Raw genomic sequence first — 144,179 nt, 5'->3', positions numbered from 1 at the left:
CTCGCAAAATGAGCAAAAATCTCTGGTTAGGTCTTATCTACAACTCATCTGTCCTTCCAAAATATACCCCGAACTTATCCGCTTTAAAACTCCTCGCCGATACCAAAAAATAAAGCCAAAGCTGCGGAGCCGGCCGAATTTTCGGAGCCCACATTTCTTTGTAATTAAATATAAATGAGTAGGAACTAAGAAGAATAAAAAGATTTAGAGAAAACTGCATGTTTTATGAAAACGTTTATGAATTCATAATAATTTATTTATTTCTCCATTGTAATATTTGGATCTTCCAATTAATATTTTATATAATTATTACTTTACACTTTCACATGTGCATTTTTATTCATAGTATGAAATTTTACTTCATAATCAAAGAATTAATATATCATTCTTTCACATATTATTGAGATATATAAAAATTTACTTTTAACTTATTTTTCAGTTTACACAATATTATTGTTTGACTTACGCCTAGCCTCACGAATGAAAAACGCCTCATAACGCACAATTTTACAACCTTTGTCTAATGATCGGTAAGCATGAATCAAATACAAAAACCATATACATAAAACATCCATTCTATTGTAAAAAATCGCTTGACACCAAAATTAAAAAAGCTTGAATCGAGCTGAACATGAACAATCACCTGCTCTGTTGTTTGCATCCTATAAAAGGTGTACGATTTCTTTAGCTTTAGGATAGAATTTCACTATATATATAATATATATATATATATATATTAGGATCTCACATGTCATAGAGTGATTTAATTTTGGAATTTGGATATATTTTGATAATAGAGTCCACCCCAATTGAGGTTCACTTTTAGCAAGACCATCATCAGAGTTGAATTGTTTGTAATATTCATAATTGCAATTTGAAACCCTAATTTTTGAAAATAAACCTTTCTAATTATGACATACAATAATCACACCCATCACAAGGTTTGTTTGTCTGATTGGATTTATTGTATTGAACCTTATCGACTATGCCCGCTTGCAGAGGATCAAGTTTATGGGGTTCAAGTATTGTTGATTCTAATCTTTATGACTTGGAAGACTGAACTTAAAATATGGGACTTATGACCCCTTCCTATTGGTCCGGCACCCTGCGTGGATAATTTCACTTCAAATTATTTGTAACTTTAAAATTTTGTTTGAATTTTAAAGAATTTTTCATATTTTAAAAGGGTTATGAAGAACACATAATATGATCACAACTTGTTTTGAAGCAAGTATGCCCAAAACACAAACAATCATCAAACAATCAATTCACACTAAAAGTTACAACCATATACACCAAAAAAAAGAAAGAAAATCCTAGTCCTAGGATGTCTAAAGGGTTATACATCTATGTTGTGCAGGTTCATGTGGCTGCCACACTATTATTTAATGTATTATTTTTTTGTAAAATAAGAAAAAAAATTAATTTTAGTCTAGGGATGGTTTCACCCCAAGTTTTTATAACATAAAATTTTTATATGAATTATAAAGGAGTTTCATTTTTTAAATGGGCTATGAAGAACTCATAGAACGACTATAATTTATTTTGAGGCAAGTATGCCATTTATACTGCCTTTAACAATAACTTAGACATTCCATCTTTTGGAATCCTCTCTCTTCTTGGCGTGGTGTCGCGTTATAGTTTATTCTGAATTCAAGTTTTTCAATGTTAAATCCGGGTGTGCTTTCTTTTCAGTTGTTCGCTACATAGTTTTATTCCCGACAATCCCTTGCAAGCTCACCTACTAAAAATCCGACAACTTTCTAGCATCCCCCTGCTTAGAGGGCATCTATGAAAAGTAATAGGTCTTCCCATCACACTAAAAAAAGCATGCATTGTCAATATCTAAGAGATTGTAACCAGAGGGTCTTCATCCCGACCATGCTTAAAAAACATTCATGCGCCTTCTTTTCTTGTGCAAAAATAAACAGTGATTTTGCCACCATAAAATAATGTGCACGAGTATTTATGTACGAGTTTACGTGTTGCATTGAACAAAATGCACAAGTACTAAATTTTGTTTCTTTTCTTACATTTTTACCGAACACAAGGCGGCTTTTCTTGCACTTGGCAACAATGCAAGGCAAAATAATTGACGTGAGTAGAACAAAATATTTCTCTATAATACTTGTGAAAATTTTCTTTTATTTTCATTTAATTTTAGGCCCTTTAAGCCCTTCTTTTTTGCTCTTTTTTTTAAAATCATCTTTCTTTTGTCTTTTTTAGATATAGAAAGAGAAAGAGAGTGAGAATGATAGGGAATGTAAAAAGATGGAAAAGAAAGGGATTTAAAGAAGATGCAGAGAGAAAGTGACACAGAAAAAGAAATAGAGAAAGGGAGAAAGTGGGTAGAGAAAGATGAGAGAGAAAGCTAGAGATAGAGCTAGAAAGAATGATACTGGAGAGAAAGGAAAAGAGGTGGGCAAAGGAGGAGAGAATAAAGAGAGGAAGCTAGGGAGAGAAAAAAGTGAGGAAGAGAGGTTTTGGTAGAGAGAGAGAGAGAGAGGAAGAGAGATGGAGAGAGGAAGAAAGAGAAAGTTTGAGAGAGACCTATGAGGGATAGTTTGGTGGCAAGATTAAGACACAATTTAATTAGGATTGAACTTAAATCCTATTAAACATCCAAAACAATAGTTCTAATCCTTCATGATTTAAAATCCTGTTTCTCCTTCGTTTGCCTTTAATCCCAAATATATTAAATATGGGTGAACGACAGGATTAACTTAAATGTTCATGTATGATAAACTCTTCTTTTCAAAATGTTGTGGTCCTATCAAAGCCTCTGCTAACAAGCTCCCATCACGATTCCTCGCATTGTGTTGTCGAGGGTTTAAAAACCTGGGTCGGAGTGGAAGGCAGTTGTGTGTGAGAGAAGAGAGATAGAGATAGTAGGGGTTTGACAAGCTCCGCGATGGCTGGCTTAGGGCTTTACAATGCTAGTGTTTGAGGGAGATACAAAGAAGAATGGAGGTTGAATGAGAGGTGCGAGCAAAGGGACGACTCTCATGGGCCCGATGAGGTCTGTGATGGAGCTACCAATGGCGGCTGAAGAGAGGAAGTCGTAAGGGGGTCGAGGAAGTGGAGTTCTTTGCTTCTCGTGTAAGGGAGTAGGAAGACTAAAAGAGGATGAGGGCATATAGTTCTTGACAGAAAGATGAAAGCAAGAGAGCATGGCAAGGGTTTTGTATGAGAGGACTATAAGTTCGTGGGAGACATGTGGCATGGGGAAATTGTGGGGTTTCTTTTTTTTTTTTTTTTTTTGAAATAGTAGTGGATCAACATGGAGCTCCCAGTAATATAGGATATGAACCTCTAGGAAGGAATTCATGACACAATCTCATCCATGCATTTGCAATGAAATGCTTTACGTGACTCGAACAACAAACTTCCAAAATACACTAGATGCGGCATAAGCACTATTATAGACCGAACCTCTTCAAATGTATTAAGATTGCAATACTATTCAAACTATAATGTAATATGTCAGAGGTCAATGGCTCCATTCATAGTGCGTTGTCTAAAAAGAGGTATCATTTAGAATAATCAATATGATTCTAGCCTTTCTCATTTGCCTCTCATTTATGCATGTCATCTATATAACAACAATTTAGATTTTGATCATATAATGCTATTAAAACAACCATTACCTTTAAATGTTGGTGATCCAAAAAAGCACCATGCACTCGAGTAGACGGTGGTTGAAATATCTCCCTTGTTAATTTGTTAAAAGGTGGGTCACGGAATGTTACTATAAATGCTCAATCCATCATGTTCATTACCAAGTTTAGTAATACAAGAAAAGCTATTTCTAAGAAGAAATACTAAAAAAACATATAATCACAGTTCACTTGAGGATTCTGGGTATGTATCCTAAGATTAGGAAAAAAAATTACGGCCCAACCTTAATGAACGGAACTAAAGGAATGCAGATGATAGGATCTCAACCAAAGATGCAAACAAATTAGGAAATACACACGCAATTCAAAATAATAAGGGTGTTTCCATGCCTGTCTACTAAAGAATTTGCCTTCAGACATTTGTGACAAAGTATTGAAAAATAGTAAATGCATACTTTCTCCAAGTTGGTATCATCACCCTTTACTGTACCCTCAGATGGCCCACCAACACCGAGAATATTCCCCACTGAATTGTTTTCAGTGATCGCAGCATCTTCATCTATGTTCCTGTAACAACAAAACGCCAGTGTTCAATGCATATGGCACATCTATTAATGATTTGTGACTGTCTAAAGCAAATAAAACTTGAAAAAAAAAATGATAAAAATTAAAAACTTTCACTGCCAAAATACAATTGGTGAGAATTCTAGTTTAAGAAATCTCATAAATAAAAAAAGATTACAAACATAAAAAAACAGAACTTTCAATAAAAATTTGAAATGTATAAACTATAAATGATAGTAAAATCACGTATACAAATGTATTAATGTTTGAATGAAAGACAGGATGATATTTTTGGAATAATGACTACAATTTACATGTACGGGGATAGAATTAATTTCAAAAGTTTTATGGTGTACATAAAAAAAATGAATAAATAAAATAAAATATCAAATCATCAAGCGCAAAACTTGTAAATAAATTTCACAAAAAAACAAAAGTTTTTCAGATAAGAGAAAGATGGAGAGAAAGTACGCGAGAGAATAAAAAAAAGGCAGTTGATTTGGGTTTGAAATGGTTGCGAGCATTGCTTTAAAAACCGGACCGAACCGGCCAGTCTGACCTGATTTTTATTTTTTTACTTGATACTATTAATTTTTTTAATTGATAATATTTATTTTTTAAATATTTTTTGTTATATATATTATGAAGTTTATGTATATTCATATTTGTTCGTTAAGCCGCTCGAGTTGAATTTATATGATATAAATTATAATATAAAAATTAATTTTATAATTTGAATAATATTTATTTTTTTAAGTTTGTTTGGAAAATTTTTATTTTCTTTTTTTTTTGTTAATAATATTTTTTATCAAATAAATTACTCTTATGTTAAAAAAATTGCAAAATTTCAGTTTTTGAACTCTAAAAATTTTTATATTACCAAATGAAATATTTTTATATTAAAATATTTAATTATATTTATAATTTTATGTTGAGAATTTTTAAATAATTTATATTTATAAATTAAATCTAAATATGTAATATAAATTTACAATAATTTAATAATTTATATGAAATTATATGATTATTATATTCCATTATTTTATTAATGTCATGGCTAACAAAATAATAAGGAATAGAGTTGAGAGATCCTACCAACTTTTGCCAAGCTACAGTTACAACCATTGAGGAAATAGCGATCATGTCACTATGGCAACACTAACAGTTGTGTAGAAGCACCATGGCAACAAATTAACTAGGGATTTGATTAATTTGATTTAGACATCATTTTATTTCCTTGTATCTACGAAAATAATTGATTCTTACCAATGGGCTACATTCTATAAGGTTTATCTCGAGTTCTACATAAAATTTATAAACCTGTTTTTACGGAGAGATAGAATGAATAGAGCTTTTTTTTATTGAGCTACAGCATAATTTACAAATCCTCAAAGCATAAGGTTTTCTTCCTATATTTCAAGGGATTAAAGGTGCATATGAGGGTGAGCTAGTAGATCTCCCTCTTCTTTTGAGTGACTTGACAATATCCTATCCCTTTCTGCACCAAATCATCCTTCTTCCTCTCATCCTTCTACATGACATTGTCCCAAAGTCTGTTAGCCCCAAGTCAAATGGCAAATGCACAACCACCCTTTTCTTTTTTATAAGCCTAGAGAAGGGGTTGAAGGTAAACTTGACTTGGGGCTGAAGATATTCTTCTTGTTGATAAGCCTAGATAAGGGGTTGAAGGTAAACTTGAACTATGGATGTCAACCTTAGAGTCTAAAGGTTTTCATTTGAGTAGATCTAAAATAAAATACATAGTGTAATTTTACTAGTAATAGATCTAGTCGGCAGGGACTTTGGGCGATTAAATCATTAATAAGAGTACATGTTTTAGATATCTCACTGTTCAAAGTGATGGTGAAATATATGGGGATATTATTAGTAGAATTTAAGTTAGATGGTTGAACTGGAGGAATGCATCGAATCTGTTCTGTAATAGAAAAGTAACCCTAAAGCTTAAGGGAAAATTCTATAAGATGGTGGTGAGACTTGCAATGTTTTATGATGCAGAATGTTGTCCATTAAAAGAGAAGCATAAAATTAAGTCAAGTGTTTCAGAAAAAATAACAAAATTTTCACAAATTCCTTCTCCTTTAAATGCTAATCAACTAAATGTGATTTCCTTGCATTAGAAGATTTTTTTTTTTTTTTGTGTTGCAGTAGATTACTTTGGTCCTTTTTTAGACTAGAATATTGACTCCAACAAAATAACAAAAATTTTACTCATTTCTTCTCCTTCAAATGCGCTAATCAACTAAATATGATTTCCTTGCATTAGAAGAAACAGTTTTTTTGTGTTGCAATAGATTACTTTGGTCCTTTCGTCACTAGAATTACTATTAAGTGTTATCCCAGATATTTCTTCCTAATAATCTTTCAGAGTTGAATTAAAATACCATTTTAAACTCTAGTTGTCTGAATATCATTGTGAAGTAGATCCGGGCAAAATAAGTCCTCTAAGTATTAATATCATATTCCACCAAACTCAAAATACAATTAACACACATAATGCTTAGCTAAATAAACATTTCATACAAAAGAAAATCATTTCATCTATGTGATCTTGAGAAAGATAAAAAAAAAAATATAGACGTCCAAAGAGGTACAAGTTTAAAAATATATCAATGCTATCTGAGAATAATGGTTAGAAGGAAGCACAAAGAGGTAGCATCTTCCTAGAGCAACTGTTATTGCAACAAGATGATCTCATGGGAACATAAGGATGCCAAAAGCCTATATAAAAAAACTGTAACGCTAACATTTAAGCTCTCTGTATATCCACCCCACAGGTACAGCAAAACTTTCATCCACGGGATGAAAAATTCTCAAAGCATCAAGTAGTACAGACGCATCTTATTTTAAAATGATTCACAAACAGGCAACTACTTCATAGTCCAACAATAAGTATCACGTTTTCCTGATAGCAATAGTAAGCTTTCATTACAGAAAATAAAGTAAATGTTCCAAGTCTAATAATGGCAAAGAATCCCCCGTGATAGCAGCTATTTCAAACATTTATTATACTCTGGAATCAAAGAAAAGTTTTGAAGAACAAGGAAAAGGAGAGAATTGGCATCACATACAAGTCAATGTTATGTTCTGAGAAGTGGCATCACAAAGGAAAGTATAGCATAATCAACCAAAAAATAACAAATGGCAGCAGTAACAAGAAAAGGTTATAAAAAATGCTCACCCGGCAGTTTTATCCAATAAATATTGAAATTTAATAAGGACTACTTATTGCAACAAGCTCCCAATAGTTTGCAGAAACTTACTTAAGTGATCCACCTATTTCACGGAGAGAGGACTGCAGAGCACGTTTCGAATTCTGAATCCAAGGATGTTGTAGCAACGTTCTTGCATCTGGCCTTTGCAAAGCATCCTAAAATATTACTACCAGTAAGCTTGGTGACGAGATAGAGAATGCAGAATTAAGGAAAATGTGTATCAATCTTAAAAACTTAAGGGAATATATTAATTATAAATTGCCTTCTTTTATAATTTACCTTTTTAAAACATTGCCGTAGAAAATCAGTAATATCAGTAGATAGGCCCTCAGGTATTGGGGGATGTGGATCCTACAGAAAACAAAATACGAAGCATATTACTTGCAGGGAAATTTTTTGTTGAAAAAGGAGATAGATTAGGTCCCTAAAAAAATCATTAAAGCAACCAAATTAGGAATTCAGGACAAAAGCACAAATTTATAATCATGTCAAAATGAAAAGGCGGCAGTAATGTATGATCATACAAATCAGAGGATAAGGTTGATATGGATAAAGACAACACATTGCACTGCTCAGAACAAAATCTAACAAAAAGAAACGAATATAAGCAACAACATAAAATTCTAAGGATAAAACCACTGGCAACAACAAAAACAAATTGAAACAGACATAAAAATAAGAAAAATCACAGTAACAACGATTTTGTTTTGTTTCATATGCTTTTTGATGAATAGCAATGGGTTTGTGAAAAACTCCTACCTGATGAGCACAATTTCAAAGTAGAGCATGGACCATAAAACACTCACAAATGACTAAGCAAAGTCTAATTTGACAAATTAATTGTATGTGGGCCCAATCATTTCAAAATTGGCTCAACCAACCTGCGCTAACAAGTCAAACAAAGCCCAAATAAGCTTAAAGTGATCCGATTGAAGCCTGAAAAGGCTACAACCGGCAAAAGCTGACTGATCCCATCATCTTCTTTGCAAGCTTCTTGTGCCTGTGTGAGGGGCAAGTGAGGAGCAAGCCCAAACATCTATGTATATATAAACTTGAGAGAGGACAAAGGCATGCCCCAAGGAGGCTAAGGTTTATTACTAAAATTTGATTTTAAAATTGACATATGGACACAATTTCTAGATAAGCATCAACTACTTTAGGCCTCCAATCAAGTCTAAATCACACCTAAGTTCAATCATTTCCACTCAATTTTAAAGTGCAAATTATAAAGCCCCACTTCAAAGCGGATTGTTAGCCTCCTTGTAAGGTTCCATAGAGCATAAGGTCAAAGAGCTATATTTAGCTTAAGCTATCATAAGCAAATTTAGGAATCCCACCTATTGAGCAGACTATTGAATCCTCCCTTTCGAATCTTATAGAGAACTAAAAGGTTGAAGGGTGAAACTTGACCAAAAGTCACCTGAGAGGATCGATGAATTCCCTCTCATGGTGCACCATTGATTGAACCCATTCCCCTTTCAATTCTAATAAAGGGCTAGGAGATCAAAGAGTAAAACTCAACCGAACATTTGCTCCCTAGTGGATTATTGAATTATCCCTTTTAGAACTCATAGAGGACCAAGAGTTTAAGCCTTTACTTCTACCAAAGGACTCCCGAGTGGATCCAAAAAATGATTTTGCTTCCAAACCGTACATCAACTACTACTTCCAACCCTAGCAACCAAAATCGCCTCCAAGCCTAACATACACAACTACCTTTGAACTGATGCAGACAAAAATTTGGGAAGAAGCCCCAGATTTTTGCGAGCAAAAAACCAACCTTCCTAGATAAAAGAAATGACACAAATACTCAAAAAAACACCTTTTATATCATAAAAAGACACCATCAATTCTTGACACTTACAAACACAAAATAAAGACACCTAAAGTTGCAATTCCATCGTTTGAGAAGAAGGATACATGTGGAGTGGTCACTTGCAAAGAGAATGAGGAGGTTAGAAGTCCGAGACGAAGGATAGTAGGAGCTCGCAAGCTTTCCTAAAAAGGAGAGGAAGAAGTGGCATAGCTCACAAGCTATCCAAGAAAACCCTCAGGTTTCTTTCCAAAAATCAGCCATCAAAAACTCTTTTCTAACATAAAACACCACATATTTATAGGCCAAAAGAGGGCAGCACAACAGTCCCTAAAATCTTATTTAAAACGGGAAATAGAAGGCCAAAAGACACCACAAATAGCTGCTGAAAAGACATCCAAAATATCAGCCAAATACATCCCACAAAACTGCACAGAAAACAGGGAGAAATAACTACGGGAAACCCAACCAGAAGCCACGGGAAGCCCAGCCAGCAAGGGACCCGAAGAGCCAGCACAGGAAACAGGGCAGAGCTTCACAGGAAAACAGCCATGGGATAAAACCGAGAGGGAGAGGTCACGGGAACAGCAACAACCAAGGCCCCAAACCGAGAACAGCAAGCAGCCCAAGGCCCAACTAGTGAACAGTCAAGGCCCCAAACCGAGAATAGCAAGCAGCCCAAGGCCTTAATTCCATGGAAGAAATCAAAGAGACTCAAGAAGGGGAAGAGACATGAGTGGGGAAACTAAAGAGTCTTTAGAGAGGGGAGTAAAGGAGGGGGAATAAATCTAATTTTGACAATAAATTCACAATTTATGAGCTGAAATAATAAGAAGAGGCTCATTAATGAGCTGACTCTAGTAGAACTTACAAAAATGAATCCCAACTTGTTTTGACCCCCCCTTGCCTACATCAAATTCTCCTTCGGTTGAAAATGCTCATCTCCCGATAAGGTTGCTTTAGATTTCATCTAAGGAGGCAACGAAGGCGCCTCAAGCTCTTAAATTTGGGCTACGTACTTCTTCAGGATCTTCTCTTGCTCCAACTTGAATTGGGCTTACAGAAATTTCTTCCTATCTCGAATTTCTCATCACATAAGTATATCCATTGTTGTATCTTGTAAAGTTCATTTTGATTTGGGTCAGTTGAATCTCCATCTGTCGGAACCCATCTGTCCATCGGAAGAGGGACTTCAAGATCTTCTGGCTTGCATTCTTCCACTGGATCACTATTTTTATCTTTTTTGTTTTCATTTTTTAAACACTTAAAAAAAAAAGACACAAAATAACCTAGGAAGACTCACAAACCAAGGATATGCTAACTTGCTCTGATACCAATTTGATGCAGGCAAAAATTTGGGAAGAAGCCCAAGTTTTTTGCGAGCAAAAAGACAACCTTCCTAGATAAAAGAAATGACACAAATACTGAAAAAAAACACCTTTTATATCATAAAAAGACAACTCTTGACGCTTATAAACACAAAATAAAGACACCTAAAGTGGCAATTCCATCGTTTGAGAAGAAGGATACATGTGGGATGGTCACTTGTGGCGAGAAGAATGAGGTTAGAAGTCCGAGACGAAGGATAGGAGGAGCTCGCAAGCTTTCCTAAGAAGGAGAGGAAGAAGTGGCATAGCTCATAAGCTATCCAAGAATACCCTCAGGTTTCTTTCCAAAAATCAGCCATCAAAAACTCTTTTCTAATATAAAACACCACATATTTATAAGCCAAAAGAGGGCAGCCAAACAGTCCCTAAAATCTTATTTTAAAACCTAATAAATAAGGGGAAATAGAAGGCCGAAAGACACCACAAACAGCAGCTGAAAAGACATCCAAAATATCAGTCAAATACATCCCACAAAACTGCACAGAAAACAGGGAGAAATAGCTACAGGAAACCCAGCCAAAAGCCACGGGAAGCCCAGCCAACAAGGGACCCAAAGAGCCAGCACAGGAAACAGGACAAAGCTTCACGGGAAAACAGCCAGGGGATAAAACCGAGAGGGAGAGGTTACGGACTCACGGGAACAGCAACAGCCAAGGCCCCAAACCGAGAACAGCAAGCAGCCCAAGGCCCAACCAGTGAACAGTCAAGGCCCCAAACCGAGAACATCAAGCAGCCCAAGGCCTTAATTCCATGGAAGAAATCAAAGAGACTCAAGAAGGGGAAGAGACATGGTGGGGAAACCAAAGAGTCTTTAGAGAGGGGAGTAAAGGAGGGGGAATGAATCTAATTTTGGCAATAAATTCACAATTTATGAGCTGAAATAATAAGAAGAGGCTCATTAATGAGCTGACTCTAGTAGAACTTACAAAAATAAATCCCAACTTATTTTGACCCCCCCTTGCCTACATCAAATTCTCCTTCGGTTGAAAATGCTCCATCATGAACCCATCATATGATGCAACCTATGAACCGAACCAACTCATTAACTCCAAGTAGGCTCCCCTTACTACACCTCACAAACACCAAGTTGTCATTCATCATTGATGCCAAGAAGACTTCCTTCACTAACATCAAGCGGCCTTCATCTCTGGTGCTAATTTAGTTTTCATCATGCACACATTCAATACATACTTCCATCCCTGTCCACTTGAGATATTTAAGAGGAGTCAAACTACAATTATTAATTAGCCCAGCTAGACATTAAGGCTTGATGCCTCTAACATTTGCATACGAAGTCCACAAATAGACGGAAGAAAGTGGAATTGGATTTTCATCAGGTTATCTCCATTCTCACAACTATTAGAAACTCATCAAATATGAGTCTAACGCTAAGCCTAAGAGACATAACAAAGAGTGCTCTCTATGATTGTGAGGGACAATTAACAGTAGGGGATTGCAATTATAAAAAGTCTCGACCCTAAATCAAGATAAATCATGACCCAATATAAAGGGAAAATTTATTAACAAACTCAGTCCACATCAAAAAAATAAAAACCTACTCCCATGTTCTAATTTAAGGATGCTCAAGGGGAGCTTTTCCTAAGAGATCAAATGGATATATGGATATAGGTTACTCAGGGCTTCTCAAATTTTTATTCAATCCTCTTCAGATTTCTAATAAAAAAAATTGTTCATATAATAAACACCATATCTAACCGGATAGAAAGTGGTTATTAGGGGTGTCATTGAATAAACAACTCGTGAGCTAGCAGGTGTCATTGAATAAATGGCTTGCACGTTGAGCTTGATTAGCTAACAAGAAAAAACTCATGCTAGTCTCAAAACTGCTCCTTGGCTTGTAAACTAGCTCATTTAAAAATATATAAATTAATATTAAATACACTTTGAAAATATTAAGATTCAAAATTCAAGGAAAAAAAACTACAGTTTTCTTCCTAGTTTCAATTGATTCACGTATTTTAATGCAAATTTCTCATTATATTTATCATTTTATCACTACAATTACATTGATTAGCATCATTTATTCTATTTAAAGATAAACCAGCTGACATGTGAACCAGCTCAAATTTAAAATTGAGCTCACGCTTGATCTCAATTTGCCATGGACAACTCAGGCAAGGCTCAATTCATTTACATCCCCAGTAATGATCACTATAACCTCGGTACTAAAAATACAAATCACTTTTCTTTCGTTGTTGCATTTAGCTTCCATCTAAAGTCATTATGTCATAAATTTTTGTAATTACATATATCCTCAATTTGATCTTGCAATAGAGTAGAAATTTGTGGAATGATCCAAGGAGGAATTAGGACTAGTAAACATGTGAGCCTCAGATGGGCAACAATGAGAAATACTAAAAACTCTTGGGCTTCCATCTTTCCCATTGTTGGTAATGGTTGTGTAATTAGTGAGAGCTCTCCAGAGCCTCATTGCTCAAGAATATCCTCCATGGAGTAGAGGACTACATAATTGTCACTGATTCATATATATAAAATTAATTTGACCCTCCATTTAACTTGCTAGACCAATTTTGATCATCCTTCACTTTCTAATGGCATCATTCCCTATGAATATTAATTAATTGATTCTTTTTTAGTTTCTTCATATATTCTTTATCTATACCTCCTGAATTCATTCTTTTGAGGCATTCATTCTCCTAATTTGGTCAATATCCTACTTATTATTGTCATTCTGGCTCTCCCTCTATTAGATACTTCCTTTCTCAACAATCAAGTATCACAGCTCTACCAAAAATCTCAACTTTTCACTACTCTGCTTGTCTATTTGTCAAAGCCGAATTAGTTAATTTCAGATTTCTCAAAGAGGAAATCTATGCTAAAGCTTTCAATTGTTAGATCCCTCGGTTACTACACTTCTCTCTCTCTCTCTTTTCAATCCTTGTGTGTGTGTATCAAGGTTCGAAATTACGCAATCAAGCATTGAGACATTTTCTTTTAGCGAGGCAAGATGTAAGCCTGAAGGTGTTTTGAGGCATAAGTCTAAAAATTAAACTATGAAGTTAATTAAAAATATGAAATAATAAGTAATATACTAACATCAAAGTAAAGTCATGAAAATAAATTACTCTCGCCCCTAATTCAATATGGACAAGAATTTTAAGTCTCTAACATTAAAATTTATAAATTTAAAAGTCTCCCCAAATCTTCTTAATGGGTCTTCGTAAGAATCATTTGCTATAGTGAGTAGGTTTCTCTCCTCCCTCATCCTTAATTGTGGTTATAATTGCGAGCGGCGATGAGCGCAAGAGCTAGGAGTGGCTGGAATTGAAAGAGGTGAGTCTGATTATAGAAAAAACAAGGATTTATTTTAAATATAATTTAGAAAAAAGCTCAAAACAGTCCCCAACTACTATTAAGTAACCAATTCAATCCCAGGGTATAGCATTATTTCAATTTGGTCTCTTGATTATTGAAAAGTTATCCAAAATGATCCCACAATAAAATTCACTGTATAATTTGATGCAAATTACAAAGTTGGCTATTATATTAATAAAGGAGGATATTTAGTAGTCAAATTTATAATTATTATTCTTTTTTAAATCCTCAGAATTTAAATCTCATTTCTCCTCTGTTTCACCGTAAATCTCAAATTTAGCAAATCCTAGCATTAGGCGGATTTAACAAATTTGCTGGTCACACAAATACTTCTTCACATGGCATTGCTCCCATAAATGCCTTCTCTAGCAAGCTTAGCTCCCTTTAAGACTTTCTAGCTACTCTGTCATCCAGTGTTTCGTCAATTTGGGGGAGAAAGACATGGGTTTGGAATTTCAAAATTATTAATGCTATTTGCATTAATTGAATAAGATATATTAAATAAAATTTTAAATCAATTTTAATAAATAATATTAATTTATTCAAATGCATCAATTAAAATAATTAATATTCCTTGTGATTTAATTTAATGAAATAAATCAACTTATGTTTAGTTAGTTACTTAGTTTTATAACCAACTAATTTTAATTATAGTGTATAAATATAAGAATACTAAAACATAATATTACAAATTAATATAAAGAATATAAAGTACTTTACAAGAATATCATTTATTCCACTCAAATAAATTAAATCACACAATAGTAAATGTATGTAATCGTACAAGTGATACAAGATAGGTAACATAAAAAATATAACTTTATACACATTTGCACTACCTAAAATACACAAATTTAATTTTTCGCATCAACTTTAACTGTGAATTTCAACCTTATGATCATTTGGAATCAATTTTTAATAGTCGAGCAACCAAATTAGAACAATATGATACTGTAGGACTAAATTGACCTCTTACTAATAGTCAGGGATTCATTTTGGGTTTTTTTTTTTAATTTAATTTATAAACTAAAATTTTAATATCACCTAAACCTTGTAACTCGTTCCTCTTATAAATTTAGACACGCCCCAACCCTGCTAAGGCGAACGTCTCTCATCAGGCCAAGGTGAGAAGTACGACTCATGGCATTTGTTTTTTCAAAATTGCGATGAGGCGACCCTTGAGATATGCCTTTTATTGTGCTATATATATATATATATATATATATAAAAGACACTCTTTACTTGAGATTCGAAATTCAATTAAATTACAACACAAAAGAGATGAAATGAAACTGAAAATCGAAGCATCCCTTACTGCTGCAAAAAAATTAATTTAATCTTCTATCAGTATAAAAATAGATTTAGAAATTTCTGTTAAGTGTCTTTGGTGTGAACCTGCACAATACGAAAGAGAGCTGGCATAGGTTGAAGCTCATAATAAGGAGGAACGCATGTAAGCAATTCAATAACAGTGCAGCCAACACTCCAGATATCTGATGCAGCACAGACCCCCGACATTTCAATTACCTAGAAAATCCAAATTTGTGGTTCAACACTGATCAGAAGTACGAAAAAATGAACAACACTAAGTGAACAAGAAAGTTAATCCAAGTAATAAAATAAAATAAAATATTAATGATAAGCAGAATATGTTGAACATTTCATAAAAGAATTTAAAATCCAAAAAATGTCTCACTGTAATAGCTTTCTCCCACTAGGCAACTAAGAACATAGTAAGTTCAACACAAATTTATGGTTCTTATCAAGAAACAGAATGCAAAAGCTTAAAAAAGAACCTGTGAATGTACTAGGTGGTTACAAAATGTCAAATAGTGTTAGGCCAAGTTATATATATCTTCTCGCCAATTTAAAAGGTATTGGTGCTGATCCAAATGCATTATTCACGATAGCATGTCTATCAAATTATTGAAGGATAAGTTACATCAGGATTCTTTCAAGTTTGGACCATGCAATGATTACAACAACATTTTCAATTTTTCACCATTAGGTAACTAAAGTTTAAAAATGTTCCATATAAAAACTTAAGTTAACTAAACATAAAACCATCCCTTCTAGACGGTTTGTAAAGAGCCATTTCTATTTTCAATAGTTACACTCAGTTCAAATGCCTTCTCTCTACCCACACATCTTCAACCATCTGTACACCCAACCACATTTCCTCCTTCCCCATACCAAATCATGCCACCAATATCCAGAAAAATGAGCGCCTGAATGCTATTCAGCCCACAACCCCTCAATAAAAGGACAATGAGAGGAAGAGGGTGACAAGGAAGAAAGAAAGAGATCGGCCAGGTAAAAAGTGGAAAGTAAACTTAAAAAACTTCAGGTCAAATCGAGAATTCTTTTAAGTAGTGGACAAAATCAAAGCCTACCTGAAAAGCAAAATAAAGAAATTAACCAAGTACGTCAGACATTAGGAGCCTGCTGTGGAGGAGAATGCAGAGCAATAACATGAACCTCCAAGAAGATCAAGTACAAGATCACAAATAAAAGTAAATAAATTAATATACTTAGTTAATTATGCAATCATATAATTAATGCAAATGCTTCAATAGTTATATAAGCTATTTCATTTCGTCTAGTTCATTTAGTAGAAGTTTGGAGCATTCCTGAAGCTAATTAATTGGAAGTATTAAAGTAGACTTTCCCTCTTTTCAAAGAGAGGAAGTTACAAATAATTTAAATTTGAGAGTTATATTTCACGAAATATTAAAAGTGGACAGTTACATCTGATGGAAAGCCAATAATGGGAGGCGGACAGATAACAAATAGGAAGAATTCAAATAAGAGTTCTAGAAAGCCTTAATCATGAAGGAAATAAATTTAATTTCAATTTCATTCTTATATTTTGAATTTTAGGGTTGAACTTTTGTTTTGTAAATACTTAATAAATGGAATGAAGAATACTCTTTCTTTATCCACAAATTCTTGTTATTCATGCTTGTGAGTTTGATAACATAGACTTGGTTTGTGAACCAACCAAGGTGAACTCTATAGAGCTCATCATATTTTTTTCTTAATCCATCTCCCATCTCATTCTAACCCTCTTTATCCTCTCAACCAAGACTAATCTTCTCCCAAATTCATCAGATTTCCTCAGCTTGTACCCACTTCTCTTGTCCGCAATAAATATCAACCTCTTCCACCTCACACGAGCTCTCAGTCAATCAATGTCACTAACCATTTTCTAGCATCCCTATCTTAAATTTTCAACAAGCACTTCAAACTTTTGCAAGCTTGAGTAACCCCATGAACATCAAATTAATTTTCATCATTGAAGCTCCAAAATAACCACCAATTTGCCAACATTTTCATATCAAAAGGATCCAAAATCGCCATCTTGAAGGCTTGAAGAGGAGTTGAAAGCTAAAGAGGCTTCCCCATAAAACTAATACGCCTAAATAAATAGGAAGTAGAAAGAGGTCTCCAACAACCTTCAACAATTGACTTAAAAAAATGATAGATTTAATTTCCACTTAAGGGTAAACTTTCAAGCACAAGCCTTTGAATTTTAGGGCTCCCTAGAAGCGACGCGCTGTATGGCCTGAATATACTGAGAATTGCGCAAGGGCCGCAGCATCGACACCCAAGTGCAGCGTTAAATAGGAAAGGATTCCCACATCATAGAGAGATGTGGGCAAAGAAGCTAATCCATGAAACTAAAGTTAAGATAAGAACTTGGAATACAGGTTCCCTTATAGACAAATAGATGGAATTAATAAATATTATGATTCATAGGAAGATAAATATTTTATGCATTCATGAAACTAAATGGCTTGGAGAGAAGGCTAAGCAAATTGATAGTTTAGGATTTAAATTATGATATTCTGGTAGGAGTCATGCTAGAATTGGTTTAGATGTGATTATAGATAAGAGTTTAAAGAATAATGTTGTAAAAATTAATAGAATTAGAGATAGAATTATAGATTTAAAGATTGTTGATGTTATGATTATTAATATCAGAAGTACTTATGCTCCTCAAATAGGTTTGGATATGTGTTCAAAATTAAAATTTTGTAATGACTTAGAAGAATTAATATAAAAGATACCATTTGAAGAAAGAATTTTTATTGAAGGAGATTTAAATGGACATGTGGTAAAGAGGTAGATGATTTTAAAAGCATTTATGAGGGCTACGGGTTTAGAGCGATTAATGAAAATGGTAATACCATATTAGATTATTTTATAGTTTATGATTTTGTAATTGTTAATATCTTATATAAGAAAAGAGATGAGCATCTTATCACTTATAAAAATGGATAGAGTAAAACTCATATTGATTATTTTCTTATAAGAAAAATAATCGATTAGATTGCAAAATTTGTAAAGTTATTCAAGTGAAAATTTATGTATCCAACATAGCTTATTAGTTTTGGATATTAAGATGAATGGGCAAAATATAAAAAACATATATATATATATATATATATATATATATATATATATAGAGGAGAAATTTTGTGATCTTAAACAAATTGTATATTTTGTGATCGAGCACATCATAGAAAATAATATATTATCCTGATGGATAAAAATATTAACAGAGATTTTCTCCCTTTGAACATAAGAAGATATGTTATAAATATTTATTTATATATAAAAATTTTGATAATTGGGAAAGATATAAAGAGGTCCGTAAAGAGTCTAAGAAAGCAATATGTTATATAAATATTTTAGCTTTTAATGAATTATATAATAGATTAATCATTAAGGAGGACGAAAGATATATGTATAAATTAGTCAAACAAATAGATACGAGTAGTAAGGATTTAGTTCAAGTGAAATACAATAAATCAGGCGCTCATTGTAGATAATTTGAATTGTATCAATTCATATTGTGTTTTCATTGCCCAAAGAAAGCGTAACTTGTCTTGGACCATCTAAGAAATGATGAAGTCAATATTTCAACATATAAAACTGTCATAGCCAAAAGATGTTATAAATTTAAGCATATATAAAATAATTTAAAAATTATTTACATTATTGATTTTGCATACTATTCTTCTTTACTAGCAACAAAAAACTATAAGAAAAGCTCATGGAAAGTATAACAATGAAAGCAGCACCAAGTATGAATGATTGGAGGACAGATATACAACCCTATATTATCAGGTAAGGCTAATGATGATGAAAATTGAATCTTTTGGTTCAAATCAACTAGACATAATATATGATCCATTCCATATGCCTTGATCTAGTGGGCACAAATATGTTGGTCAGCCAGTGAGCTCTATAAATAAGAACCTAGCAGGACCTCGTATACTAGGCCAAGAACTCTGTGTTATATATAACTTTGTTGAATTACAACAAGTGAGACTAGAGATTATCCAGGTGATTCTATGAAAGCGAAATTTGCACTCGAGAAAAAAGGTAACAGTAGCATGTTACATCATTTGGTCAAGAAAGCCTCTTTTGGGTTATTTTGCTATCGTCCTCTGCAAATTGCCCCAGCCTTTCTCATTTCCTCCATTCATGCATACAAAACTTTTGCATGCTGAAATTTCAGAGTGCTTAAAACATTTCCCTTTTCTTTTCAAGCACGACCCATGGTCATACCTTGCTGTCAAAGATAAGGTAACGGATGAAAGGAAGAATGATGGGAAAAAAGGTAATTATGAAGCAGGTAGAAGGATGGAAAAATCATAGCAGTTTGTTATGAAGGTCACAAGTAATATAAATAAGTCCGACAGTTCCTCTCAAAGTTTTGGCAGCTCCACCGAAAATGACTAAAAAGGAGGAAGCAAATAAACATTAGTTGGTAAGGACGGAAGTAAGAGAAGAATGGAACTGGAAACATGGAGAGTGAATTTGTTGCAGGGGGGTGTGAGAAATCATATTATACAATCAATTTATTGTATGGAAAATTAAATGTCAAAAATACCAAAAGCTTAATAAACAGCTCCCGAATAGATAGTAAATTACTACATATGTTAGAAAAAGCTCATGTCCCAGCCTTTTGCATTCCAACATAAACATTTGCAGGTAATTCAAAATACAAAATTATGTTGATGAAAATGATTTGAAAGTTACCTCAGGGGCCATCCAATATGGTGTTCCAACCACTGAATGTGTATTAAGATCTGCTTCATTTAATTTTGTTGCAACACCAAAATCAGCAAGTTTAACAAGGCCCTGCAAACCATTCCCATGTACTAGTCGGTTAACCAACCAGAAAGAAAGAAATTATGAAAATGAAATAATTACAATGGAAGAAGTAAAGAAAACAGTTGAAAAATCGTATAAAGTTAAATGAGCAAGAAGAAAATTAGCAACACACTTTTCGCATTCATTATAAGCTTTACGGAATAATCCACGAGCAATGATTTTATCTTACTTAAAGTTAACAAGATATTTTATCTTTAACCAATTATTTGATGCAAAATGGTTGGGATTTTAGAAAAAAATAATAAAAAAATCATATAGAGAGTGGAACTAGAGCAATCGTTAGGTTGCTTTAACTGTGACGTCAAGGGCAGGGATTCAAAACCCAGAAACAGACTCTTGTACAATGCAAGAAAGAGATTTACATCCCTAGTTCCATGAAAATGGAGATTTGAAACTTAATGGAGAATGCCTTATAAATAGATCTGTCATTTTTGTAATTCCATTATGTAACAAGCAGATTCTCGTGCAATGAAGCATATGTTGAAAACAAAATGAAAAACATACTTAAATTATAAATGACATAACACTAGAACCTCTTTGGTAGTCAAAATATTTGCACCCTTGATGTCTCGGTGAATAACTCCTTGCTCATGCAAATAAACCAAACCTTCTAAAACCTGTTCATAAGCATCAACATTGATAGAAAAGGTAGTATCTTACAGCATGTAGAAAATAATAGAAAAAGGACATGAACCTGAGATATGTAAACAGCCACTAATGACTCAGGGAAGGGCCCGAATTTGTTTGGCTTAATAATGTTAGCAAGTGAACCATTTTCAACATACCTACAGAGAACAGTCAAAGTATTATGGCATGCATCTAAGATCTTCAAACATAAAAAATGTATCAAAATCAATAGATTAGAAAATAATCTTAAAGAAAGGTGAAGTTATTTGAATTTACTCTAGAATGATATGCAGGTGCGTCTTTGTCTTTAAAGATCCGAGGTACTTCACAATATTTTTGTGGTTAAGATTCTGCAGCAAAAGTATCGCTTTGTGTCATAGATGACTTGATCTAGTTACCAAGATAAATGAATTATTTTTTACAAAGTTAATGAAATCCAAAAATAAATATCAAGGACTAGATTCTGCAGAGTGACTAAAGAGGCTGGATGAATAATAAAGATGAAGGAAAGATGGACTTTGAAACACACTGTCTCCCCAAACCCTATTCACATCCTACGGAAAAAAAAAAATTAAAATTTATTTTCACCTAATTTTAATGTGATTTCAAGCATTTACAGCCCTTTTTGAAACCTATTTATTATTAGAATAGACCTACAACAACAACAACATCAAGCCTTTATGGCTTTATCCCACTCCATGGGAGATGCTACATGAAACTTTTTTCTCTATTGTGTCAAGTTAAGAGTCAAATTCTCATTTAAATCTAATAAATAAAATGTCATTTATAATATTTTCTAACCATGTCTTTTTAGGTCTACCTCTTTTTTTTTTTTAAAGGTCTACCTCTATCTCTCTTAACATTGGCCAAATCTAAAAACATATACTCTCCTAACAGGGTCATCAGAAAGTTGACGTTTTATGTGATGGAACCATTTAAGATGACTCTCTCTAATCTTATCTATCATTGGAGCTATTCCAACCTTACCTGAGCATCCTCATCTCTGCAACACTTAACTTAATTATATTCTTCTCTTTTAATAGACTTGAATCAACTAAAACTTAACAACAACAGACAAAATCACACTAAGACATGCCCAAATAGCTCCCATAAATCAACAAAATGGCATGGAAAGACCATCTAAAAGCAACTTATTAAAGGAAAAAACAAAAAAACAGAAAATAAACAATGGAGACAACTGCTAAAACTCTTCAAATCCAAGCCTCACGTGATTCCATTATCTTGATTCTCCAAATTCTGGAATTTTTTTTCTTTTTCTTAACGGAATTAATTGTGAATCATATGAAACAATTAATAAAATTAAGCAATGCTATTTAGTCTGATTTTGAACAATGCTATTCAACAGAGAAGTTGAACAGTACGGATCATATGATAAAATTAAGCATGTGGTTCAATTATCAAGACTCCTGCAATTATCAAATGATGTTTAAGATAAATGATATTTAAGCCTCCATAAAAAATGCAAAGCGTTGGTTATGAAGTGCAAGCCTAGATTATAAATTGCAAGCACAGATGTACCTTCAGTAGATCAATTTCTTGCTGGATCATGAGATGTCGCCATTTTAGAAAGATACAACAAAAAGATAGTAAGTAATGTTAGAATGCTGAGTTCAGTCCAAAATAACCAAAAATTTAAGAAGCAAAAAAAGAGTTAAATCAATTAAATATATCATAAAAGCATAGTTATATAATACAAAAAGAACTAAACAATCATGTTGGTATTCATTTAACAATAAGCGCTTCAATTAAAATGGTAAAAAGTTCAACGCCTCAGATTGTGCTTCTACGTCATATTGTTCAGCTCTATCAGGGTAGAAAGTTCCAAGAAGTAATACAAGTAACATTATTATCACATAAAACTTCGCATAAACAAACAAGAAGGTTTGAATATAAACAGCATTTGAAATCATGCAGAAAAAATAAAATAGAGAAATCAATAGCGCTATCATATGCACACCAGAATATTGGCTTGTCTCATGAACTATCGCCAGATAAACAGTGTATTTAATCAAATTAGACATGAGTTTCATAAGTGTTTTGGTCAAACAGTTTAAAGCAACAATGCTCACAAGTGCCAAACAACTTGTCATTGCTAGTAATTGCAGAACCAACCGATGTATTTTAGTTGTAAGATCCCAAACATTGCTTGTTGTTAAAAAGAAGTGATTGCCATGCTTAATAAAATCGTTTGATTCCAGAATCAACTGAATTCTCATTCCACTGATGTGGAATTATCTGCAGCCGTGGGACGAATTCCAAGTTTTGATGATATTGTTTTAAGATAATAACATAATAAGAATGGTAAAACCTATGAAAAATCAGCGCATCAACCCTTGAAGTGATACATTTTGAATAATGAGGTTACAATTTGCTTAAGAGCTTTTTCTCTTGGGTGCAATTTGACAAGTTATTAATGCAGTAACGATGCTCATGAGAAACTTCAGACTGAATGGAACAGCTCAAATGAGATACTCTAAACTCTCTTTGGAAGGAGGAAAGATAAGGCCTTAAAGTAAATAAACAGAGGGGTGATGAATTGAGATATTGGAGAAAAATGTATGGTTCTAAGTATCCCATGTAAAATAAGTACACCTCTCATATTGTAAATGGATTTCAAAAAGATTGTTTGAGTCGTGCATTGTTGTGCACAAGACGACCACAACAACAACAATATCAAGCATTTATCCCACTACGTGGGGTCGGCTCAAGAATTATTTTTCTCCATTGTGTCATATTAAGAGTCAAATTCACATTTAAATCTAATAAAGAAATGTCATTTCTAATATTTTCTAACCAAGTCTTTTTAGGTCTATCTCTACCTTTCTTAACATAAGTTAAATCTAATACATCTACTTTCTTAACCAGATCATCGGAAGGCCTCCGTTTTATGTGATCAAACCATCTAAGGCAACTCTCTCTAATCTTATCTTCCATTGTAGCTACTCCAACCTTTTCACGTACATGCTCATTTCGTAATAGTTATGCACAAGACGAAAAGAATGGCATCCCCGGCACATGGAGCTCCCACCAACATAGATTTAGAAAGGGTATATATGCAGCCTCACCAGCAATTGTAGAGAGGTTGTTCAGTGACTCAAACCTAAAAACTCATAACATATAAATAATAAAAAAACTAATGTAATTGCAATATCAGGATCATCAATTGCATCCAATAGATAGGCCAGCCATTCCATCTTATTATAATTGATGACCATAGGACATGCAAAAGAAAATATGAACGTGTGATCAAGAGGAAGGTATATATATATATATTCAGGATGGATAGGGGAAATGCTAAGGAGATTAATAGTTTCGGATTTAAACTTAGGTATTCATGTAGGATTCCTACTAGAAATGGTATAGATGTAATTACAAATAAGAGTTTGAAAGTTAATATTGCAGAAATTAATAGAATTGGAGATAGAATTCTATTTTTAAATATTATTGTTGATGCTAAGATTATTAATGTTATAAGTGTTTATGCTTCTCAAATAGATTGGGATATGTATTCAAAAATAAAAGTTTTAAAATGACTTAGAATAATTAATAGAAATGATACCTCTTGAAGAAAGAATTTTCATTGGGGAAGATTTAAGTAAATATTATGATAGAGTGGTAGAAGATTTTAAAAGGATTCTGATGGAACTTGAGTTGCAAATTTCAGAATCCAGGAAAAACAGCCCAAAAACAGTGGAAAAATGGAAGATTTCTTGGATGAAAACACTCACAAACACTTCGATTACTTAAATATCAAAAGACTTACAAGTTTCCACGAATACAATGCTCTCAATTCGAGAAGAGAAGCTTTCTCCCAAGCCCTAGATTAGAAAAACCTAAAACAGCCACCAAAACAAGATCCCTCCAAAACAAACCCTAACTCCCCTTTAACCCTCACATGATCCCCCCCAAAATACCCTAATTACCCCTAGGGCAAACAAAACAAACTCCCTCTTACATTTGGTGGGCCCCTTGGGCCCACCCGCCTCCTCCCTCTCCTTCGGTCGAACGCCCAGGCGGGCGTTTTCTCCGCCTGCAGTAGGCGAGAACCGGCCCCTTGTGGGCCGGTGCGGATGCGGGATGGACCGGGCGGTCCGGTCCATCAGATTCATAATGACTATAAGTTTGGAGTAATTAATGAAGATGATTGAACCACATAGATTTTTCTTTAACTTATGATTTAAAAATTGTTAATACCTTATTTAAGAAAAGAGATGAATATCGCATCACTTATAAGAATATATATAATGAAATTGAGAATGATTATTTTCTTATAAGAAAAATAGATTGTTAATATTACAAAGATGTAAAGACATTTTGAGTGAAAGTTTATATACTCAGTATCGCTTATTAGTTTTGATTTTAAATTAAATGGGCAAAAAATTAAAAATTACCCAAGAATTAGATGGGGATATTTAAAGAACGATAATAAAAATATTTTTTAGAGTAAGGCTCAAAATCTTAAGATTTTGGTTGTTCATGAGGAAGCTAATGTCATGTTAGAAAAAATAACTAATGATATTAAGAATATTATAAAATATGTGCTTTGATAATCAAAAGGAAAAGCTCCTAATAATAAAAATAATTAATAGTAAAATTAAAATGAACAAGAAAAAAATAAAAAATAAGAAAGTTTATTATAAAAATTAGTTTATATTTAAAAGCTCAAAAAGTTTGGAAAGATGTAGAGAAGCCTGTAGTAATTCTAAGAAAGCAATCTGTGATGTAAAGAATTTAGATTTTACTAATTTATATAATATACTAGATACTATGGAGGACAAAAGATGTATGTATAAGTCAGTCAAACAAAGAAATATAAAAAAAAAAAAGTATTTGTTTGACTTAATAAAAATTTAATTCAAGCAAAGTGCGTTAAGGATGAAGATAAAAAAATGTTTTTCATAAAAAAGGATATTCAACATAAGTGGATATTTCGATGAACTTTTTAATGAAGATTGTAATAATATGATTAACTAGTGATTTTATCATCCTAAGTGAAAATAGATATTTTTATCTTTATCTTAGTATTAGTAACATCGAAGTTGAAGATACTTGATAAAAAATAAAGTGTGGTAAAGTAATAGGACATGATGATATTCCGATAGAAATATAAAAATGCTTAGGCGATCAAGGAATTTCTTAGCTTATTAAAAAATTTTATATTATTTTGAAAACTAACAAGATGTCAGATAAGTGGAGTATGTTGATTCCTATTTTTAAGAATAAATGTGATGCACGTAAGTATGCGAATTATAGCGGAATTAAGTTAATGTGTCATACATTAAAATTATGGGAAAGAATAATTGAGTATATGTTATGACATGATACTAATATTTTTTAAAATTAATTTGGATTCATACCAGGTAGGTCTATTATGGAAGTTATACATTTATTATGAGGTTTGATGGATAAGAATAGAGAGGGCAAGGAGAACTTATATATGATTCTTAATGATTTAGAGGAGCATAATATTAAGTTTTAAGAGAAGTGCTCTTGAGAGTTCTAGAAAACAAATGAATTAATAATGCTCATATTCAATTCATTAAGGATATGTATACCTATTGCTTGTATTCAAACACAAGGCTGTTTGACCAAGTATTTTCCTATTTTAGTTGGATTACATCAAGAATCAGTTTTAAGCCCATATATGTTTGCTTTAGTCATGGACATTTTTACTATAACCTTTCAAGAGGATGTACCTTGGTGTATACTTTTTGTTGATGATATTCTTCTTGTTGATACAATTAAAGAGGAAGTTGATGAAAACTTAGAATTAAGGAGGTCAACTTGAGTCTAAAGGTTTATGTTTTAATGGATTGCAAACTAAATACATAGAATGTAATTTTATTTGTAATAGTTCTAGTGATGGGATTGTGATATTGGGAGATCAAATCATTAAAAAGAGTGCACATTTTAGATATTTTGGGTATATTGCTCAAAGCAATGATAAAATAGATGGGATATTATAAGTAGAATCCAAGTTGGATGGTTGAAGTAGAGGAATGCATCAAGTCTGTTGCATGATAGAAAAGAACGCCTCAAGCTTAAGGGAAAATTTTATAAGATGGTGGTAAGACCTACAATGCAATATGGCGCAAAATGTTGGCCATTAAAAAAGAAGTATAAAATTAAGTTAAGTGTTGCAAGGATGAGGATGCTCAAGTGGATGAGTGGCTTTACACTTAGAGACAATATGAAACTAGAATACATGTAAAAAGGCTAGACTAGTCTTACCTTATATATATAAAGAACATTCAAGAAAGAACTAATTAATATCTCTAGACAATAGTTCTGGGAAAAATCAAGAAAAATACCGCAATCAGTGAAGCATCACAAAAATATAGGTATATGAACCTTATTAGTTGGTTTATAGATGGTCATAAGAGAAAAAGCATTCAGAATAGGAGGGGAAAAGATGCCGAAAAAACTTTATTGTATTTAAAATGAAGAGAACTTTACAAATTGAAGCATTCATATTTTGACTTATTTTTATTTTGATGTAATTTGAATATTATAGTTGTGTTTTATGTTTTTTTGTATGTTATCCAATGATGGAGAACATCTGGTGATCATGGTAGGATGTGCTTAGGCATGGCAAGACTTGGGTTTGCTAGCATTTTGGATCCTTTTGTTCTTTGGGCTGCTTGCTGTCTCTCGGTTTGAGCCTTGGCTGCTCTCGGGTTGGGCTTTGGCTGCACTAGTTTTGAGCTGAAATCTTGGGATCTTCTTGGTGCTAGCTCATTAATGCTTGAGCTGATGTTTAGTTCATTATTTGGAGGAGTAATTGCACTTCTTAGCTCATAAATTTGAAAAGGTATTCTTCTTTTAGCTCATTATGTGGAGTGGAGCTTGCCTCTTCCCCTTCTTATGTCTCCTCGTTTTTTTCCTTGTGTTGTTCCCGTGGTTGGTTGCTAGGTGCTGGTTGCCTTTTCGGTTTCCTCCCTGGCTACTTTCCCGTGACTGCCCCTTCCCGATTCCTGTGATGCCTGTTCGGTTTCTTCCCTGGTTGTTTTCTCGTGGCTACCTCTAACTGGGTTCTGTGTTGTCTCTTCGGTTGATGTTTTGTGTTGACTGCAACCCTTCCTCTTCCCCTTACCTGATTGGTTGGTTGGAGATGGAAGTTAGCTGTTTAGCTCCCCTTTTCTTCTATAAATAGGTGTTTTTGTCATGAAGAGGTTATTGATTAACTTCAGATAAGTTGTTAAAACCTGAGGGTTTCTTCTCTTGGAAAAGCTTGAGAGCTTGTTCCACCTCTTCCTCCTCTCTATTTTATCTTGGCTTCTAACCTCTTCTTCTCTACGCAAGTTCCACTCCATCTGTATCCTTCTTCTTGAGCTATTGGGAGACGTTTGTTGGCTAATTTGGAGACATTTGCCGGAGGAGTTTGGTTGGACGTTGGACCCTTTTTGCCGTGGTGAACTCTTGGTTTGCAAGCCTAAGCACTTTATCATATTTTTCCTACTTCTCGTTGCATGTGAGGAAACCGCTTGCCAGTTGTTCTGAGGATAGTATTTTTATTTTATAATTTTGTTTCATTTGATTCGACTTTTAGTTTTTTTTTTTTGTGTTTGGCTGGATGTTTGCAATCTAGATTGAATCGAGTTGGTTTTCATTTGTCCTAGTGTTCTTCTATTTGACTTTTCTTTCTAGTTTTCCTGCATCACAAATGACTTACTGAAAACATAGTAAAAAAGGGATAACTAAAACTTTTTTTTTTCAAATTACGGATGAGGAAGAATCACAGATTGATGCATGGAATCTTAAGAAATCAAGTACATCATATCCAAGCCCTGAAAAGAGCATAACAATTTGATCACTACCATAACACCAAACATGTAAAGGAGACCTCAGTTACTCGCAGCTACTCTGGTGAAGTGTTCATTTAGTAGAGCAAAAATATCATTGGGTGACTGATATCCAATTAGTTATAAAACTAAGTAAGCTTTGGCTTTCTTTCATGGAAGAAGACCCAACTAAGCATTAGCTTCATCATACTCTCTCCCTAAAAAGAAGCCACACTTTAGGCTGCCATACATCCTCATTTGATTTGGTGTTATAGAATGCCGCCCAAATAATAATAAACATTAAGTTAACATGAATAACTTCATGACATCAGAGAATTCGACCTTGTAATGGTGTGAGCCATGCCTGTTCATAGTAAATGGCACCTAGAAGATTATGATTAAATCTAGTCAAAGATACTTTTATCACCAATACATCATCAAGTTTCACGAGATGAGAACCATGGATATAAGCTAACTGCACCATCCAAACCTTTTCCATGCTTAAAACATTTTGATCCTTACATGCTTTGCAAACTATTTTGATTAGCTAGAATAGAATGAATTATGTTTATTCTCTCGAATTATTCACAAAGCTTCCGCACCGAGAAATAAAGTGTAGGGATTCTTAGATTTTCTGGTGAACTGACAAGTAGCAACCACCCATACATCTACCCTCTTTTTAACGTACAAGCTACATACGATAACTGAATCCTGAATCTTATTATGGTTAAACGTCACATTTTGGCTGGTAATTCCACATCAAAAGTAGTATCAGCTCCATCTTTAAACACTTGGTCAGAAAAGAAAATTTTAACAACTTCCTGCATAAGTATTAAGTATCATTTAAAGTACAGTGAATAAAACAATAACCTATCTGTTGGATATATTAAAACCATCCCACTTAGGCATTGATTACATCCAAACTGAGCACATAAGCTTCTCGCCAGCATTATTTGATGTCATTAAAAAAAAATTACAAGTCAAACATCTATATTGTATTTCATCTACAACATGTATGTGTCTCTGTATGTGTCTCAACAAAGCTGATTAGGTCAAACAAAATGGAGAAATTTAGGGAGATTTATCTTTTTGGTCAGTATAAAAATAAGATATATATCCAATGTAAACCAAACACATTCAACCAATAATCAAGAACAATAGAATGTGTTTGGTTTACATTGGATATATATCTTATTTTTATACTGACCAAAAAGATAAATCTCCCTAAATTTCTCCATTTTGTTTGACCTAATCAGCTTTGTTGAGACACATACAGAGACACATACATGTTGTAGATGAAATACAATATAGATGTTTGACTTGTAATTGTTTCATACAAATGAAAGTCCTAAAGTAGTTCTTGATTATTCATGATAGGAGGATATAAATTTTGGATGTATATTTAAATCTATAATTGTTTTACTTTCTTGGTGCACTGAGTTGTTCATATTTTCATTCTAATTATATGAAAGACCTTTTGTCAAGTTTTAAACCTTTCTTTTTGGATTTTGACTTGTAGTAACAAACTTGAAATATTAAGCCTTAATATATTAAGCAAGCCACTTGGAAAGTCTTGTTACATAATTTGGAAAGACCCTGAATCGGTTTATTTTATAACATATTATAGGAGAGAGCCTATTACTTCTACATTATAACATATGCTAAAAAGGAATGAATTATCTGGTCATCAGCTGTGACTTAAAATCAGTCATATTAGCATTTAATGGTTGCATCCCAACGATATTTTATATAATAGAACTATTAGATTTTGCAGCTTCAATCAGATTTTCACATTGATGCAGATTTGGAAAACCAAAAACTTACTATGAATAGTAACTTTAAACGTCAGTATCAGTTGATCTTATCAATTGTAAGAAGGCATCTAGTTCCACTTGTACGTAAATGTAATTTGTGCCCATATGGATTAATGAAATTAAGCATCACACTTCAAGAAAAAGTAAAATGATTCATCACAGGATTGCAAACATGTCTTACTTAAAGATAACTTTAAAATTATAACAACTTAACAACAGAACAGTGCAGCCGAATGAAGACACCGAAGTACTTTTTAAAAAGAAAAAAAAAATCTATTAACAGATGGCTTGGTAAAACTTAGAAAGTTATAGCCATTCAATTAGCAAGCCAAAAAATAGAACGAACAAATATACCATTATTATATTAAGATCCTCCTGGGAGATATTCTCCAAGGAAACCTGCTTGATTGCCACAAAGTCCCCATTTTCCAGGTCAAGGCCCTTGTAAACGCGCCCGTACGCCCCCTTTCCAATCTCATCTCCAAGCATCTAAAAAAGCCCATAATTCAACACAACTAAGGAGGGAAAAAAGAAAAGAAATTTTTTCTCACATATTTGTCATATAGCGTTTTAGATTTGTGGAAATGAGCGGTTGCAGGGTGTCGAGACATGTCCGGAACTGAGAATTTGCCCCAGAAAACCTTGAATTAATTCCGTCCCAACCCTAGAACGGTACCAAAAAGAATCAGAACCGGAACACAAGTATATTCGAAAGATTCCTACTGATGAACTCACCTGCATTGAGGAAAACCCTCTTCATTCTCCAACAAACAGTACAGATCTTCAATAGAGAAGCGCGCAATTAGGGAACCTATTCTTAATTCCAAGCTAAGCGTGGAATGAGAGGCAAAGAAGATCAGACTGCAGAGCTTCAGAATGGGAGGATGGATAACATGAGCAGAGGCCGCGTCGACGAACTGGTTCTTAGGAGTTGAAAGTGAAGAAAGCAGTAGAGCACAGGTAGAAAGAGGAAAACGGAAGGGAGAGCGCCGCGCCAGCGGCGCTGACGGTGGGAAGAACAGCTACAGTGGCAGTGTATACGGACGATACGGAGAGAGAGAGAGAGAGAGAGAGACTGAGAGCGGGGAGGGGAGCGGAGAGGGGGGGCGTTACAATGTTACATCGATGTGGGAGGGGAAGGGCGATGGCTGCTTGCTTGTGAAAGGGCGCGAGAACTGAACTCGGACCGCGACCCGGCCCAGATTAGCTGGACCCAAAGTCGATGCCAGCTGTGTGCAAGCTATCAAAGCTGGAATTCCAGTGAAGCGTGAAAAAGAAAGTTCCGACTTTCGAACATCCGCATTCACTTCAGAATTCGGCCACCGAAGATATTTAATATTTTCGTATCACAATTTAATAGTTTCATGATAGATATGTGTAAACACCTGAAAAAAAATTGCATAAACTTCATAAGAAATGTACATTATATTATCATATTCATTAAATAAGAGTATGATGGAGTAAAATCACTCACAGTAGTCAATCATATTAGAATATATCCCACATAAAATTATGTATTGTTTAGATTTAATGTGAAGAGATGCGCCTACTTTTATGAGGAGTAGGATAATTACTTTATATATATATATACTAGTATAAATGCACGTGCATATGGTGCACGTTAATAAAGTTTTAAAAATAAAAAATGATACAATAAAATTTAAAATTAAGTTATGAAATGCAATATCAATAATATTATCTATAAAAGAGAATATATTAAACCATTTTATTAAACTCAAGCACTATTATATCAACTTCAAAACATACTCATTAAAAATTGGTCTATGGGCTTACAACCTAGCTACTTGAATCACATTATATTGTCATATTGATCTTATTCATCTTGCTTTATAAAATATTCTTACTTATAAAATTATATTGTCATTATTATGCTTGGATCTTTTATGTTAATAGATGATAAAATCTCTTGAGTTAAGATAATTATTTTTCATTATGCTTAGTAGTTATATGCTTGTACTTTAGATTTAGATTCACTTGTATTAACATAATCTGTTTTGAGGATATTCTTATTTTGGTGTGGATAAAAATATTTTCTTATATAAGTTTGTGCAATGTTATTATCTTTTTATGCTTTAAACATTCTTAATAGATTAATAATTCATTAAATGTCATTACTTCGTTGTGTTATTACATCTATAGAACCAACTTAAAAATAAGTTAACTTAGTTGTAATTGAAGATTACATTATTCATTTAGTACTTAAAATTGATAACTCGGTTCAATATATCATATCATATATTGTTTGTTGTGTAAACATGTGCACATATTACTAATATGTTTATATTTTAAATATTGTAAGTGTGTTATTAGCCTTCGCATTATTTTATTTATTATTTGCAGCTTGTTTTTTTTTTTTTTTTTTTCTGAGTTTGAGAGTATAAATGAGATTGTTACAACATGAACACACATTTGAGCCAGTTGTGGAGAAGGCCTCACATGAGGATTGGTTGAGGAGAAGGGAAAGGAGTTTAAGATCAAGTATGGGTGGTTGGTGAAAGATTGACCTGTTCAACTGTATTGCATTGCAAATAAGAAGGGTATTCTCTCAATAAATTGATGCGATGACCAACTATAGTACTCCATTTTCGTGTTAGGCGCCTTTGAAGATACATTTTCTATCTCTTCAGTGTTCTAGATGTCTCCCAATTCCTTAAGCTCTACCACGATTATATCATTTTTTGTTGTTTTTATTTTTTATTTAACACCACCACCTCATCATTTCTAGACATTTTAGATGATGAGGATTGATCAAGGGAATGACTACATTGATCAATAGAATATCTCTGCATTAATGATACAAGGATTATTATTAGGACATCCAAATCACAACATTAGAATGGAGTATTTAGATTTTAGCTCCATTTGTACATCTACGTTGATGTTCTTTTTAAACGTTGAAATAAATATAATCATGATTTACTCATTACATAATTCATAAGTTGCTAAGACAATTTATACATTCATGAATTCATTAGTAAATCAGCAACATCATTAGCCTTGTCCCAATAATTTGGGATCAACATTATGAATTCTCATTTTTTTAATATATTTAGATTAAGTATTGTCTGAGGTGTCAAATATATTCTTTTCAAATCTTTTTCAACAACTTCTATTTGTATTAGCTTAGATTTAACTCTTCTCCTTCTTAATCTAACTATTAATTTTTTTTACAACTTCAATGGAGAATTTTCTACTCTTTTTTGTACATGTCTAAATTTTAAATCATCCAAATCTATTTTTAACTACTTGACCTTTAATAAATATCAATCCGGACATTATGAGATAAAGAGGTGCACAAATAATGTTGATTTTGAAAGAATAATTTTTAGATAAATTAAAACTGCTCTAAGAAAAATTAAGCAGAACAAAAATCAAAACCAAATGAAGCCAAAAGCTTTTGCAACAATTATTTTAGCTGTAAAGGATGATGAAATATCTTTCATTGGTGAGATCTACATTGTTCTCTACTAAAAACTATATGAACCCCTTAAATTTTTGTTCAAGCACTCTATAAGCTCTTATAAATAGTTAAATTATTATTTCAGCGCACGATTATCTCAGTCAGAAAGTAAAATATTACAATTAATCATCTACATCTTTATTACCACAAAATAAAAGTAGATAAGAAACATATCATTTACAATTGAGTTAAAAGCAAAAAAAATGATATAAAATCTTTGAATTCATGATCATAATGCTATGTAATAAAATGTACATAAAGGTTGGGTCACTTGTCACATACCCCATGTCAGACTCAAAATGAGTGAAAATAACTTCAGCAAAAAAATTTCCAAATAAAATGACCAAATTATCCATAAGATTAATGATTTACCCAACCATATTTTCAGCACAATATGCCATAGAATGTCAATGCCAAAAAAAAAACTAAATTTGCCAAATTAGCCAGTACAAGAGAAAATATCTTAATATAGTTGAATAGTTTGCCTGAAAGCTTCATACCATTATTGACTAAAAGCAATAATGTGACATTGTGTTGAGATGACAAATCACCCAATAATGTATCAGTTATCTTTAATTCAATGTAATGAATGCGAGACAATGATAAAAGATGTGGTAACTTACAAATACATAGAAAGTGAAACTTGCACACATAGAGACATAAGAGCAATAGCATTATCTTCCAAACCAAAAATAAATTGTGATGAATACAACACAAATTTTGCCACAGGTCATTAAATATATCCAACATTAGCAGGTTAAATTAGTAAGGTCATTAAGCAAATAATTGATAGCCAAACTTGCAAAAGCATATGCTTGTGAACATATATAGGTGTATATTAAAAAAGAGTAAGAATGTTAGAGAAGGGATATCAACACATCCTTGATATTGAACATACAACAATATGAGGTTGCAAGCGTGTGGGCATACAAATTCATCCAGACCCTACCGTTGCAAAGAATCTTGCACAAAGTTGGAATATCCAAGTAAAGGACTACATATAAGTAGGTTCTTGAAGTAGCAGCAACATTGGTAGAAGAAGTACGATCATAAGTATTTAATAGCATTACAAGCAAAATTCTAGAGGAGCTTCATACCATCCTTGATGCATCATTGCTAAAGTAGAGGAAGAATCCAACATGACCAAATTGTCAATTGTTAGCAATAACTATCACTGCCTCTCCAAAAAAAATTCATCATCTAGTAGCCAGAGAAACATTACAAAGCTAAGAAACAAGAATTGATAATGGATATGTTGTAACAGCCAAAGTAGGAGAAGCTGGAGGGGATTTTATTAGTGAAGAGATTATTAGGGAGTTTGGCTCAACTGAAAGAGCTATGCTTCAAGAGCAAAGAGCAAGAATAAGTAGCAGGAGAAGAAGAAGAAGAAAAAGGCTCGTATGATAATGAATCCATGATATAAGTACATGAGTTTTTCTTAAACTTTAATTCCCATGCTGATGGAAGATGTGGTTGCCTGAGATGCTCCAGGCCACAAACATGCCATATTTTAGGAAATATAGGGACATTTCATAGCTTCTAGGTGTGGTCGATAGCAAAATTCTTAATCATCATCGTCATTGCTTTCAACTTTTCACTCATGAAAAAGATAATCACAACACACAGCTAAATGCTGTGAACGCCACCATTTTTAAAAAATGTCATATATAAACATAAGTATGTAGTTATTATTTAAGCCTGTTTAAAATTTGCTACCAATTCAATAGTGAAGCAAGAGTATGTAAGGAAAATAATTTGAATGAATTCACTTCTTCATCCAACCATAATAATTGAAGGAATATTAGCAAGAATCTGTGTTTTGGCTATCGATGGCATTTTGAGGTGACAAAAAATAGCCTAAGTGTGATGATTGAATGGTTGTAATTAAGGCGAAAGCAATGGAGGAGAAGATGAAATGCTATGAGGCATTTGGGCATAGTAAATGGAATCAAAACATAATTAAAGATAGATTGACCTTAATATGCCCGTCAGAGATTCAGATGTTCATAATAGCTCTCAAGATTCTATGTTGGCTGATAATAATACGAAGAATTTTGAGGATACTGAGAGCATATTGGATATTAATATTCTGTCATCTGCTTACCCTGTAGAAGGAAACAACAGGTTCTAGTGATGGAGCTCTAATTATCATAAATGAAACTCCCATTTTGTCCATTGAGCTAACTAAACAAGAAAAATGAGGAGATTCAACAGAAAATCTAAGTAATCATGAGGAAAGTGAAGAAGATACCTTATCAAGTCATACCTCAGCTGAAGATGAGATGCAACAAAATGCATTACTTGGAAAGTCTTATGGTGGATATAACTCTAATGGCATGAAAGAGAGTAGCTCTTATGAAAAAGGCAATCGATAACCTGCTACTCTATCTAAAATGAAACCTCCGAAGAGTTCCCGTCATGGCTTCCGATCTGACATTAGAAGAAAGCCGTACTGGCGAACACACGAAGCGGATAAAAGAAATGAGAAGAATAAATAAAGGGGAGGACAACGGAATTCGAAGAGGCATATTAACGATATTGAAGTTATAGAAGGTGAAGTGACCTAAATAATTTGAGAATAAAGATATGGAGAAACGGCGGAGTGAGGAAGAAGAAAGATACGGAGAAACTGCGGAAAAAGTGGCAAGCCGAAGAGTTTCCCGCTGCTCCAAGTGACCGAAACGATGGCGATCGAGCTTCCTTTGTCTGATCCCTTTCATCTTCTCACTACGAGTAACGACTACTCCTTCGACTTACAGATTAATTAATGCATCATTATTTCATTAATGAAGCATTTTTATGTGAATAAATTTATAATTATAATAATTAAATGAATGGTTAGGATTTGATTTGAATAATTAAAATTAATTAAAATGAAAGGCTCGGATTTGCTAAGAGTGGAATCCCAAGCCACTTTTATATAGTAGTATATATATATATATAGATATATCCCACATCCAATGATCCAATGGCTAAAGTTAAAACTAACTCGCCAAAGAAAAATCATCAGCGGGTGGAGGTTGGGGTCGAATTTTCGGAGCCCACAAAAATCAAATAAATAAAATGGTTGTCGATTTGATAATTATCAATCAATATTATTAACAAATCAAATGATAAGGAACTATTAGAGATTTTAATATTTTGAATTCACATGTAAGTGAATGTGAACATAGATGAGAAAAAGTGTATAAGATTAATATTCAAGAAGATAAAAGGATAATAATAAAAATCTATAACTAAATAGACTATGATTCATGTATTATAGTGTTAGGCAATAATAAACATACAAAATGAAGGATAATTTATTAAGGTAGCCCTAGAGATAGTTGGGGTAAGCTATTCATGATGATGATGAACAACTTTCATAACAAAATCACAATTGTGGCAGGTCATAAATAAGCAAACAAGAAATAACATTAGAGGAAGAAATCATCTCTAAATCTTGCATGCTTAAAGTCAATTTTAAGTGTCTTAACAAGATGAATCCAATGAACTCAATATCATATAAATATAATATTATTAAGACACTTAAATGCTAAAAGAATAATCGGCGGTCGAGAGTGTTAATATATCCAATTGATTCTTCTAGATTTTCAGCTGCATTGATGGGGCATGTCAAACTCAAAAATTTATAAATAGGTCTCCACTTTAAACATGAAGGGGAGCCTAAGATCTTGGACTATGGCTTGATATTCAAACTAAAAGAGCTCAATGGCTCATAAAATTAGGAAGCTCAATTCGTGTAGCACTGACAGATTATCATCCAACAATCACTATTGAAACATCGACTGGATGTAACCATTGGACCATCACTCGATCACCATGGTCAAACCATTAAACCATCATCATTCAATTGTCATAGTTAGACCACCATCTAGCTGACATCGTGGGACCAATTTTCAGCTATAATCATTCAACTACAATCTCCTGACTATCAATTACCCAACTATAGCCCTCCAACCATCACCGCCCAACAACAATTCTTCAACCTTTGTAGCTTCACAGTAGTTTTCCAACCTCAATGGTTTTCTAGCCACCATTGTCTATTTCTAGTCCTTTGACCACTATTGCTCAACTACAATCTTTTGACCATCATCACCTAATTATGCTCATCCAACTATTGTTGTCTGATTGTGGTTCTCGAATTTTTGTTTCTCAAATATGGTCCTCCAAACCACCATTGCCAAAAAAAAAGTTGCTTCAACAATTGTCACCCAACTATAGTCATCCGATCACTATCGCACAACTTCGGACCTCCGACCACATTAGCTTGACTACAATTCTCTGACCTCCGTGGACCAACAACAATTTTTCTACTATTATCACCTGATCACAATACTCTAATCACCATCGCATTGACTATGCATAATACATATAGGTCAAATTCCAATCAAAAAAATAACATAAGGCTCTCAAGTGTCGGGTTTCTTTGAATATATTTAATTATTTATACATAAGTTTAATGGACATGATGGTCTAAAATTCCTACTAAAATATATATTTTTAAGCTATTTTGATCTTCGAAATTATTTATAAATATTAAATAGAGATGCAATTCTCGTTAATTTTTTGTGATACATATATTGACTTATAATCTTCAAATATTTTTTTTATAAATTCTATATATATTTGATTTGAATGTAGTCTTTATCATATCATAGAGAATATTAGACTCTAATCTATAAATACATGTATTTTTTTATTTTTATGGACATTATAGATATGAAAATAAGAGGTTGATTATTCAACTAAAAATATTTAAAATTGCGACACATGTTAGTACAACGAATTTTTTCGAACCATTTGCTTCTATTTTGTAATTCATATTTCATCATGTATTATTTTGTAGTTATTTTTTTTTTTCAGAATTTTCGGAGCTCTGGATTTCAAGTTATATTAAAATTTATTTAGATTTTACACTAAAAACTAAATAATTTATATAATTTTATAGTATCATTAACTTTATTTTTCTAAGTAACTCCAAAGCATTCCAAGAATCCTCAATGTCAATTTATTTTGAGCTTCTTAATCTGGTGAAGAAAGAAAGGAAAAAAAATGGAAAAGAAAGAAAAGAAAGGAGAGAGAAAACAAGAGTTTTAGGGTCTTAAATCATTTTTATTAGACGGGTAAATTGAAAATTTGTTGGACACATAATATGCTATTAAAAAAATTGTCACAATGTAACTTGCATTATATTATTATTATTCTACTAATTATTATGCACATATTTATATAATCATATTGAATTTTTATTGGATGTTTCTTATTAAGGCATATATCACTAGGTGAATAATGCTTATAAATTCAAGCATTTGATAAATATATGTTGCATCAAATTAAGATAATAATAAAATTTATAGTTATTTTAGTTAACCTTCTGTGATTATGGGGCTGTTTGGTTGTATTATTTTAGGATGTAAAGTATTTCAAATGTAGGAGTTTTACAAATTTTGGTGTTTGGTTGAAATACAAAATGATACAAAGTAAAAGATAGTAAATGCAATGTAAAGTGAAATAGTTCATTTTGAGTGTAAACCAAACTCCTCCAATTTTTAGTAAAAAATATTTACACCAGAAGATTTTGGGATATTTGAGAAATAATACCTTCAGCGGGAGGTTAGGTTGATGAAATTTTCTTTAAACATGAGTTATTGTGGTGAATGCTATACATATTGAGAGATATAAAATGGGGGATTTTAAGTGCTGATGAGCTAAAGGTGATTGTTCTTATTTATATGATATGATATCGCACCTGATTTACTATAATTGATACATGAAAAATATCACATGAAATAATATGATTAGTCAAAATACTTAACATACTATATCAATGTGATAATATACTATATACATGATAACATGAATTTGCTTATACTAATACTGACATGATATATATGACACTCTACATGACATGATTTTTAAATGATAACCTTGATCATAATATTGTATATGACATACACATCAATAACATATAAGTTTATTACACAACAAGTTTTTTTTTTAATTGATAAACTAGTTGTTAGTATATATATTATTTTTATTTTTGTGTATTAAATATTTTTGTAAGTTTCATGCAATTAATATACTAGGTTGTTTACCCCATCCTTTATTATATTTACATATTTCAGGAAAATGTATATATATATATATATGTGTGTGTGTGTGTGTGTGTGTTAAATGATGACTTATACTTTATTATGTATATTGATGATTTAGTAACTCTGCATTATAAATCTAAATGATAACATAAATTATTTTCAAATAGATATTTGATAAAAAAGTTTTTCTTGTAATCAATTGAATATAATATGTTGTAATATCTAGGTTATGATGGATTGACACATATTTTGGTTCTCCGACTACCATCCTTTGATTACTATCAATGTCACTCGACTATGATTCTATGACCATTAATGCATAGTTACACTAATGTCGATCAACTTCATCACTTGTTGTTGCCAATAATGTCAACACACGTGATCACCCATCGTGCATGCAGATGCACAACATTGGCTTCGACTCTAACTTTGGATGTCAACACTAGGATTTATGAACTCCTCAGCCTCTAGGCCTCTCTCGTCAAATGAGTATGATTAAACATACAACAAATAATCTTTTAAAGATAGCTCTTATTTCATAAGGCTTTTTCAACTTTCATCATAGAATTCATTATGCAAAAATTATATATATTATATTATATCAACATACTTCCCAACCAATTAAAAGGACATCATTTATATTTAACATTGGATTTTGATAATCTAAAATATGAATGACTATTTAGAATTTGTTGGAATATAAATTAATATTACTTGATACTATTTATAAATTAGGATAAATTATTATTTGAATTCATAAAAATAAAATTAATTACTAGCCAAATTTATTAAAATTTACTTAACTTTTTAATTTTTTATTACATGTTGTTGTTAGAAAAAAAAAACATTTTATTAATTATTGCATTTACACCGGGGGAACTAAGGATGTGAGGTAGTCTTTCACATGCATTTTTGTTTTTCATTGTCATAATTCCATTTAACTATTATTGCATGCTACAAAATTCATGACAACAAAGTGATAGTTTTACATCATAGTTTTGCGCAATGATATATCTTGCACAAACATATAGATAAAAAAACAGATCATATAATATATCCAAGTTTTTACATAGAAAATGAAGTATGGGCTCAAGTAAAATGATATGTTATGTAAATAAAATTTATAATAATCCACTCTTCCAATCAAATTGAGAAGACAATATTATAAAGTATAGATCTCATATTGATGAATAGTGAATGATAGAAAAGTAGTGTACGATGATTGTGGTCAAAAGTTGACAATCAAGTTATAATAGTCGGGCAATTGTAGTTGGACGACATCAAACATGCTTAGCATGCTGAGAAATAATCGTTTGATGTCACAGATGAAAGGTTATAGTTAGATGGTGGGGGACATCATACTGAGATCAAGTGACACTGGTTGGACATCGACAGACAGGCAATGATGACTCTTAGCAGAGATTCTCAACCTTGAAATTGGGCAAAGCTATAGAATTTTCTATATTTCTAAGCTCTCGCTTTGAATTCAGCTCAAGATATCTTTCACAATAATTTTTTAAAGTGACATTTTGATAACTCTAACCAAGATCGTAAAACAGTCAAATAAACGAGAGATTATTCTGTGCGGACACCGAACTGTCTAGAGACAAATCAGAGGGCGTCACGTCACCCAATACACATTGATATACAACCAAGATATACATCAAAGAATTATGTGGCGCACTCTGATTCTACTTCAGATGGCGTCCAATGTCCGCTCAGAATAATTTTTCCATATAAATGATCTAAAAAAGTTAGCTGACTCAAACTTGATGTGGAACATTATAGCTAATTGTCCTCCTTAGGAATAGTTTATCTAGTTTGTTACAAGTTTCTCTAGAATATTCTATAGATCGGTTATATATGTATGCATTGTAGTAGGGAAAGCTCATTGAATGATATAATATACTCTTTAAAGCTTTTGAAGATTTCTTCTTCTTCTTCCCTGGATTGGGAAAATCGAAATCCTTCTTGCAGGCCGAGTCTTCCGACGATCTACTACATCAGTTGGTATCAGAGCCTGGAGCTTGTGAAGATCGATGAACTGCGGAAGAAGGTCGGCTGTCGACGACGATCGAAGCCGCAGAATGAGATTGGCGGTCGACGACGATCAACGCCAAGGAAGGTGGGCTGTCGACGATGCTCAAAGCCGGATCGCCTTCTATCAAGCTCAATCGAAGGAATCGCTCGATCGGGTAGACAGAAACCTTGATCGGATTAGAGAAAACCTTCGGGCAATATGGAAGATGAGAATGTCGTCGCCGTTACCATTCCTCCGTTGCCGCCCACTCCACTCCGGCCCCAACAGACAGAGAACCCACTCTGCTCTCGCGATTTTGCTCCAGGTGTTGAGCTCGATCTATCCCGATCAGATTTACTCGCTTCTGCAATCAACCCACAGCACGTCGCCTACTGTATACACAGTGGACCTGCGGCTTTCTCGGCACTCCACGCGACCGGATCATGTCCGCCAATGCATGGACCCAGTACCAGGCTGCGAGAGACAGGCCAGCGCCCCCAACCCCGTTTTCACCTTCAGTTCTGCCCGCCGCATTTTCTCCCCAGCAAGATTCCGCATCTTGTGTCCAAACTGATCTCCCACGGCCCGACAAGACCGACTATGTAAAGCCGACTGCTTCCGACAGCGAGTGGAGTTTCGAAGATGAAATGGAGCAATCAGAAGCCCATATAGATTCGAATGCGGATATGAACGAAGATGAAGATTCCAGTTCGGACTTGCTGGACCGTGAGACAGATGCTGATCATGGCCTAACACCGAACGAACACATTTCCTTGACCCCGTGGAGGATAAATGATGAAGAGAAAAGTAAGATATCGCGTTTTGAATTTTTTGTGCACGAGAATGTAGAGAAGAAAAATACCAATTCCAGCCCATATGTTTCTTTTGATGATCTATTTAGTGAAAAAAATGACATAAACCAAAAGAAGGATCATGAGAACTCTTTTAATATGGACTGTCATCAGGTCAACATGAATGCTTCTATGTTTGGAAGCTTAATGAAGACAAAAGTTAATATAGATCAGGTTTCAACCATGTGTTACGATGAAACATCAATTTTCTCGGTTTCAAAGTTCCCTGGAGACCTAATGAAGTTTAAGATTGAAACTTATGAGAAACGGTGTGCAAATAACTGATGTGCAGTACACTGACAAAGCTTATTCACTGCAATGCTCACAAGATGTTCGACGAAATGTCAATAAGGGCTGGGATTTCAAATTTGAGCTGTCAGGCTCTGCTTACGGGAGCAAGGAAAATAGGAAACTGTACTTACATATTATGGCCCCACTACCACTATTGAGGAGCAAGGAATCAAGGAGCTCGGCATGAGGCCTGGTGGTATTTGTTCTCTCTTCCATATTACTGATCTCAAGGGCAAGGACTAAGTGTTTGTTATGCAGTGGCTTGATTTAAAGCCAAACTTTAGTGTTCAGTTTATTGGATTAAGCAGTTGGGACAAGCATGTAGGATATAAAAATATCACTATATTGCCCTTGACTCAACATCACACTAGTCTTTGGAGCAAAGTTGGCTGCATAGAGTATCAAGTGGAGAGTGGTAAGGAGTTTGCAATCCTTGAAATTAATAATGATGGCCTTGGTAAATGGGAACTACCGAATTTTCTGGAGAGTTGGGACTTTTCTGATGTAATGTTTATTGTTGGTGCTAAAAGAAAGATTGTTCCCACTCATAAAGTTATTTTGAATGCTTATGGTGACTTCTCTATCAATTCTTCTAGTGAGATAATGAGCAGCAAATACAACGAAGTTGATGACAGTAATGGTGCAGAGAGAATTGGAGATCTTTCTTCATTTGATGAAAATGAGCACAAGGTTCATCACTTGGATTGGGGGAAGCCTCTTCAGGTGGTAATTTTAAAGTCCGCATTCAAAGTCTTCGATCCAGGAATTTGTTGCCACCCTACCTCCCTTCTAATTAACGAGCCTCGAACGGAGTCGAGCTCTTTTTACGCAAGGGGAGAATGATGTGGAACATTATAGCTAATAGTCCTCCTTAGGAATAGCTTATCTAGTTTGTTACAAGTTTATCTAGAATGTTCTATAGATGGGTTATATATGTATGCATTGTAGTAGGGAAAGCTCATTGAATGATATAATATACTCTTTAAAGCTTTTGAAAGCTTTCTTCTTCTTCTTCCCTGGATTGGGAAAACCGAAATCCTTCTTGCAGGTCGAGTCTTCCGACGATCCACTACATTAGTATGATGTGGAACATTATAGCTAATAGTCCTCCTTAGGAATAGCTTATCTAGTTTGTTACAAGTTTCTCTAGAATATTCTATAGATGGGTTATATATGTATGCACTGTAGTAGGGAAAGCTCATTGAATGATATAATATACCCTTTATATATGATGTAGTGGATCGTCGAAAGACTCGACCTACAAGAAGCATTCCAGACAAGGAGAAAAATAAGAGAACCTGAAACAAGAAATCAAAGAGTCTCACCTCTCTGTAAGATTAAGGAGAAGCTTCAGTAGAACAAAGTTCTTCTTGGAGATAACAAAAGCTCCTCCTACAGGCATTACTACCCGTATATATGCTAGTATTTTCTATTTTCTAATATTATGTAAGTGAAATATACTAAGTAAAGCAAAGCAAGCTAAAAGGAGTCTGGCACCCAGATAACAGAATTGGTACGGAGAGCGTGTGGCATGATTGAGCTGTTCCGATGTACCCCCGATCACGTTAAGCACTACATTAGTCCTCCCCGGCAGCAGAAGAGCTCGACTCCGATGAGCTAATTGTAATTGGAGAAGTATCCGGGGGCTGATATTGCCAAATGTCGGAGACATTAAAGGTTGGAGCCGTGTTGATGCCAGTAGGTAACTCAATCGTGTATGCATTATTATTGATTTTGGCAATGATGGGGACAGGACCGATTTTGCGGCTGCTGAGTTTGCTATAGGTGCTCGGGGGAAAACGTTCTCTCCGCATGCGAACCATAACAAGATCACCCACATTGAACAGGGTTTGTCTCCGATGGCGATCTGCTGCCTCCTTATACTTAGAATTGGCCTTCACAAGCTGCTGATGAACGTCCTCAAGCATTTTGGAGTAGTGATTGGTGAAGTTGGTTGCGGACCCGATTTGCATTTTGGGAAGACAGCTACATCCACAACAATAATAGGAGCTTTGGTATAAACTATATTGAAGGGAGGCTTGCCGGTGGAGCGGTTTACAGTGGAATTGAATGCAAATTTCGTAGTACTTAGGACTTCTTCCCACTGCCGCGGGTGGTCCTGGACAAGGCAACGGAGCATGCTTCCCAACGTACGATTCACGACTTCGGTCTGTCCATCCGTTTGAGGATGGTATGCAGAACTAAGGCGCAAATCAGTGTCCAATCTCTTTCAAAGCTCCCGCCAAAAGTGGCTTATAAACTTGACATCTCGATCGGATGTCAGATTTCTCGGGATGCCATGTAGACGGACTACTTGGTGGAAAAACAAATGAGCAACGTGAAGGGCATTTGAAGTTTTTTTACAAGCAATGAAATGTGTAAAAAAACTTATCAGACCTTCTTGCGTCAAAAAGGTCTCGACTCCGTCGAGACGCGTTGTCGGAAGGGAGATAATAATCCTCTTAACGCAAGGGGAGAATGATGCAGAGCATCTTAACTAAATGGTTCCTTAAACTTTGTGTTTGCCTTCTTTCCTGAATTGGGATCGAAATCCTTTTTGCAGGTCAATTCTTCCGACGATCCACTACATCAAAACTCCTTCCATCCGAGCCAAAGATCTAGTTTCAATTTTAACTCTTAGCGCTATCGAGTATCGACAAATGCTGAGGCAAGCGAGTATCGACAAATGCTGAGGCACTCTTTGTTTTTTTTCTTTCAGCTTACGGCAGCCTTTATATGAATTACAGCTTAGGCCCTTCTGCCTCGCACAAATCTTACGATTGGATGCCAGTGACGTGCGTAGGTATATTATTAATATAATCTTTTTAAAATTCAGCCGAACAAGTTGAATGAGCCATTTCAGTTAGATTTTGGACGGTTTTTTATTTGATATATACTAACTCTTAAAATATGAGATATAAAATATAAACTTTTTAGTGATTTTAATTAAATTAAGCTTTTTAATTGATATAATTTTATCTAATATATGACATTTTTAGCCTTTTATAAAATTTATCTTTCATTAATAAAATATTTGACTCGAACACAAATTTTTTTAAAAATGGGAAGTTCTTTAATTGAAGACATTTTTAGTAAAATTACATATAAATTTTGCATTGCCCTTTCCAAAAAAATAAGTGCAATTTAAATATATAAAAATACAAAATGACCCACAAACGGTTGTTAACTTTCATTGGTTTTTTTAAAAAGATAACTAAGACATTTCAGCTCTAATCCAAGCTTAAAATATTTGAATGTCGAATAGGCAGCTTAGCTCGAAAATCCGATGTACTAGTCAATTGATCGTCATGCTTGTTCCCTTCATAAATATTTTAACCATCCATGATTAACGGATTTTTGCAAGTGCTTCTATGATGCCCCCATAAATTACAATGACTATATTTATGGCCTAGTTTTGTCATCTTTGCAACTTCTAAGAAAATTTTCAATCAACTTTTTTTGGGTCTTCCACGTGGCCGAAGTGTGGTGCACCTACTAGCTCACCACCACTAACCATAGTCCACAGTTCCTTCCCAGGTAGTGACGAAATTGCTCCATCATAAGCCATTTTGTTTCTATCCATAAAACAAAATATTTAAGCCAAACAAAATAAGTATAACTTTTAACTAATAGAAACATAACACGAACCTATACGAGTAGTAGTGTTCGCCGATGTTGGTGTGCCATGAGTTGTATTGTTTTGTTCCAATTAAAGCAATGTTATGCCTGCAGGGGAGTCCAATTAATTGCCAGAATCCAAAGATGTGTCGACTTCGTGACGTTCATGACAACCTTAACTTAAGCTTTCATAAATGTGGATTGTCTAAAAATAAAATGTTCTTTCCTTGTGATAAATCTCTGATGTATTCCTCTACATGAGGAACAAGTGCTCCTTTCGAGGAACTAGAATTTATCTTCCTCTTGGTACTCAGCTCCTTACTCATCCCTCTAATCATGTAGACTAAATCAACCTCCGGCTTACTTCCAACTTATTCTACCCATGCATTAAAGACTTTGACATGTTGTTCGTGTTATAGTGATTCTTGATATAATTTAAGAAAGTCGTCTTGGACCACTTGCATGTCAACAAATTTAAATATGAATAAACGTCTGGACTAGTATTGAATTTATCTTGCATTTTAACATTAAATTCATGCCGACTATAAAAATTTGCAGCTTTCTACACCAAATTATACAGCTTGTGGCTATCATCACAGCGGAAATACTTCTTTATATTCTACAAAAGGTGTCTCATGCAAATTCTATGTTCGGCGTCGAGAAATACAACCTTTATTGCCTCACCTAATCCCTTCTCCATATCCGATATGAGGCCAGATGTTTGATATCATAATTAAAAACTTTCGCCAAATTCTTCTTGAACCACTCCCATGTTTTTTTGGATTCACTTTCAGCCACTGCATATGCTATTGTAAATAGACCATTATTGTCATCCAAATAATTTACAGAAAGCAGTACACTTGAATACTTAGAATTTAGGTGACATGGATCAACACCAACTAGATATGTACACATCAATACAAACCTTGAAACTATAACAAAGAATCATTTGAATTAATTGTTATGAATGTCACACATATATGTTATGTGTGAGCCTGGATTTCTATTTATTAATTCCAACCTCAAGGCAGACACCCACATACAATTATCATCTACTGAGCCGAGCATAAGGTCTCTTGCAAATTCTCTAGACCTCCATATTTTCATGTACGACAATGATATTCAAAAAGTTGTCTCCAAGTTATTGCTGATGTCATTTAGCGTAATATCAGGATTCTTCTTCACAATGTCCTTAATTTCATGCGCTACCCAACTTGTAGTAGCTTGCTTGTTTCAAGCAAGATTGACTCCTAGACACAAATGTGTGGAGAGAAACTTTCTAACTTCGAAGGAATGACCATCTAAACATAAGGAAGCCACTATTCTCCATGGAGAACCACGCTATGTGCAAGAGCAATTACTCTGAATTTGTCACTAGCTTTTATTTTGATAGCAAAGTTATGTAAAATTGCATTAGATTGAATTGCTTGTTTGAAACTTATTGCATCTTCGTAACACAATCCTACACATAGAGTGTCGCATCTTCAATATGAGCCAGAGAGAAACCATCACACAAACCATCTAGCATTATGTCATTGTCCTCACTACTCTTTGAAATTTAATGATGCATTTCCACTAACAGGTTATCATTTTTAGTTTTTGATTGAGTCATATATTATTCTTGAACTACAACCACCACCTCAATTCAACTTCTTTCATAAGAATTATTAAGAATGTCAAGTACATCAATATCACTTATAATTGGCATGTAAATTTCAGGAGGTGTTCCATTGATATGATATTGTAACTCAAAGGCATGACCCCTAAACTATGGACAAACTAATTGAGTTTGTTCTTTCAACAACAATAAAATAATTTAATTTATCTCAAGCTTTATAATTGTTTGACTACTAGCAACATATTTCATTCTATTTTAGGCCTTCAACACACTTCAATATCCATCAAATTTGAAGACAATGAAGCAAAAGTTATTCAAATTCATATCAACGAATGCAAATAATAACGAGAATGGAAATCATTAGTATCACTTAAATCCAATTGTTTACATTTGAATATTAAACTACAAAACTTATACAATGGATATAAGGGGTATATAATTTCAAACCCTGTAAACTCCAATTCTGTGAAGAACAACAACTTGTCTAAGTTATTTTTCCGATTTTTGTAACAATATCTAGTATCTGAAATCAACTTACTAATGCAACATACAAAAACTTCTAGAATGACGCTGCAAAGACACTACACAACAACAACAGCATCAAGCCTTTATCCCACTACGTGGGGTCGGCTACATGAATCCTTTTTCTCCGTTGTGTCCTATTAAAGGTCAAATTATCGTTTAAATCTAATAAAGAAAGGTCATTCCTAATATTTTCTAACCATGTCTTTTTAGGTCTGCCTCTACCTTTCTTAACATAAGTCAAATATAATACATCTACTCTCCTAACCGGGTCATTGGAAGGCCGCCGTTTTATGCGACCAAACCATCTAAGGCGACTCTCTCTAATCTTATCTTCTACTGGAGCTACTCCAACATTTTCACGTATATGCTCATTTCGTATCCTATCTCTAAGGGTAAAGCCACTCATCCACCTGAGCATCCTCATCTCTGCCACACTTAACTTAATATTATGCTTCTCTTTTAATGGCCAACATTCAACACCATAAAGCATTGCAGGCCTCACTACCATCTTATAGAATTTTCCCTTAAGTTTGAGGGGTACTTTTCTATCACACAACAAGCCTGATGAATTCCTCCACTTCAACCATCCAACTTGAATTCTGCTGATAATATCCCCATCTATTTCACCATCACTCTGAACAATAAATCCAAGATATTAATGACTTGATCGCCCAAAGTCACAATCCCCTCACTAGGTCGATTACTATTAAAATTACACTCAATATATTCCGTTTTAGATCTACTCAAGCGAAAATCTCTAGTCTCTAATGTTGACCTCCATAATTCAAGTTTACTTTCAACTCCCTCTCTAGTCTTATCAACAAGGAAGAAATCATCAGCAAAAAAACATATACAGGTACATCCTATTGGCATGTCTAGTGAGAACATCTATGACTAAAGCAAAAAGATATGGGCTTAAGGCCGATCCTTGATGTAACCCACTGAATAGGGAAATACTTGTCAACCACTTGTGTTTGAACACAAGTAATCGCTCATGCATACATATCTTTAATGATTTGAATATAAGCATTATTAACTCCTTTCTTTTCAAGAACTCTCCATAGCACTTCTCTTGAAACTTTATCATATGCTTTTTCTAAATCAATAATAATATATAATATACCTCCTTATTTTCTCTATATTTCTCCATCAAACCTCTTAATAAATGTATGGCTAACAGTCGACCTAACGCATGAATCCAAATTGATTTTGAGAAAACATTAGTATCATCGCCCGAACCTATGCAAAGCCATTACTCAAAAGAAAAAAAAAAAAAGATAGTTTTTCAGAAGCTACATAAATTGATATTATTTGAGATGGTTTATTATTTTATTATTTAAGTTCCTTCTTTGTCAATTTCATATATGGCCCGTGAAACTCTGCAAGTTCTAAGTAGCAATGCTATCTAAATGAATTAGCTATAATAAGAGTGATTAAATGAAGGTTATCTTTAAACAGTGAGAAAGAAACTTGTATTGTTTCTTCCAGCCCCACATAATAATAAAGCAGAGATAATAGATATATGTTCAAAGTGACAACAACTAAGAAATGGAGAAGAATGAATAAATAGAGCTCAAAGTGAGCATTTGCTTGAGCGAAGAAGAGGTGAAGGGCAAATTATTGGGGTGTAGGTGACCGGAGCCAAAAGATAAGTTCGGACAGCCAATAAAAATTTGCCGCGTCACCTTGCGCTTTAGTTGCGCTTTTTGACTTGCGCTTTAGTTGCGCTTTGGTTGCGCTTTAGTTGCGCTTTGGTTGCGCTTTAGTTGCGCTTTGGTTGCGCTTTAGTTGCGCTTTAGTTGCGCTTTGGTTGCGCTTTGGTTGCGCTTTAGTTGCGCTTTGGTTGCGCTTTAGTTGCGCTTTAGTTGCGCTAATTTTAAAATAATATTTTATTATTATCCGAACCTATCTCTGCGTTCGGTCACCTGACCCAATAATTTGCCGAGGTGAAGGGAGGTCTTCTCGATTTGGTTGATCACATGAGATGTCAGACACATATTCCACTCAGTTAGGTTGTTCGCACGGGATGGATAAGGAGAGCGGCACTCACTCCAAACACGAAAGTCAAATACTCGAGTGAAAAAGAAGATAGGGGTTTCGTGCGCGAAAGGCATGGTCGGGGTAGACATTCCAACGAAGAAGAATATAAGGGATTTTGCGCGGAAAAGATAGGATCGAGGTGGGGATATTCATAGAGTTGACGGAGTGTTATTTTTTATCAAGAGAAAGATATTTGAATTATAGGTATGTTTTGGATGTTATGCATGTAAAAATTCTATTAAAAAAAAAATCTATGACGACCATGCTCGCCTGCGCGGGCTCCCACCCGCCCACTGATCCTTCTCCTCTCTCTAACGAAAAATTATTAGGTGCGACGGGGTAACACTCTCCCAAAATGCCGGACTCTCCGCGACGCTAACCAACTTCACGCCCGCTTCATCACCGCCGGACTCCTCCCGCCGCCGTAGGCCTCATCCTCCGGCTCTGCTCTTTCCCTGACCCTCCTATCCGCCTCCTTGCCCTCCGCATCTTCTTTTCCTCCATCCCCATCCACTCCCGAGACAACCCTTTCCTATGGAACGCTATCATCAAATCATCAACTGATCCTCCCGCCGCCGCACTCTCCTTCGTGCTTATGCTCGCCGCTGGCATCACCGCCGACCGCTTCTCCGTCTCTCTACTCCTCAAGGCCAGCTTCGAGAACCCTTCTTTACCCATTGGCCTCCAGGTGCACGCCGTCGTCCTCAAGTCTAACCTTGCCGCGGAGCTGTATCTTCATAACTGTCTTATCGGGTTCTACTCTCGCTGCGGTCACTGTGAACTTGCCGCAGAGGGACTCCGTGTCCTGGAACTCTATTATTCACGGTCACGCGATGAATGGTAGGAAGGATGCTGCCAACTGGAAGATGCTCTGCTGGTTTTTGAGGCCTCGGGCGATACAGTGGATCACTGGAATGCTATCATAGGCGGGCTTGCTATTCACGGCTACGGGGAGCTAGCTCTTGAGCTCTTCCATGTCATGGATAACCTCTTACTGAAGCCTGATGACATTACATTCATTGGAGTTCTTAATGCTTGCAGCCATGCAGGTTTAGTTGATGAAGGCCTCAAGTGTTTTGAAACTATGAAAAATGTTTGCAAATTGGAGCCTAAGGTGCAACACTATGGGTGCATGGTGGATATTGTAGGCAGGGCTGGTAGGCTAGAAGATGCATGGAAGATGATTGAAGAGATGCCTATGTTGCCAAATGATATTATTTGGAGATCTTTGCTGAGTGCTTGCAGGAACCATGGAGACCTTATAATGGGCCAAAGGGTTGCAGAAGAATCAATACAAGTAGGCTTTTGTGACTCCAGTTTTTATGTTTTGCTTTCGAATATTTATGCTAGTACTTTGTCGTGGGATAATGTTAACCGATTTAGAATGATCATGACGCAAAGAGAGATGAGAAAGATCCCGGGTTGCAGTTGGATTGAGCTGGGTGGTGTTGTTCATGAGTTTGTTGTGGGAGATATTTCTCATCCCATGACTACAGAAATTTATTCTTTGTTGGAGTTTGTGCGTCTTCAACTTGTTTTATATCACAAAATTTAATATGGAAATTGAGCCTTTTGGCTATGCCCTGCAATTCGTTGCTGCAACTCCCCAAAGTGTACATGATCTTAATAAGGAAAATGTATAAGCAGAAGTGAACATGATGACAAAAAATGTGTAATTTTGGGTGAATGCATCTATATATTTTTAGTTATATTATAGAAAAAAAGAGAGATATGGATGGAAGTGATCGTTTGAAGGTTAGTCATTCTCACTTGTAAGGAGATCAATGTTGGGGAGGTTTTGCTCAAAGGCTAATTGACATTATCAGCAAAACTCGTTTTTTATGGGAATAATCATTTAATTTTTTTTTGTAACGGGGGATCCACCAGCTGCCACCCCTGAAAGGGGAAAGGGGGCTTGACGGTGTGACTAATTCTCGACTAACCTAGAAGAGGTACCCACCCCAGAAATGGGGGATCATTTAGTTTTTCACATCATATTTTTCACATAGCATGAGACAAATCAATACTTAAATTTGAGAGAAAAGCTTTATTAGTTGATTTTTTTTGTCTTGACCAGCCAAATACTCCTAATTGGATACTTCACATCTTCATTTGTCAACTTTATTTGCTGAATGCAAGGTTTTAAAACTCAATTGCATCATATCCTTTTTTGTTTCCATTGTTTCATAGGGTGTGATGCAAACATATTGGAAATTTGCGAGAAATTTTGCATAGTGTGTGATTCAAACATATTACAAAATTATGCAAATCTTGAAGCTAAGAGCATACAGGTCTACATTCCTTTCAGTTTTATTAGTAACTGCAGTTATAGAAAATGGTCATCATGATCACAATAATGAAATTGTTACTTGTATAACCAGCTGTATACATATTATGCAATTTTCAATCAAAATAATAAAATACTTGTTCAATATCATTTAAAGCTAACTAGAAAACAAAAAATTCTGGATGTAACAAATGAGAGAGAGGCAACCTCTAGTTCTTGCCAATAACGTTTCCTGACAATTGCTAAAAATTGAAGATACTCGTTCGCATTTGATTAGCACTTCCAGACACATCTTTAGAGCTAAGTAGCTTCATTTTCTGCAAAGCACAAAAAATGAAGGCAGAATGAGGCAGTAAGTATATATTATATGCATGTTCACAATATCTCAAGCTACTTATCTCAAATGGAGTGTTCTTATATTAAAAAAAAAAATGAAGATTCTCATATAAAATTACAAAAAACAGTTCTAGCATGACAAAATCACAGAAAAAGCAGACAGGATAATAACCAAAAAAAAAAGTGATCCATGTTGCCGAATCTTTTGATAGGATCTTATTCTATGTTATGTGGCCTAAACTTTAATTTTGCTTTATATCAATTTAGGCTTCGTTTAAGATGACTTTCTTCTTGCTTTCTAAAACAACTTTTTAGTACAAAATTTTTTTTGAATTTAAAATTTTTGTACATAAAAGTCATTTTAAAAAGCAGTACAAAAGCTGCCCCAAACAATGCCTTAAATAAGAGGAGGCTGATTCGAGTTTAAGGTTAAGTTGCTTCAGGTGACCGAAATAGACCCCACATATAGTCGAAACTTTAAACACCTAATGCATCATTTTTTCCAGTACAACGTTCAATATTATAATGTTAAAGGATAAAAGCATAGGTCCAATTAATATTTTTTTAACAAAAGATTAGATATTTTAGCTCACCGTGATAAACTGTGTAGGATCATCTAAACTAGAAGATCCAAGGATAACTTCTCTCTTAACTTTCCCGGTAAGTTTGTGAGCTGATCTTAACTGTAAGAAAAATGAGTGGAAGGAAATCATTACGATCACTACAAGCAAGATATAATTTTAAGCAAAAACTTGTTTTTACCTCGGATCTAGTAGCACCACCAATAACAAAAACAAAAATCCGTTGCCCCATTCTCTTGAAATCAGAAGACGCATTTCCCAACACAGAATCGCTACAAAAACAAAATTATAAGAAAGTAATAGACAAAAGATTTATTTGGGTCAACAACATCTTGTAAAGACAGTTGTAAAACTGTTGTGAAAAACCAACTTGCTTGAAAATTGATGCGAGTATTATAAATTTTTATTTTGAAAAAATATAGTAGTTTCCTCACAACTACTACACTATAAAAATCAACTTTCCATTAAATAAATTTTTGCAAAGCAATAAGAAAATAATAGCCCAATACAAGTATCACAGTATTTTCAAAGACAATATAATGAAGTAATCGGGAACTGAAATTGCATTTTCTTACTACTGGAGTTGAATTTGCTTTGAGAGAGTACCTTGAATTGCCATCATCAGAAACACGTTGTTTAGCCCATGTTGGGGTTCGCCTAGATTTGGAGTGACGAGCCTGGTTTGAACCCGTTTGTGCAGGTTCACTTGTATTCGGGCCCTCTTGCTTAATAGGAGTGGGTTCATTGATGTATGGAAACTCATTCTTTTGAAGCTCTCCCTTGCTAAGCTTCTCAACCAGCTCCTGAGAAACAGCATTAATTGTACACTCTACCACAGGAGAACTAACAAACCCCAAAATAGAACACAAGGAAACTCAACAGTTAGTTTAATAAAAATATGCACATAACAACCTAACAAATGAAATTTTCTTACAGAAAAATTTCTACACAAATTTTCTCATAGAAAAATTTCCCATTACATAATAGCCAATAGAAACTGTTGCATTTGCACAATAAATAATTTAATTGGAAAATACGTATGAAAAAGTGGTGTTTGCATGATATAAATTAAGCAATCGTGCTTAAGCTTTATGGAAATTTCACTTAAAAGGAAATAGTCATTATAAAATAACCTTGGTATAGTTCAAGCAACTAATACTTAGTAAGTTCTACTTGTACTGAGGATTGAAGAAATGACAGTTTGACACAACATTAAGGATAATATGTTTAGGATTATATCACTGACTTCAAGAGACAAGTAGTGAATTTGGGAGTTATGTAGGGGACGTACAAATGCTTAAGAAATACACCTTCAGCTTTTCTCTCAAATGACTAATGAACTCCACCTCTTTCCTATCATGAAGCTCAACCAAAGTAAAAGCAAGATGGCCCAAGAACCATCCAAAGAAGGGACTTTCCTCTTGCAGAACTAATGTTTTGGGAAGTTTTGCAACGATTCTCGGATGCTTAATCTCACCATAGAAAAATGCTAGAAAGTGTACTTTGAACTCTTCCACAAAAAGTAGAATAAGGGTGGGAAAAAACAAAATTATTGCTAGTGGGCAACATTATGCTAAGTTCAAAGGACAAGGCGAACCCATCTCTATCTTTGATGAAGACCCAAGGATATAGTAGGGAGGTCATTCTAAAGTACGGAAACATGAGAGGAGATTTTGATCTAAGGATGCAAGTCACGCAAGAGATGATCAATGCTATTATCAATACCAACACTTAAAAGAACTTTAATTTATCAATCTAAATTTAAAAAGTTAGACAACTTAACCCATACAAATCATTAACCTTTGAGTTGTATTCATAAAGGATTAGAGATGAAGATTGGTCGACAAGGCTGCTTAAGATTTTCAATTACTAAGGATTATATCAATGAGATAATATGCAAGATTATTTCATTTGACAAATGTATAGTCATCTTCAACAACTTAGACCTTCATTATAAGTATGGGATGCTACATTAACAACCTTATTAGTATCATCTCATAAAGGAAGGAAAGGTATTTCTAATAAAAAAGGCTACAATATACTAAAGACAAACATATTAATAATAGAGCAAGTAGATAGACTTATGAATATTATATGCCAAAAATCTTGTTGATGTTTGTCCGGTTTGTTAAGAAGAAAGGAGAAGCCATATTCTTGTTGCCTTAGGTAAAGAAGGTGAATTACAGATGTAGAAGCTAACTGAGGAGCATGCATCACTCTTCAATGAGTCACAATGATTTCCAATAAAGAGGACCACCAAGCAAGAAATACAACCCAAGTCTGACACACCAGCGCCAAATATGTTGATGTACCAAAATTTAATCATCAGGATTGACTCTACCAAAGTAAAAGCGATCACAGAATGGTCAAGATCGTGCATAGTTACATAATTGTGTACCATGGGCTGGCCAAAGACATCCAAAAGAGCAATGAGTCAAGAGTAACAAGAACTGGAAAAGCCTAAATAGCTAAAAGAAGAGCTTAAAGAGCCACCCTATTGCCAATTCAAGAAAAACAAGGATGAAAAAATTAGTGCTCCATCAATGTAGACAAATTTAAAAGAGGAGACATTACTACAACAACAACAACAACATCAAGCCTTTATCCCACTACGTGGGGTCGGCTACATGAATCCTTTTTCTCCATTGTGTCCTATTAAAAGTCAAATTCTCGTTTAACTAATCAAGTTGTGCGCCTAAGGTATGACTTTGGACTTTTAGTATATCTAAGGCACTTAAAAGATAAAATGCTGCCCAAGTGGAGGGATACTTTGCGGTGAATGAGCTAATAGAAGGTAAGAGACTTATGACAACAATTCTATGTCTTGAGGGGAAGACACTGACATGGTACAAATGGAGAGAGACAAGATACCTGATCCATTCGTGGGAGGAGTTTAAGGACTGCTTGTTGGAGTGTTTCCAAGCAAAGCAGGATGGGCAATACTATGAGCAATTCTTTGCATTGACACAGGTAGACACTGTGATATAATATTGGGAAAGATTTGAGCTTTTGTTAGAAAGGGTAGGAAGGTTACCGGAGACAGTGTTGGCGAGCAATTTCATGAAAGGCCTCAAACCAGAGTTAAGAGCAGCGGTGCGGGTGGCAAGGTTCCGTGACTTGGGAAAGACAATGGAGTTAACTCAACTGATTGAGGACAAGAATTTAGTATAGAGGTGTGGTAAATGAATCAATTTGGGAGGTTCTTACTACATGACAACGACTTTCCTGGCACCTAGGGTGTAAACTATACCAGTTCAAATGGAGGATCCAAAAGAGGGCGATTTGGGAGTCCGACAGGGAGGGAACTTCAAGTGACTGATTGATACTGAGCTGCAAGACAAGAGGGCTAAGGGGTTATGTTTGAGATATGATGATAAATTTACACCGGGACATGGTCCTACCTTGCAGGTTCTCTTTGTGTGTGATGAGGAGGTAGATGAGGCAGATGCATCAAGGGAAGAGGAGCCCTTACACATGGAGGTGGCTAAAGTTTCAATAAACTTTGTGGTGGGATTCACCCTGAGAGGCAGTTGCGATGCTGGTGGATAGTGGGGCTACACACAATTTCATATCGAACCATATGGTAGACAAACTGGGGTTGAAATTGGTGGACACGAGATGTTTTAGAGTGATGATAGACACATGAAAGGTGGAGAAGAGTAGAGGGCCTTTTCAGGGTTTGGTGGTAGAGTTGCAGGGGATTCACATCAAGGATGATTTTCTTTCATTGGAGTTTTGAAGTACTGATTTGATTTTTGGAATGAAATGACTACAAATCTTGGGGGACCCCAAGGTAAGCTGGAAGACATTAGCAGGAGGAGGGGAGAAAGGTGGTAATTAAGGGAGACCTCAGCTTATCCAAAGCAATGATTTCTTTAAAAACCATGGTTCATGCCATATAAGGGAAAGGAGGGGGATTCTTGGTGGAGCTCCAGAGTTTGGTGGGAAGAGAGGCAGAGGAGATAGAGGACATTCCAGACATTATCCCACCACTTCTTCAACAGTTCCAAGAGGTGTTTCCAGCTTCCCTAGGGATTGCCATGCCACCCCCACGGGAGAACACTCTATTATTCTAAAGGAAGGAGTCTCCCCCATTAGTGTTCGGCCATACTGCTACTCTCGTATCCAGAAGGATGAGATTAAGAGACTGATTCGGGAGATGCTTGAAGTTGAAATAATCTAAAGGAAGGAGTCTCCCCCATTAGAAAGCCCTTTCTCTAGTCTTGTATTGTTGGTGAAGAAGGATGAAAGTTGGAGGTTTTATGTAGACTACTATGCCCTGAACAAGGAAACTATTCCAGACAAGTTTCCCATACAAGTCATTGATGAGCAGTTAGATGAGTTGTATGGATTTATGATATTCTCCAAGATCAACTTGAAATTCAGGTACCACCAGATCATAATGCGACCAAGAGACACCCATAAGACAACTTTCAAGACACACAAGGGATATTATGAGTTCTTGGTGATGCCTTTTGGCCTCACTAACACACCAGCCACTTTTCAGTCTCTGATTAATAGGGTATTCCGCGAAGGTTTGTGGTTGTATTTTTCAACGACATAATGGTATATAGTAGGTTTGACGGGTAGAATATGGGGCATTTGGGAGTTGCGTTACCTACCTTAACAACAAACAACATCAAGCCTTTATCCCACTATGCGGGGTTAGCTGTATGAATCCTTTTTCTGCATTGTGGCCAGTTAAAAGTTAAATTCTCATTTAAATCTAATAAATAAAGGTTATTTCTAATATTTTCTAACCAAGTCTTTTTAGGTCTATCACTACCTTTCTTAACATAAGTCAAATCTAATACATCTACTTTCCTAACCGGGTCAAATCCAAAGGTAACAAAAATGCAGCTAAAGCGTAGAAAATATCTTACTAATTGAATATTTACTACACTTTTGCTGACCTTTTGTAAAAGCGCAGCAAATACTCAGCAAAAGTGCATTCATAATTGTATATTTGATTCCCTTTAACTGAATATTTGCAAAAGCGCAGCAAAAGGGTAATAAAATGTTAGACCAGTCCATTGGACCGGTCCACGCGAGACCGGCCTAACCGCGAATGGGGCGGGCGCTCTCCGCCTCCTACTATAGCCGTACGAGCCGCATGCTTTCGGGAGCCAAATAGGAAAGAATTTTGGGGGAATTAAGAGGGAAATTTGAATATGGGGAATGTTTAGGGATTTCCTTTTGATTTGTATGCATTAAACACTTTGTTTTCCTAGGGTTAGAGCATCTTGAATTTGGTTGAAATTGGAGATCTCCGAGATTTAGGTTTTTCTTTGGGCTCTAGCGGCGTCTAGAGATTTGGGATCCTCCTCTTGAATAGAGGATCAATTGTATCTAGCTATTTTTCATTTTCCTTTCATTAAATAATACAAATTATCTACTGCTTTTGTGGTTTTGGCGGACTGTTTGTGAAGAATTCTCGCTGTTTTCCGAAGATTGATAGGAAATACTTAAAATCTAAGAGTGTTTCCTATCAAATTGGTATCAAATCAAGTCTTGGGACCATTCGTGGGCTGATTTTGGTGAATTTCAATGGATGATTTTTGGTCGGGAACGAACGAAGTTACTGTTTTTGTAATCCAAATCCGGAATTTTTAGATTTACAAAAGTTCGAATCGAGATAGCGGCCAAGAAAGTTGATGCCCTAGAAGAAAGGCTTGAAGGAGAGATGAACCAAATCAAGACAATGGTGGAGGAAAGGATTTCCTCCATGGAAGGACAAGTAGTCGATCTCCGGGACATGATGAAGAAAATTTGGAAATCCACAACCAAACAGTAGCTTCCGTGGAAAAAGAGGAGGAAAGAAAAAATATGAATTCTGAAATTCGTAGGGAGGAAGATGAGGTGAAAATCGTGAAGGGAGAAAGAAGGAAACCCTATCTGGAGCCTTTCCACAGGGAGGATAGAGGAGGTAGGTATGTGGAAAGGCATGGGTATGGAGGGACGAAGCAAAGGGGTGCTGATTGGGAACGCCGGGAGGGGCATTATGGTCGTTGAGGTGCTAATTTTGAAGGAAGAAGAGGGGAATTCGAAGGGGGTTTGGGCTATGGCAGGGCAAGGGAAAACTGGGAGACGTGGGGTGGGTCGAGCACTTGGGACTTGGGAGAGGGGAAGCTATGGATGAATAAGGAGGAATGGTGGAGATCAGAAGGTGAGGAAGTTGAAGATGTTTATCTTCGAGGGGGAGGATGCGTATGGGTGGATCTATAAGGTGGAGAGCTACTTTGTCGTTAATGGGCTAACTGAGGAGGAGAAGCTGATAGTAGCAGGCCTATGTTTGAAGGGAAAGGCACTGTCATGGTACTAGTGAAGAGATAAGAGGAGACCTATCAGGGACTAGATGGAATTCAAGGACTGCATAATAAAACGTTTCCAAACCGATTGAGGAGGAGATTTCTATGAACAGTTCTTTGCTCTGGCACAGGAGGGATCAATAGCAGACTACCGAGAGCAGTTTGAGCACCTAGCCAGTAGGGTGGAGCGATTATCAAATATAGTATTAGAGGAAAACTTCATGAAGGGGTTGAAGGCAGAGATCCGAGCAGCATGTTGACTCTCAACGCCTCGTGATTTGGGGGAGGCCATGAAGTTGGCCCAACTAGTGGAAAATCAGAAGAATCTAGAGAAGGGAGCTAGGAGACAGTTCTTTGCTCTGGCACAGGAGGGATCAATAGCAGACTACCGAGAGCAGTTTGAGCACCTAGCCAGTAGGGTGGAGCGATTATCAAATATAGTATTAGAGGGAAACTTCATGAAGGGGTTGAAGGCAGAGATCCGAGCAGCAGTGAATGTTTTGACGCCTCGTGATTTGGGGGAGGCATGAAGTTGGCCCAACTAGTGGAAAATCAGAAGAATCTAGAGAAGGGAGCTAGGAGAAACAACTCAAGAGGCTCTTATAGGACGACGACCACTCTTCTAGCTTCCAAGGGGCCTGCATCAGGCAATATTAATAAGACCACCAAGAAGAAGCTAGCAGGAGGGAGTGGGAAAATTTTCAAGAGGCTGACAGAGAAGGAGAGGAGGGCAAAGGGATTGTGTTTCAGGTGCGAGGAGAAATATACACCAGGACATTGGTGCAAGTACCGAACTCTTCAAGTTCTCATCATCTGTGATAACGAAGAAATTGAGGAGGGAGGTGAGGGGGAGTTAGAGGAAGAGATGGAGGAGAAGTTGCATTTGGATTTGGCCGAGGTTTTCCTGAATTCAGTAGTATGATTCACTTCGAATCATACGATGGAGGTGAAGGGGGAAATAGCAGACATGGAGGTGGTTGTTTTGATTGACAGTGGGGCTACCCATAATTTCATTTCCACTCATGTCGTCAACCAACTAGGAGTGAAATTGGTGGACACTAGTTGTTATGGGGTGATGATTGGTACAAGGAAGGTGGAGAAAGGCGGAGTCGTGTTGACCATCCAAGGGATTTATGTAAGGGAGGACTTTCTCCCACTAGAGTTAGGAAGTACTGATGTCATCCTAAGGATGAAATGGTTGCAAACCTTAGGGGAAACCAAGGACAATTGGGGAGCACTCACGATGGAATTAATGGTAGATGGGAGAAAGATGGTTATAAGGGGAGATGCAAGGTTATCCAAAGCCATGACATTACTTAAGACCATGGTTGGGGACATACAGGAGGTGGGGGAAGATTATATGGTGGGACTACACAAGTTGGATGTGATCAGATTGAAGGAGGGAGGGGATGTTTCTCTTTCAGTACAGCCCTTTCAGCAATTCGGTAAGGTTTTTCAGCCACCTCAAGGATGACCACCTCCACGGGAACACGAGCATATTTTCAACTTGAGGACAAGGTGGATCTTTGGGAGGGGAGTATTGTTAGACTGGTCCATTGGACCAGTCCACGCGGGACCGACCCAGCCGCGAACGGGGCGGGTGCTCTCCGCCTCCTGCTACAGCAGCACGAGCCGCGTGCTTTTGGGAGCCAAATAGGAAATAATTTTGGGGGAATTAAGAGGGAAATTTGAATGTAGGGACTATTTAGGGATTTTCTTTTGATTTATATACATTAAACACTTTGTTTTTCTAGGTTAGGGTATCTTGAATTTGGCTGAAATTGGAGATCTTCAAGATTTAGGTTTTTCTTTGGGCTTTAGCGGCACTAGAGATTTGGGAGAGATCGATCATCCTCTCGAATAGAGGATCAATTATATCTTGCTATTTTCCATTTTCATTTCATCAAATAATACAAATTATCTACTGCTTTCGTGATTTTGGCGAACTGTTTGTGAAGAATTCTAGCTGTTTTCCAAAGATTGATAGGAAATACTTGAGATCTACAAGTGTTTCCTATCATAAAAGCGCAACAAATTCGGACGGTTCTCGCCGTCTGGTCTCTGTACAGAATAATCTCTCCATCGGAATTATTAATTAAACTTTTAACTTTTAATTAGCGATTCTAATTTGCACTACGGGGTCTGAATCTGTCTAAATAAATGGTAATGGATAGCCATATAAAAGAACTAGACTACATATGAGAAACATATTATGCATACCATTTAAAAATCACTCATGAAAGGGATCCTTACAAATCATATGTTGATCGCATCATTTTAAAACTCACCTTAACTTCGTGAATCCAATTTCTTTCAAGAAATTAAATAACAACTCAGCTTAGATAATCTTCTATTTACCTCTATCATGGGGTAGAATCGTGACAATTGCCATGTTTCATCCTCATCCTCCCGCTCTTTCCTAGCTGCATGCTTCTTCTGAAGATAAATGTGAAACGAAAATCATAAGTTGGGTAAAAGTGAAAGACATGAAAATTAAAATAAAATTTACCTTCTGAGCATCAAATTTGAGAGAAAAACTCCCCCTTGAAGCCTTTTTGGTGTCTAGGCCGCCCAAATACTTCATATTGGACACAACTTTCATATCTTCAGTTGTAAGCTTTGCTAGCTGAAATGAATTTTAGATTCAGACGTTTCCATAGAATGAATGTATACTGGAAATCAAGCAGAAATATTTTGACAACAACGCCGATAATGACAATAACAACAACAATAATAATAATAGAAAATATTATCAGTCAAAATACTGGGTTGATCCCAACTATCGAACATAAAAAGGGAAATGCGAATTTATCACGAATAACTCTGAAATTTTTACCTGCATCAGCTTAACACCTTTTTCATCTTCAAATTTTTCTGGATAAACGCAGGCATATATCATCAATAGACGCAGCTTAATTTCTGCAGAGACATCCTGAAAGTAAGTGGCCCCAACATCAAATTAGCGTTCAATAAAAGTATTTAGCAACAACTTTTTTCAATAGGAATACTTTCTAAAACCTGATTTGCCCTCAGAAAATTAATCACTTCTTTTGCTCCTGCATCACCAAAAACAAGATCTTGCTCTAACTGGCCAATATCTCTAAGTTTCAAATCTCTAATCAACGCACTTATTTTTCCTGCAATCTGTTAAAATAGAAAAACAATGATGTCGAACACCACATGCATGCTTATCGTACATAAAACCATAAAAGGGAATTTAGAAACCAGGCTTTTATTAAATATACTAGCAAAAATAACGAATAAAAACCGACACAATATTTAACTTTTAAAATGACAAATTACATTATATAATGTCGTCAAGTCTCAACTTACCACATCACTAAACTCGATATCCCATATAGGTCTGAACTTTACATAACAGAACGCAAACGATCAAGATAAAAGATCTGGACTAACATGCCTATGAAAGATCGGTGCTTAAAATATGAATGATAGAAGGAACCAATGAACCAAGGCTTTATAGAATAGAATCAAAATACACAACATAAATGAAGACGTGTCATCAAGGTACGAGTGACATGTATGATGTAAAAAAAATGCGACTCAAACAACATCCTTATAAGCTGTATATATGGTACAAGTGCAAATAAATGGAGATGTGCCAGTAAGATATGGGAGACGAGCTACCTTGCCGTAAAAAAAGTGGGACTGAATAACATGCTTGGATGTTCTCACTACTATATTAGTACATAGAATCTCAGAATGCATGGAAAATGTGAGGGGCAACAAGAAAATGTGGAAAAGATTTCAGGAGTTCTAATTATTTTTAAAGAGTGGTGTAGTATGACATTTTCACTGGCATTGTAGTAGGTTATATTGGTCAAGGGTGTTGCAACATGGCAAGATAGCTAAAATATTATAGCAACTAGCTCAAGTAGCAATTTTATAATTCTTTGATTTAGATGAAGTAGGATTTTATTAGTTTATTTATTTTGTATGGCCATCATGATTATTTGTTATCAACAACAACAAAATCAAGCCTTTATCCCACTATGTGGGGTCGGCTACATGAATCCTTTTTCAGAGTTTGTATATTCTATAGCGAAGAGAGATTTTGTATATTCTACAGTTCTTTACACATTATTATCACCTCTATTAGCAGAAGAAGAGGAGTCATGACCATAGGGTGAGTGCTTACCTAGACACTTAGACTGAGAATTTATTATGTCCGGCAACACATGTTGCTCAATTTGCTCATATTCATGACTCTCTTCATAGGGGGTTTTCATTATACTGAGCAACATTCAGAGGAGATGTTTGAGTCTGGATTGGCAGAGGGGGTAGAGTTTGTTTCTGCTAGAGGAGTCACAAAAGAGATGCTTTTGATGTCCTTTATAACCACATGGTTGTGTTATTTCATTTTTAAATGAGATTATGGGTTCGATCCCTAACAAAGTTGTTAGAAATCTATTTGCTTAAGAAAAATGACACATCAATGTGAATCCCTCTTTTCAGACTTAGGTTCCATTCTCCTTAAGGCAAATTGAGTTTTAATTAACTAGATTTTTCCCGAGGATTGTATCGGGGTTTATTAAGATCTGGATTTTTACTTCCTATGAGCGTAAACCCTCATAGTTAATTATCCCTCCTAGTTCATAGGAGAAAACTCTTGATTAAGGATGAATTATTTAGCACAACTTTAAAAATTTTAAGTTTTCGTCTCGTTTGTGGGGAATGGAAAGTAGACCTGGTTAAGATCCTATGATTCCGTCGCTCTGGGAATACTATAAATTTTAGTCTACCAATGCTAACAAATTATTGATTGTAGCATCCATAGAATCTGATTAGAAGCCATGAGAGACTCCTCTTAGGGATCTCAAGTAGACTGAAGTGGTTAGATGTAGGTTTTAGTTTTATTGTGATTTGGGGTTTATATCTGTTAGAATGCCCATTGATATATTTAGTTTAGGGCTTATGGCTCCCTTTAGGAGTTGCTCAATAATTTCATTTAGGTTGGGGTTTACCGCTCCATTTAAGAGTTGCCCATTAGTTTGGTTTAATTTGGGACTTACGGCTCTATTTAAGAGTTGCTCGTATATTCGATTTTAGGATGGGGCATACGACCCCGTTTAGCAATTACCTATATATTTGATTTAAGATGACTTTTATGGCTTCCATTGGAAGTTGTGCATTATTTAGAGAAAGATTTACTGTTTCCCTTGGAAGTAGCATGTTAATTTATAAAAGATAAGACTTATTGCCTCTCTTGGAAATAGCCTATTAATTTGTAAAAGATAGGACTTACTGCTTCCCTTAAAAATAGCATGTAAATTTTCAATTTGAGGATCTAACATTTCTCTTGGAAGTTTCCCAAAGAGTAGGTCTTCCAGCTTCCATTAGAAGTTGCCTACAAATTTAAATTAGAGACAGGTCTTACTGCTTTAGTTAGAAGTAGCCTAAAGTTTTGGTTTAGATATAGGTCTTACTGCTTCTCTTGGAAGTGGCCTGCAATTAAAGTTTCGGGGCTCTAATACTTCTTTTAGAAATTTATCAAATAACAGGTCTTACGGCTTCCATTGAAAGTAGCTTGTAATTTTAAATTTTGTTTGGATTTAATTTAGGATGAGTTACTTCTCTTAGAAGTTCCTTGAACAGCTTGTTGAAGTAGGTCTTATGACTTCCATTGGAAGTTGTCTAATTGTCTTGGATTTTTGTTTGAGGATCTAATACTTCTCTTGGAAGTTCCCCAAAGAGCATGTCTTACGGCTTCATTGGAAGTTACCTATAGTTTTAGTTTCAGATAGATCTTACGACTTTCATTGAAAGTTGTCTATAATTTCAATTTATGGTGGATCAGACAGCAGTTACTTAGTTTGCACTTTTTAACTGCCTCGACACTAGTGTTTTTCCTTCAATACTTCACTTTTTCTTGTTTCAACAGTTTTCTTTTCTCTTCAGCACTCCTGGTTTAGTTTCAGTACTGTGGTTTTAGCACTAGAATTTTGTTATAGCATTTCTTTTCTTTCTTGCACAATGGTTTTATTTACAATACTAAATTGCCCTTTGTTTATTTATTTGTAGATAGCTGAAGCCTGCACTACTAGGAGCTTGCTTGGAGTTGGAGTTTTGCCCCAAGCTTGTAGTTTAGTTGAGTTTTGTTTATAGAGCCTGAGTATGTGTTTTTTTTTTTATTAGAGTTTCGAGTTTGAGTTTAAGTATGAGTCAGTTGGACTATTGTACAGGAGCTAATTTTTAATGCAAACATTCAACCTTTATCTGCATTTTTTTAATTAACTGTGTTCAATTAATTGAAATCTTAATTTGTGGCATTTTTAAATTATTTAATTAATTAACTAATTGATCAATTAAAAGAAATTTTGATTTATTTTATTTTAAATTTCTCAATTAATTAGTTAATTAACTAGGTGAAGTTTTAATCTTACTACATTTTAACTTAATTAATTAGTCAATTAATCAAATGAAGTTTTAATTTTATTATGTTTTAATGTAATTAATTAATTTTAAAAAAATGCTCAAATTGATCTCCAATTCTTTCAAAAAAGGTCATTTTTATTTTTTATTTTTTAGAAAATTCAATAATCTCCCGGCTTCCGTGTGGGCTCCAAAAATTTCGCTCCCCGACCTCTCCGCACCGTCTATTTCTTTTTTATGTTTATGTGATGCAAGGAGAATTTTAATGAGTTTAGATTTCAAGGTAAATTTTTAGAATGCAGATTGGGTTCTAGGTAAGACACTACCTAGATATTCCAGCATCATTTTGTAAGGACTTTATGGTCTGATTGTTGGTTTCCTATAGGCGCAAGCCCCTATAGTTAATCGCCCCTCCAGATAACAAGAGAGAAGTTTCAATTAAGGCTAGTCATAAGATAGGTCGCATACGTTACAAACCAAGTGTATAATAACAACAATTTTAGGGTTTTAATTTGGTCTGATGATTTGAAACTTATAAATATAAACTAAAAATAGATTATGGTGGTATGTAGACGAGCCCGATCAAAATCTCATGGTTCCATCGTCCCAAGCTGTTGTTATCCCTACTTACTTAGTCAGAGGAGATAATCAACCGAACCTGATAAAATGCACCTTATTAGTAGCCATGAGTTATTTAGTCCAAGAAACCCTATAGACCTGGGGTGATGTTTATCTAAGGAGATAGATCTGAATCACCTTAGCTGACAGAGAGCTTTATGCCTATCGAATATACCTTATGATTCATTACCCAAGAGTTTGACGCCGTTATGAAACATACGGGCTTTGGCTGTGATAGTAATATAATGTGAAGAACATGCAAACATGCTCACATAAAGCGAGGTATGGTTAGGCATGAAGAAGAACTTGATCGCGATCTACAATTCCTAAAGGCACTTTTTAATGTTCATCATCTATACAAACATCAACTCAACAAGCTACTAATGTTGGTAGATACAAATTTGTTCAAATACCCAAGTCGAGGAGTAGATTTTTGTTATAGGTATCACTTTATGGATGATATGCCTAAGCACTTCCATGAAAATGGCATATACTATTAAAAATATTGAGTTGATTGGGATTACAACCAGAGTTTGACTGTCCAAACCTGATCAAGGGCCGTAAGGGTTATATTATTTAGGTTTAGGGTTTAGGGTTTAGAGGTTTAGGATAGGATTTAGGGTTTTAGGGTTTAAGATTTAGGGCTCCTAAATGGAGACATTATTGCATCCAATCTTATCTCGACTTTACTTTAGAGGTTATGATTTGTTGTTGGTGGGTGGATGACTCTGGTTAAGTGAATGAGTTTTAATTATAGGAGTATAAAATAATTAGCACAATGAGTCGAGCGGACATAAGTATGGGAGGAAAGTTCACTAGTTTTTGTGAAATAATGTTTTTTCAACCACCCAAGCTCCAAAATCTATGGGTACATGTTTTTCCATTTCATCCAATACAAAAATCTTATCCAATGAGCACATATCATTAATTTCGGTGCTTATTGACATATTTGCTCAAACACAAATATGTTGCATTATACAAGACATAACTAATTCCAAATCCCTACATTCTCTCATTGCTTTTAGCTCGTCCTAGCTTTTACGAAGTCCTTGCACTCCCCAATTCTTGTGAATTTTGGAGTAGCAACAGCTGTGAACACCCTCGACTCTCTTAGTCTTTTCCTTACGTTTTCTTAGAAATTGATTTAAAAAATTGCTACCAAAAAACATAATAGACATTGTGACTTATAAAAGGATACGTTGTGTTGATTGAGACTTGAAAGTAACAGGTTGATAAGAACCCCTTCGCAATATGGAAGTAAGATAGTACAACAAGCTGTCCCAAAAGCCCTCATTGGGGTAAGCCTCATGCAAAAGTGAACGCCTTATTTCAGTGAGCTTCATATGCAAGGCTGGCTAAAATATTTGCAGCCTTTGCTAGATCCAACAAATTGGGACTATTTGCAGTTCCATATGGACAGAAATTAAATTAAAGCCCACGTTATTATATTTTTGATGTATTTGAATAAATTAGACATCCAATAGTGACCAATTGAAGACGACAAAACTAATTTGAGGGCCTTACTGAAATTTCAAGAAGTGCTATGAACCAAAATGTAATGTTTTTAAGAATGAGAATCAATATGAAGTGAGGTACATCCATTAGGGATCTGCATGTAATTTATCCATTTTATTAAGGAGGAAAGATTTGGATTTTATTTTCAAATGTAGAGAACCTCATGCATTGACTTGTCCATTTTCCTAGTAGGCATCATTTTTGTTTGCCTTTATTCTTGTAGATCAATCTCAAGGTCCATTTAGCACATTTGCCTACTAATATTGTGTGATGTATAATCTTATGTTGTGTTGTCGAATAAATTGTATTATTGTCTAGGAAATAATATTAAGATTGCTATCTAAAGTGTTGTAAGAATTTTTTCGGATGTTGATAAATAAACTATTATGGCACTAATATGTGTTGATTAAATGACAAAAAAATTTATATTTTCATAAAATTGGACAAAAATATTCATAGTTCTTTTCTGATAAGCTATTTAAACTATCGATCTAAGAAAGTTGCATCGCATCGATCTAAGAAAGTTGCTCCTCAGTTTTAAAAAAAACTTGGCTTTTTACTCACAAACATCTTTCAAACACCCAAAAAATTTCTTGTGTCGCTCAAGGAAGCAAAAGCAAGAAATGAAAGGTTATGCCAAACAGAACCTAAAGCAAATCAGTATTATTCACGAATTTGCTGCTAAATCATTCAAAAATCAAAAGAACTATTTTAAACAAGAATATCAAAATATTTTCTAGATAAAAAAAAAACCAAACCATTTAAACAAGAATATCGAAATAGTTTACGATACCAAACAAAAAACCCCCAAACGCTAAAGATAACAAACCTCTACATGAAGTGAAAGTTTTTCCATTTGTTCTGTGTACTGTGGCAGAGCTTGAACCATCTTTTGCATGTCACGAGTTGACAACTCCTCGCCATCTCTATATAACAAAGGGAGTGAGAAAATTAGTTCTTTAATTACGAGAAAAAAAAAAATGCATGTTTGATCTTTATGGGTAATGTTGCATAGATAAATAGTTCTACTGCAGAAAGTTAAATCCATAAATTGTTAAGGCTCTGTTGGGCATGTTTCTTGGTTTTCTCAACAACAACTGAACTCCACCGATCTGAAGTACTCAAACAATGAAGTTGACTATTGAATATGCATTATATAGCTACTATATATCATACCAGCCCATCATAAATAAGATAATTCAGAACCTAAGGAAAAATTTGTCAGATTGTTCAAAGAAAAAAAAAAAGTCAACCAACAGCCTTCATTGTATTTTAGGTAGTCCTCATCAATGAAAGCAAGCATGTAATTGGTATGTAGAAGCGGGTAACTTTAGGAAAGCAACTAATTTTCCCCTTTATTATCCCATGGGATTATTGGGAAGAGAAAGTACTGCAGCACATATGTATGCGCCTATATTCCGAGATCCTTTTTTTTTTGGCTCTTTTCAATTCCATATTTCTCAGTACTGTTATGAAAGTTTCAAGAAAGTTCGTGCCCTCAAAGACTAATAAGTATCACTAAGAGAGATCCTACCGCTTCTGTGATGCTTTTGAAGCAAATCCAAAACTAAAACAAATTCAATTAAGTGCATACTTATGTAATCATACTTACAGTATCAAAAGTGTGAGTGAGATTTTGAACCATAATCGATTAGGGGCATGAGAATACTTACTCTTCTTCCTTTCGTAAATTATATTTTCTTTTTTCATCCTTTCTTCTTTTTGCTTGTATATTCATCATATATGAGAACAAGTCTGAATAAACGCAAGACGATATTGCATCTTGGCAAAGCACTCAATTTAATAGTTACATGAGAGCGTTTTAGCTGACTAAGATGCTATTGCTTTCTCAAAGTTATGCTGATATCAAATTAAAATGATTCCAAACTACGATGGCTATTTGATTAATTCTTGGAAGTGAAATTGCATAATTAAGCAAGACAGTTAAATTTTAGCAATGCCAGATCCTGCACCTACTATGAAAGAATGGAAATGTTACTCATGTAAACTATGCAGTATGCCAAGTAGTTGAAACAAAGTTTGTGGAGATAAATATGCTGATAAATGTGAAGCTTAAGGTTTTGTTTGGGACAGCTTTCTTACTGCTTCGTAAAACAATTTTTTAGTACAAAAATTTTATTTTTTGTGCTAAAAAACTGCTTTAAGAAGTAGTAAGAAAGCCATCCCAAACGAAGACTAAGTGAACTACACACCTATACCTGAAAGGAGAAGCCAATCAAGGAAAAGACTTACTTAGCACTCTGTTGAAGTTGTGCGGCTCTGTTCTTCGACTTGAAGTTGGTCATTTTTTTGTGTAACCTTTCACTAGCCTGATATGCCAAATATTTAATTAGTAGGACAAATAAGTCACCTATTAGAAAATGTACACCGGCTTAAAGCCTACATCTGCTATGTGTATATGCCGAAGCTCAAGCCAGATTGGATCATGATCCTCCAAAAGAGCCTCCCCCTTTTCACTAGTTGACCCCCATTTGCTCGGCACCTATAAAGGCCACTGTGTTAGAGAAAAATTTCATATAGATAGAATAAATTATTCTAAAAAGCTTACCTCGTGAGTATATTTGTTCCCATCCATATTTAGTAAATCATGGCACATTGCATCATAGGTCCATTCATGAATGACAGGAGCAATCTATCAGCACAGGTGGAATTAATAAGTGAAGAAGACATCAGAATAAATGGCAATATGAGAGGAAAAGAAGAAGCTAAATCTACAAAAATATAAGGATGTACCAGGTCAATTGATCGGTCTACAATTAGTAAATCACAAGTCTCTTTCTGCGGAAAATCTGGTATTCCTGTTTTATACTTTGAAATAATTTTCCAAACTTCAGCAGCAAGTTTATTTGGTATTAAATCACGTGATAAATCCTCAGTTGTTGCATTTGAAGATGACTTGGCAGCACGATATCGCACATAAGGAAGTTCCTACAAGAGATTAATAACTTATTTTAGGTTATAGAACTTATAAACCTCGCAATTGTTGTTAGATTGAATGTGGTAAGTTGGTTGGCTTCCTATATCAAGTAATCAGCTAGAGGAATTTATCAAATATCAAATGGTCAAACATATAAGGTAATAAACCAAAATTGAAGCTATTTTGACTACAAAGCTGATGAAGCAACACTGTTTGATGTAGAATATGAAATTGGTTCAATATCCTCATCCCAATTTAAGAATTAACATAAGAAGAAGAGTAATTTGGTTTGTATTTTCAATTCAATTAGCAATTGAGTCCAAGATTTTGAAAATTACCAAACTGGCTACGCATTTTAACTTCCTTTTTCTACTTTTGCCCTTCGTAATATCCTCCATGATTTGCTAGGCTTTGCAGGTAAACAGTTATCAAGACACGAAATGCCATCAATTTTTCTCATCAATCTAATATAGCTCCCACCCCCCCTTATTTCTTGTAACCAAGTATAGATCTTCCCATTCCTTTATCTCTCGCAATACCATCCTCAGAGGCTACTGGAGATTTTCCAAATTGCTGATAATAATAAGATGAAAAGAGAGAGCGAGGGAGAAGACAAGAAATTTGAAGTGAAAGAGTAGAGGGAAGTGACCAAGCTCCATTTTCTCCATCTTGCTGCTAACGGAGAAAAGACAGTGAGATGGAGAGGGAGAAAGCATGAGGGAAAAAGAAGATAATCATGATTTAATGTTTTAAAGCATATGAGCTCATGCAGTGACCGTAAATTTAGTGGTACCATTTGACATCAAAACCGCCTAGTCAGAGCCCTAGTTATAACAATTTACTTGTAGTGTCATTTGGCGGCAAACTCACATGTGCCACATCCTTAAGCAAGAGATGTTTTGAGAAAGAATTTCAATGATATTCTCAATTAGACATTCACTCTTCATGAGCTAAAGTGAATTTTAAATTTATCCACTTCAACAAACTATTGCGAAGGGTGGATGGATTTTTGTTTTTAAGTTTATGTGATTTAATTTCATCTTGAATATTTTAAATTTTATTATTTTTTTAGTTTTGAATTTTTATTAAAATCAGAGCCCATTAATAATAAATTTTGATATTTATGGGCAGTTAAAAGATAGAGACCCCTCCGGCTGAAAATTTTTGTCAACATGACCATCATCTGAGTTGCATAAAAATCTACTTAAATGTTTTATATTTTTATGAAAATCTGTAAGGCATCTTAAATTTATAGGATCCCCTTCAATTGAGATAAACATTCAACACAGTTATCATCGAGGAATTTGGATAAATTTTTTTATTATTCGAACCTTGTCAACTATGTTTACTTGTGAATAGAGGATCGGGTTAAGCTCCTAATTTTCGGAGTTATCATATAAATATCAGAATCGAGAGTATGTATTTTAATATACGAATTTTCTTCATAAAAGACCTTGAAGACCTAATATGAACGTATACAATTAAATACTTCAGTTAATTCAACAAACGTTGGTTTTGAGAATTTGTATTTTGGTGATAAAATTTTCTTGTAGAGGCTTGAAGGCCTAATATGAATATATAAAATCAAATACTTTGGTCGACACTATGACCGTATATTTGTTAGTTGGTTCAAGTCGTGTCAACTCCGATCCATTCAAAAAGGAAGATCAAACTTGAACTTAACTTCACTTTTCACCTATGCAATATTCTCAAACAAGGGTTTAAGAGCATAATACACTTGTTGGAGCACATGCGGGTCATTTAAATTTCCTTTTTAAATTAATGTGTGTAATTTATGTATTTATACAACATGCTTTAAAACTAATTATTTATTTCTTTAGTCCGCACATCATCTTCAGACGTCACGTGTATGTGTCATGCTCGCCGGGGCTCATGCAGTAGGCATACTTTTCAGAGCATTTAGCATAATGTATTTATATGGTGTATATGCATGTCACATTGTTGTATAATACTATGTATGATGTATTTTCATGACGACTTAATGCATTTGCGCAGCGTATAATATGTTTGCATATTACTATAAGACACTAGTATGATGTATAATGCATTTGTATGTTGAATGATGTGCGTTGCATAATACATTTTGTACACTACATGGTGCATATGCATGCAACACAATGGGTGTGTATGATACATATGCATGTGTACATGTATATTTACACATGTATTTGCATATTTACATGCTTGCATATGTATTTTCATGATTGTATACATACTTATGTATTGATATATGCATTTGTATATTGTTTAGCAAGTGTTCAAGATACACTTACATTTATATAATGCACTCGTGCAATGCGCTCGCACACTTTGCTTAATACATTTGTGTGATGCACCCGCACGAACCTCGATGCACTCAGATAATGGTATGATTATTGCCGTATGTATAAAGTGGATTGTATGATCAACAGTATGTGTACATAATATCCATATGAATCTCAATGCACTTGCACGATGTATTTGCAAATTTACACGATTGTTGATGCATTTACATGATACATTTGCATGATTAACGGTGTGCAAGTGCATTGATTTAGGATAGTACATATTGCTTCGATTAAAAGTTATCTATTAATTTGGTTTAGTCTGGATAATTTTTTTAAAATGAATTATGATATATTTAAGACATTATTTGCTTCGCACTTTTCTTTTGCTTCAGCATTAAATGACGCTCTTCCCCTTTTTTTAGCATATTATGCAGCATTTTGACAGCATTTATAAGTGTCGGAACTCCCTCTTCCGTGTTTTTCTCATTTTTGTAACGTAGAAAGGTGGCGTCTCTTTGGTGAAAAGAAACATCTTTTCAAATTTTCTTTCCTTTTTTCTTTATTTTTTATATATATCCAACAATCAGCTTCTGTTTGGGCTGCTAGAAATTCCTACCTAACAAACTAATCCAAGTAAGTAGAAATCAAGGGTTGATTGTTTTTGCTTTTCCTTTCAGTAATTTGGAGAAAGCCGGGAATTGGAAGGAGGTCTGAAGTCACGAGTTTAAGCATAGCCAGAGTGTGATTACCAAGATCAGGTTGCTGAAACGGTTGAAGAATTGGCCATAGGAAATTGTTGTGCAACTTGGATCGGCTATCCCTACGTAGAGCTGTTGGTATTATTGAAAATTGCAAGCCACAGTAAATTAGACCTTGACAAGCAACTGAACCAGAAGATAACTCTAGTTGGAATAAGTTTTGGTTTCTTGCAGCTGATATTGGTGTTTAGATCCATTGGTATAGATTAGTTAGCCTTCTATAGTAATGTAAGAATATATATAGCAAACAAATTTTGTCAGTGCTCTATCTCCCTTTATCCTGTAAGTGGCGTCAACTAAAGTTACTTCGAATGTCCTATGCAGTCGTTCATGCTATGAACAAAATTAAGACCATTTTTGGATTCACTTTTGTTTTCTGATTTAAATACCAAGCACGTAAGTAAGAAAATAAGGTTTGACGACTATGTTTCTATTTCTTATTTCAGAAATAATGCGGTTGTTTCCTGAAATTTTGAAATTATAGTTATTTTCACATGTTCTGGAAACAGCCTAAGTAACTATTTTGATTAATTAGATTCACTAATCTAATTATAGAGTAATTAGGGTAACAAATGATTAATTAGGTTATAATTAAGATTATTAAGGTGTAATGGTGTTCAATTATGGAAATTAGTTATAGTACAATTACTAATTAATTAAAATGGTTTATTTATAACTATATGATAAGGCAAATTGAAGCTTATTTAAGGGCTTTTAAATTTGGTCATTAAAATATTATTATATTTTAATTAGAATAATTAGACCTATGATAACAAATTAATAGATTAATTAGCAGGTCGCAGTTAATTATTTACATTAATTAGGGATTAATTAGGACTTAACTAAGATCATACTATTTTTTAGTATGAAATAGTAATAATAATTTATTTGTTCAATCAAGTAATTAATAATTAATGATATATATAGATATATATATATATATATATAGACACAGAGAGAGAGAGAGAGAGAGAGATTAATCAAGATTTTTATTAAGAATAATAAGGTCTCATTAGTAATAATCATGCTAATCAGGCATGGGATAATTAACTAATTACTTGCAGTAATTGCTAATTAATTACTAAGTATGATTTATTAAGAGTTAACTAATATTATAATTAATATCATTAAATTTTAAGAAGTAATTTTGTAAGGTTAATTAAGCTTGGTATAATTAAAATATTAATTAACCTAAAAGTAACTAATGAAATAGTGATTATAATGGTAACTTAAATTTAAGGCTTAAATAAAATATAATTATTTCTGATTATTTAAATGTTGAATAATTAAAATAATAAATGAATTTAAGTTTGTTTAAATAAAAATATATAGTAAAATAAATATTATTTAACCTAATAAATTACAAATTAGTGAGTATGATGATAAATTAAATTAATTAAGGCATAAATTAGATTTAATTATGATAAGTATTTGATCAATTAATTGTTAAATAAATAGACTTCATTATGGTAATTTTTATGTATAATAATCAAGATTTTTTATTTGGTTGCAAAATTTGTTTGTTATCTTTGTCTACAAACAAAAAACAAGAAGACTATCCAATCATTTTTTTAAGCAAAGATAAAAAAGAAAAAAAATAAAAATTAAAACAAAACAAAAAAGAAACAAAACAAATCCAAACATGCCCTAATGTTATCTAGATCAGCAATTTGGTTTCTTTGCCAAAAAAATGTCAGGCAAATGGCTCAAGTTGTCATCCACAAGCTGACATATTTTAAAAAAATTTTAACAAGCAATCTAGTAGATGCTAAATTTTGGAAAGTAACTCTATAGTAAATATCTCATTTAGCAATACCTAGAAAATATATCTGCCACCTGGATGTACTGACAATAAATAAAACTTTATAGGAAAAAGATTTGCACTCTAAAGTATTAATATTTCAAACTAAAAATAAGAAGAAATCATGCAAAGTGGAGTGATCAGCTCTTGAAAACTAACAACAAGACAATTAATTATGACAATATACTAGCATCTTACAATTCATCATGAAGAAAGCGTTAAGATGAAGAATCCAAAAGAAATAACATTAATAAATTACAAATTCTTACCCGCATAGATGCAAAAACTGTGGCAATGCGTGTGGCCATCGTGTTCAAGCACAAGTTGAAATTGCGAACATCTGCAGTGCTTTCTCCATATAGTTCTCCCAAAGCCAACTCTTGGTCGGTAACAAAGCCCTTCAGAATACATTTCAAAATCAAGCCATCAGGATACTCATTATAATATGAAATCTTACGTGGGTTAGAGTTTGAAACCAAGGTGATCGTGAATTCAAATGCTAAAAAAATAAATAGCATAAATGAATTCAAGAAACATATAAGAAGGTATGCTATTGATTAAAAAAAAATCCATACATTGACAAGATGATGATAGGAAATACTTGAATAATTCATGTAAATCCTAACAAGATTGATAAAAAACAGCGAGAAAATCTCAATATCTCCAATGAAAATAATTCAGAACAGTAGACTGTATTATAGGAATCAAATCAAAAACAAAAACAAGCAAAGATACAATTGATCCTCAATTCGAGAGAAGGATCGTTCCCTCCCAATCTCTAGATGATGAATCTAGAGCACAAGACACCCAAGACAACACCAAGAGCATACAATAATAAGCATAACCCTAACCCTAGACAAATCCTATTTAATACAAACTTCTCTATTTTCAAATCTCGAATTCAAATTTTCCCTCCCTCTCCTAGCCGCCCCTTCTTTCCCTATTGGATTTCCTGGTGGGCCCACTATGCTTGGGCAGCAATGTTCCCCCCAAAGAAGTTTGTCTCCTGTAGTAGAGAATCAGCCCTGTAAGGGCCGTTTGGGGTTTCTCGGTTCAACATGAACCGGCCTAACATATGACTAACCTAACCATTTTAATGGAAGCACCAAAATTGCCCGAGAGTGAAAAAAAGCAAGCAAGAAGAGCTAGAACGACACCCATAAGCAACGAGCCACAAGCTAACTATTTTGTGATAAAAAGTAAAACATGGTTGATTGGGTCTAAATCTATGAATAAATTTACTACTTGAAATTTAGGAACTTTGAATGATAAGATGTAAGAATTGTTGGATAGTCTGATAAGAGAATAAATATTAATTGTAACAAGAACTAGGTCAAAAGGACAAACAACCAAGATATTGGGGAAGAATATAAAATATCATATATTGGAAAGGTTAACAATAGAAGTGGATAAAAAGTTGAAAGACAAAATTGTTGAGTAATAGGATAATTATTATTAAAATAATTATCAAAGACGAACTTAGGAATGTCGTCAATACTAGTGCCCTCAAGTTGAGTTAGAAGATAGTTTAAACTTTAAATTTTGAGATAGATGCATGTACTACTATGGCATATACCTGTTGAAGAGATGTTAAGTATATAAGTTCAAGTATCATGGGAAAATTTGATAGCCTTTAAGGTAGAAATATGAGAGTCAAAGGTACATTGACATCATGAGAAAAGTATCAAAATGATCCATCAACTCTTTGTGAGGGATAAAAATATCCCCAACTATTTTGATGGACTAATTTGGTCACTCAACTCCTTAAAATGAAACCATTTTGGTCCTAACATCCAAACTAATGGTTGTTGGACTTAATAGTGTTAAAAATAGAGGTATTTTACTCATTTTTTAATTAAATAATTTATTAAATATAATTTTCAAGTAATTATAATTTTTTTTTAAAAAAAATTATTTAATTGTTTCTTTAATAAAAGAAATTAATAATATTTTTAGTTTTAATTTAAAAAAATTTAGTCATATTTTATAAATTATGATTGATAAAAATATTTGTGCCTAAGTTTAAAAGCTAATTATAATATTTCTTTAGTTTGAGAAGATAATAGCTATTTGTATATGATTTATATAAATCAATAAATATCATATGCAGATCCTCTTGAATCAAAATATTCAGAAAGTTTTTAATAAATCAACGATGGTATATGGCTCAAATTCAATGGTCTAATCAAAATGAATGAGTTGGGAACATGATCAACTGCGGGATCCACGCGACCTACGCTCAGAGGGGGATCGACGCGATTAGGGGGATCGTTGCGTTGTGGGATTGACAACAGGATCCACACGATCGACACTCAGAGGGGGAGTGACTATGAGTTTGACGTGAAGAGGAGGATTGTTTTGTTGTGTGATCGAGTGTGGGATCCACACGATCAACGCGATGAGGGGTGTCGACTGCGGGATCAACAAGATGAGGGAATCACTGTGCTGCAAGAAGTTGGGGTTCGACACTCATCTGCTGGAGGGTTCAAAGAAGGATTTGGTGGTTGGGGTTCAACACTCGTCTGCTAGAGGGTTTAAATGAATGAGTTGCTATTTTAACGTGTATTTTTTTTTATTCCAATCATACCCTCGGGGCATAGTTGTGACATCCGAAATTTTCATTAATTTTTAATGGTAGGACCAAATTGATCCCATTTTAAAGAATTGGGGGACTAAATTGATACATCGAAATAATTGGAAACCATTTTGATCCTTTTCTGTATACATTATTCAAGATGTGTCTGATGAAGCACTATATAGTATTAAAACCAATGGCTGAATGACCCAAGAATTTCTAACTATGTAGGCTTGCATTAAGAACAACATTGAGTCCACATCCCTTTATATAAGTTATGAAGATGCATACAAAAGATATTTAAAATGAAATGCCTTGATCCAAATTTTTTGCATATGATAGTATAATTAATGAGACATCTAGTTAAATCATGAAAAAATAAAATAATTAATAAAATATTTAAAATATGGATTCCTCAAAAGTTCTGTGTATAATTTTTAGAGTTGAGGCTAGATTATTAAAATATTTAAGTGCCTAAGAAATTTTGTGTGATAAGATGATACTACGCAGCTTAAAAAAAATATTTTATAAAATCATAATTAAATAATTGATATTATATAGATCTAAAAGTTGGGTTATAAAAAAAGCATTGATATCTAAATTTAGCTTGGAAAACAAAATGTTAGGATGGTCATGGAAAAATTAAGAAATATAAATTAAGGAATTATTATATTTGAAGGAAAAAAAAAAGATTGACATCTATTGAAGATAAAGTGACTCAAAATATACCAAAGGTGGTTTAGACCAGTACAATGAATGATAAAAATTAAAATATACCCCTATTAGAGGAGTTGATAAAATTAATGTCACAGGATTAGAAAATAAAAAAAGTGTAGATCTAAGATTAACAGATAGAAGTCGATCAAAATGATTTGGGAAAAATGAGTTTAATACTTCTGAAAAAACTTAATAGGAATGAATGAATGAAAAAAATGAGAATTCATAACACCAACCCCAAATAATTGAGAACTTGGGATAAGGCTAATAAGCATGACAAACCTGACTATCTATAGCAAAATACTCCATGTTCATCTGCATATTCACCAATTTAAAAAATTAGCAATGGAAAGAAGATCTAATCAATGAAAAAATGGAAACTAAATAAGCAGAAATCTTAACTTATTGATATGCTACTAAAACAAAATGAGACATTTAACCTCAATTAATGCACCTATGCGAGGTATGACACTTGAGTCATTCTTGATGTAAGCAACTAGCTCTTTTGGTATAGGTGAACTGAAATATATGTATGCCCTGAAATTAGAAGTTCGAATTAAAACTTCAGAATTAAAGAGGCCTTCAATACTGACTACTTAGCTTCACGAAATATGAAAAGTAACATACTTTTTGTATAATGGACACCTCCCTGACATGTCAGACAGAAACATGATTATGCTGCATGATACAAGGATAGCAGTTAATTGATTATAACATTGCAGGTAAAAAGTAGCAGTATTTATCAAGCATGTAAAATTTCAATAATAAGTTTAAAAATGGCACAAAAAGCCGCAGGACATTCTGATTGGATGCAAGAAAATGTGCAGCCATCAAAGGAGTCCTTTCTGGGACATTATTTTTGCAATTTGAGTAACTACTCTGATAATTTTATGCAAAAAAGAAAAAAACTATTAAAAAAATAGCACAAAATTAGATTGAATTTCCAAATGACATTAATTGCACAAATATTTTTAATCCTACATTTCCCCTATATGAAAGAGAACACTGTCAAAGAGAGTAGGGGAAGAGAGAAATTAATGGAGAATAGTAAGATATGTTGAAACTTTTCCATGGGAGTTTTTTAGGAAACTATTACATTTTTCTTTTAATTATACCACAACAAGTACCTAAAACCAACAAAGAACCACAATAATATAAGAAGTAAACTTGATTTCTTCACATTATGTGCAAAAGTAGTTCTAGTCTAAACCCTGCAAGCCTTCAACCCCTTTTCGACCAAGTACTCTATCAGAGAAGGCCGAGGAAAGTTGAACATAACACCAAGTCTTTTTGAAGATCAGTTATGCTGTACAAAACATATAACTGCTATGATTAGATTTTTTATATCGAGTAAATTGCTAGGAATCACTTTTGGCAACATATAATTCACAAAAAAAATCAGAATTTTTCCAATTACGGTTTTTCAGGAATTTATCAAAAACAGAAATGCAGTGTTCAGTATTAGGACATTTAAAAATTAAAATTCTCCCAAAAATAAAAATGATAGAATTTTATAATAAAAATATTTGGGAGAAATATGCAGATGCACATGATCGTCCAACAAAAAAAACGGATCAAAATTCTAAGAAAAAGAGCAAAAACCAATAAGATAATCATCCAAAAATAAAGAAAATAGAGCACCAATTGTTTTTTTTTTTAAATATTTTTGAGGAATTTCCTTTTTTATCATCTCCGCATCATCATAGCAAGAACATGTTGCTGCATTAACCATCATCTTTTGCACAGGATACACTAAATTTTGAGTACAATTGGTTTCACATTAAGAGTAAAAAGTGGCCTCAAAATTGGATGAAAATTTTTATCACTTCAGATTCAATTCATCTAAATGGTAAAAATTAACCTGCCTTTAGAGGAAATTGAAATTCCATCTGAATGATTAAGAATCTCTCTTACCTTAGAACCAACATATCTTAAAAAAAAACAGTTAACTCTTTTTTAAAGTATAACAATTAACACTTTTAAAGAAGAAAATACATGTTGGTGCCCTAGCTGCTCTTCCGGTGAGGTTTTGATGCTCTCCACCTCCGTTTTTCGATTGGCATCCGTCTGGAATCCTCAGGGAAGTTGCCTTTGCTTATCCTCTCGTTGTTCGTCTCTCTCCGTTCTTTTTTTCCGGGCCATCACCCTCGTCTTTCCTCCTCCGGCCCTTTGTGGCCGGAATGGCGGTTTGACGGGTTGCTAATCCGGGCTTTTTGCATGGTTCATTTAAATCTCAGTCGTTTGCTGAAGCCCTTTCTGGTTTATCCTTGCCGGATTGTTTCCCTGAGCTCCGTCAAGGCTCTTTTTGTGGTTTACCATCGTTGTGGATTTATGAGGATGAAATTAAAGCTCTTGCTGTGCCTTTTCAATTCGCTTTGGTCGGTTTTTTCCCCATGCGTCATCCGTCTCTAGATGCTATTCACAATTTTTTTTTCACACTGAAACTTAATTCTGATTTCTCTGTTACGGTGTTGGATCAGACGCATGTGCTGGTTAAACTTTCCAACGCCTAGACTATAGCCGTATTTTCTGCCATCGTTCTTATCTGGTGAATAATTGTTTCATAAAGCTCACTAAATGGTCTCCGCTACTCGACATCGGATGTGAATCTCCGGTCATATCGATTTGGGTTTCCTTTCCTAATATGAGACCTCATCTTTACTCTCCCCGTATCCTTCATGCCTTAGGTTCTATGTTTGGTAGACCCTTGAAGGCTGATTCTGCCATTTCGGTAGGATCTAGGCCATCCCTTGCCCGTGTGTTGGTGGAGCTGGACATTACTAAAAATTATCCTTCCCAAATTTGGCTCGGGCTAGAGGTTTCTGGGTATATTCAAAATGTGCAATTTGAGGTTTTTCCTGATTTTTGTGTCTTGTAAGCGTCTGGGCCACCTTAGAGGTCACTGTGCATCGGCTCCTCTGTCTAATTTTAATACCCTTCTAGCTGGGAATGTTAAGAGTCGTGCTTTGGGTGTATCCTATTTGGTTGTTAATGAGGTGATGGTTGGGGAGGATTCAAACCCATTGGTTAATCCGATTTTAGGGACTGTTGGCTGTGAGGTTGTTATTGTGGCTTTGGCTGATAAGGACATCGAAGATCAACGGCTACGATCTTGAGTTATTTATTTATATGTACTAGTTTATTTCATATTATTGTTTTTCCCTTTATACCCTTATGGGTGGTCATGTAGTATTGTAGCCCAAAGGGCATTTTAGTCTTTTATTTCTTTTCTTTTCATGAAGCCTATTTATAGGCTAGTTGTTTTGTATTTTGGGATGATGATTATTGATAATGAAAAGTTCCATGTTTTTGTTGATCTCTTAGTGAGTTCACGTGATCTCTTAGTGAGTTCATGAAAGGAGAAGCCCGAGGAGGGTAATTCGCAATATCCGCCAATCTTTGGAAGAGTCCGAGGTTCGCGGTTCTTACGATCTCTTTGTGAGTTCGTTAGTTATCTCTTATTTACTCGTATTTTTTGTTCATCTCCTTCCTCCCCTCTTCATCCACCCAAAATTCCCCTAGCTCCATTGCCGCCACCTATGGAGTCCACCCGCCGCCACCCTCACCGGCTCGGCCTGCCACTTTGCCGGCAACCTCCCCAACGTCCACTCCTCCCTCCCGGCATGCTCCAAATTTGAAATTTGAATTTCGAATTTCGAATTCTTTCCTAATTTGGAAATCCAATTTAGGAAAGTTTTATTTGATAAATTCCAATTTCAAATTAAAGTAAAATTAAAGTTCTCAATAACTTACCTCCACGTCATCACCCACCTTGTTCTCAAATTTCGAAAAATTCAAATTTGAATGAGCTCCAAAAATTTCCATAATTGCCAAAGTCCAAATAAGGAAAGAATTGGATTGAATCCAATTCAAATTTCATGGCATAGGAGTTACTAATTCCTATCCTAGGTGGCATCCTCCTAATCGAAATTGATTTATCACACTAATCCTCCTCCAACTCCTCTCTACATGCCGCCGGCCTCATCAAGGGGAGAATCCATTTAATGGCTAGTTTAATGCACATGCCTTGATCCAAATTCAAATTTCAAAATAACCCCTTAATGTCATTCATAATCTGAAATTAATTTCAGATTATGAAATGAAACTCCCATTCCCCTCTCTAGCCCTTTCTCTCTCTAATTTTGCCCTAAATCCTCATTAAACCCCCATTGGCTGTCCGCCAATCAAGCCACCTTTATTTGGAAATTATTTGAATTCAAATTGAAGATTCAAATCCCTCCCAATTAAAATGTTCCAAAAAATTTCCTGCTTGATGCTCCACTCACCATCCACGTGAGCTTTGCTATCCAGCGGCAAGGAGGCATGGTTGCTGTCCATACTCCCACAACCAAGGAGCAAGCCCAGACATTTCTAAGCCTTGACGGAGATGCTGTCCAGGTCCCCTCCAGGGTCAAAACTGCCGCTGTCCTAAAGTTCTGCTTGCTGTCTCCTTATTCCAGCAAGAATATCTTGCTGTCCAGCACACTGGACGACCACAATTTGCTGTCCCAAGTTTCCAGCAGCCTAGAAGAACAGTCCAACGTTTCTTGCGCCTGAAAGGTTGCTGTCCAAGATCTGTCCAAGACCAAACTGCTGCTGTCCAGAGAAATTCTGCATCTCTTCCTGCTGTCCAGCCAGTCGGGAGATCTTCGTATGCTGTCCTAAAGTATTTGATTGCTGTCCACCACATCAAGAAGAGTCTGGGTTGCCGTCCACTTCATCTCAAGCATCCAAACAGCCACTAAAGCTTCATGTCTCCTATTTCTTTGGGTAAACTCTTCATCCGACCATTTTATCTTTGTAGTTACTTCTCAATTGTGGTCTTAATAGATTCATGACGATCACATTAATGCTTCCCCGCTAAAGCCTAGTAATTAGAAGAGTTGAGTGAGGGATCTCTTGTAGTGACTAATCTTATTGTTAGCATAGGGATTTATTGTTGAAACCATCCATGTATGCAACGTTAGATTAAATTGACTGTTTTTTGATTTTAACTTTTATGCACGTGATTCGTCATAAGCTCGTCTTACCGCTCTTAGTGTTTTATTGCGTCGTTAAATCCAACATCAAGATATAATTATTTGTTCTACGAATATTAAGTGTGTAAATTCCTTTAAGTAATTCATCTCTGCATGTATGTTTCACATCATTGGCAGAGGATCCTGCTGTTTCGGGTGAGGGTGTTTTGATTGAGTATGTTAATCTTATTTCTCTGGGTGTTAATCCGGATGTGCCTGTGTCTACCCCTGAGCTCCTCCCTGCGTCCCCTGTTGTTGATTGTGATTCACCTGGTAGGCCTAATTCTAATGTAGTGCTTATGGATCCCGTGGTGGATGAGTTTGTTCCTGCCATTCATGGCCAGCATTTATGTGTTAGTGAGCCTGGGGGTGGTAATTGTGACGTTAACCCACAACCTATTATGTCATGTTCTATATTTGTGCCTGCCATGTGTGGCTTGGCTTCGGCTGAGGTCCCTTGTGTGCTTGCTGAGAAATCAGATTCCCTTGTTTCGCTTGCAAAGAGTAACTTGTCTGTTAACCCTGCGAGTGAGGTCTCTGCTTTGTTTGGTTCCCCCCACTGTCTCTTCCCCTGGCTCCTTTGTAGATGTTCCAGTTAATTTAATATCACCTGAAGCTTTGATTTATCATGTGGGTGACAATTTGGGGGAGAATGTCAGATTGCAAATTGATTGGCTTCATTGTTCGTCCGATTCCTCTTCGGAGTCTAGTGGGGATGAAGAACCTGGGGATGATTTTTCCTTGCAGCATGACAAACCTGTTGTTTCTATCGCCTCTCGAGGGAGGGGCAGACGTATAGGAAATAACTTTGGGAATGTGGTGGTGGATTTTGGATCACTTGTTGGTTTCCTACCTGGTTAGCCCGTGCCTGGTGTTGCTGTTTTGTTGGATTGGTTGGAAGGCATATTGTCTCATTTGGGTTGTGTGGCTATGGGCTGCATTGGTTGGTAGGCTCTTTAGTTTAGTTTTCACTTTCTCTGCTTGTAGTTTGCTGGCACTTCGTTTCATTTTTTAGGCTGCGATTTATGGTTTGTGGGCAATGATGTGGCTGGGGCTCACTTGTCTTAAGCCATGGCTCGTGGCAACCTTTGGTGGTGCGTTTCTTGCTCGTTCAGATGGCTACTCTCTTAATCCAAACTGGATGGCCCGTATCTGGCTTTGGATTGGTTTGAAGCCTCTGCCAATACTGAGCCTGATGGGTTTAATCCCCCCTCCTTTTGTACCTCTGTAGCTTTTTTCGTTCTGCTTCTTAGCTTGTTGTAATCCCTTTTTTAGTTGCAATAAAATTTTTGTTTAAAAAATATAAATAAAAAAGAAAATAAAGGAGCTTAATCGTAAAAATTGAAAGCCTCCCTCACCATGGAATCAATCAGTCCAAATAGAGATAGTTAACTCTTTTTCAAAGAAGACCAGAGCTTCATCATAGGGATTGAGAAACTTGAGTTACACCAACTTCAATTCGCCAAATAAAGACAGCCAACTTCTTTTTACGAGATAATCATAACTCAATCGCAGGCATTGCAAGTGTCGATGTGAGTTTTCTCTCACCTATGATGGCTATTTATACTTGAATGAGAAAAGAGGTGCTACAATTTTTGGTAATTATCTTTTTTTTTTTAGTAAAATTTTTGGGAGTTAGAATCAATTTTTTATAAAACTGGATAAAATAAAATTGAAACTGAAATATTTCAAATGAAAAAGAAACATGGAACACTCTACAAGCCAAATGGTTCTTATACATGCCAAACTCGACTGACATTAGGCTACCAGCAAGCACCGAAGGTGGGCAGCCCGCCAACACCAGTCCACACAAGTTCAAGCTCAATTTTGGGCTCAGACATGCCTTTTTTGACCCTTTGAGGCCCCAAGAATCATGTTTTGACATTTTAGACTCACTTTTGACATTTTTTAAGATATAAAAAAAACCTCAAAAGACAACCTCGAGCAAATTGAATAAGTTTAGAGTAAAAATTTTATGATAAAATTTCTTCCAATTGACATGTCAACTTTAGAAAATGGTGAAATTATGGTTTAGGGGAATAGACATAATTCAAGGCCATTTGATGATATCCATGTTGACAAACAATGAGTGGTCGTGTCTTGTAATTTTTTTAAACTATAATTTTATGTCATGATTTTTTTAGATAGCAGAATTCACCATCCAAAAATAGGGGATAAATGATCCATTACATAAAAATCCACTTGATCATATCTCAATGTAGTAATTGGAAACTTCTGAAGCTAAATTAAGGACCATATGAACCCTAATTTTAGTAAATTTACAGTTAAAATGAACGTCTTGATGAGACAAAACTAGCAACACCAGAAGTGATCTATCCAACTCCAAACGAGCCCAAATCAAACATTTAAAATGTAGTTAAATTTTTATAATATTAATTGAAAGATCAAATGATCTTTGAATTTGGCATGCTTACAGTTAAAATGAGCATCTTAATGAGAAAAATACAAAAAGCTCAAAATCATTTAACTTAAAGGTCATTAACACATAAATGTTGAAAAAATGATCTATCATTAAAAGAATTAAGATGAGCCCTCTTCTAGAGTGCATTAAGATTTTAGCTAAATTTGACAAAATAATAGTCCAAAAACTATAAACAAATCCTCCATTCTCCAAATGAAGAGGATCTTGGACTTGAAATCGGAGAGAATACGAAGATTGAGATTTGAAGAATTTTAAAGTTTTACTTGACTTTCAATGCCAATGATCACCACCAACAATCTCCATCACCAGACCATCATCGTGTGACAATCATCGCCCGTTGGCCTTCATTAGACCGATGTTGTCGAAATACAATTGCCCAATCTTCAAAGGTTTTTCATCGTCGTTAGACCAACATCACTGACTATTATAGTTTGACCATCATCACCTGCCGTCAACGCTCAACTGACATTATCCAGCGCCCAATGCAAACTTTATAATATATACTTACATAGTGCATCATTTTATATGAGTCGGGCCAAATGAGTTTTTCCCTTTCTCGGCTCTCCACATTAAAGTTTTGATGTCACTATTGCAATCTTCTTTTACCGAAGTATGCATAAAATCTTTATACAAGACTAACACCTGAAATTTTATCTCTACCATCGTGAATTTTCTAGCACTCAATAAGATTTTTTATGGGAGATTCTCTTTGGGGAACTTTCGTGCATTGTTCCTATAATTTATGCCAAAAAAGAAATTTAAAATACCATCATTTATAATAAGGTTAATGTGAAAAGTAGATTGCATGTCATAGATACTTTACCTGCAAAATAGTAGATATAAACAAGAAGATTTCATGAAAATGGAATAGGATTTAGTTAAGTGAATATCACCATTTTGTAAGTTAACTCCATGTCAATATAGCTTGAAATATACCCTAGTGTAACATGACAATCCTAACAAATGTTTCTTCACTAATACATACTAAAGATTAGAGCAATTAAGAAGCTGCCTGGCAACAAAAATGTTCATTCAAACAAAATGGTGCTAGGCATGAACCCCACTGCCTAGGCTTAAGGTTTCATTTCCCTTAAGGTGGATTGAATTTTTTATTAACCATATTTCCCCCAATGTTCATATCGAGGTTTATTTAGATCTGGGTCTTTACTTCCTATGAGCTTAAGCCCTCATAGTTAATTACAATCACACTTGTCAACGGAGAATGGCGCAACATGGCGCAAAATTTCCCATGGAGCCATAGTGTATAACACACAGGGCGGTATGCGCCATTTTGAATACGAATCAAAATAAAAAAGAATTATAAAAATCTTTATATGGATCTTATTTTAGAGTATCAATCAAGTTGGGTAACGCTTAGTTGAATATGTTTATGGTCCAAAGTCCAAACGATTAAATTAAAATTCAAGTTCGTCCAAAATTTTTACTAAAATAAAGTCTAATAAAACCTAACTAAACTATTTTAATCAAATATAATAATTTTAAAACTAATAATTACATTATTTTAGAAATTAAAATATATAACTATTAAAAACTATTTATAATTAATATGATCTCGGGATATCGTAAATGTCAATCTACCAATGCTAACAAACCGTTGGTTGTAGCGTCCAAGGAATTTGACTAAGAGCCATAGGTTGCCTCCTCTCAGGGATCCTAAGTAGACTAGGGTGGTGACATGTTGGTCTTGATTTTTATATAATTTAATTATGGGGATTATGGCTCATTTTAAGAGTTGCCTAATGGTTTAAATTTAGGATGGCGCTTACGGCTCAGTTAGGAGTTGCTTGGTAATTTGGTTTAGTTTGGTGCTTACGACACCGTTTAGGAGTTGCCCGTAGATTTGATTTAGGATGGGGCTTACGGCTCCGCTTAGGAGTTGCCCGTTTATTTGATTTAGTATGGGGCTTACGGCTCTGTTAGGCCGGCCCAAGAGGCCGGCTGGACCAGTCCAGTTCTATTCCAGGCGGAACCAGGCAGGGGGTGGAAGCCCTGTGGGCCCCAACTTGGGTTAAATCCAGTTTTGGGAGGGAAAATTTTGAATTAGGGGCTGTTTATGAAATTTGTAATTTTCCTTTGTCTTTAATTAAGAGTTAATGCGTGATTTAGGGTTTCATCTTGAGTTTGAAAAGAATTGGGGATCAACTTGGAGGTGTGGGCTCTAGTCTTCCTTGACTAGAGATTTTGGAGAGTTAATATTCCTCTCGAATTGAAGATTATTGTAATGTTTGTTGTTTTTATTCATCTACTAGTGGAATACAAGTTAATTGCTTGGATTTGCTTCAGATTTCGATCCGTATCTCTCTGTTTTCTTCTAATTTTTGTTATTTTCCTGCTGTAAACAGCAGTAAAACTGCTGTTTGCTCATCCATTTTGGATAGGTTTGCTTGCAAACTCAAGTATTACCTTAGGGTTACTTGCGAACTCAAGTACTTCCTATCAAATTGGTATCACAGCATCATTTTTGGGACCATTGGCGGCTGAAATTCTGACATTTCAGCGGATTTTTGGCTTCTAGAAGATCTCTTGTGATTCTTGGGAAGAGAGATGGCCGGGAAGAAGGTGGAAGTCTTGGAAGGCGAAATCGGTCAACTAAAATCAAATTTAGAGGAAAAATTCTTTGATTTTCAAAATCAAATCACCTCCAACAATGAAAGGATGGAAGGCAAATTCACGGTGATGGAAGAGATGTTGAAGAAATTGCTGGAAATGAAGACAAATCCTACGACATCCGAAGAAAGAGAGACCACTGAAGGCCATGGCGTAGGAAGAAATCCGAACCCGTTTAGGGGGAGGAAAAATTCGGAAGTGAAGATCATTGAGGGAGAGGACGACATGCCACCTCTAGAGCCACTTTCTAAAGAGAAGATGAGTATGAGATATGGAAAGAGGAGTGCTGATTTTGTGGGAAGAAGGGGAGATTTTCACCACCGAGGCGATGAATTTGAAAGGCGAAGAGGGGAAGCTGATGACGAATACGGGTTTGATTGCCAAAGGAAAGATAGGGACAGCTGGGGAGCCCCTCCCATTCGCGGCATGGGAGGATATGGAGGGACCAGGGGCCATTGGGGTGACCCGAATGTGAGAAAGCTAAAGATGCCCATCTTTGAGAGCGAGGATGGTCATGGTTGAATCTACAAGGTGGAACATTATTTTTCCGTCAATAGACTAATAGAGGAAGAGAAGCTAACAGCGGCAGGACTATGCACGGAGGGAAATGCACTGGCTTGGTACCAGTGGTGGGACATGAGGAAGCCCATCAGGAGTTGGAGAGAGTTCAAGGAGTGCTTACTGGAACGTTTCTGAACCGGTAAGGAAGGAGACTTTTATGAGCAATTTTTTGCCTTGACATAGAAAGGAACAGTGGCGGAGTACCGTGATCAGTTTGAGTACAAGCAGGTTGGATCGTCTATATGAGACAGTGTTTGAAGGGAACTTCATGAAGGGGCTCAAACCGGAGATCAGAGCAGCTGCTAGAGTGATGCGACGGCGCAACTTGGGTGAGGCCATGGAGTTGGCTCAACTGGTAGAGGACTAGAAACATCTGGAGAAGGGGAGTCGAGGCAGTAGTTTCGGGGGATCCTATAGGATGACTACTACTTTCCTAGCTCCCAAAAGAGCTGCACTGAGGGGTTCACGAGAGGAACCAAAGGAGAGGAATGGAGGAGGGGGGCCTGGAGGAAACATTAAGAAACTGGCTGAGAAAGAGATCCAGGAGAAGCGGGCTAAGGGGTTGTGTTTCAGGTGCGATGAGAAGTACATGCCAGGGCATAGGTGTAAGAACCAAACTCTTCAGGTTCTCACCGTCTGTGATGACGAGGAAACTCAGGAGGGAGGTGAGAGAAGGATAGTGGATGAGGAAGAAGAGAAGTTACATCTGGATGTAGCTGAAGTCTCCCTAAACTCGGTGGTGGGATTCACACCAAATCACACCATGAAGGTGAGGGGAGAAATAGGGGACCGGGAGGTAGTGGTGCTGATGGATAGTGGGGCTACCCACAATTTCATCTTTAACCATATTGTCAATCTGTTGGGGCTGAAATTAGTGGACACTGGAGGATATGGAGTGATGATGGGCACGGGAAAGGTGGAGATGGGGAGAGGAGTGTGCAGGTCTGCAGGAGAATGGTGTTGACCATTCAAGGGCTATAGGTGAGGGAGGATTTTCTTATCTTAGAATTGGGAAGTACCGATGCATCCTGGGGATGAAATGGTTGCAAACTTTGGGGGAGACCAAGGTCAACTGGGATGCTCTGAGGATGGAACTGATGGTGGAAGGACGGAGGACGGTGATCCAGGGTGATGCGGGGTTGTCGAGGGCAGGAGTATCTCTCAAATCCATGATCATATCCATACAGGAGGTGGGAGGTGGATATATGGTGGAGTTGCAGCGCTTGGAGAGGGTTAGTATGGGGGAAGAAGGAGACATTCCACCTGTGGTGCAACTGCTCATACAGCAGTTCAAGGAGGTGTTCCAACCACCTCAGGGCTTACCACCACCCAGAGAGCAAGAGCATGCAATCCTTCTGAAGGATGGAATGTCACCGATTAGTGTTCGACCTTACCGCTACCCCCAAATTCAAAAAGATGAAATTGAGAAGCTGATTAAGGAGATTTTGGAGGCAGGGATCATCAGACCAAGTGTGAGTCCCTTCTCTAGCCCAGTCTTACTACTCAAAAAGAAGAATGAGAGTTAAAGATTTTGTGTGGATTACATGGCTTTCAACAAGGAGATAGTACCAGATAAGTTCCCCATTATGGTGATTGACGAGTTATTAGATGAGTTGCACGGAGCAGTAGTGTTTTCAAAGATGGACCTGAAGTCAGGCTACCACCAAATCAGAATAAAGGATGATATTTAGAAGACGGCTTTCAAGATGCACGAAAGGGAATTATGAATTCTTGGTGATGCCATTTGGGCTCACTAACGCCCCTGCTACTTTTCAGTCTTTGATGAACTGGGTGTTCTGGCAGCATCTCAGGAAGTTTGTGCTGGTCTTTTTTTTATGACATTTTAGTGTACAACCAAATAGAGGAGGATCACTTGGAGCATTTGAAGGAGGTTCTTAAGATTCTACAGACACATCAACTGAAAGCCAACCTAAAGAAGTGCAGCTTCGCCTAGTCTAGGGTGGAATATGTGAGATATGTAGTGTCTCAAGAGGGAGTGACAGCCGACCAGACCAAGATTGAGGCAATGCAGAAATGACAAATGCCTAGGAACATAAGGGAGTTGAGGGGTTTCCTAAGACCGACTGGTTACTACAGGAGGTTTGTGAAGGGATACAGTACTATCGCTTGGCCTTTGACTGGGCAACTGAAGAAGGACAATTTTTTTATGGGGAGAGGCGGCAACCCAGGCTTTTGAGAGGTTAAAAAAGGCCATGACAACGGTTCCAGTGTTAGCTCTTCCAGATTTCAGCCAGATCTTTATAGTTGAGACCGATGCATCAGGGTATGGCTTAGGAGCAGTGTTGATGCAGAATCACATGCCTATAGCCTATTTCAGCCAGATGCTATCAACCACGGCTCGATTGAAGTTAGTATACGAGAGAGAGCTGATGGCCATCGTCTTAGCCATTCAGAAATGAAGCCCTTATCTTTTAGAAAGGCACTTCATTATTCGTACGGATCAGAGGAGTTTGAAATACTTGTTGGAGCAAAGGATGGTGACCGAAGAACATCAGAGGTGGTTGTCAAAGCTTTTGGGCTATGATTTTGAGATCCAATATCAACTAGGGGTGGAAAATAAGGCGGCGGACGCCTTATCCAGATGTGTTGGGGAACTTCAGGAGTAGACAGTTTCTGTACCACTGATAGTTAACTGGGGGGGCATCAAGGAAGAAAGCATGCAGAGCGAAGAGTTGAAGAAGATCAAGGAAGACTTGAGGAAGGATAGTAGTAGCCATTCGGGATACTATCTAGAGGAGGAGAGGTTGTTACATCAGGGGAGATTTGTGATGCTACGAACATCAGTACACATTCCCCACTTATTACAGTAATTTCACGGCAATGTAGTTGGGGGGCATTCAGGAGTACATAAGATATATAGAAGGTTGGCATCAAAGCTCTATTGGAAGGGGATGTATAAGGATGTTGAAGAGATGATGGCAAGGTGTGAGGTGTGACAAAGAAATAAATATATGACAATAGCACCAGGAGGGCTACTTCAACCATCAGCACTTCCAAACAAAGTGTGGGAGAAAGTGTCCATGGACTTCATTGACGGCCTCCCCTGCTCAGAGGGATTCACAATCATTTTTGTAGTGGTGGACCGACTTAACAAGTATGCCCATTTTATTCTCTTACGACATCCTTACACCGCAGTATCAGTGGCGGCAACATTTATCAGGGAAGTTGTGAGATTACATGGGATTCCTGAGTTGATTGTATCTGATAGAGACAAAGTGTTCCTTAGCCAGTTTTGGAGGGAGTATGCAAGGCACAGGGCACTATTCTCAAGAGAAGTACCGTCTACCATCCACAAATAGACGGACAGACAGAGGTGGTTAACTTGAGCTTGGAAACATATTTGAGGTGTTTTGCCTCTGAAACACCGCGGATGTGGGTGAAGTGGTTACCTTGGGCCGAGTATTGGTACAATACATTGTACCATTTTGCTTCTCAAATGACTCATTTCAAGGTGATGTATGGCAGGGACCCCCCACACCTAGTGCACTATGGGAGGGGAAGCACACTACTTTCTTCAGTTGAGCAGTACTTGGAGGAAAGGGACAAGGTGCTGGAATAATTGATGAAACATCTACTGAGGGCACAACAAATCATGAAAAAGCAGGCGGATTCACATAGGAGGGACATACAGTTTGAGGTGGGAGAGAAGGTATTCCTAAAACTATGCCCCTACAGGCAAAGGACAGTTGCGAGAAGGGGGAACGAGAAGCTGTCTCCAAGATACTTCAACCCTTATTAGGTGTTGGACAGGATCGAAGCAGTGGCGTACCAACTAAAGTTACCACCATCAGCCACCATACACCCAGTTTTCCATGTGTCCTAGTTGAAGAGAGCTCTAGGGAGCATGCAGTTAGCACAGAACTCCCAGCTACATTGACTGAGAATTTGGAAGTAGTTTTAGAACCACTGTAGCTTACATGAGTGAGATCAGATAAAGAGGGAAACAAAGAAGTGTTGATTAGATGAAGAGGCCTTCCCGACTTGGATACTACTTGGGAGCCATTTGAAAGAATGAAAGATCAATTCTCCTCATTTCACCTTGAGGACAAGGTAAGTCTTTGGAAGGGGAGTACTGTTAGGCCAGCCCAGAAGAGGCCGGCTGGACCGGTCCAGTTATATTCCAGGCGAAACCAAGCAGGGGGCGGAAGCCCTGTCTGGTTTTATCTTGAGTTTGAAAAGAATTGGGGATCATCTTGGAGGCGTGGGCTCTAGTCTTCCTTGACTAGAGATTTTGGAGAGTTAATATTCCTCTCGAATTGAAGATTATTGTAACGTTTGCTGTTTTTATTCGTCTACTAGTGGAATACAAGTTAATTGCTTGGATTTGCTTCATATTTCGATTCGTATCTCTCTGTTTTCTCCTGATTTTTGTTGTTTTGCTGCTGTAAACAGCAGTAAAACTGATGTTTGCTCATCCATTTTGGTAGGTTTGCTTGCGAACTCAAGTATTACCTTAGGGTTACTTGTGAACTCAAGTACTTCCTATCAGGCTCCTCTTAGGAGTTGCCCGTAAATTTGATTTAGAATGGGGCTTACGGCTCCATTTAGGAGTTGCTCGTAGATTTAATTTTAGAGATTATTACTTCACTTAGAAGTTTCCCAAACAATGGGCCTTACTGCTTCCATTAGAAGTTACATGTAGGTTTGATTTAGTTTGAATTTGATTTAGGGTGAGTTACTTCATTTGGAAGCTCCCTCAACACATTAATTTGAGTAGGTCTTACTGCTTCCATTGAAAATTGCTTGTTAATTTAGTTTGGGATAAGTCTCACTGCTTTCATTCAAAGTTGTCTGATAGTTTTTATATTTGAAATAGGTTGTGATTGTTTACTTCACTTAGAAGTTTACCCAATGAATTAATTAATAATAGGTCTTACTACTATTAGAACTTACCTACTAGTTTAGGTTTTGGATAGGTCTTACTACTTTCATTGAAAGTTGCTTGTAATTTAAGTTTGTAGCATTTAGGAATAGCTATTTTTAGTCACTTTCTTCCTGCTTTAGTAGCTTTCTTATTGCTTCAGCACTATTTTAGTTTCAACAGTTCGCTTTTAGCACTGTAGTTTTAGTTACAATACTTTTGACCATTGTTTTTAACACTGTTGTTTTGTTACAATACTAAATTTGTTCTTGTTTAATTATTTGCAGGTATTTAGAACCATCATTTGCAGGAGTTTGTTAGAGTTGGGGACTTGGGGTCTTATTTGGAGTTTGAGTTTTTGTAGTTGTGGAGTTTGAGTTTGGGTCATCAGGTGAACTATAGTACAAGAGATGATTTAAGTGCAATCATTTATATTTTTTTAATTGCATATTTAATTAGTTAATTAATTAAAAAGGATTTTAATTCTGTGAGAATCTTCTTTCAATTGATATACCACAAAAGTGGTTTTCTGATAGTATCCCACAACATTTTAAAAGGTGAAATCGGGAATCGAGGCGTTTTGGCTAAGCGAGGCAAGGCGTAAGCCTCGAGGCGGATAGAGGCGTAAGCCTAAAAAATGATAAAAATAAAGTAATTAATAGTGCCGAGCATGTACCGCTCGGAACTGAGCGGTACTTGTTCGGTACCGAGCATGTACTGAGCAATATCGAGCATGTACCTAGTGGTACTGGCTTGGTACCGAGCGTGTACCTAGTGGTACCGAGCATGTACCGCTCAGTACCGAGCATATACTTGCTCAGTACCGAGCGGATCATAAGTTACGACATTTTGATAAGAAGAAACAACGGGAGCTCGTTGGCTTTGAAGGTAACTTTCTCCCTTTCGAGGCGCTGCCTCGATGCGCCTCGGCGCCTCACATATTGAGGCGTACGCCTCCGTGGAAAAAGGCGTAAGCCTCGCCCGGACATTCGAGGCTTAAGCCTCAATTCGCCCGACCTCCGCCTCGAGACTATCCCAACAAGACTGCTCCACAAACAAAGTCTAACCATGAAAGACAAATCCAACCTTTCTCATTATTTCTAGCTTTCAACCACCGGTTTCTCATTCAAAATCATGAAAGAGACTCCTCTCATCAAATACTTAAGTGGTCACTCTGGGGCCTAGGGGAACTTATCCAGTCGGGCTATCTTCAAGTCAGTCGATTTGAAAGTTGGTTGCTAACTTCACTTCATTCAAGGTAAGAATGGACATTTTAAATTTATTAATTAATTGAAAGAAATTTTAATTCATAGTGTTTTAAATTCATCAATTAATTAATTATTTAATAGAATATTACAATTTATTTTTCATTTTTAAATTTAAGATTTAATTTCAAATCAATGTTTTTTTATCAATTAATTATTTTAAAATGCTCTCAAAAATGATGTTTTAGAATGGCTCTTAGATTGCTCTCCAAAAGCTCTCCAACATAAAATTTGATAACCTTCTGGCAACCCCTCCTCACGAAGGGAGGTAGGGAGGGCATTTGCCCTTTCAATCCACTTGGTCGGATAACATATTCAACGGCCGAGGGCTTCAAGATGTTGATTAACCAGGTATAGGTCTTCTGGTCTTCAAATAAGACACATGTTATAATTTTCATTAAAAATGTCATATTTTTATTTTCTTGAAAATTTGGTAGCATCCCGACGTCCCCTCCCCACAAAGGGATGTTGGGAGGGCATTTGTCTTTTCAAATTGCCCGGACAGATCAAAAAGTGGACGGTCGAGGGCTCCAAGATGCTGATTAGTCCCGATACAATCTTTAGGTTTTCATTTCAAGGTTCTTGTTTATTGTTTTTTATTGGAAATGTTATATATTCTTTCCCAAAAATCCGGCAACCTCCCGGCCCAGCAAAGGGAGATAGGGAGGGCACTTGCCCTTTCAATCCGCCTAGCTAGATCAAAATGTTGATGGTCGAGGGCTTCGGGACGCTGATTGGTCCCGACACGAGTCTTCAAATCCTTCAGTTTGCAGTTGCGACGTCTGTATCACGGATAAATTTAGTCTTTCGTCATCAATCAATCGGTCATAGGAGGGAATAGAAGTTCTCCTGCAAGTGAGATGCTGACGTAGGGGGACGTGTGTTCAGACAGGAGGGGGTTATCTTTCAAAAAGATGCTAAATCATCCAAAAAATACACATCTATTAGGTTGCAAATTTTATTTTCCCAGACAGTTAGCATAAAAAATAGCTCTTGAGAAACAAGTGCATCTACTTCCATTGCAGTACTCAAAAGAATAGGTTCAACTAGTAAATGCTTAATCATAGTTTACTTAGCTAATCCACCCAGGAAATAAATTAGGCTTATAAACAATCGACATTGTGAAAGATTAATCAAGATGGTAAAAAACCGCACCACATGCAATTTAATTCTTACTAAATGAAAGCATTAAGACTGAATCCATAACACAAGATAATACAATTACAAATTATATATATATATATAGCAATGCATTTGCACATGACTGAAAAAAAGGTACATTATATCCAAGAAAACCTTTACTTTTCTTTAATTGGCTGAATAAAATATATTGCATCCATTGAAGTCATTGGCTCCCTTCTTTTGAAAAGATCTTCTACCACTGCAAGAAATTTTTTGAAGGAGTTCTTAAAGCATTACTCTGCAAGCTCAACTTAAAAAAGTAATAAGTATCTTGCAAAAAGTATATACCTTTGGGACAAATTTAAACAGCACAATAACTGAAGAAACGACATGCTAAAACCAGAAATGAAACATGATGAAATAGAGAGAGTTTTTTTTTTAATTCAACATGTACTTACATGAAATTCCCTCATCTGTGATATCTGCCATCTTGAAAGAATAGGACATTATTTTGACAGTAAATTTATCCGTTATTAGTACCTAGATAAAGAAAATTGTGCAACGGTGAATATTTAATATGGTCAGTGAGTGTGTAAAATGCTTACAAAAACATCAGGTGAGAATTGTCATCAATGATATTTTGCATATTTAAAATGAATGACAAAGTTCTCTATCATAGAAAATTCATCTGAATGATATTAAATTTCCCAATTGACAATAGTACAAGCTCCGCAGAAAGTTCTACATAAACTTGATAATGTGCCAAAAAAAAAACTTGTGTAAATTACAATTAATAGTTAAAGCAACACTAAATAAAAATGAATGAGAAGGATGATTTGTAAAGCCAATCCCAATTTTTTTGGACAAGACTAATGATGATGATATGGTATTGATGACAACTGTGTTGACAAGAGAAATGTATAGCATGACGTGCATCTAAAAGTTTCAGTACATGCTATGACATTGTATGTAGGGAGGGGGTGCCATTTTGGTAATGCTAACTGTTCCTGAAGTTTTTGGGATGGTCAATGTCATGTTTTTCAATCCTTCCTCTTCCCTCCCAAACCCTCTAACTTATTACTGCATGGCACATACTCCAATGCAGCATTCCCGTTGTTTGGAGGCCCAAGATAGTTGAATAAGGCTTCGTTTGGGATAACTTTTTTCCTGCTTCTAAAAATAGCATTCTTGTACAAAAATTAAAACTTTTTAACCAGAAAGCTGCTTTAAGAAGCAGCAAAAAAGCCGTCCCAAATGAGGCCTAAGATTGAGGGTGTTGCAGCTGCAGATAACTGAATTGGTTATGATATCAAAATTACAATAAAAAAATAGTTAAAAGCCATGTCAAGGTTTGGTTATTAAGGGCTTATGCATCGATAGCTCACAACTTTATCAGCCTAATTTCTCACCCTAAAATCACCCAAAAGGCAAACATGCAGCATCTGAAGCTACACTAGCCCGTTATCCAGGCCAATTTATGATTTAGCATAGGATAAGCACTATCAAAAGCTAAATTATGATGCTAGTTAACCAACAGACAATAGAAACTCATCCTTTTTACAGACACAAGATAAGTAGAAGTAATTATCTAACAAGTGTTCTCTAGCTTAAATAGAAAATTATGTAGATATTTTTTTATTAATTTTTTACCAACGGAACCAAACTAAGCAGAAGTGGACAACGAGTGGAAAAATAAGCAGAAATACATGAATAAATAAGTAAAACAGAAAACCGTTAAAAAATGAATCAAAAGCACCTTCCAAGTTGATTTGGATTCCGTCACTTTTGCCGAGCGAAGCATTTCAAGCAACAGCCCTAGTATCATAGAATCATGTAAAGTATGAGGCTAAAAGCGAAATTCTGCATACAACCACTAGAGAAAGTAAGTAGCAAAGCTAGAAGGCAGGAAAACTTCTAGGAAAATGTACTTCAGACCGTAAAAAATGATATATGATTTTTTTAATAGTTCAGAGCCAGTAAATTGTATGTTCCTGCAATTGGTTCATATATATTTGATATATATAAAATGCTTTTGATAGAACAGAGCTAGATAGTTGCACAAACTGATCCAAAATAACCCATATGTCCTAGTAAGTTATATTAGGTTAGGAACACGACAGAAAAACTGCCCAAGATCTATTTGGAAGAAATCATCAACATATGCATTAAATTTTTCATAAATCTTAAATAACATAAGATTTCCTATCAGATCCTTATCAGGTTACTACAAATAATCTAATTACTACAAAAAAGGTCATTACACTATTATTCTTATCAAAATGTTTTATACAATAATCATGATCTCTATTATTAAATAGGAGATAAAAGGAAATTTATTCCAAATAGATCTTGGGCAATTTCTCTGTTCCGCACCTAACCTAAAATAACCCGTTAGGAAATATGGGTTATGTTGGGTAGAGTCATAATAATAATGCTGAAAAAATTTCCACAATAAGTAAAAATTATTCATAAAACAAGTGAACAAGAATTTTCCAATGCCCCATAGTTTCTCGACTCAAAACAATCATGATTAAGATCCTCCATTCATCAATCATCTCATGGCATTGTATTCTTTAAATATATTCTATTATACTTTAAATTGACGATTCACTTATTATTATGTCTTTCATGCGAGCACTTAATTGCCAGTTCAAATCCGCCGTATCAATTTCTACCTTAATAGAAAAAAAAAAACTCACATTTATCCTATAGCAATAAACAATTTTACAATTTAATTAAAAATCTCAAGGTTGTTTGGCTAACCTTAATTGAGTTATTAACCAGCGTTATTTGCTTATTCAGGCACTTCCAGATTTCACAATCCCATAATGGTGAGATTAGCATATTAGGTTTTCCTTACTGCTAATTGGCTTATAATGCCTCCACAACAATTAGGCTAATCACACATCCACCGCGGTTAGGTTAATCACTAGTGCAACAACGTCCACTTAGGTAAGACAAAGAAGAATATGAAAGGATTGGGATACAAATGAGGAAGAGAAGGAGAAAGAGAGAAAAAGAGATGAGGAGCTATTAATAACTGACTAATCACTAATTACAAAGTCAAGAATTGTGTTATTCACCTTCCCTTCAAATTATAAACTGATCACTTTTTAAGTACTCATAAATTAGCATGAATTAACTAATTAAAATCCAAATTATCTATTTGATAAATCAATTAATTAATTAGTTCTTTAATGTCCTAATTTCTAGTTGCTCATAACTTGTTGAAGACCTAATTGATTAGCCTTTGATTAACTATAATGTATGCTCACTGAGTATTTAATAATTAATTATTAAAACCTAACAAAATATCCATAAAATCACAAGGTTTTTTTATCAAAGAGTTAGAGTCTATCCTTCATGGGAGGTGGTAAGTGTAAAGATCAGCCACGTTGAATGTAAAGAAGAAATTGAGATCAGAGGGGATCAATTTAACGTATGCGTTATCATTAATTCATCTGAACATAGGGAATAGTTCAAATTTTTGTGGTTGAAGCTTCGAATAGGAACATATTTCCTTGCGTAGGCAAAGTATGAAGAGATCGCCGACTTCGAAAATATTTTATTTTCGTTGTGTCTGCTGTCAGTTTATACTTCGTATCGGACTTGAGTTTCTCAACTTTTTGAACTATTACATCAAATTCAATAACCCATTGGATGACTCGAGAGATCTTGGGTTTTGCAAGAACAATAATATCCATTATGAGATTTGGTGAATGTGTTAACAATGCTAAAGGGTTTTCAGCCAATGGATATGCTTATCATAGAATTGAAGGCAAATCTGGCTTGAACTAATATTTTGTCTTATTGCTTAGATTGATCACCAGCAAAAAACCAAATTATGCTACTTAAAGTACAGTTTACTAGCTCTGTTTGGCCATCACTTTGTGGATGATATGCAAAACTGAGTCGTAATTTAGTTTGAAGCCACTTCAAAAGTTCCTTCCATAAACAGTCGAAGAATTTAACATCCCATTATAATGCCAAACTAAGGAATGATATGTAAGTGTATAACCTCCTTAAAAAGTTTATCCACGATAACTACACTATAAATTTTTCTTACAACCTAAGAAGTGGGATATCTTGCTAAATAGGACCATGAATAAATCCATTCCTTGTGCAATTTGCAGCATCCTCGACACAAAGTCAATGCTAAAATCTTCCTAAATGGAGTATGGTACCTATAAGGAGGTGTATATGTTAGTGCTTTGACAAGTTCCTTTAAAATTGTGGCAGGTAGTGCACTTCTCACCAAATTGACAAATATCTTGTCGCAATCTTGGCCAAAAAATCAAGATGGCACAAATTGAAATGTCTTATCTTTGCGTGTATGAGATGCTAATTTTCCACCATGATATTCTTTAATGAGTTGTTATAGATGTGATGTGTCTAAAATGTATAACGGTTTTCCCTTGAAGAGATAGTCTTTGTGGATGGAGGAGGCCCATGATGGCAAGAGATTGTTGCAATTAATCTAATGGGTGGCAAAATCTTTGTCACTTGTGTATAGCTCTCGGAGTGCCTCCACACCATGATACTAATTTGAATGGTGAGAATGAGGTTGGATGGTCGGCTAAGAGCCTAGGCCATGTGGTTTTTTATTCCTACTTAGTGTTTCAAAACGACACTGAAATTTTGCAAAAATACAACCCACTGAATATGCATACGGCTGAGATTTCATTGAGATTGCAAAAATCATAGTGGTTGATGGTCGCTTAGCACTTCAAATTATTGGTAGAGTAAGTAGTGCTCTTATTACTTCAAAGCTTGGATGAAAACATATAATACATGCTCATATAATGACCACGTTTTTAGCTCATAAGATTGAGCTTTTCACTAGATAACTCCATAAGTTTCTCAACTCGTGTAAGAACTACCCCAACGCCAATTGCAAAAGCATTAGTAGCAACATAGAATTGTTTCTCAAAGTTCACAATATATAGGTCAGGCTGAGGAGTGCCTTGAATTGTGTGAAGCTATGTTGTTGTTCTTGCCCCCAAATAAGGTGTTTGAGCTTGAAACAATTCATAAGTGGTACTGCAATTGTGTTCAAATTGTGGATAAAGCGTCTATAGAAGTTTGCAATTCCATGGAAGTTATGGCCTTCTGTGATTGACAACAATGTTGGCCAAAATAATATCTCCACTATGCTTATTTTTTCAAAGAATGGAAAATAATAGCATGAGGTAGTATAGATGATCGTCTAGGGATTCACTATAAACCAAAATGTCGTCAAAATAAATAGCACAAAAATGACCAATAAAAGGTTCGAATACCTTATTCATCAACTGCATAAAAGTGCTTGGGGCATTGCATAGCCTAAACAGTTTGACTCGACATTCATACAATTCTTCACAGGTCTTGAACACCACCTACTTGTCGTTGGGTCAAATGGGAATCTAATGTTACCCATTATGAAGGTCCAATTTGGAGAATATAAAAGCTCCATAGAGTTTATCTAACAAATCTTCTATTGTGGCATGGGAAAGTAGGACTTAATTGTGATTATTGCTCAATGTTCGACTATCGATGCACATGCGCCAGGTTCTTTGCTTTTCTATGATGATAAAGGTAGGTACAGTGTATGGGTTCACAATGTCGAATAAGTTTCTTTCACAGTAATTCAACCAATTTCTTGTAGGATTTAATGCTCCTTCAGATTCATTCTATAAAGTATTAATTCAGTAATTTAGCCTCTGGACAAGGACAATTTGGTGTTGTATCACTCACATTGGTGAAGTTGATTAGGAAGTTCTATATCACCAAATTGTGCAGCAAATATTGCACGGTGGGAAGGACCTTCTAAGAGGAAGTGTTCGGTTTAGCCATTAGCAAGGGAAACACCGTATTCTCATTCTAGCAAGCTAAGAGCAACTGAGAGTTTGAGAAAATAATGCATGCAAATTTATCAGCAACAAGGTCTTGCTTGGAGAAGGCATGGAAGTAGCCTAATTTACTTGCCCTACTTAAATGCATAAGCATTTGTGCAGCATTCGTATCATGCTCCCATGTTGAATCGCCATGGTTTTCCCAGGATTAAGTAACACATTCATATTTGTGAGATCTCATAAAACTTGGCAAATAAATTTTTTGCCAACAGAGAAGCTTACCTTGCATAGATCGGTTACAAAAACATCAACCCTTTTTTGATCCAACTGATATTGTGCGGATGAGTATGCTTTGTTGTATTTAATTAGTGCCTTCACAGCCTTTTTTTAAGCAATAAAATTTCTATGTGCACTAATGTCCATGTTGCGTTTGCAGACTTTTCCTCTAATAATGAACCTTGTCTGAAATATTGCATGCTATTGCCTTGCTATGGGTTGCTTCGAAGCTAATAATACCTTTTCGAGAATGCATAATAGAAATTCAACTTCATCTCCAGGTACGCCCTTAAACTCCTCAATCAAGGGAAATACTTCACCGGGTTAGATCTTGGATTCATCATCAACTAAATGTATCTACCAATGATTGGAGCACATATTAGATCTATGACCAGGATGGAAGTATATAAACCATTTAGATGGTTCGAGCTTATTGTAAATGTTATCTCAGGTGAACCTTGATAGGAAATACTCGTAGATCTCAAGTATTTCCTATCAATTTTCGGAAAACAGTGAGATTTCTCCACACAAATTCACGAAAACAGCAGATAATTTGTATTATTTGATGAAAGGGAAACGGAAAATAGCAAGATACAATTGATCCTCTATTCGAGAAGAGTATCTATCTCTCCCAAATCTCTAGACTTCACTAGAGCCCAAAAAAAAAACCTAAATCTAAGAGATCTCAAATTTCAGCTAAATTCAAGATGCTCTAACCCTAGGAAAACAAACTATTTAATGCATACAATCAAAAAGAAAATCTCTAAACAATCCCTACATTCAAATTTCCCTCCTAACTCCCAAAAAATCCATCCAAATTGGCTCTTGTGGAACTTGCGGCTCATACAGGAGGCGGACTCTCTGGACCGGTCTAACAATACTCCCCTCCGAACAATCCACCTTATCTGCAAGGTGGAAAGACAACACCTTCCTCCATTTCCTCATCATCACAAACGATAAGGACCTGAAGAGTTCAATCATTACACCTGTGCCCCAGAGTATACTTCTCGTCACATCTGAAACAAAGCCCCTTCGCCCTCTTTTCCTGTAATTCTGTTTCTATGAGCTTCTTGATGTCGTCCCCAGGTCTTTCTCCTGCAATCTTTTCCTTTGAAGTCCCTCGAAAAATATCTGATGTTGGCTCTTATGATGCCAATAATGTGGTGGTCATCCTATACGAGCCTCCTAAGCTGCTGCCTCTCGTCTCTCTCTCTCTAGGTGTCTCTGATCCTCCACCAACTGAGCTAGCTTCATGGCCTCTCACAAGTCACAAGATCTCATCACTCTAACTGCTGCCCGGATCTCTGGTGTCAGTCCCTTCATGAAATTTTCCTCTAGCATTGTCTCAGAAAGGCGGTCCAATCAGCTAGCAAGGTGCTTTAATCTCTCCTGGTATTCCATCACTAAACCATCATATGTCAAGGTGAAGAACTGCTCGTAGAAGTCTCCTCCCCTGCCAATTCGAAAATGTTCTACTAAACAATCCTTGAACTCCCTCCAACTCCATACAGGTCATCACATATCCCTCCACTGGTACTAAGCCAAAGCCTTCCCTTCCAAACATAGGCCAGCTACCGTCAGCCTCTCTTCCTTCATCAGCCTGTTGACAATAAAATATATTTCCACCCTGTAAATAACCCATGTGGATCTTCTCCCTAAAAAATAATCATCTCCTCCGTCGACTCTGCTTCCTCCAAAATTTTTCATTCCCCAAGGGGTTGGTTCCCCCCAATCGTGTCGATCATCTCTCTTCCGCTCGCACCCAAACCATTCACCACAAGCCCACCTTATCCCTTCAATTTCAACACTCCTTCAATCATATTCAACCCCTCTCCTTTTAAATTTGACACCTCTTCGATCATAGTCAAGTCCTCGCTTTTCAAATTCAGCATCTCTTCTTTCAAATTCAACATCCCTCCACTCATGCCCCACCCCCTCACGCCTCTCCACATACCCTTTATCCGACTCCTCCCTAGGAAGCCTTAGGGGAGGCATTTTTTCTGTTCCCTCCAAAATCTCCACCTCTTGATCTTCCATTCGTCTGATCGGCTTAGGGTTTTCCCCACTTCCTTGGCAGTCGGCATCTTCCCTCACCTCTGATGACAATATTTTGGTTTGGCCCTCATGCACTTTTTCAACATCTCCTCTGGGATGGAAAATTTTGAATCGAACTTATCATGGATGACGGAGATATCCTTTTTTATATCTAAAACTTGAGTTTGGAGATCCGAAATTTCAGATTTCATTTGTCCGATCTCCCCTTCCAATACTTCTACCTTTCTTCCAGCCATGGGAATATGGATTTAGGCTCCAATAGCAAAGATCAACAAGCTTGACGTGAATATGGCCTCGCAAACAGCAAAAACAATAAGATCGGAGAGGAAAATGCAGCATAAATCAGTGAGGACTTCTATTTCAGCCCAGGAAATTGGTCTAATACCAATTTGAAAAGAAACACGTGTAGATCTCAAGTATTTCCTATCAACATTCGGAAAACAAAGAGATTTCTCCACAGAAATTCATGAAAACATCAAATAATTTGAATTATTTGATGAAAGGGAAATGGAAAATAGCAAGATACAATGGATCCTCTATTCGAGAGGAGGATCTATCTCTCCCAAATCTCTAGACATCGCTAGAGCCCAAAAGAAAACCTAAACCTAAGAGATCTCAAATTTTAGCGAAATTCAAGATGCCCTAACCCTAGGAAAACAACTATTTAATGCATACAATCAAAAAGGAAATCTTTAAGCAGTCCCTACATTAAAATTTCCCTCCTAACTCCCTAAAAAATCCTTCCAAATTGGCTCCCGTGGAACTTGCGGCTCATATAGGAGGCGGACTCTTCGGCCTCTTGTTACGTTCAACCGGTCCCGTATGGGCCGGCTGGACCGGTCTAACAAACCTATCTTGCTAACTGCTTTAATTTCATTATTTATAGCATTCAACATGGTCGATTGCCACTAAAGGGGATTTTGTCTAATGCTTTGAGGAGAACTTTTTACCATGTCACTACTCAGTTCAGTGGGTGGTTTATTGTATGAGGCTGATTTGGAGCCGTAGTTGAGTTGAATCTCCAACTTATATGTGTAATATACGGCCTGTGATAACAAATATACAACATTCATCTCAAATTTGTCTTGTATATCTTCCTTCAAGCCTCCTATGTATGTAGTTACGATTTGTTGATTGGGTTTGCTACGATGGTAAGATTGTTCCTCGCACTAAGGTAGTAGAACTCTTCCATGTAAGAACTAATAGTGGTTCCTCTGAGAACAACGTTGATATTATACATATAGGAGTTGTTCGTAATTGATCGGTAAGAGACGGACACATACAAATTGTTTAGTCTAGATCAGTCCCTAACCGACCAAGAAGAGCTACCGCTAGCAAGCTCTGGCTCCAACCTTCAATTTGAAGCTACATATTGGACTTTGACTCGAAATAATAATATACACGACAAGCTATATTGAATTTATCTTATGTACATTTTTCTGTACTCTACCATATAGTCTTTTCTTATGTACATTTTTCTATAGTCTACCATATATTGAGTTTATCTTATTTACATTTTTCTATAGGACTTTGACTCGAAATAGTCTCCTTTGGCGTCGAACTGCTTTTGCAGTAGGCTATCGGTCTATCCCAAAACCTTGGGCTCCACATAGATGACCAAGAAGTATGGAAGCAAATAAATAAGATCCTCAATTTTCCCTAGTTTGATTGGAATGATTAAAAATATATTAAAAAAAAAAGAAACAAAACAACAACGAATATTTCTTTCTTGTTGATTGAGGAAGGAAAGTGGTGGCACCGTCGGAGATCAGCATTGATGGCTTCTGATAATCACATTGTTCACGCTTCCCCGTACAAACAAAAACGCTTAATTTTAAGATTAAAACGCAGCAATTAGCACCAACAGCCCACATTTGTTATTCTACTGAGATCATACATGGTGCAGTTATTATTACAATAGACAACAAATTGTAAGATAATAGAAGAAGAATTTAAGCGAAGAGACTGACTATCGCGGCTAGTCTGGCGAAAGGTCTTGTAATCCCCAACGGCACCGCCATGGAACGAGCCAGATTCCGACATGGCATCGCCTCCCCGCAGCCGCCTCAATGCAGGTCAGCAGTTAAATAATCGGTTGTTCTTCGATAAAAAGAGAAGGAGCCGAACGAGGATTCTGGGACTTCTTCTCGAAACACGGTTCGGTGGATGAATAAGAGGAAACAAAGGAAGTGGCCAGGGAGATCTACCGGTGAACGCGAATAAAGTGGCGCGAGATCGGCGATGGGAGGTTGAAACGCGCGCGACAATTTCTTCATTGTTTGATCTGTGGCGGCCAAGTGGTGGACGGGGATAACGAAATCGGAGCGAGAAATGGGGCACGCGGGAACTATACACTAGAACAAGGCATTGGGCGGGTTGGTTCGGATCCGGCTTAAACCCGCCCACTCATATGTCGGGCCAAGTGGATGATCAAGTAGAATAAAGTGAAGGAATTTTGATGCTACAGAAAATGCCTATGTTCTCCATGTATTTTGATGTTTTTTAATTAAATTTAGGATCATATAAATTTCAATTTCACCAAATTTATAATCAAAAGTAAATATCATAATGCATATCTATGTTATTAAATGATCCGATCTGACTCTAAATAAGCTCAAATTAAACACATAATTATGTTTGAAAACTTTTTTTACAAAGAAAAATGACCACACAAATGAGCTCAAATCTCACCCACTTTGTAGGATAATTGTACTCCCTATTATATAGTAAATTATTAAACTAGTTTAGGATTTAGGAGTCATATAGTGATTGATATGCTCGTACGACGAGCTGAACGTCCAAAATTAAAATTATTTTGATCGGACACGAATCTCGAGGGATAACCTAGTTGTAAACATCCAAAATTAAAATTAGGATCATCCGAACTCTAATTTCAGTAAACTTGTAGTTGAACTAAACATCTTGAAAATATGAACCCAACGACACCAAACTCAACTCAATCCGAGCCCAAATGGGTCCTAATCAAGGACCCAAAGCAGTTAAAAGGTTCAAACCACAATTTGGATTACCAAACGGTTTATAAATGTGACATTCTTATAGTCGAATCGAGCGGCTCGACGAGAAGAATCCAACGACCCCAATATCACTGAATTCTGATGTCACTAAGATGTCCAAATGTCCAACAAACGGTTTATGATCAAGAGAATCAATATTGGCCGCCCATACAAACTACTCCCAAAATATCCTTGTCTTCCTCTTATTTACGGGTCATGCCACCCTAGAAAATCTATAAATAGAGCCACCCTTTCTCATGAAAGGGAGCCTCAAGCCAAAATAAATAAGAGAGAGATCGAAGATCGCTCTTGCCTCTTTACTCCTTCTCGACCACCGCTCAGAGTTCCGCCGGACCACCGCCTGACGCCGAAGTTTCGCCAGACCACCACTCGAGGCCAGGATTTTTGGTGGATTGCCATTTGAGGTCGGGAGTTCTGCCAAATCACCCTTGAGGCCCGGAGTTTCGCTGGACCACCACTTGAGGCATGTAGTTTCGCCGGACCACCACCTAACGTCGGAGTTCCGTCGGACCACCACTTGAGGTTTGGAGTTCCGCCGGACCACCACTTGACTCCTGGAGTTCTGCCAGATCACCACTTGACGACCGGAGTTCCACCGGACCACCATCTGACGTAAGACTTATATTGAACCACCGTCAGACTACCAACATACACCCGAACTTCCAAGTGACTTTGGACTTCTGTTAGACCACTAAATGAGGCCGGACTTTCTTCTACCCCCCGAATTCAACCATATGATTGACACTTGTATTCTCATCACCCTCGAGGGTGAATTAGCCCAGTGTAATCTACCCAAATACTATTGTAATCATTTCAACTGGGCAAGACCCCATGGTTTTTCCCCTTTTCAGGGTTTTCTACATAAAAAATCTTGTGTTTTATGTATGTGAGCTGAATATCTATACAACGCTAAGACGCAATATTATAACTTTATCACTACATTTATTCTAGCAAGCAACAATATGACTCCGGAACTAAGCTGTTTAATTGTATTAACTTCAGCCTAATTTTATTCCATTTGGTAGCCTATATGGCTACATAGGTTTAGTGCTTTCTTTTGATTGTGTGTAGCCTATTATATTGCTACATGTCTATAAATACCTAGCCATTCATTATAATAAGGAGCTTTTTGGATATTAATAAAATTAGAGTTTTACTCTATTGTGAGTTCATGTATCCTAAGATTTGTTCTTAGGTGGTAGTTTCTATCTCCAATGAGTTCTTGGAGTGGTGTCCGACGACCGTCATCGGATTGTCAACATGGATTCGTCGAGCCCCTCCGGTCCAATGTCATTTGGTATCAGAGCCGGCGAGATACTGGCATTGCCAATATAGCCGATGATCTTTTCTGATTCGGAAGGAAGAATCAATTTCTTGGTGGTGAAGCTAGGCGAAGGAAGCAGATGCTTGTGGTGACGTTGCTCTGTGGAATAAACCAGATATCGCCTCTCCAAGAAGAAGGAGCGGTGTCATTTGCTCACCGAAAGATCTTCTCATCTACAGTACGAGAAAAAAAGAGTTTGTTCTTGTCTGTACCCACAGGAGTTCAGGTGGCGGGCCGACAGCCACCTTCTACTGTCTGGATCGCAATAACAAATCCTTATAATAGATTGAAGGCAAGATCTTTAGTTCTTGAAAACCAAATCCTCTTCGTGTAGTGAGGTGGTGCTTCCTAAGACTTTGTGAGTTTTCTCTAGTCTGGACGTTCTTTCTTGTTGGTGTTGGTGCTCAACGCAAGTTTCATGCTCTCTTTGTTTTTTATGTGAGATCATCTGGGATTCGGCGTCAAGTGTTAGGCTCACAAGAGAGCTGTTGTTAGCATATTCTAGCCACTAAGAACCGTAGAATTCTGATTCTTGGTCCATAAATTAACATAGCAAGATGTGGCCTCGTCGGACTCGGCAGCGATCATGTCAAGAAGCAGAAATCGAAGATCTTTTACAAGAAATTGTCCAACTCAAATTACGATTGTCAAGAATGGAACAAAGGAATGATTTGAGTCCTCTTGCCCAGGACATTGCTGGCATCCGACGATAAGGAAAATATGTTTCGTTGGAAGCTTATAGATCTTCTATTCAAACCGAATGCTTACGAACCAATGATGGAGAGGGTATCTTAGATGATCGGTTCTTTTTTTTTTTGGCAACGACGTACGTATTTGAAGGACCACCTCGTCAATCTTCTACCCCACCCTCAATCGAGTCCAGCTTTGAAGAATTTGAAGATCCGTTGTCGAAATTGTCATGTTTTCCTTTTTAAGATGAGCATGTGTACGACATGTATGATGACGACACGTTCAATGGAGTTCTTGATGGTAAGCAACCCACATATGATGTTAATGAGAATAGCAAGATAAAAGGCCAATAGGAGTTAGTCATGCATATCATCCCTAATAAGGCGATGGATGTGCTTTCCATCAATGATAATGGAATTGGTATGATCCAACCAGAACATGGCAACCACCTTGGTATCTTTGTATATTCGGACAGCTCTCGCATTTTTGTTCGTCATCATGTCGCCATCGTCGCCGGCGTCATTATCAGCAAAGGTTTTCCAACTCATGGATTCCTGAACAGATACAACTTTCCACAACTATATCAGCAAATTGATTATCTCGTTGGACCGGATGGAAACTTGGTGACTAGAAGAAATAAATGTTATGAGCTACTTTTTCACTCTAACATTGATTTACATCAAGCTCCCTCCTGATTGTAGTACCAGGGATTCATCACTATGGATTCTCTGATTCAAATTCCGAGGCCTCTTCAACCGATCCAGTAATCAATAATAGCTTCATGCCAGAAGATGTTGAACTTGAAAATGAGAAGGTGCTAATAAAGATGCATTTTGAGTTTGTCCACTATCCCATTCGTCATTGATTTCATCTTATATTGAAGTCTCTCATAGAAGGGAAGAAAGACATCAGGTGGAAATATCCAGACCGATTTAGTCAACCAAACACACCTCCTTAGTGTGAAAAATTGGACATCTTCTTATGAGTCTGAAGTTTCTCCTACCCCAGTAGTATGACGACAGAGCTGAGTTGTTTGATTGTATTAAATTTAGGCTAATTTTATTCCATTTGGTAGCTTATATGACTACATAGGTTTAGTGCTTGCTTTTGATTGTGTGTAGCCTATTATGTTGCTACATGTCTATAAATACATAGCCATTCATTGTAATAGGGAGATTTTTGGAGATTAATAAAATTAGAGTTTTACTCTATTGTGAGTTCATGTATCATAAGATTTGTTCTTAGGTGGTGGTTTCTTTCTCCAATGAGTTCTTAGAGTGGTGTCCGACAACTGTCACCGGATCGTCGACGTGGATTTGTCGAGCCCCTCCGGTCCGGTGTCACAATATTTATAAAAAATTCTAAGAAAAAAATTTGGGTTGATAGATAAAAGGTTTGTTTGAGATAACTATAACTTTTTATAACTATGATTTAAAGTTGTTGCGGATATAATATATCTTTTTGAAAGTAGTGGACAAAAGAAAATAATGGTTGTGATAGAAAAGCAAAGCATGAAGGCTTGGTTTGGGATTATTTTTTTATTGTTTTTTAAAATAGAATTTGTGTACTAAAATTCTGTTTCAAGAAGCAATAAAAAAGTCATCCCAAACGAAGTCCGTCTTTATTTGCTTTTCAACTTTTTTTGTGGTAAGAAAGTAATTAGTAAACAATTATATGTATTTTAAAAACAGTTTCTTCATTATTATTATACATTTGTGTTACTAAGATTTTCTCTGATTTTGAGGTTCAACTACTTTCATATGCTGTTGCTATACACGATTGCCTGTTTGATTGATATCACCGGAAATACTACATGTCATGGGATGGATTATCTCTGGAAAGCTATACATTACCTGCACCTTGCCTTTGGAGGAATTACTGGAGGAAAGACTATTCTTATTTCTTTTCTGACTGGAAACACGGTTAAAAGTGGTGGACTGGAGGCTGTATGTAGCCTGAGGAAGGAATCTGCTTTTGACGGTTTTGCTGTTTTCTCTTTTGAGGTGCCTGTAAATTTTGTCCCTCTTATAGGTTGCCTGGGTGATTTTTTTGATAGGACAATGATGATTGCTAAGATTTTAGCAACCCCTTGGACGGTCTTATGGCAACCAGGGGTAATTGTTCTGCCCAGACCCGTTCGTGAACTGACCCTTTTCGTGAATTGGCAGAACTACCTGAGTCCTTTTGGCTCCTGAGCCATTCTTCTTTTCTTTGTTTTTCATTATGTAATTTTGGTTTATTTAGAACTTCATTTCTCCTTTTTCTGAGAATTGGAGTTATAGTTCTGTTTTTTCATTACTTGTAATTGTTTTTTGATATATCAAAGGGTTGTGCCCCAAATTTTCCCAAAAAAAAAATTATTGACCGGGTAGCTACGGCTTCCACCAAACGCCACCCAACAAAGTGACCGTCCGTTTGCTGCTCCTATGCTAATTCCCCCGTGGCTGCGCGCCACGTGGATAATCAGGCCGTTTATTTACTTGTGAGAAAAATGTGGGCTTGAGCCCATCGGTTTAGCTAAGTAAAAGCGATTTTGTGATCATATACACTTCTTCCTCAAGATTACCATGGAGAAATGCATTGACTACATCTAATTGATGTATGGGCCATTGTTTTGATAGAGCTATTGTTATCAATGCTCTTATTGTGGGAAATTTAGCTACTGGGCTAAACGTGTCTTGATAATTGATCCCATATTCTTGGTTGTTCCCTTGTGCTACCAACCTGGCTTTAAACCTTGCTACGGACCCATTCGAATGCCGTTTCGTTTTATACGTCCACTTACATCCCAATACTGGTACATTTGCTGGATGTGGAACTAGATGCCATGTACCCTGCTTCTGTAGTGCCAAAAATTCTTCAGCCATGGCCTTGCGCCAATGGCTGTGCTTGACTGCTTCAGTGTAACAGGTAGGATCACTGTTGTTGATTTCTGCTTCATCAGTATTTGTATGTAATAAGTTGAATACTTGTTTTGGGCGAAGTGAACCTGTTTTCTGCCTTGTAATCATATGATGTGTAGATGTCACTTCATTTGGCTGATTTGCCAAAACAGTAGCTTCTGATATCCGAGGCAATGATTGAGGAGATGAATGTGTAGTGTTGTTTGTAGAAGTATGAGAATTATGAGTATTGAGAGAGGTGGTACTTATGTTGTGAGTATTGATTATGTGATTACTGGGTTGTATGCACGATGTAGGAAGTAGAATGTCAGGTGGCTGTTGAGTGGTGTGAGTATCAGTAGTTGGATTTCGTTGAATTGTTTTGAATGGAAAGTTGGTTTCATCAAAGATAACATGTCTAGATGTATAAGTTTTGCGTGTGACTGGATCATAGCATTTGTATCCTTTGGATACAGATGAATAGCCAGTAAACACACAAGATATGGATTTGGGTTCAAGTTTGTGTCTCTTGTTTGATGGTTGTAATGGGAAACACAGACATCCAAATGTTTTTAGTATTTTATAATCAGGTGCAAGTTTGTATAAGAGTTGTAATGGAGATGTATTATGTGTAATTTTTTATGGTAATCAATTGATTAGAAAGGATGCAGTAACCACTGCTTCAGGCCAAAACTCGAGAGGTAAATGAGCCGAGTGTAATAGAGTTCTAGTGGTTTCAATTAGATGTCTGTGTTTTCTTTCGGCCACACCATTTTGTTCAGGTGTATAGGGACATGAGGTCTGATGTTGTATGCCATGTTGAGTGAGAAAAGTATTCATGTGTGAGTTCAGATATTCAGTTCCTCCATCTGACCTCAGGCACTGAATTTTGTGTTGAAGCTGATTTTCAATCAGATTTTTGAATTTTATGAAGTGTTGTGTAACTTCAGATTTGTGTATCATTGGAAAAACCCATATGAAATGAGAAAAATCATCTATGAATACAACGTAGTATTTAAATCCATGACTCGATACAACCGGGGATGGTCCCCAAACATCAGAGTGAATTAATGCAAGAGGTCTGGACGCTCTATTTTCAGACTTGGAGAAAGGGAGTTTATGAGTTTTAGAAAGAACACAATCATGACATAGTTCTTGAGAAGTGGGTATTTGAAGATGTTTGTGTTTATTTGAAATGAGCCGAAGTATATGATGATGAGGATGCCCCAGTCTTTTATGCCACAAATGATGAGACTGCTATCTTGCTGTGAGAGCATCTTTATTTGATACAGATACGGGATACAAGCCTTTAGAACTTGGTCCCTTGAGAAGAACTTGATGGGTCTGCAAGTCCTTGATTACAAAACCATGAGCATCAAATGATATTGAGATATTATTGTCTCTTGTGAGAGCAGATATTGATAGTAAATTGTAAGAAATTTGTGGAATATGAAGAATTTGTGATAATCGAAGCTTACTGTTTGGTGTTGGTATAATACCTGATCCAGCATTAGCAATTGGAATATTTCTTCCATCACCAATTGTTATAGCATCTGTGCCCATGTATGCTCTTGGCTGATTCAAATTCTCCAATGAATTTGTTAGATGAGATGAGGCTCCCGAGTCCAGATACCAATCTGGACTGTTTTGTTCTGTTGTCATCACCATTGCCTTCTGAGTTGTTTGCTGTTTCGTCTCCTGAGGTTGAGGCTTATAGTCTGGATTCATTCTATGCCAGCATTCTGTTGCAGTATGCCCCCTTTTATTACATATTTGACATGTGGGAAGATTGGTAGACCCTGTTCTTGGACTGAATTGTGTTCCTCTTCCTCTGCCTCTGCGGCCTTTTCCTCTGTATGAATACAGAGCTGTTGCAGTTTCCGTTAATGACAGATTACTCAATGCTTCTTTTTGAGTATGAATTTCTTCACTTAATAAAAGTGAATATAAGTCATCAAGACTTATAGGATGTAACATTGTTCTGATTGACGTTTTAAACGCCTGATATGTAGGTGGAAGACCGTTGATCGTGTACATGAGAATATCCTCATCTACTATGGTGGAGCCTGCCGCTGTTATTTGATCAACTATAGTCTTGATCTCCGTAAGATACTGTGTCATTGTTTGTGTGTTCATCTTCAAGTTGTGCAGCTCATTTTTAAGCTGTATTACTCGTGACCTGTTTGTTGATTGCAGTCTTCTTTCTATGACACTCCATATTTCTGAGGATGATTCTAGATTGATCACGTATGGTAGGATTGATGCTGATATTGTGGAACATATCGCTGCTGCAAGATTTTGATCAATCAAAATCCAATCAGCTTTTCTTGATTTTGTTCCGATTCCTTCGTTTCCCTGCATATCTGATTCTGACGGACATGCGCTTGGAAGAAGAAACTGTAGAAAACCATTTGCCTTGAGTAATTTGACAATCTGTGACTTCCAGATTGCATAATTCTCACTGGTTAGTTGATTTGAAACCATGTTTCGGATATTTGAGATCACGAACTTGAGTGAAGCAGGAATTGTAGGTTCTTCATTCGTTGCTTATGTTGATTCTCTGATCTGAGATGAATCCGAAGATTGCGCCATGGCTCTGATACCATAAAGAAGTATTCAGAGTAACTCAGTATCTTATTACTTCACATATCTTGTTACAGATTAAGTATTTATAAGCTTTCTATAGAATTCTCTAGAATACAAGAAGTGTACTTTCACAGTCTTGTTATAACCGTTTTGCTGAGCTGTCCTTTGCAGGTGTTTTGCTGAGAGTTGCTGTCCGCCGACATTTCAGTTACTGTCTTCAAGATAACATATCTTTTTGAAAGTAGTAGACAAAAGAAAATAATGGTTGTGATAGAAAAGCAAACCATGAAGGCTTGGTTTGGGACTATTTTTTATTGTTTTTAAAACAAAATTTGTGTACTAAAATTCTGTTTCAAAAAGTAACAAAAAAGTCATCCCAAACGAACTCTGTCTTTATTTGCTTTTCAACTTTTTTTGTAGTAAGAAAATAATTAGTAAAAAAATTATATGTATTTTAAAAATAGATTCTTCATTATTATTATACATTTATTATTGTTGCAGGCTAGAATATATGCGACGATAGAGTTTGTGATTTTACGTCCAATCGTTGTACGAATATTCAGCACACGTACACAAACAGAAGATAAAAAGGGAACACCAGGATTTTTACATGGAAAACCCGAAAGAGGGAAAAAACCACAGGGCCACGCCCAGTTGAAGTAATTCCACTAGTGTTTGTTTGAAGTACAAAGGCTGATTCATCCCACAAGTTAGGCCGATCAGATTACAATCAATTTCTTCTAAATTGAAACAAAGTTACAAAGTTCTGCAGAATTCCGGCGTCTCCCGAATATCCGGCAGAATTCTGGCGTATTCAGGCGGCGGAAAAGAACTCCGGCGGTGGTCGAGGAGGAGTTGATTCTCCTTCTCTTCTTCTCATCTTCTATTATTCTTCTCTTAATCTTCTCTCTCTTACTTGGGTCCCCTCTTATGAAAAACGAGGGGTCTATTTATAGTTTTTATGGAGTGGCATGGCTTGTAAATAGGTGCGAGATCAGGGGCGAACAGGGAGTGGTTGAATGGACGGTTGATATTGAATCCCTCGATCATACACCGTTCGTTGGATATTTTAAGGCCTTAGTGATATCGAAATTTGATGATCTTGGGTTCGTTAGATTCGTCTTGTCGAGCCGCTCGATTCGATTATAAGCTCGTTAAAATCAGAGACCGTTTGGTAACTCAAATTGTTGTACAAACTTTCCAATAGCCCTTCGGGTGCTCGATTTGGGCTCAGATTGAGTTGAATTTGGTGTCGTTGGGTTCGTATTTCCGAGACGCTCAGTTTGGCTGTAAGCTCGCTGAAATCGGAGTTCAGGTGCTTCCGAATTTAATTTTTGAAGTTTCCAACTTGATTTTTGCTTCGAGATTCGTGCCCAATCAAGATAATTTTTGCATGACGTATCAGTTATCTTTAAAAAATTGTTTTAAAATAGTCTTTTCTAATTATGAATTTAAAATAATATTAAGATTTAATTACTTGGAATAAGAAGCCCCCGGACTTATAAGTGAGTAGACGTTATATATGTAAGAAGAAAAATAATCTAAATAAGTAAATATTAAGCAAATATTATTAGGAATGAGAAGGCCCGCGAGTTGAAATAACAAAAAAAAAAGGACCCACCGATGCTTAGCTTGGTAGGTGGGCGTACTTGGTTGGGAACCCCCATCCCGAGTTCGATTCCCTCAGGCGGTAGACGCCCCTCTAGGGGGGACCCAATAAGTGCTGGCCACGAGTAGCAAGGGTGTGGGTCGCTCATCTAAGTCAGCCGAGGAGACTAGTGGACATCGCCAAGCACATCACAAGCTAACGCGGCAGCGGGCCAATACTTCCCCTTCCCCCCAAAAAAAAAATATTGAACGGGTAGCTACCGCTTCCACCGAACGCCACCCACCAAAGTGACCGTCCGTTTGTTGCTCCTATGCTAATTCCCCCGTGGCTGCGCGCCACGTGGATAATCAAGCCGTTTATTTACTCGTGAGAAAAATGTGGGCTTGAGCCCATCGGTTTAGCTAAGTAAAAGCGATTTTGTGACAGATTCGATCAGCCGTCCATTATAGATCACACGTATCGCTGTCACGCAGATACGTAGCTTTTTCCGCCGTGATTGCGTGACGGCAATTCACTTTTTATTTGATTCGTGATATCAACTCATGAATGCGCGCTTTTCATATTTATTATTATTTTATTTTTATTTTTCTAATAATTTAATTATTCTTTTGATAAATTTATTTAGGAATCGCAGGTGCCGATTGCGGGTGAGAAGAGCTGATTTTGATTGCCCGTGTCGGGTCGAAATGGACCTGTTTTCGAATAAATTTTATTTGATATTTATTAATTTTTAATTAACTTAGGCTATGGAAAATAATTATGTGCGGTCGCTGGATTGTCCGAAGGTGAATCAGAATACTCCACATCACCCAGTATATAGTGTTATACAATAAAGGTATACAATAAAAAAATGAAGGTCGCATACTGATTCGTCTTCAGACGGCTTCTGGTGTTGGCATAAGAATTTATCCTGTTTGAGGCCGCTGCGAAGTTTTATAAAAATTATTATGAATAAAATAATTTCAATATTTTAGTTGTAAATAATAGTTATCCTGCATTTAAAAAAAATCATTAAGAATACAATAAAAAAATTAGTCAAACAAAAACAAATCGTGGCTGCTTCCGGAAAAATGAAGTAAAAAAAAACTATCCCAAACAAATTTTTAATTTAAATTAATTTTGAGAAAGCTTAATTGAAGCTAGTAAACTAAAACTAGATCAAAATAAAATTTAGTAAAAATATTAGCTTGCGGGGAATCGAATAAAAAATTAATTTGATGTCTAAGGTTAGGGCTGCAAGCGAACCAAACGTTCGACTAGCTACTCGTTGTTCGGTTCGATTAAAGCTTGTTTGTGATCTTTTAATTAACTAAACAAACAAACTTGAACAATATTTAAATACTCGATTCTTAAATAAACAAACTTGAACACTAATGCGTTCAGCTCATTTATGTTCACGAATAACATCATTTGAAGTTCGTGAGCAAGCTCGACATTAAGCTTGATTCGTATTCAGTTTTGAACTCGTGAATAAGCTCGATAAAAATAATTAATCTTTGACTATAGAATTAATAAATATAAATAATCATTGTCTTTATGAGACAATTACTTTTATTATAAATGTATTTGTTCATAGATATGTTCATGAACGTGTTTATTTGATAGTTAAAAAAAAATAGTTAAATATGTTTGCGAATAAACTCGATAAGCACTAAACGAACAAACATGAACTGAACATGAACCGAACATGAACCGAACATGGACACTCATTAATTTAAATGAACCAAACATGAACACAAACATGAACCAAACTTGAACAAGCTGATATTAAATGAACACAAACATGAACACTCACATACTCAGCTCGGCTCGGTTCGTTTGCAGCCCTATCTGAGGTATAATAGAATGGAATTTTTGCATGAAAATTTAATAGATTTTTTTATAAAATGTTTGTTAATGGAGATATAAAATTTTTGCATCGATGTTTTTTTTAAAGTATTTTTATTAAATATTATTTTTAAATAAATAAATATTTAATATTAATGAAAAATTATTCTATTCATGCACCAAGGTTTTGTAAAATTAGGCCAATGGTTAAGTATGAAAACCAACTAGTTGCACTCCACAAACTTTCCTTAGGAATTCCTCTAAAAATTGTTCTCTATGAGGAATATTTTTTTAATTATTGGGTCTTTGTTAGGATGGGTATATCCTATTAAATCATCGTAAAAAATAAAGTTTCAAAAAATTTAATTATAATGTGGTTACGTCCCAAAATATTTGCAGTGGTAGAGAGATATAGAGCTTAGTGTCTAAGATTTGTACTAAGATCCAACACATAGACATATGAGAGAGATGAGTGCAAGAGTTATAAGAGCCACCAAGATTTTTACGTGAAAAATCCTAAAAAAAAAATGATAGGGCTTGACCCGGTTAAAATGATTTTACTGTATTTATTGTTGATTACAAATGAGGTCTTTCCTTGGTGGGAAGGCTTTGGCCTGCTGTAGTAAATATACATCATACAGAACACGTTATGTAGTTTAATTGGAAGAATCTAGTGATATGAGAGCTATTCTCAAAAAAAAGTTAGTTCGATCATGTGATTATAGTCGGATGATGGTTGTCGGAGGGAATGTAGTTGGACAACGATGGACTGTAGTCGGCAATCAACTCAAGTCGGAGAGATCGTAATTGGAGGGTGACAAAGGTCTGAGGGAGCGTAGTCTACGGGCGATGGTAGTCGGAGGGAACATAGTCATCGGGCGACGAAGGAAGAAGGGACCATATGAAAAGGGCGACGAGATCGTATTCGACGGGCAAAGGTGGTCCGTCAGTGAGGGATGGATGTTGGAGGGACCGTAGTCGGCGGGCGATGGTAATCAGAGGGACCGTAATCAGTAGGCGATAGTGGTCGAAGGGGCCGTAGTTGATGGGTGATGGAGGTCGCAAGGATTGCAGTTAAGGTGGTTGGAGGGATGATAGTCGGCCAGCGATGGAGGGGCCATAGTCGACGGGCAACAAAGGTCGGAGGGACTGTAGTTGGCAAGCAGAGGTGGGCGCAGGTGTAATAGCCCAAACTCTTAAATGTTGAAATATTATATGCTTTAACCTAAGAGCTTCATAATTTTTTCCTATTGGTGTAACTTTTCAGTAGGTCACCTATCCCAAAATTTATTAGGGTTAAACACGCTTAACTACGTAGTTTTTTAATGAAATTTCAACCATTACACTAAATTTTCAAACTTAATGGAATAGTTTAAGAGTTTAGCTTCTTTTTAATTAAAGGATTTCATAATCTATTCCACTTAAGTAACTGACATGCTCATTAGTATCTTTATCCTAAAATTATTCACCAAGTAGATATGATTCTAGATGTGGCCCCTAAAAGTTCAAGTCGTGACTCCCTCCATGTAGCACTTTTTTCCATATAGGATTCAAGGGGCGACTCCCATGGCATAACACTATGTCTTATATATATGTCACTTGATTCACATCTTCAAACTAGTGTATTGCTCTGATATCATTTGTAACAACCCAAACTCTTAAATATCGAGATGTTGTGTACTTTAGCCAAAAGGCCTTATAGTTTTGTTATATTGGTGTAACTTCTCAAGAGACAACTATTTACCAAAAGGAGTCTTAATGCTTTAAGAGTTTAGCTTTTTTTTTTTTTTACTTAAAAGGGTTTACAACAGGGACCATAGTCGGCTGGCAACGATCTTTGGAGGGACTGTATTCGGTAGACGATGGTCGTCGAAGTAATCGTAGTCGGCAGGTGACGATGGTCGAAGAGACTGTAGTTGGTGGGCGATGGAGGCCTGAGGGATCATAGTCAGTGGGTGACGATGGTCAGATGGGCCGTAGTCGGCGGGCGAGCGGTGGTCCACGAAAGTTCACCGGTGGTGATGATTGGGTAGAACACTAAGATCCTCGAAGCCTCAAAATTCTCTCCAATTTCAGCAAAAGGTCCTACCTCCTCAAATTGTCCATGCCCCTCTTCATGTGAGAAGTAGGGGGCAAATTTGGAGTGTTCAATCAGACAACCCATATTGATTTCCTTAATCATAAAGCGCTTGTTAAGTATTTATATGTCCAAATGATGTCAGAATTAAGTGTTCTTAGGCTCGTTGGATTTGCCTTATCTAGGCGCTCGATTCAACTATAAGGATGCTATATTTTGATCTCATTTGTTCATCTAATTTGTGTTTTGAACCTCCAAAATGTGTTCTGGCCACCCGATTTTGACCTATTCAGGCTTAAATTGGACCGATTTTGGAGTCGTTGTGCTTGTCACTTTGAGACGTTAAATTTGACTATATGTTTGCTAAAATTGGAGTTTGGATGCTCTTGAATTTAATTTTGGAAGTTGCTAATTAAGATACATCTCGAGATTCGTTCCGAACTAAGGCGATTTTTAGTGACGTATCAAAGATGACTTATAATTTTGTACAACTAAACTCAATTTAACCTCCATAACTTTGAAAATGCTCTTTTGAATTATGTTATTTGAAACTTATTAAGCAGAATAAAGTTAATATCTTAACCATTGAAGCTTCTTTTAGTAATAATGGGGAGCTTCATTATATTTCAAAGTTAAGTGTCCACGTGCAAGAGCACTCTTGAGATGAGTGATCTTCTAGTAAGCTACATCAGAGTGATCCACATCTAAATTCTTCATGATCTTTTAAACATTATCATAAAACCATCTCTAGTGAAAAAGTAACCAAACTAAAAAATCTATGTTTACTAATCCAAAATATTATTTCATGGACTTTATTGTAAGAGATCAATGAAGAGTACTAAGACAGGAAAAGAAGTTGTAAGAAAACATTTCACAACCTAAATTAGTAAATCAGCCTAAGAAGGAAGGATTTCAAGTGTCCAAGAGAGATCATGAAGCACATGATTGTTTAGAAAAGAAGTTTTTAGCTTTACATTATTAAAGCATTAACCAAATGATGAGTAAGGTGATCCACAAAATAACTTCAAAAACATTAAGTGCCACAAAAGTTTGTTTGGTTTGGACTTATGGTTCGTTTGAGATGACTTTTTTACTATTTAAAGCAGTTTTTTTTAGTAAAAAATTAAAATTATTGTACTAAAAAATGACTTTAAGAAACATAAAGAAAGCTGTCCCAAATGTAGCCTTAAGAGTATCTCCAACAAAAAAACTCATTTTCACTTCAAAATACAGTAACAATCATATCAAAAAGTAACTCATCTCCAACTAAATTTTATTTCTAACATCAAAAAAGGATATTTTGTGTATGTTCTTTCTCATTTATTAAATTATTATATTCATTTACAAATTAAGATTTTTTTTTTAATTACTTGACCAAGTTATCAATATGAATATACAATTTTCTCTAAAACTACATTCGCCTTTTTCGTCAGAGATTAAGTTCCTACACCCAATTTCTGGCAGAATTGTTTCCTCTCTATCGTCGATAGTTCTCTCCGTCAAAAGCTCCATTGGATAGGATAATTCATCATCTTCTTCCTCCTCTATCTGTTTCATGATTAAAATATATATATTTGTGAATAGTGTGATGTCAATATTGAGACGTCACACTGTACACGCTCAGAAATCAAATATTATCTTTTTGTTGTTCGGTTTAAGATGACCTAACTAATACTACATTCACAAGGAGAGGAGGCGGCTCTGTACCAATAACAAAAGCCATAATCATCATGCCATACGCTCACAGATCAAAGATAATTAAATAGCTTGAGCTGTGCTATATCTTCATTCATTGAAAATTATCCTCTACTTCCACCATCATATATGATCATCTAGTCATGGAGAGATTATTCCATGCGGATATCGAATGTGCTGCCACATCATGCAATGAGATATGACGGCTCCTAATTGACTTCCCAAGTCTAAGTAAAAAATTTTCCTAACCGTGACAGCGCTACATCTGTTAAGCATTTTTTTTCTTCAATACCATCTCTCATTTTCCTCTCATAAGTCATAACAGATTCAATGCATCTCCCGTTCCACCCCTTTTCTCTCACGAAAGATACAATGAATCTCCCGTTCCACTCCCTTGCACGCAGCTTTCAAACGATTATATTGTTTCTGTCCTTCTACCAATTTTTTCCTGCTATGAGAAGTATAAGTCCACGTACACTTAATCCAGAAAAGACTTTCACCAACACCTGTCTAGATACAAGGTAGAAGAAATTATTTTACGAGATATTGCTCGTTTTATCTACGGAGGTTTAGGGTGGTTTTTAGGCGAGCACGGTTAGAAACCTCTAATTCTGGATTAGAATCCCCTCTACTACCGCCTCGTCTCTTCAATGGGGCAAAGCTAGTGTGACCCTGATATCGGTGGATTGCGTCGCTAGGTTCCGTCGAGGGATTAATTAAGCCGTGAAGCACTGCTTTTGAAGTGGCAGCCAGTAGATTCCCCGTTAAAAAAAAAAACTTGTGCAAAACATGCATTAAAATAATCTTCTTTTACTTTAGGGTTGGAGGGAGAAAACTGAAAGGGATGAAAAGTAGAAGGTGCAATGTAAGAGAAATAGTTTACTAGTTTCAAGGTGACATTGATTTTTTTTTTTTTTTTGACATTGATTGATAAACACATTAATATTAACAAATGTTAAATATTATGTAAGTATCATCTCAGTTTATTTTCATTGTTTTTATCTTTTATTTTAATATTAAAAAATATATTACTTTAGTATGGCACATATCCTTTAAATATTGCCAAAGATTCTTGATGTTTAATATAATTTTAATTGAATGAAAATTTTTAGGGGTTATTTAGTTTGAAGTAAATATAAAAGTTTTTAAAATAGTGTTCGGTCTAAAGTAAAATCAATGCAAAAATTTTGAGTTTATTAAGCCATGAGCTCGAGTTCGAATTTGATTAAGCCTGACTCATCGACTCATGAGCTAGTTTAAATAAATTAAATATTATTTTTTTCATATGCAATAAATCCAGCCGCCATTGCCTTCGATGCCACTCACATCTCTCCCTATCATCCACCGATTTGCCATCCATTGTGACTACCACGCCACTTGCGGCCACCCATCGTTAGCTACTTGCCACCACAAATTTTGGATTTTATATTGTGTTCATTTTACTTCAAGCTAAACAACAACAACAAACAAACAACAACATCAAGCCTTTGTCCCACTACATGGGGGTAGCCTATTATTTTAACTTTACATGAATCTTTTTTGTACATTGTATTCTTTTATGAGTCAAAGTCTCATTTAAATCTAATAAAGAAAGATCATTTCTAATATTTTTTTATTAAGTTTTTTTAGGTTCACCTCTACCTTTCTTAACATAAGACAAATCAAATACGTTTACACTCCTAATCAGGTCATCAGAAGGCCTCCATTTTTTGTGACCAAAACATCTAAGGCAACTCTCTCTATTCTTATCTTCCAATGGAGCTAACTACTATAACCTTTTCACATATATGCTCGTTTTATATCCTGTCTCTAAGAGTAAAACCACTCATTCACCTAAGCATCTTCATATCTATAACACTTAACTTAATATTATGCTTCTCTTTTAATAGCCGACTATCTTATAGAATTTTTTCTTAAGTTTATGAGGATTTTTCTATCACACAACAAGTCAAATGCATTCTTTCACTTCAACCATCCAACTTGAATTCTACTAATAATATTCTGATCTATTTCACGATCACTTTGAGCAATAGATCCAATACATCTAAAACATGCACTCTTATTATTGACTTTTTCGTCCAAAATCTCAATCCCCCATTATACAAAACTCCTGTAAAAAATCATAAGAAAACTGTCCCAAACGTAGAGTACAAATTCTTGAGAAAATTAAACAACGAAAAATCATTACAACTTCTTAAATTACATGACAGCAACTTACACATAAAAATCATTAGCTTTGAAGCAGATTTCAAAAGGAGTAGGTATGCTTATGAATAGTTCAATGCATTCTTTCTTATTTTAAATAACCGAGAAAATGATACTCATCAGAAGTGTCAAGTCAAGAGTCATGTCATGTCATGTGTAAAGGGTTAATTTGCTTTGTTTTAGTCAAGAGATATTAACTTGGACATCATGTTGTCTTAATAACGTGTTGAACATGCACTGACCATATCAACATTTTATATATGTAAATTCTAACTTGATTAGATTTAAAACATCTTGTTACTTAAAAAACAATTATAGGATTAGATAAAATCTAAATAGCACTAATTGTTGTGGTCATTATAATATTTTTTTTATTCTAATAAAATTTTAATAATATGATGAGGTACTAGAATCTATATTATTATATGCGATATTGAAGTTTAATTTGCACTTCAATTGTCAAGATTGCACAAGAACCACACAACTGAATATTAGAATGTCTAATAAAATATTTTTGAGTTCAAGCCGAGCACTTTTGAGCCTCCATCCTGTAGCTCTATTAGGGGATATTCTTCTCCTGCTCGAGATGAACTAAATCCTGTTGAGAGTCCTCCAGTTTAACTATTATATAAAACAATACGATATATTGATTTATGGCATGAACCCTTTAACCTCAATAACCTTAATCATATTTTGAGGTAATATAAGGATTAAAGCATTATATGAGAGTGAAAATTGGCTGTTAGGGAGTTCATTAACTAGCTTGACTATCGAGATCTTTCACCCTTGTGAAATTTGAACAACCACCAACTTGCTTCAAGTACTGAGCAATTAGGGTCCAAAAGATTTAGATTGATGTTCGTAAGCTTGGATTAATAGTTCATACTCATATGATTTATAGTATTTGTATCATAAACTTATTCCATAGACATTCATAACAATTTAATAGCATTCAAATTCATTTATTTGCATGCCCAATTTATAGCTTATATGATAAGTTCATAAATGCATGTTTAAGGCACTGATAATAGAAATAGAGGATAACATAATAGCCACAATAACATGATGAACATAACATTATATTAATGAATCATGATGTTTCATGTTGGAAGAGCCATAAAATCAAACTACAGTTGACCCTAATTTTAGAAGTACTCATTTACTCTCTATTTTTAAATGAGTTTCTAACCAACGGGGAGAAAGATTATCCTTACACATGAAGGCTAGAAATAAAGGCATAAACCTTATGAATATTCTTCTAGATTTATATACATGTCTCTTATTATTATGATAAAGAGACTTGATAACATTCAATTGCTCTTGATTAAATGCTAACAATATATTGCCAGCTGATGCCCATATATTATATATCTTTAGCCCATAACCCCCATCAAAATGAGCATTGATCATAATAATCATGTGTGCTTCGATGATGGTTTATAATTCATTAATTAAGCCAAACTAAGTATATAATTGATGAATACTACAACTTCAACCCATTCAAATCCATTAAAATAGCTTAGGAATCACTTGATCAATATCCTAACTATTTAGCCAAAGGAAGTTATCTAAATAAAGGTCTAACATATGTGATTAATATCACTAAATGTTTTAATTTTTCTTTCAAAATCACGTGGCACTGAACTTAACTAGTATAAAATAAAACCTCCACCAATTTAGCTGGATGATCCAAATAATTTACATGAGAAATGACGAGTATTAATATCCTACTAAATTATGATAACCAATCTAGAATTGATAATATTAAAAGATGATTACAATGAGTTTTTTTAAAAAAAATCCACACAAACCCTCACATGTAAGCCACTTCTTTCCCTAACTCTTAATGTTGTGCTAACACAATTAAACCTATCAGCCAAGTCACTTCACCATCTATTTATTCTTTGCACATAGCTATCTAATGCATTGATCTTATGCATCTATAAATACTTATCACGCTTACATTATAACATATATCATCTATGTCACTTCGCACCTATGAATGTTATGAGAGACACTTAATTCAAAACATCTATATGTTTTAACAATTGGTGTTAAAACGTCTATGTCACCATTAAATTAAACTTCAATTTTTTTTTTTTTAAACAAAATTCTATTCAAATAAAACAACCGTTACAACATAAGAAAACGCAGGAAAAAAATAAATGGAAAATACAATAATACGAGAGCTCAGTAAGTGGTTGAAGCTTCCAGCGTCGCGAAAATCACACAAGGACCGCCCATGATGATCATTTGGGACGAGCAATAATACTAATAGTAGTAGTTTGACTTCTGAAAAAAGGAGAGGGAGATCAATCTTTATAACCTACAAACATATAGCTTATAACACTTTTTAGAGATATCTTTGTACTTAATATAGATATATTATTATATTGTACTCTTATTACTCTAATTCTCTTAACGAATGAATGTCTTCTTTTACGTCTTTGAATAATACACTTAAATCATATATGCATCTTTTTGTCCCTTATGTTATTCTTCTAGTTATTATTTTGTCAATTTATCTTCAATTAATTAATTTTTTTTAGATAATATAATATCTAAGTTATCTTCACATAGCATTTTATAAATTTATAATATGTACAAATCATCTCCATAGTTTTTTTTTTTTTAAAATAAGAAAATAAAAACTAGGAAAATTTATCAGAAAGAAGATATTCTAGATCTCACGAGCTCATTATTTAGTCGAGTATAAGTTGGCTTAGGAGCAAATTTGACTTACTTACGACTCTAATGAAAGGCATGAAGTTGCCTGTTCTTATATCAGTTGAAGAAAAGCTGAGAAGAAAGAGGAAAAAAAAAGTTGATTTCAAAAGATATGCTGGTTATTACCTTTTGCCGACTGATAGGAATCCATATATCAAATCAACTATACCAAAAAAATCTCTCAAATAAAATAAGAATCAAAGGCTTTTGCCTATGTTCACAAATTGCTTTTAGTGAGAGCAAAACATGCCAAAAATCTCAAAATTTCCTTCATGGACACTTGCTCTTGAAGTTAACTTAGATGAGCAGTTCATTTCTTCTTTTTTCTACAGAAGAAATTATTGTGATAAGGATGTCTCCATGATGTGAAAGCATCATTATCATAAAAAAAGATATTCATAAAGCAAAGTAAAAAGAAGAGAAACATACTAAAAATGAGATTAAGAATTATATATCTCTCTTCAATCAATTCAAATTTATTCCCATATAAGAACAGTTGGGATGCTATTCTCTAACAAAGAAGTTTGTTGAAGAATAAATTACCCAAACTGTCAACTCGACTCGAAGTTAGTTGGGATCCTATTCGGATTCGAGTTAACCCATTTAATAAATGGGTTGAGTTCAGATTGCATTTTACGACCTATTTATTAAGCAGGTCGGTTCATCTTAACCTGCAAACTTTTTATAGAGAAAAAACGACCCATTTAATATATTTATTTATTTTGTACTTGTGGGTATAATGTTTTTATTTTTGATCAACTATCCAAAATTTTATAGTTAATAAGTTATAATTCTTTTAACAAAAATGGGTTAACGGGTCCGATTTTAATCATTCAGGTTGCTATCTAGTCAAATCCGGGTTGATGTTTTTGCCCCGTTTATTAAACATGTAAGCTTCTAATTGAGTGGATTTGGGTCAAATCAATTTTAAGCGAATCTGAATCCAACCTGTCAACCCATTTGATAACCCAACTTACCTGTGAATTATACAAAATAAAAACACTTGCTATTATTTCCAAATCTCCAATACGCCCAACACTGGCAATAAGAAGAAAAATGATATAAAAGTATTTGATATATATGAATCACATAATTTAGATGATATACATGTATAACATAAATATTGTACGACATGTATATGATAATAACAAATGCGCTGGTGTAATAAGATGTTGGATAAACTGTTTTGTAACTACTAGGTTTGGGATTAACAAAACATATTGATCACTATTCATATGTTTACTTACTACACTTAACAATACAATTATACTCATGTTTACTGATCATATGATATGTTACTATTTTATTGATTATTATATAATTTTATAGTTATATGTTCTTATTAATAATGATTGAATGATTACATGTATATTATTCATATTGGCTTGTATTAATTTTAGTTGTAGGTTATGGTAACCTACTGAGTTGTTAATTCACTTTTGTAGTTTTACATATTTTTTAGGAAAGGATCATGATCCAGGCGAGTCAAGGAAATATGGGATTCATATTTTATTTTATTTATGTATTTTCTCTAGTTTTATTCTTTTGTAGTTAGAGTTTACAAAGTTAAAATAAATATAGTAATTGATCTCTTAGCTTCTTTACATGAATTTTTATGGTTGAATATAATTTTATATTTTAAAATATATAACACTACAGGAAAATCGTCAATGACCGGCGGATTTTTCCGGCGATTTTCCGGCGGCCTAATTTTTCAGAAGAATTTCTGACGACTTTTCGGCGGACTAATTTTTCAGAAGAATTTCCGGCGGCATTATGGCGGTTTTTCATAGTATTTTTTGAAAATCCATATATTTCTTAATTAATTAATAATTTTAGTTTTTTAATTAATTATTAATTTAATAACTTGGTCTAATTAATTATTAATATAATAACATATTTATTTATTTAGTAACTTTAATATTTTATTTTTATTGATTTTTAATTATAATTTTCGTATGATATAGTTTAAATAAATGATAATAAGAATTCTAATACGTAATTGTGCTACAATATTATATTTTTGGGTTACAATTATTTTTAAAACGATAAAAATAAAGTATTTTCTAAGATTTATGGTGTAAACTTTTTAGAAAAATACATATATATCAAGATTTATTATCTCTCTAACGTACATAAAGTTACACGGTAAAGATTTGGATGTGTAAAGTAATCCTCATTTTTAGACTAGGGATATATAAATAAATAAAAATTTAGAAATTATCTTATTTTTGAAAACTGAGATAAGTAAAATAAAACTTATCTCGAACCGGATAACTTCAAGAATTGGACCAACTTCTGAAAATGGATTGGAGTTGTCCAAAATTTGCTTTCTCTCTCCAAAATTCTTCCCTCAAGGATCGCTCACCCGTGATTCCGTGAACCACCACCCCCAAAATCACAAAATTGAATTAATTAGCCAAAATTACAGAGAACACAAAGTCGTGACACAGCCTACCCCAGCTATGCAATGCCCTAGGGAAAAAATTTCATATTTGTAAAACATGCACATAGACTCCCGTGGCCTGCTTCAAAATATATGTAGACTTTCACATGCATACATACAAAATATTCCCAGACATACAGAAATTTAGTATTTTACATTTCGCAAATCGGGTTAGAACAGGCAAAATGGTGTATTATATGAATCCATAGGTGTTACACTTTATATGACTGGTGTTGCCGGATCACCATCGCCTAAACATGTTCACCAACAACGATCGTTATATCACTGTTGCGCGGCTAACAACGCTAGCTAGATTTCTATTAGTGTCTCTCTACTACTTCTTCCATGATATCTACTATAATTATAGAGGACCACACAAGTGCTCTCAATTTTGTAATTCCATCTTCTCGATTATGGGGAATGATAAATTTCTGCAACTTTAAATATATAGTGAATTATTTCAATCGAGTTAGATCCCATGCATGATTTTTCTTTAAATATTGCATCGATATAAATAACTTGACTTGAAAGTCATTTTAAGATTGCCTCATAGTAAAGAAATCAACTGGCTGATTAATTAATTCATATGATCAAATAGATGCCCTTCTGCTCCTTTCATTTGTGCTGGAACATAGTAAAACAACTATTGCATCAGACCGACCATCACGTGATGGATTTGACATCACCGTTGATTTATCAGTCAATGAATGCTTTCATCATGTGGGCTGGTCTAGTCTTTGGTCGACCAGGTTTGTCTCTCCTGACCTCACGTCGATCCTATCATTCCATTCTGGCCGAAAGTAGTCTCAACTTCTAGCAGTCAAGTTATTTTTTTGTTTTACTCGAGCGATTCATTTTTTTTTTCTTTTGAAGCTTAGCACATGTGATAATCCTGATATATGCGTCAAAGCCTATGTTGAAAGATAAATAAAAGTTTGCTCCTGATTGTTGTAAATGTACGAACTAATACTAGATATGTTGTGCAAAAGAAGATTGATCCTCCTAATCATCTCTCACCCAAATTGTACTGTTATTTATTTTAGAATCTTTCTTGGAGCTGGGAATCTAATATATATATATATATATATATATATATATATACTGATATATGCGTCAAAGCCTATGTTGAAAGGTGGAGTCATACATTTTTTTATCCTTGTTAGGGTATGATAGAATCTAATTGGATGCATATATGAAATCTGTAGCTTTGTTTGGGACAATTTTTTTATTTATTTATGAGGAGAAATTTTAGTACAAAAATTTCTTGAAAACAATGTAAGTGTTAAGAAAATAGCATGGGTGTGAGCTTTGAAGTTGACTCAACCTGACCTGATTAGCCTTACGGTGTAGGGTCCTGTGCAGCCTTGCAGGGTCCAGTGCGGAAGTCCCGTGGTGGGATCTGGTGTGGGGTTCTGGGTCCAGTGCAGTGCTGCTAGGGCTCATGGGCGCAAGCTTAGTGGAAAACGCGTGCTGCGGGGTAGACGTAGGCGGGGCTTGCTGCAGGCGAGCATGGACTGCGACGAGATCGAGCGTGTGCTGCAGGGGCTGTTGCAGGCGAGGCTAGCTGCAGGAGAGTGCGCCTTGCCTGTGGGTTCGAGCACGGGCGCTACAGGGTCTAGCCGCGAGCGCGAGTGTGATGTGACTCATACAGGTGCAGGCCGGATGCGGGCATGACTCATGCAGGTGTTGGATGCTACTGGGGGGAGGGGCATGATCTAGGACAGTTTCGTCGACTCGAAATTGGATTTTCAGGTTGACCCGAACTTTATCCAAAATTTGAAACGGGTCAAAAATCGGGACCCAAATCCGACCCGTTCTTAACCCAGGTTGACCCTAACCCGAAAAATTCGAGACAGGTTCAAATCGAATTTATATATATATATTTGGGAAAGTTTTGGACTATGCCATTTTATTAATCATAATAAAAAACATAATCCATTGAGCAAGGGAAAAATACTAAAAAACTGAAAGATAATACATAAGAAAGAAAAAAAATACAAAAAAAATAAAACAACATTGTATCAAAATACAAAGACTGCGCGAAGCCTTCTATGTGCTCTGAACTCAAGTAGTCAAGTAGAAATATATAGAATACATGCACCTTGGTAGCCCGAAGACCATCCGAGAGGATTCTAAGTCAGGCTAGCTATCATCATCGTTCAGCCAAAAAACTACTCTTCAAAGCCTGACAGAAAAAACATTCTATTCGATTCCCACCAAAAAGCCACCATATAATCCTCTTAGTAAACTTTCAAAGCTGCATAAAGAGTTCTGCTCAAAGAATTTCTTTAGCCAATAGTGTCTGCACACACGTAGTGCCAAAAAGTTCCTTTATTTCCATTTGAAGGTCTTAAGCCTCACAGTCTTTGCCATAGCAGAAGCCAGTGTAATGAAACACTTTGCCGAAGAATTAAACCTTTGGTTATTCCTTTCATACCAAAGATGATAAATGCTTGCATTTAACATTAAGAGTTTGCACAGGTTATCTTTATTTTCACCTGGTAAGCCTTCAATAAACTCAAGGGCCTGGGAGACATTGGGTCTTAAAAGAAAATTTTACATGTTAGGAATTAGCCGGATTAGAATTTTGTAAGAATATTCACATTCGAAAAATAAGTGAGGTATAGTCTCAAAGTTATTATGGTAGAAATAGCACATAGGATTTACTATGGTAATGCCTTTCCAATATAAATCATTCGCTGTTTTTAGCCTTTCTAAAAGTGCCATCCATGGGTATATAGAGAACTGGGAGAGTGTCACTTATGTCAAACAAGATGGGAACAATCAACAGAGTCTTCAGACTCAAAAAATTCCATGTAATAATCTTTATATAAAGCCTTTGAGTTGCCATTCCAGGTTAGAAAGTTAGTATGATCCGACACAACCGGAATGTTGCAAATGAAATCTCTGATTTCCACCCTGATAGAAACAGGAATGCACCAATTCCCATTGCAAATCCAGTTAACAATAGAGTCATTATCTTTACAGATATTAAGTAAAGGAAGACCAGAAAATCTATTTATCATGATTGCCCAATAATTATGATATTTCACGAGAGTTGTTGAAGCCAACAAATTAGCATTTGAAATCGTACTCTACATTAACATATAGAGTCCACTAACCATCGTTATGTTTATTGGTTTTTTCTGGAGGGCCTTTGTCCAGTGCTGTGTGATGCCTCCCTTATGTTGGATTGAGCGGCTTTGGGATTGGCCTGATGATGCCGAATTTGTTTTTTTACTGAGCCCTCTGGGTCTTACTACTTGCCAGTACTTTAAATGGGTTTTTATGAAGACCCTTAAGCATGTGTTTTGTTACTTTCCAATTATGATTATTTTGTGCTTCTTACTGACGGCCTGGAAGGGGTATTTTGATTCTGGGTCTTACTGTTCGGCCTGGTTGGTTAAGCACTGGTTGGCTTGTTTTTGCGGTAATAGGTATTCTGTTGGCTATTGCAAGCCTGGGGGCTATTTTATCTTCTTGGATCTTTTTCTTGTTTTTAAGTTCTTTTGTTTGCTTCAATTTTGCTATAGTATCCTTGCAGGCCTGTTTTTCAGGTTTTTGGAGCTCCGCGCTCGTTTTGTGCTGGGAACGTTTGCTGCTGGAAGGGTCGTGCTGAAAGTTGTTCTCTTTTCCCTTCATTGTTTGATTTCTAGAATGTTACTAGATATAAATGTATTTTTTTGTAGTAGGGAACTCAGGCTCTTAGGTTTCTTTTTGATTTTTCCTGTAGCTCTTAGGAGCATTAGTGAGCTAGAGTTTCCTTTAAGTACTGTGTAACTTTTTCCCTATATTAACGTGTAGGCCCGTAGGTGGGTTTTAACCAAAAAAAAAAAAAAAGAGTCCACTAACCATATATAGTAAATCTTAATTGAATTTCATTACATATGACTTTTGATTTTGGTATGATTGACTTAGAATATATTTACTTTAGCATCATGATTTCCCAATATTTTTTATTACAATTGATTTCAATATAGGCACTATGAGTCATTTTGCATGAGTAGTGTTTTCTACTTAGTATATATCTACTTGATTTATACAAATTTGTTTGTGATAACCTTCATCGTTATTTTTATGAATAATTTTTATAAAAAAATTATAATTAGTTCCAAGTATTAATAATTAAAAAGAATGTCATTAATGGTTCTCCAAATTAAAATTCACGAGGAAGTATTTTGATGATGTCGAAAAGAGACAATTTTATGTTTAGCACATGTCACAAGTGATATTAATAAATCTATGTGGTTAAAGAGATAATTAATCTTTTTTAATGAAGCACGTAAGATAAAGCTTTGCATTACTCGCTATTAATATTTTTATCATTTCACACTAGTATAAATATGTCATCATCAAATAAAGACAGGTTACTATCCTTATAAATCTTCATATCTCATGTGATTTTGATCTTGATAATTATAAAATTTTATGTGTTTTCATGTAATAGCTCACTAAAAATTCTATATATTATTTATATATTAGTTTAATCATTGTGATGATGACTATTTTCACTATCCTAGCTTGGAGGCATTGCAACTTGAAAATAAAATAAAGAATGTGAATCATGATGCCTCTAGTAGGCAAAGTAAAGATTCCAAAAAGTTAAGAGTACTAAAATGGGTGTATAAGTTCTTTATTATATGATTTATTCATAGATATCTTAAGGATGATCGATGACATCAATAATAAAAAATATTAAGATTTACTTAGATCTTTTTTTGTATATTTAAATTGTGAGTTAAATATTAGATAAATTTTGAAGGACTATTGAAATGAAGCTATTTATTGATCATCACTAAATTAGTCGAATATCATTAAGTGTTGCACAAATATGCAAATTGATGGACATTTTGGAATAAAAATTTATTTATTTGCTAATTTTTGTAAACCTTAATAAGTCGTCATAAGGAAATTAATTTATAGCTAACTGTAAAATATTATTAGGTCATCATTAACCTATGTTTAACTTGCATTGCTTGGTTTCTTATAGCTGCTTGGAATTTAATTTGTATTGGTTTTAGCCATCCAATAATGAAATTTCAGTTGTTTATGTTCACCTAAGCTACTCTATTAATACTATTGCATATCTAGTATTAATATGAAGACAATTCTACATACATGTTCTATGTAAAAATAGGAGAAAACTAGTATTAAGAAACACCTCAAGTTTTTTTTTTTTTTTTCACTTTAGATCATCATTTTCACCTCAAGTGTTTTTGTTCAAAAATGGTCATTTAAGTACATATTCAAGTAAAACCTTTCAATCTTTTAGTTTTTCATTTATATATTTTCTCTATACCATTAACAAATCACGTGCATCAAAATTATATTGATTTTGTATTTATTGATGATAATTTAATCACCATTAAAGTCTTGTAGTAGTTTGGAAAAAGACATCATAGTATATTGAATTATTGATAAATAATGACTTAACCTTTATTTTCGGGATGATTTTCTTACTACTTTATAAAGCAGTTTTTTAGTATGAAAATTTTTTGTACATGAAAATTTTATACAAGGAAGCTGCATTAGGAATCATTAAGAAAGTCGCCCCAAACGAAGCCTTAATAATGATTGCAGTATACTAGTATAGTAAGTAAAATCCCTGTTTAAGTAAAAAACTAGGAGTGAATATAAGAATTTGCGAGGTCTAGCCACAAACGTATCATATTGTCTTAATTACTTTATTGATATAGCTTTAAAATTTCTTGCACACTAGTTTATTTACTTAAGCTCTCATATTTTAAGTGGTGATAACTCATATGCTATTATGATATACAATTATCAAAGTAATTAGTTCATTATTTTAACATCAAAAAGCATCCCATAGTCAATTCCATAATATTTGTATTTAGAAACATTTTGTATCTATTGGTGCTAGATTAGATTAATTATGCAAGCTTATGCATTGAATACAACTTATGTTAATAGTGCAAACAATATAACTAAATTTCCTTGTAAATTTTATTATTCATATTATGTTTATTATTATATTAGTCATTCAACAATTAACTATTCATCCAAATTAACTATAATTATCATGTGTGGTGTCACTTGTAAATAAAAATTATTTCATGTAATCACCTAAACATTCTTTTTTATTATTATGTGCACATTATGTTTATCTTGATTCTTATATCTAAGTGACTAGGCACACCCAAGATTGACTTATTTAAAAAATTCCTCTTATAAGTGATTAACAACTACAAATTGCAACGGAAATAAACTTGCATGATTAACTTAAAAACTTAAATATTCAAAATTTAATTTCAACTCAGTTTTGAGAACAAAAAAACTTAACGAGATATATTTAGAGAAAAACTGAAATTTATACAATAGAATTGAAATGTGCAAGTAAATTAAAGCGGTAGAAAGAAAAAAGAATGAAAACAATATTTTTTTTGTGATTCAATCCATAGACTTATGTCCATTCCCCAAGTTCCTTTTTTTTTGGAATTTTATTAGAAAATGCTCCTTTTGTACTCAGCAAGTTGTTGCGGCCATTCTCTATTCCTATGTGGAGAATGACTTTTACACAACTTTTCTCTACCCGAAAAGCCTAGACTCTCCCTTCTACTTCCCAACACGACGACGATGCCTCTCTCATTCTACTTCCTGCATAGCAGTGATGCCTCCCTCCTTATGCTCCTGCACGGTGGAGATGGCTTCCCTCGACTAGAGACGACTGACTCTCTCAACATAGGATCACAAGAGCTCTATGTACACCCCAAGCTCCTTACACAAACACAACTTGGAGGAACAATGTGCATAACAGAGAAACAACCATATGAAAATCACCTCACACACTCCTTAGACTACTCCAAGAAGCTTTCTCACAGTCTCACCCTTTTCTCCTAAGTGTTTTCCCAAGCTCACACAGAAAGAACCCCTTTCTTCCTCTCAAATAACTCTCTATCGTCCATTATTGATGAGTCACTATCTTATTATTTAAAGCATAAGAGTGACTATTTAAAGAAAATCATAAATTTTAATTTTTATGGCTAGATTGTAAAGTATTAACCCATAATTGTACTATATGATTAGTTCATTCTAAAGAAAGCATGCAAACCAAATCTTTATTTGACCGGGTCATACAATCATCATCATATAATACAATCAGCTCAACCAATCCAAAGTTCAATCTATTTGATCTTGGATCAGACGAACTCTAACTCTTTTAATTCTTACTCTATAATAAACATCATACTGTATGAATCCTTGAAGATTTTGAATAAATTTGATTCATGAATTTTCAGATACAGAACAAATAAGATTTATAAATGTTTGTACAACACATTATGAATCATATAGTATGAATATTTAAGAATTCAAAATTTTCCTATTTATGAAAATTAAGAAAAAAAGTTGTGAAATATTTGAAATATCCAACTGTCAAGTACGAAACCAATCATCTAGTAAAATTGGCTATTTAAGTCACCCCAATTTTTATTATTAATAATTACTTGATTTATTATGTGTACATAAATAATCTTACAGTGCCATTGAATGGTATAGTACTAGTTCATTTTCTCAAAGAAATCAAGTAATTTTAATTTTTAATTTCTAGTATCCTAACTCTTTTTTGTGAGTGTGTGCATGGTTATTCGATTATTTTGCACATATTACATTCAATGATTCAAAGAAAGAAAAAAAAAATAATAACAAACACATACTACACTGATCATTTGCAATTTTTTATCTTCACATTATCCTTATTTTATTATTTTCATTATTTTGTGTCTTCAACCTAAAATGTTAGTGTAAAAGAGCACAAGCTGCACACAAGACTTGAAGTTTTAGATTAACTTAATCAATAATATTTGTTATCATATAAACCTAAGGGTGCACTGGGCTCACGAGACCCGACATTATATTTGTACACTAATTTGTGTATTTTGTTCAATTATGATATTCTTAGCATATTTGTATAGTGTTTCAATTGATTAATTATTAGATTGAATTATATATAATTATTTATATATCTTTCACACTGTGTTTGGTTGTGTATGATTGGATTGATAGAATTTCATAAATACATTTTAATGCTTGAATAGTGTTGACCCAATTCACCCACTCTTTGTGAGTCATAAGCTAATATTGTCATTTTCAAGCATGAATTTAAGTATATTTGTACACCCCCATAATTGCCTTCATAAGTCTATGTTGGAGTAAAAAAAATTATGCATTTTTGTTATCCGAAGCCCAAAGCTCTTTGAGCCATCAAACCTTTTGTTTTCAAACTTCATGCTAATCAATTTCCTTATAAACCACCACTCTTATAGCAATCATTAAGAAAAAAGAGTATGCCTTACTTTAGATTTTGAAAAAGACAACTCATGAATAACTATGATGAATTATAAAAGAATTGTAAAAGAAATTGAACTAAAAAAAGAGAAAAAAAAATAAAATTTATGCAACTTGGATCAATCAAACTTGCATGCATCTATGGGAGAGGGTAGAGGATGTGACTAGCTAATAAAAAAAAAACCACTATCATTGTTTATCATTAAATGACATTCATTAGTCATTCTCAAAATATAAGTATGCCCTTGCTCAATAAAAATAGAGAAGCTCTAGGTCTCATAAAATAAGTACAAGATAAATAACTTATAAGAGATAATAAAGAAAATAATTAAAAAATATCAAAGAATTATCCACTTCAAAATTTCCTCAAAAAATGTATCATTTAATTTATAGAGATGATATTTTGAACTCTTGAAAATGAACATATTATAATTTTATTCTCTTTTTTTTTCCTTCTCTATCATATACTCCTTTTTCTCAATACTTTATCAACTTTTTTTTTAAAAAAATTCAAGATTAGCTTATGCTTCCAAATAATCAAACTTTAGTGTATCAACATATATATACACTAATTCAATGGAAAGCTATATTACTTATAAAAAATGACCTAGCACTCCATGCTTTTAGGCAATAAGATTGATACCAGCCCACCTTAATCTTAACATAGATATATATTGAGTCAATGCCTAACAAATTACGTAACCTATTTTCAAGCTTTCATAGAAGAAATTTTGAAACCCATCACATTATCTGATTCATATATAATTTTGAGTTAATACCTAACATGCATCTAATATTGCTTATATATAAGGATAATGGAACACTTGGATATGGATATCAATTCAAAAGTTTAAGCTAATGGGTGATGTCTATCATTGGTATATTAAGAAATCAAAACTTATTTCATTTTCATTATGGGTTTGATATCAACTTTTAAATTAATATAAAAAATTTATTAATATGTGCAAATTTATATGACTTTGACACTACAAATTTATATGATTTTGACAATACACTTGAGGTATAGCCCATGGAAGACATTTGTAAGAAAAAAAAAAAAAAGCATCTCATCACTTTTAAGATAAAGAAAAATGTTGGTGTGCCACTTCTATCATTAAAACATAATATTTAATGCACATTTTTAATTCTTACCCTTTTTGAAGGACTACTGATAAATCTCTAACTAATTGTGTTAGGCATGAACAATCCCAATCCAATTGATTATATATTTTTAAGTTGTTGAGTTAAAAATAAGATTGAACATTAGTTTATCTTGCTCAATTTTGTCCATCCTTTAGTTTCATCCTCAATAAAAAGTAATATCAAAGTAGATGGTTTGTCAAGGATCATGTGCTTCACAGTTTATTTATCTTATGAATCTTGCTTGCCCTTTCATTATGAATGAACAAAATTTAAGTGATGGTGACTCACAATTTCATTAAATAATATGTGAGCTTTTTTATATATGATATTTAAGAGGTAGTGATGATCAATTTGAAAATTCTCTCACATAAGAGGTAGTTTATTAAAACAATTAAATGAGGCATTTAAATTAGTCTCACATCTAGTTAAAAAATATGGCATTGTAGAAATAATAAGGGGTTGGCCCACACCTATATATCTTGAAGTTGTTGGGTTGAATATAGTTTGATCATTGATGTGTTTAGCAAAAGTGCCAAACTTTAGTCCACCATTGGTATCTTTTTCTAAGCAAAAAATATCAACTATACTGTTTATGTTGAGAGATAGTGGTCCATATGGTTGGTGGAGCTCATGGGTCTTGCACATCCTTCTAACTTGATTGAGCAAATTTTAAGGGCAGGAAACTCTTAGGGAATCTAAGCATTGTTGAGTAGGCTTTTGGACCATGGTGCATAAATTGAAGGGGCGAAGAATGTAGAGTGCTCTCATGTAACATAGATGTTGTTAAAATATAAGAGGTTTTACATATTTGTGCAAAAATATCAAGTGATTGATTCTCACCAATAACATTCATGAAGTCAATTATAAATATTCCACAATCTTCATTGATTTCTCTCTCTATTGGTGGGGCACAAAGATTCATGAAGCCAATTATAAATATAAAGCTAATGATGATGATGATGATGATAAAATTGCTTTATTCATAAAACTTACCATATGATTCTACTTTCCTTTATAGGAAAGAGTAGATGCCTCATCTATCAAGGGAGAAATTATTTTGTGTGGACTCCAAACGCAGTTTGTCATCCGGAGATCAACCAGAATGCGCCATGTCAACAGTATTGAGCGGTACCGATCCACGGTACCGAGCAGTACCAAGCCGGATACCGAGCAGGAGGTGACTTGGTGCATTCTGGGTGGTCTCTAAATGGCGTTCGGCATCCACACAGAATATAGGAGAAACATTCGGGAAAGTCCTTTTAGTCACGCAAAATTTCATTTTTAAAAATAAATGAGAATGTCTCCATCCATAATGTATCAAATCTGTAAAACATAAACAAATTAAAGACAAAAAGAAATGAATTTAATATACATTACCTTATTTAATAATTCAATAATCTTTGGGACAACAACAGGGCATAAAATCTATGCATAGTTGGAATAGAGTAGGATCAGATAGCGAAGGACCGAAGAGCTCTGAATGGTTGTTTGTTAATTTTCCATGCAGTTGCTAGTGTGGCAAGTAAGGTGGGCTGGTCTCGCCTGTCAGCCTCAGCGAATAATAGAAGAAAAGGACTCAGTTGGAGTTCTCTATGGCCGGGTTTGATTGTATTCTTCTTCATTTTTCTTGCACTTAAATTAGCAGAACAACCCCACCATGAATGAAAGGGAAGGAAGTGGGCGACAAGGTACTTCTCAGTCTATCATAGTGGAAAGAAGGTGAGGGGACAGTGAACAGCATCTCACTCGTCTTTCTGCTTCTCTTATCACTTCAGCTTTGTTCCTTTTTTCTTTCTCGAGGCTTTGTAGAGCTCACAGCTTCGTTTTCAATTACTGCTCGCCATTGTTGACGCATAAGCTTCTTTGTCTGGTATGGTTTAGGGAGCAGTGATGAGGAGATCTGTACGATTGATAAAAGAAGTTAGGTAATGACTGTTCATTCTTTGATTCCTTGTTCAGTAAGAACGGTAGATGTTAAATAGTTATATTTTAGTTTGAGTGACTGCAAATCAAATATTCGTTAGAGTTTGGAGTTTTGTTTTGATTATTATCCATTAAATTTTGCAGAGGCTTAGAAGCCTTTTTGGATGACTTTTTGTTTTTATTTTATTTTGTTTTTTTTTTAATTTGAAAATTGCTTTAATTATAATTGATTATAAAAAATTATTTTGATCGGGCATCAATCTCGAAGCAAAATCAAGTTGAAAATTTCAGAAATTAAATACGGGATCATCTAAACTTCAATTTCAGCAAACTTATAGTCGAACTGAACGTCTCGGAAGTACAAACACAATGATACCAAATTCGATTCAATCCGAGCCCAAATGAGACCAAATCAAAGATTCGAAGATTCAAAGCACATCTAGAAGGTTCAAACCATAATTTGGATTATCAAACGATTTCCAAACGTGATATGCTTATAGTCAAATCGAGAGGCTCGACGAGACGAATCCAACAAACTCAAGATCAACGAATTCTAAGATCACTAAGGCACTCAAATACTTGATAAACGGCCCATAATTAAATGAATTGATATCCGTCGTCCGTTCAAATCACTCACAATTTACCCTTGATCTTTCTCTTATTTACTGGCTATGCCACTATAAAAAACTATAAATATATCCCTCATTTTTCATGAAGGGGAGAGGAAGAAGGGACCCAAGCAACGAAGAGAATCAAGAAGAGATACTTGAGTTCTCTTGCCACTATATTCCTCATCGACCACTGCTAGACTTCTCCCTGGCAGCCGAACGAAGCCAGACTTCCACCCGACCACTAACTGATGCCATACTTCTTCCTGAAAGTCAATTGATGTCGAACTTTCGCTCAACCACCGACTGACGTATGCCTGACATCTTCCCAGTTGCCAATTAATGCCGAACTTTTTCTTTGCCACTGACTGACATCGGATTTCTTCCCGAACGTCAACTGACACCGGACTTTTTCCCTCCACCTCCTACTAACGCCGGACTACCACCCGGCCACTAATTGATGTCAGACTTCTTCCTGGAGGCCAACTGATGCCGAACTTTCACCCGGCCACTAATTGATGTCAGACTTCTTCCTGGAGGCCAACTGATGCCGAACTTTCACCCGGCCATCGACGGACGCTTGACATCTTCCCGGTCACCAACTAACGTTGAACTTTTGCCTAGCCATCGACTGACGCCGAACTTCTTCCCAACCGCCAACTGACACCGGTCTTTCCCCGACCACCTACTGGCGCCAAACTTCTTCCTGACAGTCAACTAACATCGAACTTTTGCCCGACCACCGACTGACAACGGACTTTTTCCCGGCCACCAACTAACGCTGAATTTTTGCCCCACCACGGACTATGGTCCTTCCAACCTCCGTCGTCAGACAACGGTCCTTCCGACCTCTATCGCAATGCCGACTACTGTCCTTCCGACCTCCATTGCCATAAAATGGTCTTTTTGACTTCCGTCGCCTACCGACTACGGTCCTTCTGACCTCCATTGCCAGACAA

General features: G+C 35.3%; 3 protein-coding genes and 1 pseudogene across 5 annotated transcripts in view; 1 reads left to right on the top strand and 3 right to left on the bottom strand.

Moving 5' to 3' along the window:
* LOC110116693 (MAP3K epsilon protein kinase 1-like) overlaps nucleotides 1-31,526 on the bottom strand; it is a 73,653-nt gene extending 42,127 nt beyond the window's left edge. The window contains exons 1-12 of the mRNA XM_020850382.2: nucleotides 31,137-31,526; nucleotides 30,953-31,065; nucleotides 30,756-30,890; nucleotides 22,325-22,345; nucleotides 21,062-21,135; nucleotides 20,853-20,943; nucleotides 20,692-20,775; nucleotides 20,024-20,125; nucleotides 15,368-15,499; nucleotides 7,694-7,765; nucleotides 7,463-7,569; nucleotides 4,073-4,184 (exon numbers count right to left, since the gene is read on the bottom strand). Of these exons, the coding sequence (XP_020706041.1) occupies nucleotides 4,073-4,184; nucleotides 7,463-7,569; nucleotides 7,694-7,765; nucleotides 15,368-15,499; nucleotides 20,024-20,125; nucleotides 20,692-20,775; nucleotides 20,853-20,943; nucleotides 21,062-21,135; nucleotides 22,325-22,345; nucleotides 30,756-30,890; nucleotides 30,953-31,012 (990 nt within the window). The 5' untranslated portion in view covers nucleotides 31,013-31,065; nucleotides 31,137-31,526. The remainder of the gene's footprint in view (nucleotides 1-4,072; nucleotides 4,185-7,462; nucleotides 7,570-7,693; nucleotides 7,766-15,367; nucleotides 15,500-20,023; nucleotides 20,126-20,691; nucleotides 20,776-20,852; nucleotides 20,944-21,061; nucleotides 21,136-22,324; nucleotides 22,346-30,755; nucleotides 30,891-30,952; nucleotides 31,066-31,136) is intronic.
* Nucleotides 31,527-47,467: 15,941 nt separating this feature from the next.
* On the top strand, nucleotides 47,468-52,787 carry LOC110116665 (annotated as a pseudogene).
* A 434-nt stretch (nucleotides 52,788-53,221) lies between these two features.
* LOC110116657 (protein transport Sec1a) lies at nucleotides 53,222-108,450 on the bottom strand. Of its 3 annotated transcripts, XM_020850326.2 has the most exons (21): nucleotides 108,110-108,450; nucleotides 99,734-99,792; nucleotides 98,436-98,517; nucleotides 98,158-98,236; nucleotides 80,686-80,736; nucleotides 80,499-80,595; nucleotides 80,341-80,373; nucleotides 77,036-77,164; nucleotides 71,736-71,930; nucleotides 71,551-71,634; nucleotides 71,386-71,484; nucleotides 71,235-71,311; nucleotides 69,811-69,907; nucleotides 63,474-63,599; nucleotides 63,292-63,387; nucleotides 62,965-63,081; nucleotides 62,814-62,891; nucleotides 54,754-54,950; nucleotides 54,329-54,419; nucleotides 54,160-54,249; nucleotides 53,222-53,547 (listed from the first exon to the last, which is right to left on the bottom strand). In XM_020850326.2, the coding sequence occupies exons 1-21, from the start codon at nucleotides 108,180-108,182 to the stop codon at nucleotides 53,473-53,475; spliced, it is 2,025 nt and encodes a 674-aa protein (XP_020705985.1). In that variant the 5' UTR covers nucleotides 108,183-108,450; the 3' UTR covers nucleotides 53,222-53,472. The 3 variants fall into 3 exon arrangements, with proteins under 3 accessions (XP_020705985.1, XP_028552467.1, XP_020705988.1); XM_028696634.1 differs by lacking the exons at nucleotides 63,292-63,387; nucleotides 63,474-63,599; XM_020850329.2 differs by lacking the exons at nucleotides 98,436-98,517; nucleotides 108,110-108,450 and having other exon boundaries at nucleotides 80,513-80,595.
* Nucleotides 108,451-113,701: 5,251 nt separating this feature from the next.
* On the bottom strand, nucleotides 113,702-114,199 carry LOC110116666 (uncharacterized mitochondrial protein AtMg00820-like). The gene has a single exon (XM_020850343.1). The coding sequence runs from the start codon at nucleotides 114,197-114,199 to the stop codon at nucleotides 113,702-113,704; it is 498 nt and encodes a 165-aa protein (XP_020706002.1).
* Between the last annotated feature and the right edge of the window lie 29,980 nt (nucleotides 114,200-144,179).

The sequence above is a fragment of the Dendrobium catenatum genome, unplaced genomic scaffold (genome assembly GCF_001605985.2).
Source record: "Dendrobium catenatum unplaced genomic scaffold, ASM160598v2 fragScaff_scaffold_793, whole genome shotgun sequence".
In the NCBI taxonomy this organism is placed as follows: Eukaryota; Viridiplantae; Streptophyta; class Magnoliopsida; order Asparagales; family Orchidaceae; genus Dendrobium; species Dendrobium catenatum.
This window is presented reverse-complemented; position numbering and strand designations above follow the sequence as displayed.

Excerpts from the sequence above, each read along its gene's own strand:
- LOC110116657 (XM_020850326.2), bottom strand. The coding sequence starts at position 108,182 with ATGTCGGAATCTGGCTCGTTCCATGGCGGTGCCGTTGGGGATTACAAG. Across the intron at positions 77,165-80,340 it reads ATTTTGCTATAGATAGTCAG|GGCTTTGTTACCGACCAAGA; the intron begins GTTTGTCATGCT and ends TGTATTCTGAAG. Across the intron at positions 54,250-54,328 it reads GTGGTGCTACTAGATCCGAG|TTAAGATCAGCTCACAAACT; the intron begins GTAAAAACAAGT and ends TTTTTCTTACAG.
- LOC110116666 (XM_020850343.1), bottom strand. The coding sequence starts at position 114,199 with ATGATTACAAGGCAGAAAACAGGTTCACTTCGCCCAAAACAAGTATTC.